Consider the following 138,128-nt stretch of genomic DNA (forward strand, 5'->3'; position numbering starts at 1 on the left):
GAACTTAACATGTGTTTATAAAAACTTAAGTAGTCTGTATATTTATTAATTACATTTAATGTTGAACTTCAACTTTTTTACATAAATCGCTACCACAACGTCTCTCTTCAAAAGAGATATAACCCCTTCTCTTGTTTTGGATTTGATTCAAAGAACCATCGAAGGCAAATATCGTTTCTAACTGGTTTCTTGATAAACTAAGTAGGACTTGAAGTACTAGAGATGACAATCCAATTCTAATAATTTTGATATTGACATATTTTGGGTTAGGTCATTTTAATCAATATGACATGTCCGATCATCCAATATTAATATATATATGGTTATCAACATGCCATCTATATTCTTGATAGTATCGATAATTTGATTACATAATTGTTAATATGCTTGTCCTAGTTAAAGTTGAAGTAGAATGTAATCGACCCAAAATCTTTGTCCATTCATCACCCAAAAGGGAAATAAATAAAAAACCATTGTTTCCCACAAGTATAGTTTAACCAATAAGAAACACGAGGAAGTCGATGAGAGTAAGGCTAGTGGTTAGGGCAAAGTTTCATCCTCTCCCACATTTCTTTCTCATGACCATAGTAGTGTAGAATGTCGTCTTGCCAAAATATAATGTTGACCCTAAATAAAATAAAGAAAACAAATATTTGACCCAAAATATAATGTTGACCCTAATGAGAGTAAGGCTAGTGGTTAGGGCTTGCATGATTACAAATATTTGGGCCGATTGCAACTAAGCCCACCTTAGCTAAGGAGTCCACTAAAATACTAGGAGAGCGAAAATTACTAGGGCTCTTGTATCTCAAATCAGAACTCCGATTTGGGGAAAAATTAGGCATGGCCATGGATGGCAGCAACACGGGGGAGTTGGCCATCGGGCGCTTCGTCTCCATCAAGACCACGCTCAGCGACGAGTTCCAAGGCCAAGTCATCACCTTTGATCGCCCCTCCAACATCGTCGTCATTCATATCCTTTCACCGATCGCAATTTAATCAATTCAATCAATTTCATTTCAATTTTTCCTAAAACCCTAGAAAAAAATGCGATCTTTCTTGCAATTTTTTTTAACTTATGGGATCACAAGAGGGTTCGAAAGGCGGAGCGCGGCGGAACATACGGCTGCTGAAGGCGAACTATATAAAGGAGCTGTCATACTTGGGCCAGGCGGAAGACCCGCTCGATATCAAAAAGTGTTATCTTGATCTCAATAGTCTCCGGGCCAGGGAGGAACTGGCGATTAGGTAATTGATTTGATGCCCCAATTGGGAATTTTGTTGAGTGATGATTGATGAAGTCTTGGGTATTTTTGTGTTTGATTGCAGGCAAGCAGAGGCGGAGTCGGAGCGGATTGGCGTCGGGGTCACCGCCCAGGCGCAGAACATTTTCGATGCCTTGTCTAAGACGTGAGTTGTTTTTACTGAGTTCTTGCTGATTTGTTGCAACTAAAACTGTGAGGATACCGGTTTCTGCACCATGGTATCATAAAAAACAACCCATTTTACTCTAAAGTGTAAATGTTGTTGCATGAAACTGATTGTATCGGATTTTCTAGTAAGAATTGGACTTTTGAGTAGCTGAAGATTAGGAAATTACGAGGTTTTGGGTCAGCATGGATAGGCCGTCATTTTTGTGGCATATTCATTGTTTGGAGAACTTTTGAATGATTATGATTCTTGCATGAGCAGGGATGCAAAATGTAAATTTTAGACTTTAGTTACGATTTAGATCAGTCCTTGGTTTGGTAGGAAGTTTATAATTTACAAGTTTGGAAAATTTACTTTTTGTGGACTGAGTGCCATTGATCATGACGATGATCAGGCTTCCAGTGCGCTGGGACAAGACTGTCATAGTTGTGATGAATGAGGTCCGAGTAAGCAGTCCATATACTCCTGAGTCTGTCAGTGGAGGAACTCCTGCTGCCAATGAGCGGGTGAAGAAAGTGGTAAGATACTTGCAGAATGCCACTATATTTTAGATTGATTTTTCATAAGGGAAACATAGACCGAGCATGCTATGGTCATCCACTAATATATTTGATTTTTGTTTTAGCTTGAGCTGGAGAGGAGGAGGTTACAAACTCGTGGCGGTGGTCAATGATGGTTTTAACGTTTGCACCTGATTGCCTGATAGGAAAAGAATTTTCCCTCGAGCGATAAGTGATGATGGGTATGTTCGTATACTCGGCCTTCATCAGGGAACTTGTTATTTGTTCACTTGAGACAGTTGAATGCATGAATCAAAGGATCAATCTAAATTGTTGCATATCTAGATCTGTTGCTATTCTTTGGTTATCGAACAATATGCTCATCTATTGTGTTTGCTAGTGCTGTTCTTTTGAGCTTGAGACAGTTTGTTGTGCTCACATTGAGTTCTATACCAACATCGTTACAGTTATACCTATTGAATATTTGGGAACATGTTATATAATTGTGCATATCGCACGATTGTTATGTTATGAACAAGTGATCTGATGGGACTTAGAAAACTAGAATGAGTTTGAATTTGTTTAGGTTTTACGTTCTGTTGAAATAAAGATAATCGTGTGCTGCAGTGTATACCAGAATACCTTTTAACCTTATGGCTTTTCCACACATAGCTTCAAGAGTAGCACAATGCGGTATACATTTAACTAGAAAAATTGGAAGAAAACAAATCCAAAACAAACGTGACTTTGAAAGGAAAGAAACAAAGAAGTCAATATAGTCTATTCCCGAAGGCACCTTGTACATAATGTTTAATAGGAGAAAGAGATGTCAATTTATCTTTGTTTTAGATTGATGGAAAATTTGCATTTTGGTTTAGTGGATCTGTTTGTTATTTATATTCTTCCCAGGTGTTAGTCAAACAGCATCTTTGTTAGTTACATTCTATACCTAGGAGATTTTAAACGTTAGATTTTGGTTGTTGTATCTTTGACCAAGGATATAACAGTTGAAACCCCCAGAGTATAGAATACACCGAAATATACTGGAAAATCATGTAGAGATTGGTTGAGGTGGCGAGGAGGTGGTGAGGAGTGTACCAAAGTTGGAAAATGTAAAAGGTTTATATCTGGATGTCAAACTGGCTGTGGGATTTGTTTGTTCAGTTGAGTCTAAACTCTCAAGTAAACTAGTGTTGCTACTTTTGAGGGTGGATCTTATAGATATGTCGATTCGAAGAAGAATCCAAGCAGACCAATAATGCATCAATATATTTGGGAGTAGGTTTTTCTCCCCCCAATTCCGCTCCTCTTCCCTCCTCCTCTCACACTTTCCACTCTGTCTCTCTCTCTGTAAAGAAGTCAACACAAGATGTTATCGTGGCTGTTCAAATAAGAGGGAAGAGAATCTTACTCCATATATTTGGGAATTGTCTCTTTGAATTTGTATTAAGTATTATATGTAAAAGAAACCCCTAAACACAACATCGTGGAAAGAACAAATTAACCAAGTAAAATACTCCTTTCGTATTTTGGGCTTGGAATTGTGGCCACTCCATTCATGTTTTGGGCTTTTATATGGCCTGAATAAACTAATATGGTGATGAGATATTCATAGTGGCATTTTCCCACACAAGGGAAGGAAATAACAAGTGTAATTTGTCGACACGGACGAATATCTGTAAGAGGCAAGTATTTTTTTGAAAAGAAAATGCATGCCCATTGCTATTCCACATGTGACGCGACAACGTGTGGATGATCGTGAACTTGAAGGGGCGGGGGTTAGTAGGGAAGTTCGAATTTAGTCGGGAAATTGACTCGTCATAAAACTCTTTTAACCATTGTTCTCTAAAGCAAAAAGCATTCTTCGCCACAAGATAAAAATAAAAATGGTTTACGGTTTTCATGTACCTCTTTTCACTTTCTACACACTTTTGTAAACATTTGACAAATGTGTAGTGGAGGAAACAGGAGTGAAACTCATTTCTCAAAAATAAAAAGGCTAAATATAAGCTGATTTTATTCTAGCTCATTTAATTGGCTAGTAAGTAAATAACCCCCTAATGGTAGTTTTGAATCATTGATTATCCGTCCAAACTGTAGTACAATTTAGTAGAACCAAAACATTGTTGTATGATCAATGTTTTAAAAAGTGAAGTCGAAACCAAGGCGTTTCATAGATAGCCTCGTTTAGACAATAGCCTCGAGGCGTGAGAGAGAGACGAGTTTTGAGTTTTATAAAAACCCTGCCCAAAACGACATGTTTTGGATTTGAGAAGTTTTTAAAAACAAAAAAAATCCAAACGCCTAAGTGGCGTCTCGACTATGCCTCTGCGCACTGTGTAAACGCCTAGACGAGTATATAGTCCACTACTGTTGAGCAAAGGCGTTTTCTTGATATCCCTGCCTAAGCTTGTGAATACTAGATTTTTACAACGTTGCGTGTGATTTTGAAGATACGAGGTTTGAGTATAAATTCATCTGTGTGAAGTTGGCAGTTGACACTAGAAATAATAATGGATACTGATAGGTGGTTGGATGGAATTGATGGGTTTACATCTACGTACTAAGATTGATTTACTATCTAAATTCCAAATCTGCATAGACGGTGGCCATCCAGTCTGAAAGGTCAAAGCACAAGTGACCGTTTTCAGAATTTCGTGTTGCCGAAAGACAACTTTGAAGTTTCCTTTAGGGCTTTAACGAAACATTGGAAATTATGACAATTATGCTTATGCCCAGCAGGCTACAGCTTTTAAAGACAAAGGAGGTTTCATTTGTTGAACTATCTCCCAACGAGCCAAAAAAATTTAAGTGCAATCAAGTGTATACGAGAAAAGAAATAGGCACAAAATGATAAATATAGTTGTGTTTAAAATTCTAGTTCTTAATAAGAAGAGTATAAGTTTTTAGTGCGTTCATCTGAACAATGTTATTGTCTTACCGTGTACACAGACCACAAAATTTCCATCTATTTTGGACCACACCTTCATCTTTCGGTCCCACTCAATTGTGTTCGGTGCCCTAAATGGCGGATTGGACTTAAGAATCTCTCCTAAGGAGATGATTATGGAATTATGATGTGAACTTAACTAAGCAAATCATAGCAATCATTCTTCTTCGATTCTTAGTTAAGTAAGGGGAGGGATGCCATCCCTCTCATTTTATATGGCTGACGAGTAAGCTTTTCTAGTTTGTTACAGCTATTTCTCTTTTCTCTTTTTCTTCTTTTATAAAGTTGATTACTTAATCTATTTATATAATGTTTTGGGGTTACGGAAAAGAAGGTAAAGATGGGGCCTTTTGTGGGGACAAAGAACTTCTCCGGATTCATTGTAGGGTTTTAAGAATCAGATAATTTGGACTACTCAAATTGAATTCGACGATTTTTATTAATTTATTTTGGTGGCCTATCTATACAAACTAAGAACTCCGATGCCTCTTTCACTCAATATTTGAATTTTTTTTTATCTTTAAGTTCGTCCTGGATCCTTTTATGGTGGCTTGGGAATACAAAAAATTGATATATATATATATATATTTTTTTTTTACTTCATTTAATTACTTGGAAGGAAAGTCAGAATCATCTCTGAATTGACACCAACCAGACTCGAACTTAGTAAAAGACAATTTCAATCTTTTATCCACCGAAAACATTGGAAGCTTCACATGAACCAATAATTTAACTTAATTTAATTTGATTTACATACGTGGAACGTTTGGTTGTTTGGAATTTTGGATATGTTCCCATACAAATTCCAGGAACAGAAGTTAAGGACTAACTACGAATATTTGGGTCACTAATTGGACCATTTTCTTTGGCATCTTGTTCTTCAATCTTGGTCATTCTTCAACCGAAACTACCAGCATCCCCTTGGTCCCAAAGCTTCACATTTCTTGAGGACTGCGGGGAGAGAATATATCTTACAACTAGTTGTATAATGTGTTCAATTTATTTTGTTACGTAATTTATTCATTTGTCATCACGTGATGGAAATAAATAAATTAAAATATAGAATCAGAAGAGCTAAAATTTCCCCCTTTAAATCTTTAAACTCTCTCAAATGTAAAGTCTTAAATGTTCTTCACGTATGAACCTAAGTTTAGTTGGAACTTGGATCCAATGTGAAACTTAGTTTGGAGAGACTCACTCACAAAACTAGTTTTATTTACAAATATGTATTTTTAACATTGGGGAAGGTCATCAAACTAATATTCGGACTGTCTCATAACTATTACGCATCTTCATGTGTTTTAGCTTTCTAACATCTCGTAATTAATTTAGAATAATATCAGTTTAGCGTTTGAGTTGCATGTAGTTCTTTTCCACGCTAGGAAACCAGATTTTGAGAAAAGTAAAATTTTCTTTGGAGTTTAGGAAAAGGATCCTCGGCGGATCCTTTTCCTGAGGATTCAGGGGATCTTGTGATCAGTATATCATGCGGTTAGTTTTCGTTAGGTACTATTTATATTTAATTTTAAATTTTAAATTATTTCTGACAGCACGATGTACAATGAACTGTCATGATCGTGGAATTCCCAGAAAAATGATCCTCCGAATCCTTTCCTTGGAGTTTATATGTGAGAAAAATGGTGGCACAGTCCCTCTAGGGGAGATTTTTCAGTGTAACCGTTATACGAGGTGGTACTCTACGTGTCCCTATATAAATGATGGGTTATGGGTTATGTGTGTTAAAATGTTAATAACTTAAAAATTAAAATTTTTCACCACTTGTATAAAAACACGTGGTGCTGTGTTTTCGTCGCAACTAAAAATTTCTTGTCCCTCTACGGAAAGCTCAGAACTTGACTGTCCAAGTGTCATATATGCAAAAGCCCTGAACCGAAAGTTCACTCAGACAAATCGAAGGAGACTTCGATACTGTCTATGCAGTTTGACTAGTACACTCAAACAAAAGGACTGAAGGTTACTGATCACTCCCATCACTCTCAGGAACTCCTGCAAAAACTAGGTATGAAGAAAGAAAAAAAATTTGACCTCTCTTCTCTTCACACTCTGCAAATTTCAATATTGTAATCTGCACACTCTGCAAAATAGAAACTTCTTTTACCCACTAAATTTAAAAAAAATTATACAAAAGAAGGAGTTTTCTTTTTCTTCCCAAAGAGCTTTAATGGCAATAAAGATTAGTAAAGGTGACGGTGGAGAAGCTGCTTTTACACGAAGCTTCATCCTTACGTGATTCAGGAAAAAGAAAGACGATCCACATTACAAAAATCAAAGATAAATATTTGAAGAGATTCCTTTTGGGTCAGAGAAGTATTTTTATTTTTATTTTTTGAGTTTAATTTTTTTCTTTTTTTAGCTTTTGAAAGGGGAAGGCTCTCAATTTCCCTCCTCCTTTTGCTTTTCAGTTTTCTCCACATCTTCACACTCACTTTAGTGTTTTCTTGAAGCCCAAGTGGGACTCTTTTGAGTCGTAAACCTCTCTCTCCATCTCACATTTTCATCACAAAGTTTGTAAGACCAGAGTTTTGGAGTTTTTCTCACTGCAAGAACTTGTCTTCTGTATTGTCCATTTAGCTTCTTCAAAAAGTAAGAATCTTTTGTTTCTTCCCCTGTAGTAATAATCCTTGTTCCTATTTTTGTAAATTTTCAAATTTGGCAAGTGTTTATTTTAGTGGGATTCAAGTTGGTTTTTGGTGCCTTGAGAATTTGGGTTTTTTATTTTTATTGTTTCTAGAATTTTGGTTATGCTGAGTGACAACCTGATACTTTTTGGATTTCTTGTAGAGAGAAGGAAACAGGAGAAGAAAATGGCAGGAGGTGGACATGCACCGCCGCCGAAACAGGAGGAGCTACAGCCTCATCCGGTCAAAGATCAGCTGCCAAACATTTCCTACTGCATTACCAGTCCTCCTCCTTGGCGTGAGTGCATAATTCTCTTTCATCGTTGTTGACATTTTCTCTGTTAAAAGGATTTACTCTGCAAGTTGGAGTCGTTTCGTTTGTTTAATACGTTGTTATGCGGCGCCAGTGGTGATGTTAGCTTTCGTGTCGATCATCCCGCGTTCAGTTTTATGAATCCCAGTTAGAATTTTGTTTTTGTATGTATGTTTATGTTCTGTTTGTTGGGTGGGAGTGGGACACATTTGGAAAAACGAGAATTGTTCACCTAGATAGGTACTTATTTATTCATTTATACTGTTACTAGCATTTGTTTCCAAACGTGATTCTTGTGCTTAATTGTGGAATTATTTCTCTATGCAGCTGAAGCCATCCTACTTGGTTTCCAACATTACTTGGTGATGCTTGGCACAACGGTTCTTATTCCCACGTTCCTTGTTCCTCAGATGGGAGGAGGAAATGTAAGGCTTTTACATTGATAGATGCAATTAACCATTCTTGATCATTCTTCTTTCCGAGATGCCAATCTGTTCTCGGATCATGTGACTCTTGGGTATCTGACAAATTTTTCCACCTTCCATATAGGGGGAGAAAGCGAAAATGATTCAGACTATACTGTTTGTTGCTGGATTAAACACATTGCTTCAAACATTCTTAGGGACTCGTTTACCTGCAGTGATTGGAGCATCTTATACCTACGTGCCAACAACCATTTCGATTATCTTGGCTGGTCGGTATAGTGACATTGTGCACCCCCAGGAGGTTGTTTCATTGGAATCTCACCTGTGCTTTTCTATTAATACTGTGTTTTACATCAATGTAACAGCGTTTGACATGTTCTATGATGGGTATGCAGAAATTTGAGAAGATAATGCGTGGAACCCAGGGTGCACTTATTGTTGCCTCAACTCTGCAGATTGTTGTTGGCTTCAGTGGCCTTTGGCGCAATATGGCAAGGTTTGTTAAACTTCTGCCGTATGATTAGACTTAACCACTTGTTTTCAGTTGCATTGTTGTAATAAGTGCATTAGTGAGCCCGACATTGATTGTCTCTTTCAAGTTTTGCTTGTTCACTGAAATCGCCAAATTTACTGTCAAACTACAATCAAATGAAACATTCATGAGTATATGGATTGAGATTATGGTTTTAAACTGATAGCACATATTGAGCTGGTACTTTCATTTGTGCTTTATAATGTGACAGGCCTCTTAAACATGTGTTGTCGATTAATTATTGTTTCTTTCTACTTGTCCAGGTTCCTAAGTCCGCTTGCCGCTGTTCCTTTGGTTGCTTTGTCAGGCTTTGGGCTATACGAGTTTGGTTTTCCTGTGGTATGCATCTACATGTTCCTTTGTTGTGACGAGATTACCTATTAACATGTTCCTTTTTTTCCACCCTTCTTTCATTTGACTAAGTTATTAACTTTGGCTTCGGATGTCTAGTTTGCAAAATGCGTGGAGATTGGACTACCGCAACTCGTCATGTTACTGATATTTTCTCAGGTATTCTTTTGTCATTTGATATTCTTTTCCTTCGTCCATTGTAGGACTTTCACAACAGTATTTAACAATAGCCACTGGGGATCACCTCAGTAGAAACATTTGTATGGAAGTGTACTGATCTAATGAATTTCTCCAGTACATACCTCACTTAATGCGCAGTGAAACACACGTCTTTGATCGCTTTGCTGTTTTATTTTCGGTGACCATTGTGTGGATTTACTGCTCACCTGCTTACTGTGGGTGGGGCCTATAAGAACACAGCACCCACAACTCAATTAACCTGTCGAACTGATCGTGCTGGTATTATAGGTGCTGCTCCATGGTAATTCTCTTGTGGTGCTTCCTTCTATAACTTATGATGCTTTGCAGTACGTCATTGTTCATTTTCGATGCTGACTGTTTAATGCTTTTTCAGGATAAGAGTTCCATATCCCTTTCAATGGGGTGCTCCCACATTCGATGCTGGAGAAGCTTTTGCAATGATGGCTGTTTCATTTGTTGCCCTTGTAGAGGTCTGCCTACCTCTGTTCTTGTTATCGTGGATACGTTAATATTTGGACGATCAAATTGATGCATCATTCCTTATGATTTGTTTGTCGTAACGTAAGTTTTATGGTTGAACAGTCCACCGGTGCCTTTATTGCTGTGGCAAGGTATGCTAGTGCAACTCCACTGCCGCCTTCTATTTTAAGCCGCGGTGTTGGTTGGCAGGTAATCACATACGATTGCATGTTTCATACTTAAAATTTCAAGATTATTCTTTATAAACTGAGCGAACATATTTATTCTTCACAACGTTCTTTTGATTTTAGGGAGTGGGAATTCTTTTCTGTGGTATATTTGGCACTGGGAATGGAGCTTCAGTATCTGTGTAAGATTCTTTTGCACCCGTACATATCTAGAAAAAACCTTTAGCAATGATTACCTGACTATTGATTATCTTCCCGATTGGCCTGAAAACTGTTGAATTTATCTCCAGTGAAAATGCTGGTTTGTTAGCATTGACACGGGTTGGTAGCCGAAGGGTGGTTCAAATATCAGCCTGTTTCATGATCTTCTTTTCCATACTTGGTAAGTGAATTACAGTACAATTCCTGTGTCATCTTTCTCCTTATATGTGCGCTAAACAAACATCGGTTTTCAGGAAAATTTGGAGCTGTCTTTGCCTCAATTCCGGCACCCATCATTGCAGCATTGTATTGCTTTTTCTTTGCTTATGTAGGTATGTGTTGCCAACTGATGGGTCCGCTTTTGATACTAGACCTTGTCGGGAAGGTCGGTTAATGTATTTATCCATAATTGTCCATGAGCAGGTTCAGCAGGTCTTTCCTTGCTTCAATTTTGCAACCTCAACAGTTTTAGGACAAAGTTTATCTTAGGCTTCTCGATTTACATGGGCTTGTCGATTCCACAATATTTCAACGAATACACCCTTGTTAAAGGCTACGGCCCGGTGCACACTGGAGCAAGATGGGTACGAAACAAAACCATTCCTGTCCATATCATGTTTCTTGTCTCGGTCCCATGCCTCGTGCAAGAGATTAGTGACTCATTTTTCCCTATGTTATTTTGCAGTTCAATGATATGATCAACGTTCCTTTCTCTTCCGAACCATTTGTTGCCGGTTTCTTGGCAATGTTCTTGGACATCACGCTACACCGCAAGGACAACGCGACAAGGAAAGACCGTGGCATGCATTGGTGGGATAGGTTCCGATCTTTCAAGACGGATACAAGAAGCGAGGAATTCTACTCCCTACCTTTCAACCTTAACAAGTTTTTCCCCTCGGTGTGATGATATTCAAACTATGTCAAATGTTCCGGCATGATCCCATTGTCCGTACCACACTAGAACATGAATCTTGTTTTCCCTTCGTTTCGTCTACTAACATTAAGGAAGGACACAATAGTAGTATAAATGAAATCCCTGTTCCAGCATTGTAGCAGTTTCATACAAACTCTGACTGGAACAAGTTAAATGGGCTTGCATCTGGCCTTTATGGTTCGAAGAGATTTTGGATAAAAGGAAAGTAGCAGCGGATTAGGTCAGTTAATTAAGATACTGTGTTCGGCTAAGTACTTAAATATTTTTAATCAGCTTTCAAATACTTAACTGAACAAAAGAAAAGCTGAAAATGCAGAAGCCTATCCATATGGACATGGCAATGGCACATGGGTTCTACCACCATCAACAATGACCTCACAGTGACCTAAATTAGAAGCAACTTCTGAAGTTTCAAAAGGGGACAAGGAGTCCTGGATTTTGGTTCCATTCCACAATTATTTCTGAACAAATTAGGCAGAAAATAAGGGACAGGGACACCACACGCCCAATGGGACCTCCAGCATTTGCTGCATAGGCCATGCCAGCAACCTCTCTTCGCTAACCTCTTTCGATACTTCATATATATGTCTTAACAGCTCTGTCATGAGCCCTGGTGAGTGGGGGAGGGAGACACTTGGCCATCTCTCTCTTCTTGTACCTCTCGTCACGCAACCACATATTTCCGAATATATGTTAGAATCTCTCACGAGCCACACATGTTTCCAATTATTTGTTAGAATTTCCCATGAGCCATACCTCTCATCACATTAGGACCTTCCAATTATATGTTAGAATCTCCCATATATAAGCCGAAATAATCTGTCACATTCATGAAGTGTAAGAACTAAGAAATCCCAGCTGTATCTTGGGCTTTGAGATTACACTCCTGTACACCATGTAGAATAAGCTTCGCAGGGTAGACAAACCCATTTTGTAAAAACAAACGAAATAAATTTAGGCCCTTAAAATGAGGAAAATTGCACGGAGAGGGCCTGATCATGTCACCGGTCATGTCACTCTCGTAAAGGTAAAAAAAGAACTTTAATGAAAAGTTTTCGATATTATGCATTTTAACAAAAAATCACATTTGTACACTAAAAAGTCAATCTTGGTACTATTTACTTTACCCTTTACTTTGACCTTATCGTTAAAACTCAAAATTTTCAAATCCTTTTCATTAGTTTTTCTGAAGAAAAAAAAAAGTGTGATATTCACACACCCCATTTTACTTTTTACACACCTTTCTAATTTTTGACCGTCGGATTGGATGAATTGAAGAAAATCAACAAATAAAAATTAACAAAAGGTGTGTAAGAAATAAAATGGAATGCGTAGATAACACATCCTAGAAAAAAAAACTGAAAAATGAGTTATTCAATACTAGTTAATACCATCCACCTCACGTGGGAATACGATCACCAATACACAAGGTTTCACTTCTTATAAAAGTGCTTAACTAGCCACATTATCATCAGGTTATCCTACTGAAATTTCTCTTACTAATGATGCTTTATTTACTTCAAAAAAGGCATGTATACAAAGAAACAAGAAAGATCACCAAGAATTTTCAGGAATAATAGATGAGGAGGTTGTTCCTGATAAGGCAAGGATTCAGCCTATTATGTTCTTGATGTGTCTCAAAAAACCAAGGCAGACCCAAATGTTGATGTGATTTAACCAAAAAGAATCACAAGGGTGACAAGCTGACCACCACAAAAATGGTTGTGTCAATTTCTAATTCATCAGCACCATGGATGGTATCTTTCTGCCTATCAAAATAATTCAATTCAATCCACTTGTTTCTGACATGCGGATTTATGCCCAAGGAGCCATTGCTCTCATAAATCATAAAAGTTTGAAAGAGAAAAAAAGAAGCGTACACATCAAAAGTTGTATGGAGCAAGACTGTTTCTGCTTAGTCACGTGAACATAAATATGTTTATATCCAAATTATCCAATTGTTCTTGAGAGTGCGACATAAAGAAGGGAAAAAAGGTAAGTGTTCAAACATTGGTACCTCTTTCACTTAGTAGAGACTGAATGTTGCTGACCAATCATAAGTGTCAATATAAAAATTATTCTGTTAATTAGAGTATATACTATTGCAGGAGTATTTATAATTTCAAACATTTCTCGAGCCTATCAACTATCGTTGACCAATTATGATCTTTAGAAAACTAAAGTTGTCAAAATGTTAATCTTGATCAGATTCTAACATATCAAAATAAAAGCTTAATCTCTTACGGAAAGATAGAATTCCTTTTTTACTTAAAATATTACTCAAGCGAGGCTACGGCTTAATTAACAATATTGATACATCTTTAATAGTGGTTTAATATCACCTTTAGAAAAGAAAAGAAAAGAAAAGAAAAGAAAAGAAAATCCCCTACTCTAAAGTATGATAATCTTTTCCCAACCAAAGTTATATCCACTGAGAAATTAAATAAATGAAAATTGATCCACTAGGTGGAGTGCAATGGAGATGCTGCACTTAAGAACCACTAGATGCTACACTACTGGATTAAATCATATCATATGCTTTTAATAATGTGTTCTTGTAGAGTCCTAGGAGAACATATGACAAACAAGCACTCAAGTTTGGATTATTAGGACAAAATGCAATTTGTAGAAGAAAAACAAAACATTTTGTTCTAAGGTTTATGTGTAAAATTTGGTTACCATCTTCTAACGCCAAAGTTGATTGGTTAAAAACACTCCAATGCTTAAGTTAGTAAAATGTGATTAGATGAATTGACATAGGTTTGGGCAAGTAAAATGAGATTAACTTTTAAGGGGAATAGTGATCCCTTTTACAAAGGTGAAAATGGGAGAGGTCATCACTTCTGCTGAAATTTTTTTTTCTTTTCAGTGTGCCAACAATACCAGATACACTAAGGTCATCTCCAACCTAAGGGTCCAGAGTGTCATAAGGCCGAAAATAACCCAAAAATCATCTCCAACCGAGGGCTAGGCCAAAGGGCTCGTAGAATCTGAGAGGGCCCCACGGAATCTAAAAGGGCTGGAGGGCTGGCTGGCTAGCCAGAAAACTGATTAATCCTGTCGGTTATAACCAACAAAAATACATTTATTGTACTTAATATAAATGTATTCCTGTCGGTTAGGAATTCTTAAAAAGAATTTTGAATCCAACGGCTAGCTGACGTCAGCTAGCCGTTGCTAGCTGGCGCCAGTTACCGATGGATTCATTTTTTTTTTTTTTTTTAAATCTATTTTTTTTCCTATAAATACCGAAACCATTCCTCACAAAATTTTCACCATTCCTACACCATTTCAGTTCTCATATTTTCCTTCCTCTTTCAAAAATCTATCCTTCAATTTTTTTAATAATTTTGAAATGGCCTCGTTGCAGTGAAAGGTAGGGCGTGGACTCGAAAAGAAGATGAAGCTCTTTGCAAGGCTTATAGATGGGTGTCGGAAGATAGTGTAAGGGGGAATTATCAAACAAATGACAGTGTTTGGACTTGTGTGTCCAAAAAATACTTAGAGTTCTATGAAGGCACCATTCCAGTGAATATTTGAAACCATGAGAGTTGTTCTTCAAGATGGAAGAAACATCTTCAGCCAAGTTTGAACAAATGGCATCAAACATTGTTAGCAACCGCAAATAGACATGAAAGCGGCGCTAATTACTACGATGAAGTAAGTGTTTTCACAATTTATTTTAAATATTTAATTATATTACATTTAATTTCATAAATTAATTTCCTTTAATTTTTTTCTAGGTACACCAAGCGGAAGAATTGTATATGGATAGCAGCTCGAAACCCTTTCAGTTTCATAGTTGCTGGGAAATTTGTAAAGGGTGGGTGTTATTTGAAAATCCACCACAGAGAGCTCATACACCGGTGTTCAAAACTGCATCCTCAGCTGCAAATATGGATGAAGATGGATCTCCAACCATTCAACAAATAAGGGTAGAAAATCCATCTTCAGGTGAAGGTTCCATACCTAGGGCTATAGGACGAAACAAGGCACAAAGGTTAAAGAAAAAGGGCAAGGCAAATGATGATTACGACATGAAGTGGCGGCCTCATTGCGATTATTGGCGGAGCAAAAAACCCTTGAGGCGGAAGAAAGGAAGTGTAGGCATGAAAAACAGACCAAGCAAATACAAGAAGAGATGGATGATAAGAATATGGAAAGGAACACTTCGAATTACACTCCAATGAGTAAGGCCTATTTTGATAGAAAAAAAGAAGAAATTATGAGCTGACGGCAATTGTTTACCTCTGGCTATACTCCTACGATAACGGATGATGAAGATGATGTTGATTATGGATATTAAATTTAAGTTGTTGTAGTTTTTAAATATAAGTTAATGTTGTTTTCGAATTTAATTTGTAGTTTTTAAATTTAATTTGTCAATTTTAAATTTTAGTTGTAGTTTTTAAATATAAGTTGTAGTTTTTAAATTTAAGTTGTTGTTTTTAAATTTAAGTTGTTGTAGTTTTTAAATTTAAATAATAAATTATGTTTGGCCCTGTGGCCCTCGGTTGGAGACGGTTTTTTGTGATAGGGCTAAAACGAGCCATATGGCCCTTTGGCCCTCGGTTGAAGACGGAGGCAAATATCTTGAAGGGTTAGAGGGTTAAAACGAGCCTCTAGCTAGCCCTCGGTTGGAGATGGCCTAATCCAAGCAGAGGGCCAGAGGGCCGAAAATAGCCTGAAATGGCACGAAAACCGTCTCCAACCGAGGGCCAGGCCAAATGGTTCGTGGGTCCCACCGGGCCAAAAAAGGAGAAAAGGGCCAATCGGCTGGCCCAACCCAAGCAACCAGCCAGCCCCGTGCCAGGGCGGACGTTTGAATGCAACGACTAGTGTTAAGTGCTAACGTCAGCTAGTCGTTATATTTGAATTTTTATTTTTATTTTTACAGTTTTTTTATTTTTACAAATTTTTTTATAAAAATTTTAAAAATTCTATTTTTTTTTCCTATAACTTCCTAAGCCAGTAAACAACATTAAATAACATTAAGTAACATGAAACAACATTAAATAACGTTAAGTAGCATTAAACAACTTAAAAATTATACAACATAAAAAAAAAAAACATTTAACAATATAAAACTTAAACGCCTACTCCATGCTTCTTTTGGCCCAAAGATGTGAAACAAGATCCTGTTGTAGGTACTTGTTTGTGGCACGGGAACGTAAAATTATTGAGATTCCTTATCGACAAGAAACCTGCAAAGTTACTCACACACCGACACGTGACTCTCGAAATCCGAGATGTAAAATTATTGAGATTCCTTATCGACAATAAATCTGTAAAGTTACTCACATATCCGCATGTGGCACTCAAAATTCGAGACGTAAAATTATTGAGATTTCATCTCGAAAAATTATTGACAATCCATAACGTAAAATTATTGAGGTAATTTAATTTAAGTAACCATAGTAATTTAATTAAAATAATAAATTATATTTGGCCCTATGACCCTCTGTTAGAGATGATTTTTTTTACAAGACTATGTTTGGCATATGACCTTATGACCCCTTAATTAAAGATGATAAAAAATATGATCATGCATTGTTTATTAAAATATTAATTTTTTGAAAAATTATAAGGTTAAAAAAAATCATCTGATCCTTCTTCGATTGAAGATGGCCTAAGAGATTCAATTCACTTTTCCTAAAATCGCTTGCATCAAAAAAATTAAAATCGCCTAGAAAAGTCAGTAGGTTGACTCTCAGTCAAGCGTGGCACAAATAACATGCAATTATGACTAGCCCTCACGTTTTGACCTTTAAATTGGAGGGCACCAAGGAGGAAAACCATTGTCCTTAAATAGCATTCATATTCTTCACTACGTGATCCTAACACTGTTCCGTACAGTGCGTCTGCAACCCAAAACGCAAGCTTATTATATATCCGCCGATCCGTGATACGACTATTTTTTCCACAACTTTTAACGTATATTTTTATCAAGCTCATTGTATAATGTATTTTAACAATTCGAAGTGTCTATCTTTTAAAATATAATTCAAATATGATCTTTGCAAAAAATTGAACAAATCCAAAACCATTAAAACATTCATTTGTGAAAAAAAAAAATAAACGAATACAATTCTACAAAAAATCCATAAACTCTTATCCAACGATCATATAGTTTCAGATTTTGTGATTTTTGGTAGACATGATTTTTGAGGGTAGACTTAAAAGATTGACGGTTTAGATTGTTGAAATATATTACGAAATAAGCCTTACAAAAACATTTATAAAAAAATTTATGCAAAAAAAGTGGTGCCACAAATCCATCCTCATATTTATATCTAACAAACATCTCCTAATTAAAATACAGTTAAGTATAGTTCCTCAGTAAGATTTGTGATCCTGATGCATGAACAAAAACTAAAGCAAGTGACGCCAGTTACAGTATCCTTCCTCTTCTTTCCTTAATTTTGTTTTTTTTGTTCCCCTAATGTCATCGGAATCTTCGACACTCCGATTCGATCCATTGTTTAGAGAAAATAAACTTAAAAAATTTGTTAAAATGAATGGTTTGTGTTTAGTATTATGGAGGGGCAAGAATGTGGAGAAAGAAATATTGAGGGTACAAATGTAGATGTAGATATAAAAGATCCTACTTAGATATTGGGTAGTTTGTTAGATATTGGATAGTTTGTTTTGTTTGTTAAATATCTACTCTCATTGGTTGCAATACTTGTATATATACAGGGTGTAATCTTATTCCAAAGTAATGAAAAGTTTATTACTCAATATGGTATCAACCGCCCTCTGTCTCACGACCTGATCCAAACACGCTTCTTTGCCTGCGACTTTTCTTCTTCCTTCTTCCCGATCTTGATTTCTGAAACCCTAGCCTCGCGCATCAATGGCGGCTCCTGTCTCTTCTCCTTCTGCATCTACTGCTCATGAACGTCAATCTCCTCCGACGACTTCCTTTGTCACTGCTATTCCTCCGATAACTTCCTCCATCACAATTTAGAATATTGGATCCATGGTGCCGATCAAGCTCACCACTGCGAATTATCTCACCTGGAGTGCTCTGTTCGCTCCGATCTTTCGTTGCTACAACCTCACTGGCATTGTTGACGGCTCAACACCTCCCCACCTCAAATGCTATTGGATGATTCTGGCAATCGCACTTCTCTCATCAATCCTGAGTATGTTGCGTGGTATGAAAACGATCAAAACATCCTCATCTGGCTCAATTCTACATTGTCTGAAACCTTAATTCCGTATACTGTTGGAGTTAATTCCTCTCGCGAACTTTGGGCGAAATTGGAATCACGATTGGCTGCTGCTTCTCAATCTCACATTCATGATCTCAGATCTCGTTTGCGTACAATTACCAAAGGCGAATCCACCGCTGCTCAATTTCTTCAACAAATCGAGGAAATCGCAGATGCTCTTGCGAGTGTTGGAGCTCCAGTCGCTGATTCCGAGCTTATCTCTGTAACACTTCTTGGACTGCCATTAGAGTATGATTCTTTTGTCGATGCTGTTCAATTTCGCATCGGATCAACTACAATTGATGAATTACATGGCCTTCTCCTGAGCAAAGAAATTCAGTTGAATAATTGCAAGAAATGTTTATTACTCAATAAGAAACGCATTGAAACCCATTTGTCCATAACAAGAAGAAAAGAACAAGAAGAACAAACCCTACACTAATTAAACAAGACCCTTTCAAAGTCCACTGGTTGGTGTCAAGGGTTTAAACTTTAATCAGATATCAAGAATGTTTTTTATACAATATATATATATATATATATCTCTGTATATGTATATGTATTTACACTGAGCGGTAAGGGATTGAGTTAAACTGTATAATTGGTCAATTTTAATCAATTAGTATCAAATTCGTCATCAAGATGAGTTAAGTTTCAAACTCTTCACTTACAAGTACAGAAAAATAATACTAAAATGCATGTTAAGTTCTTGATTTCAAGAATGTTTAGAGGCCAAGGAGGAACAGACATTCAAGACCTAATCTTTCCTTGCCGCCCCCACAAGCTGCAACCTATGAACATCTGTATTATTATTTTATTATTATTGAAATTTTTGAAAGTCATCCGGTTCTTCTATTTTAAGCTGTCCAAATATTATAAAAAGTGAAGGGATATATACTTTATAAATTTTTTTTATCACAAATAGTTCTTCAAATTAACCAAATTTTTTATTTTGGTCTCTAAATTTAAAAATCAATCAATCTCATCCTTAGGACTTAACACTGCATATCAATATGGTTCTCTGTTGTAACTTGGTCAAACATTCTATTAGTGTGCCGATTTGGTTGATCTTATTATTTATTTTAATTGATTTAATCCTTGACGTTGCAAATCAAGGAGGATGAGATCCTTTTCTTTGTTACTCTTAGTTTATCTTATTATTTTATTTTTGTGGAATATTATTTTATTTTTAATGGATTTTAAAATTTTAAAAGAATTTAATTTTTGTATTTTCCACATGGCACCGTATTGTTGTAGTAGTAGATCCCAAATGTGTGCCACGTAGGCACATAAACAAAGTTTTAACAAAATTCTAACATAATAAATACATTAATTTGTAACATCATTTCAGAAACGATATTAATTGATTTTCAAGTTAAATACTAAAATGAAGAATTTGACCAATTTCAAGAACCAATATAAAAAGCAAAGGGATTTATAATTTATAAAAACATTTTTTATTAATTAATGACTGTCACACCCAAATCCATAAGTAGTTAAGGCCGTTTTGTATGTAAAATTATTGGGTGTCCTACTTAAGTCACCATTGAACAAGAAATAGTCCATTTTTTCATTAAATATGTGAGCCAAAAAAATTCTCCCAAACAGCTCACATGGCTTACACACACAGACGTGACATTAACCAAGGGATGTTTACATATGAACAATATGTGATTATATTATATAGAGAATTTTAACGAAAAGTTCCATGTATGATTTATTTTAACAAAAAATCATATTTTTACATTAAAAAATTAATTTTGGTACTATTTATTTTACTCTTTATTTTGTCTATATTGTTAAAACTCAAAATTTTAAATTATTTCCATTAATTTTCCTTTATATATAAGGTTTTTAATTAACCTCATATGTTTATAGCTTACTTAAATCAGATGTACATTGATAGTCAAAGACTGTCAGAAAGATTGCCATCTTCTCTCTTAAGTGGTCAGGATTTTTGCTCTTTATCCAAGGATAGATATTTTTTTAAACATAGACCAGAAAATTGTACAATTTTCCTTCTTCATTTGCTCGAATTATATGTTCTGCTTGTGTAACATGATTTAGGGTTCCAAATCGACTATGTGACAACAATTGTAAATTTGATATGTCATCTGTCAGGATTTGCTCCCAAACTTTTAAACATGATTTGATTATGGCAGTCGACTTCAGTGATCTTCTTTATTTGTGGGTAATTTGTGATTGTTTTATCTTAATTAGTCATTTTTTTTTTTTGTAATAAATGATATTATCTGTACTAAAAAGGAGAAGTGAATTTAGTTTCACAATAGGTTAGCAATAATGTGATTCAAATTTGCCTTTAACGATAATCAGACCTCAGACCTTTCGTTTACAAGTAAATATGAATACCACTATACCATAGTACTAAGTGATCATCTCAATTAGCCCTTAAATATAACGAATTATAATTTTATAAGTGGGTTGAAACGATTGTTTTTGTTGTATATGCATGTCCGCGACCTAAGTTCTCATTCTTTGGAATATTGAAACCCTAAACCATTACTCAATTACTAATCACCATGGGCGACTATTTTTTTTTTTAATTTTCTTAGAAAGAAACTACTAGAGAGATTATATTTTTAAATCACATAACGTAGCAATAAAATAAAACTTAAAAAAGAAAATCAACTGTCAGTAATCGCATCATATGGTTTACAAAATGTGATTTAAAAAATAATGTCTCTAACATTGCCTTCTTAGAATATTGGTGGTTTGGAGTGAAAACTATTTCGGCAAGTTAAGTGACAAATATTACAAAGTCAAAACAGGAAATGTGTTGCATATTCGGAATTATAAACGAAAAGTTATGATTCAAGTTATGGGTTATCTAGTAGGGTAGTCCGAATAGTCAATATATGAAGTGTTCATTGAAAGTTGTACTTATATGGTGTCAATTGTTACATAATATAGTGAGATTCGTTTCTTTGTGAAATTGTCTAATCATTCTACTAAATGAGGTCATTTTATCTAATTTTTTATTTTAAGTATTAATCACCATGCAATGTGACATGAAAGTAATCACCCTAATTTTTTTTCATAATTCTACTTGTGAAAATATAAATTTAGAAATAACAAAAAATTAGAGATGGGCAAGTAGATGGTTTGATAAATAGATCAAGGTTACGATTAGAAACACTGAAATCTCTAATTAAATATTTAGAGATATCACTTTTATCCAGTCCTACTCAAAATTGCATTGGACACTGAAGCTTGTACGAAAAGTTGTGTATACACAGTGCTTAAATATTTCCACACACACACACATTAGTGCGTTGCTTTATACGCATAGCAGCCGCCATGTTCAATGAGTACTACTCATACATAATTCAAATTTTTTTTATAGAAAATAAATCATGCATGGTTATCAGTGGACGCAACGTGTATAAAGAGTTCCAATCGCACTGCATTTTTCACATTCCGGAATCCGTCTTTTCTCCCATTTTCTCGGTAACCAAACACATAGTTAGAACCTCGGCAAAATAGTGTGTGATGGGGTGTCGTTGTCGATTGTCCATACTTAAAGCAAAAGAATCTTAGCACACGCACGCACTGCCTCTGCCGCTTTGGTCATATAATTTTTTTTCTTACACAAATTAGTAGCTTCGGTTTTTCCCAAGTCCCTAAACCTTGACTCCGTCGATACCGCCGAGCATGTCCTTCCAAACCACTACCATCTAGTATCTCTCCACGTGGCACTAGACCCGCTTCGTAATCACCAAGCCGGTGCTCTCTTACTCGTTGCTTAATTAATGTTAATTAGGTTTAATATAAATCACGTAGCATGAGTTAGTTGGGGAACTGAGAGAGAGATGGGCGGACGGCCTTCTAAGAAAAAATTTTAAACCTTTTTTAGGCTTAACCTATTTTTGCTAATATCTTTTGGGGTTTGTGGGGTGTGAGCATATGGGAGGAGAGCTGTATAGAAAGTGACTTCCTTCTTCTTCTTCCTCTTCCTCCTTATCTCTCTATCTTCATTGTCGTCGTCATCGTCGTCTTCTTTCGTTGGAATCTAGAGAGAGAGAGAGGTTTTAGAGAGAGATGGGGAACTGTCAAGCCATTGATGCAGCAGCTCTGGTGATACAGCATCCGAGTGGGAAGATAGAGAGGATGTATTGGCCTATAAGTGCGAGTGAGGTGATGAGGTTGAACCCCGGTCACTACGTTTCCCTCATCATTCCATTGCCGGTTTCCGAACAAAATCACAAACATGTAGCAGAGAATCATGAGGATGAGCACGGCAAAGCGGTGCGTTTCACTCGCATTAAGCTTCTCCGGCCGAACGAAACTCTCGCTCTCGGCCATGCCTACCGGCTGGTCACCACTCAAGGTATGAGATTTATGTGTTTGTGTTTTGGAGTTTGAGGTGGTTGTTTGGTTTGAAAGGTTCTGTGTTTGATGTTTGGGCTTTTTTTGGTGGATTTTGTAGAGGTTATGAAGGTTTTGAAGGCAAAAAAGTATGCGAAAACGAAGAAACAGCAGCTCGAAGTGCTCGAGAAGTTGCGAACGGAGCAAGGGAAGGAAAATTCAGGTTGTTCGGGCTGCGAAGAGGCAGCAGAAGCAACGAAATCTGATGAGAAGGAAAATATCAACCATGTATGTAGATTTGAACAACCCTTATAATCTTTTCGTTTTGAAAAACTTGTTATCCGTTGGAAATATCAAATACTAATGCTTTAGCCATGTGGATAATTTCAGGCTTCAAAACGCGAAAGGCACCGACCAAGGACATCATCAGCGAATGCTGCTGCTGCGGCTGTTGCTGCGCTGAGGTCGAAGTCTTGGCGCCCCTCGTTGCAGAGCATCTCCGAGGGCGTAACTGATCAGCGATTTCCAAACATCGAAAGCGAACAAAATGCAAAGTAGGCAATAGAGTGAGGGCGAAATGGATCGATAACCAGAAATTCATGGAATCGGGTGCCAAGTTTTCTAATTCAATGTCAATCACATCCTCCACAAAATTCATTCCATGTTGAAAGCAATAATCCATCTGTATAGCAACACGCAAAAAACAAGCACCGAATCTGACATTGTATTAGAAGTGTGAGTTTCCTGGTAGACAATGGGTCTTTTCCCAATTTTTTTTTGGGTGTTTGATAAACAAATGATCTGGAGAAATACAAAACTAGATTAAATTTACACTATTGTTGATTACAAAAGAAACATCATTTTTGCGATTTCGAGTTCCTGATTTCCCAGTCTCGATCAAGGTAGATTTGAGCCCAAAGCCGAGATGTTCTTGCAGCCAAAGGTGCTCCTGGTAGTTCCTTCTCTTTCAGAGCAACCAATATATCAGTGCAAGGCTCTGCCAACAATGTCCCAGGTCCTCCATACTCCTTGTGCAAGAAGTCGCTGATTACCTGGGTTGAAACAACAAATTAAATTGGTTAAGTCTGAGTCATTCAAATAGTAATGCAATCTAACTTTGTAGACGTGGGCGTAGCCACATTAGCTACAGCGGATGTTCTCTACCCTATACATCCAAGTTCGAATCTACCTCCCAGCAGTTTAGACTTTAGCTTCATGCACCACATATTGATATTGTAGGTAGCAACAAGTCCAAACATTTGCCAGAAAGAATGGAAGCTGTCTGGAAAATAATACAGGGGAGTTGAGTCAGATATTTGTCCAAAGGCTCAATTATTGTACTGTTTTACGGGTCAAGCAAAACTCGTGGCCTCACAGGCTCACTCACACACCAAAGATATTAGAAAAGAAAGGAAACAAATGTTTTGCTGATTCACATAAAGGGTTGGCTTGCACCAAAAAAGTTGCAACTCAAAGGCCCCAAGTATCAATCTTTATCATACAATTGGGGTAAGAACTTAAAATTTGAAAAGGAAATCCCTCATATCCCTTTCCCCCTCCAGCCGGTCATGGCTTGCATTTGAAATTAAAAGGTGGAGAGAGTTTCCAGATCAACTTTTTCAGTGCCAATACAATCATCATTCCATAAGAAATCATAGTTCGAAACTAGGGCTCGTCTGGTAACCAATTCATCTTATATCGTGTCATACATTGTTGCCATACACTAATGAAATATTTTGCTCGCCGCTTTAAGTGGTGGTGAGCATCACCACGACATTAATTGCCATTAAATCACACAAACGACTATCAATGCGTTGGTGAACTGGTGACCAAAAATGCACTCCACATCGAATCAAGGGTCGGTTTCAGATTACAGTTTTTCCGAACTTCAACAAATCACAATAGTAAAGTGCAGTAATTATCCAACTAGAAACCAAGGGATCTGCTGAAGTTTTCCAGTCATGGAAAAAATAGGTGACTACGCCTATAAGTGAGTCAGAAATCAAATCCAACACTCAGATCACGGATTAGAGATGCCATGAATGCTAAGAACACATGTCACATCGGTAATCAACTCTAAGTCACCACCAGAAAGTCGAGAACAATAAATGTCAGCCCATTAATTTTGCCCTAGAGAGTTTTGGGTGCACCACAAGTTGGCAACCAAGTCCTATTTCTAGGACTAGATGATCCAGTTACCGCTCATACACACAGTTACATGTTCAGCGTTAGTCAATCATTTTTTACAAGCAAAATTGGGTCCAAAATTTCGAACTCGGGCATTTGCGGGGTGAATACTTTTATCCACTTGAGTTACAAGCGTGAGGGAAAACAATGGCATTTTATTAGTTTCCCTCAAATTCATAACCATAGGCTAAATCATATTTTTCCAAGAAGCTAACAAGGCAGCATATGGTTTTGATACGTTAGGAGACAACCATAGTCAATTTTGCATTTGATTCGGTAATTTTCCTTGTGTAATAGTTCCTACTCCCTAGGGGTAATGGTAGCCGCAGACTCGCAGAGTATCCTCTTTGTACTATTTCCTTAATCTTTTCAATTAACTTCCCTCACATTACACTACTAAAGTTATCATTTTTATCAACTAATTGTTCCTCAGAGAAAAGGGGAAAAGGAAAATGAAAAACCCATTGGAAATATGAATCTAAATTTGGTTACAGGAAGATTAACATACCTCCGCACAGACTGCCTATCACCACCGTGGAGATCAGGCCCAAAAGTCTCCTTCTCCTTCAACAGCCTCCTGGAATGCTCAGCCATGAACTTCTGGGTCTCCTGCAACATACAATTCAACCTAATTACACAATCAAACATGCATTTCATGTTCCAGAAAGAAGAAAAAAAAGGCATGAATTTTCAAACATACTTGCAAGTTCTGCGAATTGGGTAATTGGGTTAGGATAAAGTATACTTGTGGGGCGTCGCCGCCGTGGCTCTTGGCGGCTATTCGGCGGGCGTTTCGGAATATGGGTTTTAATGGCGGACGAAGAATATGAATAACGGCCGATTATGGGGTTTTGGAGGGAGGAGCGAGTGCTGGGCTCCAAACGAGAGAGGGCAAACAACCACCCTGGGCGTGTGGAGCGCCATTGGTAAGGAGTACACGACGACATACGGAATGCCGTATATGATTCTAACGACGTCAATATTATTTGAATTGGGCCGATTGGATTTGTCGTAGAATTTTAATGGGCCAGTATTTTAGGATCGCTGGCTAACGCTTGGGTTTCAGATCTTATGGGCCTCTATGGCTTTCTGAACTACTGTGAAAAATTTATATAACTGTCTCATTAAAGTAGTTTTGACATAACTTGTGATTGACGTATAAGATATTGCATGCTTTTTTAAGAGTTACTCTGCATATAACGTAGTTTCCGTGCGAACACAAGTTGTTCTATATGATCGTAACACAAAAGGAAAACTTCTAGGCGAGAATGTGTTATTGTTGTGTGTGTAAAATAAGTTGTAAAATGAGAAAATTTTTAGATGCAAATGGAAACTCCTAAAGGTTAGAACAAAATGAAAGTTTTTTTTCAACGTTATGATAAAATTTTGGATACCACATGTTATTGTACTTTGCTTGTTACTTAGGAGCCATGCGAGATTATAAATTACTAGTTTACTAACACATTGGGAGGAGCCAGCCAAATTTTTTTTTTCCTTAAAATGGGGACATACTGATAGCTTCGCCACGACATCCACTTTTTGAAGAACCAGGTGGAAAAGGCAACTACAAAACAAGGGAATGATACAGAAACTAAATTTGTTGACAAAATTTTGAAAAGTAAAGGACATGGAAGTTGATGATTGGTTTAACTTAAGCGTTGATAAACATGCTCATTCTTATTGGCGATACATCATTTAGTTTGCAAATTTAGTCTCCCTAACATTACCCACAAAACAAATAGAGAGAAGAGTTTTGGAATAATTTCTAAAGTCTGGTGAAAAGTGTGTCTACTAATTAAACACGTTCTTTTTTTTTTTTTGGTCAACTAATTTAACACGTTAATCCTCAAGCAATGTGAACTTTCTTTGCAACTTTGCATTAATAAATTAAACATTTTGGTGGAATCTTTGTGCTAAACAAAATCATCCACCTCAATTAAAGCGATTGTTAGTCTATGGATAAGTTCACATCAAATTCCAAACTCTCCGTTATGTTCTCTATTTTTCTTTATATTTTATCATTGTTTTAGAGAATCGGTATTCTACGATAAGAGAGTATCAAATACGAAATTTCGAATGAATAATTGAGTTCTTATTCGATTGAGATACAAAGTCTCCTGTCTTGGTTTCATTTTGAAGATTTTCTTTTTGTTTTGATTCTCTTTCCTTTTTGGGTAGTTGAACTGGAATGCACTAGAAATAATTGTTTATATGCATCCACCCTTACTCTTTTTTCTTTTTGTAACGTATCCCAGATGCAAAGACAGAGGGGAGAAGTGCTATGCCACTTAAGAACTAGAGCATGTTCATGAGACAAAGAAACTAATCAATACCATTATTCAATTTCTCTTAATAGTAATACCAAATTATTAAAGGAAATAATTGTATTCTCGTTTTAATTAGGCGTATATTTCATTTTTTAGACTAATTATATGGGTTTGCACCCAAGATATAGGGGTCTATGCCTTCAACCCTCCAAATTTTCAACAACCAGGCCAACCTTTCACAGTTGGTCTTCTATACCTAAACATAATTAGGGAATTCTCTAATCCTTTCTTTGTCCTGATCATTTTTGTAATGCAGTCTGAGTAGGAACTTTCGGCTACAAATGTCTTTTTGAGTTAAGTCATACGACATATTAGTAAAACTCAAGTCATATTTATCTATCATTCATACTTGGTTAAGTATTCTTTTTGCAATCTACTTGTCTAGTGATTTGTGTAGCCTCACATATATAATAACTTTCTTTTCTCATACGGTATAACACGTTAGATTTCAAGCTATTAACATGCATCGTTTATTAGGGTTTTACTATAATAACGACTCAACCACATGCTCCTTTTTACTATGGCAAAAGACATTTTGTTGCACTTTCTTTGCTTTTGATGAAATTATGACAAGAAAAGAAACATGTTTTATGTTATGTGCACATATATAATTAATTAAGATGGACATATATGCATGATATGATCTAAACAAAGAGAGATTGTGGTGGCTGTTGAATGTTATATTGATGATTAAACAGACAACCCTTTTGTCTCCACTCTTGGGAATGGAGGTCCAGCTCCAGGCACTATCAAAAAAGCAAAAGAAAGAAGAAAATATCAGAAACGTACACGCTCCCTCGAGAATAGCCAACCGGCCCTCGTGCATTTCCATCTCCTACCCCTTTCAACTTCTTTTTCTGGCATCCAAAGACTCTCCAGTTTTGATTTGATCAAGTTGTAAAAATAAAGGCAAACATATGCACAAGGCCTCCCCATACACATACTATCTCTTTTTATATGAGGGGATGACATACGCGATTCCACTTTTACCTCTCCCACACATTTTGTTAATTTATGTTTTTTGATCTTCTTCAATTTATTTGATCTGATGGGCAAAAATTGAGATGAGTGTCTGAAATGTAAAAAGAAGTGTATGGATGGTACTACCCTTTATATACATTTACGTGTCATTCGGCACAACATGAATTTTACTAGTGTTGATGGGGCATATGATCAAATTTTCTTAAAAAATCGACTAAAATGATCAAAATCGAATTAATTGCATAACTAATTAAAATTAAATACTGATAACGTATAAATTACTAAAGGATAAAAATTTGACAATATAACGATTAAATATTGACAACATATTGAAAAAATAATCATTTTACCAATTTTAACCAATTTCCCAGTTTTTTTGTTTTGAACATCTTTTCTTTTAGATTGATTTTATTTTATTTTTACATGGGGATGGGGACAATGAGTATTTCAAGGACTTGAGAGTGGTGGTGTCTTGCATTGAGCGTAAAGTTTAAACCCTGATATTGAAATATTCAGCATCATTCTAAGCTTTTGAACCCTTCAGGTCTAAGGGACCTATGGTCTTTTGCAGAAACCCCACGAACATGTTTTTTACAACGTAAAATGACGTTTAAAGGATATTAGGGTCCTCTATCTTTGTCATTGGGCTCGAAGAGTTGAAAATTCCGCAAGAAAAGGAGTAGTTAAAGAGCAAAATTCTGTTCCCTACACCCCCAAACCTCTTACTTTAGCAGTATGAGAGAGAAATTTTGGCTTTAGGGTTTATACTTTGGACTCCTCACTTTAAAACCCTTTTGTTTATAGAAAAGAAGTATGTGGATGCCAACGATGGTTGGTTGAGTTTGTAAGGATCTTTCTCTTCGCTAGACCAAGGTTTGGGTTCAAGTCCTGTTGTCAGCAATCTATCTTAGTGGGCGATGTATAAAAACCAAAAAAATGCTTAAGACCCTCTTTGTAAGTCCTCAATGAAGCTTATGATATGTCATGACCCTGAAATGAGGTAGCCTCTCCTCCCCTCTAAACTTTTTCTAACAAAAAAAAGTACGTGGACAAGTTTTCATCACTGAAAAATAAAAGGGTTGGGCCCATGCAATTCCATTCTCTCATATACAGAAAAGGATCATACAAAGAGGATCCAGTGAGGATCCTTTTCCCTCATATACAATCTAAGATAAACAAATTAAATAGCCATATATTGATATAATCACTTACAGCCTAAGAGATGGAACGCTTATTTTCATTCTAAAATGAGCAATCGAGTTCAGCTAATGTTAAACCTTTAATCTTGATATGTACTTGGGAAAAAATAAAAATCACTAGACATTGGTTATTGTAATTATTTGAGTTATACACATGTGATCCTCTTATTGATATATGGTCTACATACAATCTCAAGTTTCTCAACAATTCAACAGTCGATGCATGATTGTCAATTACCACATCCAATATTTCAACATATGCTTGTTATATAATAAGTGAATGATGGCAACTTGTTAGTCATCAACAACCCAAACTCCCCACACTTTACTGCTTAATCTTGATCATGAAGGGAATTGGGAGGGATAAATAATGAGGAGAGGAAATTGCCTACAATATCCAAATTTACATATAGGCACCACCACCATCCTATTGCTATTCAAAACAAAACAAAACGTTCCACCTTTTTATATCCAATGAGAAGGCGCCATGTCACCATCGCGGGTCCGATATACCGCCATCAAATTATACTCAAGGAACCCTGAAAAACCCTACTGCTCATGTGACTTAGGGCTAATTTCGGACTGATGTACTTTTTTAAAATTATTTTTGCTATGCTGTGAAAATAAATATCTGCGAAAAATAATAAATAGGTGTTTGATGAATTATAATGCTAAAATGCTTTTAGAAAAAAAAAAAAATGGATAATATTGTCAATATAAAAGTTTCATTAAAAGTTAAAGTAACATGTCTTCTTGAAAAAATATAATTTTGTTAATTAGAATAATGATTAGGATTGCTTCTGTTTTATTATGCTGTTTTAGACCCATGGTTTTGAAAACAAACACTTTTTTTTTTCTTTTACTAAACACAATTTTAGTTTCAACTTTTTTAAGAGGCTGCTTCTGAAAAAATTTGAGCAACCTTAAACCATCCTTAGGGACTATAAAAGCATATTCTATGAGCATGGCATTTGTACCTACTTTGGTGTAAACAGCACCATCGATATATGGCTGCTGTGGAAAAGTCAAAAATATATATGATCTTCGATAAAGATCCACGGTTTGTTTGATAGCAATGTCATTGCGCTCCACGGTTTGTCCTATTTCCCGTCACACTTATGTTTTAATTAAAGTTAAGCTTTTTTGTCACATATCACCCATAGGGCTGCGAGGTGGGCTAATTGTGAATAAATTAGGTTTATCAGTTGTTGATCACCGAACCTGAGGACCTGCATTTTGTTTAATGGGTGACCTTTTTAGTGGGGGAGGATAGAAGAATATGGTGGATCCCAATTGGCATTTGGTGACAGGACTCCAAATTAATCTTCATGGCTCCCACCAAAAAAACCAAAGCCAGCTGGACTAATGAGGTAATTCCATGTTGCATGAATTGATTAATTAGTAAGTTCCAGTCATAATTAAATTACATTAATTCAATTCGTTTAATTAAATCCTTTTGTAAAGCAGCAAGTAATTAAGTAGCTAAGTCTTCATCAATGTGAATAAATTATCTATATCCATGTTTTTCTTAACTTTGAGGTTGTTCAAATTCAACACTTGGTCCCTAAATTCAAACACCCGACTTTCTCCAAGAAAATAAAAAAGTACACTCTAGAAACCCTAATTTAATTAAGGGACACTTAGTTTCCGGTCCCTCTTGATCATATATTATAGACTCACATCTTATTAGTTTAAAAACTTAAGTAATGCTATTCATACCATGTTTTTATACCACATTTCTATACCATCTTAGGTGGCATCTGATGTGGACAGCCACATCATTTGAAAGATTTGCAAAACCCAAGGAAAGGAAGGAGAAAGACTCCTCGTATACCACAATCATTATTTAATTAACTAGTTTTTCTTAATTATTAGTTTATTAAATAATGAACTAAATTTAAAAATCTGATTAATTCAAATGATGTAGCTGTCCACATCAAATACCACCTAAGGTGGTATGAAGATGTGGTACAAAAACAATATGGTATGAATAGCATTACTCTAAAAACTTTGATTCAAGTCCTCCATTTATTACATTGTGATAAATTACATTTTGCTAGCTCACCTTAACGATGAACATATATGCACCTTAAATTACTAACCTTTCCGCTGAGACCTCCAAATTATCCAATCTAATTAACCTCAAAATTATCCCAAATTTATATCACATATCAGTGATATCAGACACACCAAATATCAGTTTAATTTTATTTTCATGTTTGAAATAATCTGCAATGCTTACTGGTGGGTACAACCTATAGCCAACTAGAACCCACACACAATTTTCTTCTGTAAAATCACCCAAGCAATCCAGAGGTTGCAGAGTACAAAATCATAACACCGTTAATTGTAGTATATTTGCGGTACAATTGTTTATGTTTCAATCTTTGTACCCATGAACCAAAATTTTGTTTTGTCTTTCTACCCACAAAGTGCAAATTAAACTTGCCTTTTGTGTTCATCTTTGTACCCATCTATAATATTATCTCAGATTTATATGTACCCACTGTAATTGTACCCCAACAAAGGAATTGTGAGAAAGAATGTACCAATTGTAACGTGGAACTCAAATATACACGTTATAAAAATTGTATATGTAACAAGTCCAGAAAAACCATAACATGTTTATGGGTGCAAATATCCCAAATGCATCAATGGGTACATTTAAATTCACATGTACCCATTTAAGGAAATAACTTGAATTCAAACTAAGATATAAACGAAATAAAAAGCTATGTACCAAAACATATTTTGTTTTGCCTAATATGTAGGAATTGATTAGTTCTCAATAATCTTATGAAATTTTGAAAATTTTGAATTAATTACATTTATGGGTGGCATAAAGTTTTAAATGTAAATATGCTGATGCGTATAAAATAGAAGGACTGTGATAAAATATTTAAGTTGGGGATTGCATCCTAATTTCTCCTTTAATTAATAACATGGTATACATGCATGGGTGCTTTTTCTCAATGTCCTTGATGGATGATGGCATCATTTATACCCTAAAAGGGCAACTATCCAAGAGGAATTAGAGAAAAGTGCACTTTCTTTCCGGCAATTGTCACTACGTTGGTTGTTTTACTTCACGGTGGTCCATTTAAACAGCCATTGACATAATTTAGATGTGTGTCCGTGTGAGTAAAACTAAAAGAAATAAAAGTGATGTAAGAAGATTTGAGAGATGATGGATACTCGATCGGTTTTGCATATTGCCACCTGGAAAATTAATTGAGAAGTTGATAAGATTGCATGGCCTATGCAAGCAGTTACTCGAAATGCATGGTTACCTTTTACAAGGCATATGTGCATAAAAGTTCATCAGATGTGATGTTACTACATGCAAAAATAATATCCCCATGTCGGGGATCTGTGACTAAATGACATGGTCTCTTAACTGGCCTTTTTCTATCTGTAGTGAGAAGCTGTAAGTACTTAATTAAAAGCACCTTTTAAGGCCTTGGCTTTTCCCCACCATATTTCACGCTCAGCTTTTGCGTATTAACGAAACTGAAACCCTACTCATTTAGCTGATGATCAATAAAATACAATAGCGAAGGTATCACTATTTATCAGGCTGAGTTGTCTGATATTGGGAGAGGTGTTAGAACAGCCACGGGTTGGTCACGAGATAACTTGCTTGCTACCATGGTACCAGAGATATATCCGCTCGGGTGTACAGCTGGGGATATCTACGGTTATGTGTAGAACATCTATCACATAACTTACTTGCAGACTCATAGTGACACAGTAGAACTTCTTGTCCGTTTATGTGAACAACATTTATCACGTAACTTGCTTCCAGTGACACATCAGATTTTATAATCATTAGCCACAAGAGGCATTTATATGTGTGAGGATAAGTCACATTCTCACAATATGAACAGTCACGGTGGATGAATGAACTGTCGATCGATCTTTATTGATAGAGGGACCAAACGTGGCCTTCACTTTGCAGAGGAGCTAAAATCAATTACAAACTTCCACACAGTAAATAACATAAAGCACCAAACTACAAATTGTGTATTGTCAATCATGTGCCATGAACAGAGAGATAGCTATACAGAGAGAGAGAGATGAAAGAAATCTTGATTATATTTTATTGATGATGAAACAAATACAACACGCATGAAAAGGCCCCAAAGACCTTAACTTGTATTTTTTAGGACAATATTAAGGAGGTTTCTCCTCCCCGTGAGTTTTTTTTCCTCTAAGTACAAAAAATCAAATAAATTTAGACAAAAAAAGGAGTAGGCACGAGTGACAATGCACCACCCTTGTAAACACCAGAGTTCATAAGTATGGTTATAGGCCTACCTCAAGACCAATAAAAGAGGCTATTTGCCGCCAAAAATGCACACATACACAGGTGTGCGCCACGCACTCTGCCACCAAAGCAGTGCGAGAGACTCACACACACCCCACTCAAAAGTCTAATATTGGTGGAGCCACCGATCGTATTCAGTCTTCACCTCCACCCGTTCATTCGGCTTTCCCGTCAAAAAACGCACATAGTAGAGAAGTCGAAGCAATAATTATGCCGTCGGATAAGGAGAAAAACTTGAGCAATGGTACTCGAATCACATCATATGATCACTCCCAAACCGATGATAGCACTTTCAAAAATAGAAATTTTTTGTGTTTCTATTTCATCTGACTTCACGCTGATCTCATTCAATTTAGTACTGCTCGAACCTCAATGCTCGATTCGTAATTTTGCCAACCCTTTCTTTTCTTTCCACGCTTTCATGTCCCACCAGCTTCAATGAGCCCTTTGAATTCAACCCCCTACTTCATTCATGCTTCCATGACTCCACTATTTTATAAAACATATCTCTGTACTAAAAAACAAATCCCTCTCCCTTGGGAATCTGCAATGCCATTATATAACGAATAATGGCAATGCCCACCAACAAAAACAACAAATAAAATAATAAAATCTCACCAAACTCTCAAACATATAGACATTATATATGCTATAATCTACAGAAAACCCCAATATCAGTCAATTTTTAATCCCAAAAACCCTCCTAAAAATTATTGATGAGGTTTCTAGACAACTTTTGGACCACCATTTATTTATTTATAATTTTCCCATCTCCCCTTACTCGGAGTTTCCTTTATCATCGTCTACAAGCAGTTATTTGTTTTCCTCCTTTTATAAGATATTGGTGATGATGATGACGAGGATGATAATGAGAACGACGGGGACAATGAGTCGGAACTCGACCTCATTCTGCCCCGAACCGTAACTCGGAGTTGCAGTGGTAACACATTGGGTGATGACTTTTTATTCCGACTATTTTGAACCACTAGATCTTGCATTAATCTATAGCATCCGATTATTTTCTCCTGCAAATGATTAGAAAATGGAAATATTTTGGAATTTTTATAATGAAAATAAATATGTAGATTAGAAAAATTTAGAATATCGTGTCTTAAAACAATAAGAATGTGTGCTTACTTTGCTTAGTCCATCACACCATGACTCGGCATGTTCAGGGTTTTCAAGCGACAGATTAGGCATTTCATCGGCTGCAGAAAGTATTGCTGCCGCAGCAATGCATGATGGCCAATATTCAAGAAAGCTAGAGTCTGTAGATCGATCGACATAATTATTAATCAATCAACAACAAAAGGTCAAGAATAACAGCTAATTAATAAAAAAATTAACACCATGTATACATGTACGTACACCTATACATATGTATTACGTAAGGATATACAAGTCTGCATGCATATGTATTACGTACACGTACCCTGGATATTCGATAAGATGATATCCGTGGCGCGTGAAATGAGAAAGCCAATGAAAGTTGCCGTTGGATCGAGCTTGCATGCAAAGAAAGCGATGAAGCTGAAGGGTGTTATGGATCGTAGCCTCCAATCCAAAACGCTCAGCACCAGAAGCTCCATCCTGCGGATTGTTCTGGGTTCGAATATAAACTTGGCACCTTCTACCTGTGATACGTGTACATCTTAAAATATAAATGACATGCTAGCTGTTTTCTAACATTATTGTCGTATATAATTAATCAAATCAATCAAATAGGTTTAGATTAAGAAAAAAATAAAATTAGGGTTTGATTAGGTATAATGTGTGTACCTGAAGATCCAACAGCGAAGGAACCAGAGGTTCTTCCATTTTAGCAGCTAAGGACAAGCAAGCAATACTTAAAAGTTGCATCGGCCACCCATTTGCTTGCTGATCAAACAATAAACAAACAAAACGCGTACTATTATAAAAAGTATTATCGTCGTCATGTGGATTTAATTAATTAAGATTCCTGTGTAATTTGTTTGCACTTGATAAACAATGCTATAAGTATCAACACGTGCAGTGCACGTGTCAGATAAAAATTATTGTTATATACAAAGGCATGTAATAATTAGAATCTTCGTCACTGTAGTAATTATAAAGTGAGATTAACCTAATCAAAAAGGTTTATAATGGAACAATACGTACGACAAATCACCTACTGTTCAGTTTGAATCGTCGACTTCTTAGTTTGGTACTATTTTGTTGTACGTTTGAAAAGTCAAATGTAATTACTATACATTTTTTTTTTGTCGAAAGTAATTGCTATACGTATTTAGAATGACAAAAGGTAATTATTTTAAGCATTTTGATGCGGGTTTGATCAATGCCCGTCCTCTTTACTCTAATAACATACAATTAACCCACTAACGTTGTTATTATTTTTTAAATAGTCAATAAAGTAATTAAGTCTTTCACCAATAATTAAGATATAACCAAGATTAAATTTACCGGCAACCGGCGGGAGTATAAGAACCGATCCAAGTAGTTAACGGAAAGATACGCCGTCAGTGGTTGAAATCCATAGTAACTCTGGACCTGTATACAAAACGTAATATTTGATTAATTGATTGAATAAGGATTGTTGCAAGGGAAGTAGTCTAATGTGCGCCGCCGGTATACATCCGAAACTGAAGCGCAGTGTACATAGATCCGGCGGCTGATAAAGGGCACGCGCACGGCACGTGCTAGTAATGCGAGAGACGCTCTCACGCTCATGCGTTAATTTCAAGGGAAATAATTTTCGCACTCTCCATTTAACTTGAATCGAATTTGATTAACTCGTTCAGATTAAAAAGATCGCTTGACGATTTACCTTGAGAATCCATGCAACGGAATCGGCTCTGGCGGTAACGTCGAGCGACTGAGAGTGTAAGCGAGACAAGTAATCGATACCGGGGACGAAGTGGCGCTCGCCTTCGATGAATCCGGCTATGGACTCTTCCTCGCTGTACGCCGGAGATTCCACTTCCGACGAGCATTCCGGCGACTCTCCGGACAGAATTCCGGAGTCCTCTGCGCAGAGTAGGTCGGAGAAGCAGTCCGAGCTCCATACTGTCGACATGATGATGATGATTATGATGGCGGTCGTCTCCGATCGCCTCAGTCATTGACTACCCATCACTTATCGACTGTCCAAATTTGTTCGGAGAAGTCGCCGGAATGCTTGTCTGTGTAGAGAGAGCGAGAGAGAGAGAGAGAGAGAGAGAGTGAGGAAGATTAGTTGAAGTGAGACTTTGATTTGGAGATTCCATCAGTTTCGTTGGATATATATGTATGAGATATTTGTATTTTTTTTATTTTATTTTTTATTTTTTTCGTTTTCGTTGTAGCTAAAAATTCGAGACTAGAAAAAGATATATGATTTTCCCGGGAAAATATATTATTCCGTTTTATTGGAGAAAAATATTACGTAAAGAGTGCGATGGCAACTGGAGTTTCATCACGTCGCCCGCGGGAAACCCATGCTATAATTCACAATTGAATTGTGATGATGCCTCGTGGCCCGTTGGATTTGTTGATAAAATCTTAAATACTTTTTATTTCTTGGTAAAAATAATCTAATTTAAATTGTTTTGTCCCCTCGGACCCTTCCCTTTGAAGTTTCAATGAAGCAGTAATGACTTGACATAGAATTATTTTGATGGACCTCGTGCTAAGGTGCAGTAATTGGGAAAGGGATCCTCTCCGAAGATCATTTTCCACCAAATCCACTTAATTCGGGATCTGAATCGTTATAATTTGATCCATTAACTATAATTATTATAACTTTTAAAGGAATTCCCTATTTGTAGCTGATGAATCAAATTTCAACGGCTTGGATATCGAACGAAGTGGATTTGATCCCTTTCCCAGTAATTATTAACAATTTTACAGTCACGGCACCAAATTATATGAACTATCTTATCTACTTACTGTTGGCGTAACTTTTAATTTGGGATGAAAGCCTTGATTATATATCAATATATTGGGTGCTGATTTTATGCTTAATCTAAAAAGTAGTTTTTCTTTGTTTTTTTTATCGAAAATCTAAAAAGTAATTAAAGGGCATAATTTGGATAGAAGAAAAAGAAGCAAACTACCCAATGGATCTGATGGCATTGTGGCACTAAGAAAAAGTAAATAAAGAAGGCTGCACACAAATTAGACTTGGGATACAAGAAATTAATTAAAGGATCTCAAGGTTTAAACTATTTGAGAGAAATGTTAAGAGATTTTTTCAAAATATGACTCTTTTATAAACTCTTCGACATCTCGTGTTTTTTACACAATGTTAATAGATCAAGGATAGTGTTGGCTCCCGTGTATTCCTCTTGTTACTAGTTTAAGGGTAGTGTTGGCTCCCGTGTATTTAAATTTGAATCTCATCATATCCAATAAATTATAGTAGTTTAAATTATTATCATGCATGTAAAAAAGAAAAAGTGCAATTCATTGAAACAATCAACCTGTTGATTTCCATACTAAGGGGATTCTTTAAAAAATACTCTTCATGAATGCTTTATCAACTTATGTTTTTGACATAATGTTTTATAATGTTAGTATGAAAATTGATGTTAAACTGTGAGGTGACAGAGAGTCCATAAAGTCTTACTTGTGAGAAAGTCCCCTTATCATTTCTCTTGACAACAAATACAATTTTTTTCTTCTTGAGAAATGCTAAGGGAGTCCTCTAGCTAAAAAGGGCCTCTCCATGAACTTTCTGTTACCTTATATTTTTTGCACAATGTTTTATAATATAGGCATGAGAATTAACATTAAAATAGAAGGTGACAGAAAATATATGGAGAACCTCACTTTGAGAGATTCCCTTAGATCATCTCCAAAGGAGATGTCAAATTTTAAGTGGAATATCATGTAATCAAATTTAAAGGTATGAGCAAACTCCAACTGATATGTGAATCCTATGTTAATTGACATGTGAGTTTTCATATGTCAAATTTGACATATGAGAAAAGAGGTCCTACAAATATCATTTATATAGATCTTAAAAATTTCTTTTAATTGATTTCTTTTTAAAATGAATCATATAAATATCATTTATAACAAAAAAACATATTGGTTGAAAAAAGAGAAAATCTGACATTGTTACATCAACCATAAAATTAATATTTAACATTTATCTTTTGACATTTCCTTCAGAAATGCTGTTAGCAATTCTCTTTTTTCTTTATCAACACCCGCAACTGCCCCGTGGGGGGATTGAATTGGGACTTGTTTCATTTTGGGAAGAGAAACACCATTGAATTGGGACTTGTTTGGCATGCAAGATGTAACATATGAAAAGAGTGGATTTCTTTGTTTTGACAGTTAAAAAAATTGAAGGAAAAAAGTAAAAGGCAAATCTCTCTTTCTCTGTAACATGATGATTTTAATTATAGAACGCGAATAATTAAAGGAAAACTAATGAAAATTGTTTGAAAATTTTGAGTTTTAACGATAAGTACAAAATAAAGGATAAAGTGAATAGTACCATGATTGACTTTTTAGGATAAAAATATGGTTTTTTGTTAAAATGAACAGTACCGGGAGCTTTTCGTTAAAGTTCCCAGTAATTAAAGTAGATAGCCATGATACAATGGGAACGATTTTCCAATTAGACTATCTCCAACCCTTGAGTTAAAACCTAAATGTTTAGCTCAAAAAATTTAGATTTTAACCTAGAAACAGTTTTTCTCCTTCAACCATTATGGATTAAATTTTTAACCCGAGATTATTAAAGAATGAATTTAGGATAATTTTTTTTCTTAAAGTAATTTTTTCTTAGAACAAAAAATTACGTAAACTATCCTAATTTAATTTTATGAACATTTTAACCTAAAAATATTTAGATTCGATAAATATTGAAAAATCACTAAACCGACACCATGAAACTCGTGGAATACTATGAAAGAATATGAAACACCTAAAAGAACTTTTTAATTACTTTCAAATTTGGACTGTTAGATTTTTTTATTTACTGTTGGATTTGATCACATTTGCCTCAAGGGTTAAAGCCAGTTGGAGTAAGTTTAGAACTTAAAATTTGAATTTTACTTCCAAGGGTTGGAGTAGGCTTTTGAGGGTGAAATTATTAAATTATCTTTTCATGTTGATGATGACAAACCCGTCGCATTCACAAATTCACAATTTCAAATTCGTGTGAATGTGCATAATTCTAATGGCTTAATTTATAAAATGACTAGATCAACATAGGCTGCTGCTTTGAGAAGATAATGTCAAATAATATTATTATGTATAGTAGTGCATAAGCTGGACTATATATAGCATGTACGTTTCTTTAATAAAGAATGAACTCTAATACCTTGCTTATAAAGAGTCGATATCATTCGCAACAATAACAAAACGTATCAACATATTATTAATTTGTATTTTTGATAAGTCTACTACAAGATTGATATATATTTGTTCTTTTATAAAATGAACTAATGCACAGAGAAAGGTGAGATCAGTACTGACAGTCAAAATATGCAATATCCAGAAACCCTACCTGCCAGTTGCAAACCAACAAGAAGAAGACTGACGTTAGCCTGCGGGTTACAGCCTTTGTAGACCTTTGAGTGTGAAATGTTGAAATAAAACATCCGACATTTGATGTACGGGTTATGAAGTATACGTCCATTTTAATCTTGGCGCACGTTCGGTATAGCAGGAATGCATGCCAGGGTTAGTCGTCCACACACACTCATACAAGTCGTTCATATTTGCATGGGATGATCTTGACTTAAGATTCAACACGTTCACGTGAACTACTGATCAAGTGATCATGACATTGTGCTTGTTACAGCAGGCAAACCCTAGTTAATGCTATTTGCATCAGATGGTTGGACTGCCCTGTGTTTTTCTCAACTACACTGTAAGTTTGCTCCATACCCCACACACACACGTACATATATCTGTGTGTGTATACGACCGTACTGTTTCCACATCAAGGTTTGGGAGGGAGACAAGGGCACTTAAAATTAGCTTTTGATGGTACATGTCGTGTGGAGGGGATTGATTCAACGAGCTACGTACAGAGCTGTATACATGTATAGGTGTTTCAATTATGAGAGATTGTGATGAATCTCTATCATGCTTGATTGATAACGAAAATTCAAAGGACTTAACGACGTTTGAATGAACTGTAAATCCAAACATCAGCCGTTAATTCCGGCCCTTTCAGTTCATTGATCATTTTACGAGTTATAAGGCCGGTTTCCCACCCCCCACCACCACCACCACTATATCTCACCATGGTCACGTACACCAATCATTACCACCGTCCTCATGAGCTGTCACCATCGTTTAACACTTACAAGTTAATTTCCTCATACTTTTAATAATTTAATACCTCATCCAAATTCAGTAATAAAATTATTTTTCTTGATATATATATATATATATGAAAAATTGAGCAAGTAGCTAATAATTGATGTTTTACTATAAAACCAATTGTTAATATGGGAAGTAGTCCAACCTCTTATATATAACCCTCGTAAGGTTTCTTCTTTCACCGATGTGGGGCTCTTTTACCTTCACATCCTTACACGCCCCCTCACGTGTGAGAGATTTTCAAGCCATACACGTGAACAACACAAATTGGGTGATGTGAAACACGTGTGGCCGTTGAGCTTCACACGTGGGCCAACCTGCTTTGATGCCACGAAGAAAGTTGAGGTTTCACCATAAAACTAATTGACAATATGAGAAGTAACTCAACTTACTAATATGCCCTTACAAGGTTTGTTCTTTCACTGATATGGGGCTATTTTACCTTCACATCCTCACAAATAGCTGTTAGTATAATAATAATTGTGTGTCTGTAGAACGTTAGGTGGCCATTTGAAGTTTTTAAGACTTTGTGAACTCACTGCTATGCATGTATTCCCCCAATGCAGCAGCGTCCAACCCTCCTGAAATTCAGCTCAGTTCATCTGTCTCTTACCCAAAATAATTGAACCCTTGTTTTCTTCCTTTCAATACTATACATAACTTAAAAGTTACACAAATTTATTGTATGATCCAAAATAGCGGAAGACTTCACTATGAAAGTAAAACTACGGCTTCCTATGACACTCGTCACGGAATGAACGCCATTGACATGAGATATCTTGTGACTTAACGAGAGAGTAATATCATCAGTTGCATGCAAGGTTCTCCGTGTTTGCGTGAGAAAAAAAATCTAATGATATTTGTACACCTTATTTTCCTTATAGAAAGATTTTTCAATGTGACCAAAACACGGAATTCTACGCCACATGTCATCATATAATTGAAGTGAGACTTAAAAAAAAAATCTTCTAATTGTATAACGACATGTGGTTTACCACCCTGTGGTCGGTTGCACTAAAAAATCTCTCTTCCTATCTATAAATTGGGCAAGGTTACAGCCTCATAGGTACCACTGCTAGTCTGCTAGCCCTGTGTATGTGTCCAAATCCGCTGCCCCCATGACATGTTCTAAAATTGTTAGTTAAATACAAAGTGGGATCAGCACTGTTTTTTTGCTTTTGATTTTTTCTCCTTGTTATTCACTTCGGCCTTGTATTATCTGCCAGTCAGACAGATAATTGGAGGAAGGCCTTTATTTTTCCCTTCTTTCTTTTTTGTTGTTAGGAGTGCAGACTAAGCTAGATTTTGAATGAATAAACTTCATTGATGCTGAAATTAATTAATTAGATAAAGTTAAATAAAAATCAAATGAGTATTAGTGATTTTGCTTTCTGGTATCAGTTCCTTTCTTAGCTATGCTTTTAGTTTTAGACTCTCAAACACTCTATACGACCCATAATAAACTTCCTTTAGAACTTTTGGTCAATGGGGAAGATTGAGATTGACACAAGTTCCATTGGACATTTGAAGTTTAGTTCCACTAATTGAACCATATGGGGTTTTATTTTTTGCTTTCACACGACAATATTCTATTCTAAACTTCTAAAGTGAAAACTCAAAGTCGAATACAAAAAAAAAGCGCACACTGTCTTATCTAAATGACTTAACACATGTGCGCTGAACAATATAGAATGACTCAAAAACTTAACATAACATCATTTGATTAACAATCTATCTTCTTTGTGAAGTGGCTAGAACTAGGTAGTAGATCAATTATGCTGCCTTGATTTATTTGAACTTATATTTGAGTTGATGGGGACAAAGCCCCATATGCCAAAATAATGGATTCAGAAGTTGCATCTTTGTCATGCAACTGACAAAACCGGATTGTCCTTGGTTACAACTCTTCTCATGCTTGATATATAGTAAGAAAATTAAATAATGAAAATAGCTAGTAGTGTTACTATAATACTTAGTTGTTAACTTGCTTGGTGGATATTGGATAAGGAAGGCCAAAACCAGCTTTCATTTGAAATGATTAGTGTTCCGCCTATCGTTGACATGTGATAGTTATTTCATCAATATGTTACCGTTACGTCAACCATATTCAACCAATATGTCGTTTCTATTTGATTTTGATCAGTCAAACAACAGAGATTTGATTTATGATCATTTTAACCGATTTCTCAGATAAACAGTAAAAAATAATAGGAAAGAAATAGGAAATTATGGGACTCTCAGCTGTCATTTATAACTATTTAGTATATGAATTATCAATCATATTCATATGTTCAACTAAAACGTCAATCAGTTGATACTTCTAGATTAGAGAGCGATGGAAAGCTCTCACTTACCTAATACCTAATGCCAACAAGAAAACATGTTTGGAAATAGGAGCTGGAACCATGACCATGACCCTCAGCCCCCGGGGAGCGTCTTGTTCTATTTTCCTATTGCCAAGTCCATGCTTGATACTGACTTCTGTGTTTTGTTCAACTAAAATAATGAGCCGACTCAACGTTGCCAACATGCTAAACAAGGAAGACTTAACATCTTAGAAATTAACAAGCCTTGAGAAAGGCACTTGGTGGTTTACGTTGTCACCATTCAAGAATGGCTACTGCATGAACTGGGTTTTGAGGCTTCGTTTGTGATGTAGAACAGATGACACAGTGGATTGAAGAGCACCTTAACAAATGTAAAGAGCGAAGTTCAAGTTTTGAACGTTTGAACTCCAAGCTTCGATATGATATTTTTAAGGCCGAATCCTATCATTTACTAGGTCAAAACTGCAATTTAAAATTGAGGGTGTTTTTGGAATTTTAATTTTGATTTTGCTTTCAATTAGGATTCTTAGTGAATATATGTTCTGATGTAGTACTTTAAAGTAATTTTTGGCATCTTCATATTATTCATTCAACAAGCTTTGAGGATTTCTCATATTTCGGTATAAATATCACCATACATCAGTTTAGTAGACTGATTATTTTGTACAATCGATAATTTACACTAAATTAGACACCTAACTATTTGAAGCAGGATATTTTAATTGTATTGTTGACCAATGAAATATGTGAATCTAATCCTGGACTAAGAAAAAAAAAAAAAAAAAAAAAAAAAAAAAGGGATGTGAATCTAATAAACATATAGAGCAAGAACCACTTCAAATTCAAAATTAATCTAAATTATACTTAAACAGTCAATGGGCCTTCAATTTCAATTGGTTGGGTATGAAAGAGCGACCAAACTCAGTCAATAATTCATTTGCTCTAAACCCAGCCCAACTGAACAAAACCTCCAAAGAGGAAAACTAAAAATTATTGAGATTATTAAAATTCATGGCTTCGCCCGGGTTCGAACCGGAGACCTTCAGTGTGTTAGACTGACGTGATAACCAACTACACCACGAAACCAGGTTGACTTTGTTTCCCAATTTATTTTATTAATGCACACTTATTGTGGTTAATATCAAAGCGGTTGATGAATTAATCCAGTTGCTCAGTTACTCGGTTAGCAGAGAGAGAGAGAGAGAGAGAGAGAGAGAGGAACAGGAAAAGGCGACTGAGCGGCAAAGATGATAAGCACCGGCAGGTTTCCACCTCCTTGCACTTCCAAATCCCTTCTCGCCGCCGCCATCTCGTTCCCGCCACACAAATCCCAATTGGGCTTCGCCGTCTTTCCCCTCCCATCTACTTCTTCTTCCTCGCTCCCCACAGCCATTTTCAAAACCAGCTTCTTCCTCCCTCCCATTCGGGGCGTGCATCTCGGGTTTCTCGCCGTCCACGCCAGGAGAAGTAGCGGTTCGGGAGTCTCCTCCCAGAAAAGGCAACGGAGAGGCGGCGTTGTAACGGACGACGACTCTGATGATGACGAGGAGTTGGAATTGGACGGCTCTGATGACGTGTTCGATGGTGAGGAGGAAGACGATGACGAAGACGCGTTTGTGCCGTTTGGGAAGATGAAGAAGTGGCTGGAGAGGAAGCCGCGGGGGTTCGGAGAAGGCAAAGAGTACGACATTTCGATTGAAGAGAAGCTGCTCGAAGAAATTGAGAAGAGTAAGAAAGCACAGGCCGAGAGTAATCTCGCCAGGCTCTCCGAAAAGGCGAATTCGAAGGGAGACCAAAGCAAGAACAGCAGCAAAAGTCTGGCCTTTTTCTCCATTGGGTCCAATTTTGCACTCAAATTTTAATCCTTTTACTTCAATTTTTACTGCACGTGAATTTGCAGGTGTTGGTGCGGTTCCGGATGGAGTTAGAGTGCGGGTGATGAATCTTCCGAAGAAGAAGAACATACACAGGGATTTGAGCTCGGCTTTCAAGGTGGTTCCGGGTTTGATTAGTATAAACCCCGCGGTTTCCGGAAACAAGAAGACTAAGGACCCCATTTGCAAGGGTTTTGCTTTTGTTCATTTCAAGTCCGAGATCGATGCAACTAGGTATGTGTATGGTTTAGGGTTTAGGGTTTATGGAATGGAATTCTAATTTGAGAATGCGACTTTGAATCCCTTCGCCGTAGATATATTAGTTTAGAATATCGTTTTGTTAAAAATGAAACATGAAGAAGGGTAGTGATTGACTAGAAGGGTGCGGAAGTTTTCGATCTATGTGGATAGGTGTGGTTGTAAAATGCAGGACAGGGCTCCGTTTTAAGTATGAATATTGAGAGTTGAGAGTACTATCAAGCATATGCATATCGGCATTTACCTTTGAATCTTGATTGTATGCATTGTGGTCCAAGTTTTATTACAATGCCGGTATTCTATTATACGAGTTGATTGGTTTTTCTACATGGCAGGTTTGTAGAGATGTTTTCTTCGCAGAATGTTACGTTTGGTAAAATTCAAAAGCAGATAAAATGTGAGCTGGTAGATACGCCACAGCCGAATTTGGATCAGAAACAATCAACAAATAACCGTGGTGCTCTCCCACTAATTGTTTCTGGATTGGAAGGAGATGATAAAGCTGATTTTGACTCGGATGAATCTTCCATGGACGCATTGGAGGAGACTACCCTTGATGAATATGAGGGCTCTGATGTTGAGATTGTTGGACCAGAACTGGAAGACGTCATGGAACACTCTTCGGATAACCATACTGCTCGTGAACTAACTGTTTCTGAATTGGAAGATGAGAAAGCTGATTCTGACTTGGATGATTCTTCCCAGGAGACATGGGAGGAGACCATAGTTGATGAATACGACGGCTCTGATTTTGAACTCGATGAATCTGAACTGGAAGATGCTATAGAGAATTTGGAATATATCAGTGGCTCAGACCTAGATGGTGGAGATAGAGATAGCATGGAATCAAGGACTGAATCCGAGTCTTTATCAGCAGGTTCATCCTCCTCGAAGCAGCTACTTGTCAAAGCAAAAGAAGAGAAGCTTCCCGGACAAAAGCCAGCTGTGAAAGGGAAAGGCGAAAGCTCGCCTAAGAATAAGAAGAAGAATAAGCTTAATGTGAAACAAAAAGCAGTGAAGGTTCCAAAGTTGACGGTCGGCGGATCCGCCAAGAGGTAATCAGCTTCAGCTGCATATTTACTGAAATTTTTTCAGTCTGTTCTTTCTTTAGGATAAAATTACATCAAGTTCGTTGCTCGTGCTGTAGGTTGAAGGTGAAGGAGAAGGCTGTGCTTGGTGACGTGTTCGCAAAATATGGGTCCAAAGAAGCTGTTTTGGCTTCAAAGGGAGATAGCTGACCAGGCCATTGTATGAGAACATGGAGTGGTAGTGTGGGACTGTAAACCGCAAAGTGCAAATGTATGAATGAAATTTGCTCTTCTTCCCCCTCTTTCCTTCTATATTATATAGAATATTCTAATCTACTCTAAACTACGAGTAGGGGATTCCGTCTTCGGGTAGAGTGGCGCCACTCTTCCTACACCCCTACCCAGTTTGGCTACACCTAAAAGGAAAATTACTGCAATTTTTCTTCAACAGTAACTGACTACTAAGATTGACTCAAAAAAATCGAACAGTGAAGATTGTTTAAAAAGTCGGACTATTTCGTAGGCTGAACTACATAAGACAACATCCAAGTTATTGAGGCAAAGTATATACTGCATAAATCGTTGAGGCTAATTAAAAAACAATCTACAATTCGTTTTTATTAAAGAACAAACGTCTATTATCAACGCATTTTTAATTGTTTAAAAAGTCAAACTATTTCCTAGGCTGGACTACATAAGACAACATCCAAGTTATTGAGGCAAAGTGTATACTACATAAATCGTTGAGGCTAATTCATAAACAATCAACAATTCGTTTTTATTAAAGAACAGACATCTATTATCGATGTATTGTCAATTGATTTAAGTGAGATTTTAGTGTAGGGTTACGCTAAGTTTTGCGAGATGGGCGATCTATTCAAGACGAATAACTTATATGAAATAATATGACATGAAATGTCACGATCACATTATATTAGTATTATGTAAGCTGCTCTCCTAATCAGTTTTTGTGTATTTTTTTTTTTCATAAAACTGGGCCGTTGCCGACAAACCCCTATTTGCGACTTGTGTCTGTAGCGAGGCGGCCCAGTCAAAAACCCATATCCTTCTCTATCTGCTCTGCCTCCGGGCCCTGTGGCCTCTCTGTTTTCCGAAACTTTTACAATCCATCGTCCTCCGGTAATTGTGATGAACTGCTTGTCTCAAGTTTCGTCCTACACAACCGCCATTTTCAGAACCAAGTCCTGCTTCGTCGCGGCGGCGAGTTCTTCTCTATGCGCACCTCTTCCCTGGAGAACAAAATTCAACCGTCCGATTGGGATTAAGTCTATCAACTTAGAATCAACGAAATTCCATGTCCAGCTCTACTCCTCTCGAAGCGAAAGCAGCAGCAGCAGCAAGACGACGTCGCTTCATTCGCGGAGAAATTCCGGACCCGAACCGGTTACTGAACCGGAAAAAGACGCCTTTTATGTAGTTCGCAAAGGGGATATCGTCGGTGTTTATAAGAGCTTCAGCGATTGCCAGGCCCAGCTTGGTTCTTCGGTAATCTCATAATTTTATTTATTTATTTTTTTTTCTGGGTTGAATGAATTAAAATGTGGTTTAATTTCAATATTATTACCTATTTATTTTTGAATTTTTGAATTGTGGTAGATATTTGATCCTCCCGTTAGTGTGTACAAAGGGTACTCTTTGACTGAGGAAACTGAAGATTATCTCGTTTCGTTTGGACTTAAGAACGCAATTTACACCATCAGAGCTGAGGATTTGAAGGGCGATCTTTTCGGCAAGCTTCTGCATTGCCCTTGTCAAGTAAGAGTTCCACTTGTTACTTCTGTTTTGCAATTCCAAAAGGCGAAGTTTTTCGCCTTCCCATTTCGATATGAACTTGTAATTGATGGCATAGTAGTTGTCTGTGCGAGTTTTGAGTTGCTTTACTTGGTCTCAAGTGACATAACAATGTAATTTTGCCCAAGAGATGCTATTGTTTTTATGGATTGGCTTTGTAGTGGTGTAGGATTATGTTGTCGTCTTTCTCGTTTTAGGATCCAACATCTTCAAAAGATGAAACATCTGCGCTGGATGCATCCGAAAAGAGACCCCATGAAGTGCCTGGGTCGGAAAATGTGGTAAGTTCAGAATCATAGCTATCTCTGAACTGGAATACCCTTGTTCAAGAAAATGAAGAACAATAGATGTCTTCGACATGTCATTACTACCTTATTTCTGAAATTTCGAGTATCTACTGGAAAATTTGGTGTTTTTTTTCAGTGTTACTATTTCGTTATGTACAATAATGATATGTTATGTTGTGTGTTTCTAGCCGTTGTGTAATTTTTTTCCCTATTTATCCCTATTCAAATGTTAGGCTTGTTTTGTATTATTAATTGTTTTGGTTTTCATTGATTTGGCTGCTTTAGTCTCTACTACACATTTCGATGCTTTGCAGGAAGTAATTGGTTCAACTTCCATATTAGAAGATCAATTCAGAAAGCATGTCGAAATAGAACAATTCACTGAATCGCTACCCTTGGACACTGTAAGTTGAATATTTGGCGATGTTTGATGGTTGGAAAAATATTTCTATATTTTTTATTATTTAGATATTACATATATGAACTACTATGCCTCTTTTTGGGATTTCCTCAATTGATTTTGTGGTCATGTCATATTTTTAGGAGTCTTGTATTCTTGAGTTTGATGGTGCATCAAAAGGAAATCCTGGACTAGCGGGTGCTGGAGCTGTGTTGCGAGCTGATGATGGAAGTTTGGTAAGTATTTTTCCTAAGGGGTTTGTCTATATTTAAACACATGAAAAATCTTCTCTCTGACCATTCTTTTTCTGTAGATTTGTAAAATTCATGAAGGTCTTGGTGTTAGAACCAATAATGTTGCTGAGTACCGAGCTCTGATTCTAGGGCTAAAATATGCTCTTAAGAAAGGTTTTACTAAGATTCGTATCAAGGGTGACTCCAAGCTCGTCTGTATGCAGGTCTGTTAATGACCTTGTTATCTTATATTTGGTTGTCTTGAATTGTTATCCATTGGCGTACTTTTGCTGGTCTAAAACGGTTTTTAGCAAATTCAGTCACTAACCTGCATATACTGGTTGATGTTCTTAAATGCCAATGCCATCATCTTTAGGTTGCTCTTGTCTTGATTGATTTTGAAAAAGAAAATTTGATTTGATGCATATTCTGTTTCGGTCTTTAAGCTTGAAAAGAAGCTGTGTAGTGTTGTACTTTCTTAAAGGACCTTTTCTTCCTTATATGTAGTTGTCAGCTCCTTTTGTTCGGCAAGTGTGTAACTGTGGTTGTTATGGGAACAGGTTCAGGGATTATGGAAGGTCCGAAACCAAAACATGTCTGATTTGTGTGAAGAGGTGAAGGAACTGAAGGATAAATTTGTCTCGTTCCAGATCAGTCATGTTCTCAGGGTGGGTGAAGTTGGTTCTGTTTATATTTTGTGTTATACGATAATTTTGTGGGTTATGGGTTGCACTTCTTGTTAATTGCTCATCTGTCCCAGACCCACTAATTTACCACCTCATTGGGGATGGTTATGAAGTTTTGACATTTTCTTGACTTCCAAAGGAACAAAATTCGGAGGCAGATGCTCAAGCAAACTTGGCAGTCCGTCTTAGCGGTGAGGCTTTCAAATCTGAATTTTGCATTTATAAGGTTTCAATCTGCACACGGTCATCTGGCCAACCAATTTAATTTATCATTATCTGTTTGCTATGCAGACGGTCAAGTCCAAGAGGAGGAGTTTGGGAAGTAGTTTAAAGCATGGTCTACTGCTGGGTATTTTCGCGTTGATATCAAACAGAAAGTTAATATGATCATTACGAATTTTGTTGCTCGTTGTCCTCAAGTTCAGTGTTGGTGCAGGTGACTGAGCTTTTCAAAGATTAGACCCTGATAAGTTCAGGATCTTTGGCCTTCCAGCTGTGTGTATGACGACCAGTGTGGCTTCGGTGGTGCTTTGCTACTATGTGGTTCATGTGGCATTAATTAGCAGCACAGGAATGATTTCAGCTGAGAAACCTACCCCCATTCCCCATCTGCTAACGTTTCTATCTTTCAAGGTAGAGCCGGGGAGCGGCGCCCGCGGTCATATAACTCGTGATGCAAAGGGAAATTCAGTTTTGCAAACTCGCACCCCGCAAAGATGGGACTTGGAAGCCTCAGCATACAGAAAAGGTCAAGCCTAATGTGAAGTTCGATTCGCCTAACCAGTTATCATCCTTTCATTAAACAAAAGCAGATACAATGTGCTTTTCCTACCATTTATACGACGAACTATTTGCTTGTAATCAATTCATTTGTTGTAATTGGACAAAGCTTTCAACCTCAGGTTCCTTTCGATGTTACAAAATTCAGTGTTATAAGCAGGTACAATGTGATTTATCTACCCTATTTATATGTACAATACTTGCATGTAATCTTCTAATGTCCATCTCGATGCCTAAATAAATGTTTGTACATTCCAATTTGAGTACAAAGAGGTGAACATGCTGTCTGGCCAACTAGCTTAATTTACGGTTATTCCATCCAAATAACATTAAAGTGATTAAAATGATCGTCAAGTTAGACAAATAACATTTATGTATACTAACGAAATTTTACATTAAACTAATTCAAATCGCAAAGAAAGAGGATTCATATTTGAAAACATTTAGAAAAGCATATCCGTTTTAGTTAATGTAGCTATGTCTTAGTATACGAAAACGAACAAATTGAGTTAAATTTTGAAGCCCATAACTTTTCAAACCGCAAAGAAAGAGGATTCATATTTGAAAACATTTAGAAAAGCATATCAGTCAATATAGCTACGTCTTAATATGCGAAAACGAACAAATTGAGTTAAATTTTGAAGCCCGTAACTTGGGGACCAAGGAAGGCATGGCCCTAAAAATGATGCGAACCCTTTTTCTTTCTTCAATTTAGTGATGGGAACATAAACTCTTGAACGACAGCCGGTGCCGCCGCTAAAACCCCTCAAAAACCAGAGCCAAAGATGACGGCGGCAAGGCTGATCAGATTGCTGCCGAAACTTACAAAAACAAGAGCTTCACTTTCTTCTCCATCTCCTTCGTTTAAATGTCTATTTTCTTCCAAAACACCGTTTCCGCAGGACATCGTTTCGAGCACAGCTGCCGACCTCGCTGACATGGGCGAAGAAGAAGATGACGACGTGCCCATCTACTCTAACCCGACTGCTTCCGCGGCGGCGAAGATCATGCTACCCACTATCCTTCAGCCAGGCGTCGTGGTGTACGATGGGGTCTGCCATCTGTGCCATGGAGGTATTTCAGAAATCCCATTTCCCCTTTGAATTTCTAGGGTTTTCAATTTGATCCGAATGGGGAAATTGGGTCTTGGTCTGAAATGTCGTTGCAAACAGGGGTGAAGTGGGTGATCAAAGCAGACAAGTACAGGAAGATCAAATTCTGCTGCGTCCAATCGGAAGCTGCCGAGCCTTACCTGAGATTGTGTGGTCTTGATCGAGAGGACGTTCTTCGTCGATTTTTGTTCGTCGAAGGCCCGGGGCTTTACCACCAAGGCTCTACTGGTTAGAATCTCTCAGCATTAGCTTTAGATTATAGCGACCCTGTCGTACTCCATCTTTTGAAATTTCATTTGACATGATTCTGCAGCTGCATTGAGAGTATTGTCTTGCTTGCCTCTCCCTTACTCTGCTTTGAGTGCTTTCATGGTGATCCCGACTCCTCTGAGAGAGATGATCTATGATTACGTTGCCAAGCGGCGCTACGACATCGGTGGCAAGTCCGAAGATTGCTTGGTTTTGCAAGAGAAAGAGCTGCTGGAGCGTTTCATTGATAGGGAAGAGCTGATGGATCGAGCTCCCCCGGATTTGTAATCAGTTTTATGAATGTGTTACTTGGTTTCACTCAAGTGCTTTTGGAAGTGTCAAACTGAGTAGCATTGTCTTAAAATGATATATTACTCGTAATTTCGCGTCGACTGCACTCGGGACGCTAATGCGGCTGCCAAACTAATAACGCATTGTCGTTGTGGTGTCCCGATCTATCCACAAACCAATGTCGACAGGATAATATGGTTTCAATCCAGGGTGTCATGTTTTCTAACTTTTTAACGATTATTTTGTGGAATTGTATTGGGATTATTATGATATTATGAAAAATATGTAATTATCTTGAGCATTTTTTAAGAGTATTATGAACATATTTCTTATATTAATGCATTATTTTGGAGACAATAACACCATGAGTATTTGTCAAATTATTAATTTGTTAGAGAAAATAAAAAATGGTAGTACATGCTTCAAGAAAAAGACATAGCTACTTATGAAGATAATAACACCATATGTCATTTCTCATGCATAAGAATGACATGGGAAAATAAAATCGAGGATAGGAATTAGCGGGAAAAAAAAGAGGGAATTTTTTTTTTTCAGTTTTTTTAATAATTTTTAAGAGTGAAATGACTTAATTACCTTCACATGTTGTACACATGGTTTCACTTAACAGAAATATGGATGGAATATATGAAAAAATGGGCAAAAAAATTAGTTTGAGTCCTTAATTTTCCAATAGAAAAGTTCAAGGGGTAATTCGAAAGCTAAGTGAAAGTTTAGGGGCTAAATCGACAGTTTACTCTAAAGAAAATGATCTTGGGTTCCAAAAACACTTGAAATCCTTTCTATGTGCTTTTTCTAAGAAGCACTTCAAATACTTTTTCAAAATTTGTTTGCATTTTTACTAAAGATTGATTCCAAGAACATTTTTATTAAAAACGTTTTCAATTGTGTGAAAACACTTCCAAATCTTCAAAATACCATCTTAAAAGACCATTATTTTAAAAGACCATTACTCCAGACTTAAATGGAAAACTGGATAGAACCATTCCACATTGCACTAATCGCATTTTAGAAACAAACACTGGACTGTAATTGAAGGGCACTTTAAAGTTAAGGTACCCCTTAAAAAATAGGCGTATGCCGATATTAGCAGCGCGCACACGGTATTCTTTAGTAAAAGGCGAAAGAATAGTTCGCTTTGTGCACACCACACGGCTCCGTGATTGAAACAAACAGCTGGAGAAGCATTATGTAATACGTCTTGGATGGTTGGTGTGCTTCTCCTGATCGATGTGGGACTCCATTGCAAATTGTTTTATTCTTTGTTTTATCTTTCCAGACCCTTTACCCTGAGTTCGTCCAAGAGAGGAACTATTGGCAGTTGACAAAGATAAACATGATTGTATACAACTGGCGATACGAAAAATTAGTCATGACTAAGGTCTTTGCACGTCATTAAGTGAGAGTGGCTCAAGAATCAACCTGAAATCCAAGGCTAGAGTCGGGTTCTAGCTGGCCTTATCCAAGATACTCCGAAGTTTTCCAACGAGAACAAATCAGCGAGTGAACTCATTTGCGGAGAAAGATGATTTCGATTAAACTGGATTAAGCGTTTGGATTTACGAAAAACATTCAAAACAAATATGCGAATTTCAACACCGAATAATAGAAGATTACGGGACCATAAGGCAGAAGGAACAGCTTTTCATTGATAGACCTCAGGAACAGATTCACAGCATAATGTTGCAACAAAAGCAACTAATACACTTCCAAATTTCCCTTGCCATCAGTTTTGCAAGTACAACAGATACCAAAACTACTTGACCAACTCTATCATCTATCCTTAAACTAGCAAACTACAACGAAACAACCTTGCATAACAAGAGCTTGAGCTTCCTGTTAACTTTCATCACCGCCAGTCCATTCGTTCCAGTCCTTGTCAACATGATTTTGCGCCCATTTGATTGCCGCACGAGCTGCCTGGGGGCCTCCAGGTAATCCCCGTTCATTTAGAGTATCGGCCATGTCAATGAACGGAACCACCAAGAGTGTCCCAGGACCACCATACTCGGTGTGCAAGAAAGTACTGAATATCTGTCGACAAGAATCATCAGAGGGAAAATAGTTTAGTGCCTATACACTCCAACAAATCAACAGGAATCTTACCCCTAGAGATGATATAAAGTATCTAAAATCCATACGCAGCAGAAGCGGATTTTAAAGTATTTAAAATCTGTATGCAGCAGAAGCCACCTAAGAAATGATTCACAAAGTAGTTCTGTTATCTGTTATCCAGAGACCGTAACATGCAAATCCTGCATTTTTGTTCTGAATGAACTCTGCTTAAATCCTGCATTTTTGTTTTGGTCCATCGTCTCGGATTTTAATAAGTTCATCAAACGGCGGCCAGAACATTAGTCTAATTTAATTGAAATACCCAAGTTCAGGCCGAGCCACCCGAAAGACAACAATGTGATGAACATATTTTGGTAGCTATAACATGATGTAACATATTTTGGTTGCCATAACATAGACATTCAGCAATTTAAAGAGTCTAAAAAGATAGATTGATGCAAGTTTAAATCGGAAAGCCGTTGAAGTACCTCAGTGCATATGCCTACGATTTCTTCGACAGAGTCTTCATACATTTCTTTCTTGGAGAGCTTGTTCAGCAGATGGGTCCTGAACTTTTCTGTCTCCTGCACCCAAAAAAAAAAAACACCCAGAAATCGAATAAAAATCAAATCTTTATGAGAAAAATGACTACTAATTCTTAAAATTTTAAATAAAAAAAAAAAAGAAGAAAAATCTTACGGCATCAACGAAATCAGGAATTGGGTCGGGAAATTTGTATTCGCCCGCTGCTCTGCATATCTGGTGCTTTTCTGAGGACAAAAATGGCGAAGCAGAAGAAAAATGTATACTACTGCTTTTTGAAACCCTAACACTCGAAATCGAAGACGAAGAAGAAGAGAGGAAGGAAGGGGAAGAGTGAAGCTTAGGAGGAGGTAGTGATAGAAGCGGAGCTGCAGTTGCCCAGCTCATCTCTTTCCTTCTTCTCTTATCTAAAACCTCCACTAAAACCTTATGCCGTATGTACTCGTGGAATTGTGGGATTTGGATTTCTCACAAGGGCCTCTAACTGTTTCGAATTTGCAATTGAGCCCCCAGTCCCAAGGGGTTAATTTGGAATAAAGAACATGTGACTATTGAATTCTTTCAAGGAATAACAATATTTTACGAACAATACTTGACTACTTAAAGATGAGTAGGAACTATTACTCAAAATTTCTCAAAATTTTTCGTTATCAATTTATAGAATTTTATGTTTATAATTAAAAAAAATATTCATATTATAAATCATCCTATAAAGATCGTCTCTGCAAAAAATCAATTAAAACAAAGACCGTTTAGCCATCAAATTGTTTAAAAACAAATGAACGGTATTGATAAAAGCATTACGAATCGTCTATGTATTTATTACAATACATTGACTAAACGACCTTAATTTTAACGTATTTTTTGCAGAGATGATCTTTACAGAATGATGCATAGTATGAACAGTTCTAATCATAAGCATAAAGCTCTGTAATTAAAAAACTAAGAATTTTGAGTAGAAGTTCTTACTCATCTTTAAGTAACAAAAGAGCTACACGATTTACAAGGGATCCTATGTCAACAGGAATAAACAACTCGTACAAAACATTTACACATTTCACAGATTTCTCTCTTGCGGTTCGAGCCAAGGAAACCCGAGGAAATCAAACACCTCCTTTTCTGTATCAAACTTCAAGCTTGCGCTAGCCCTCGCTCCCTGAAACAGAAATGATACAAGCAGGCACTAAGCGAACCGTGAAAGAGATGCAAAGTGTGGTCGAAAGATCCCAAAAAACAGCAGGCCTTTACCCGTTTACCGCCAGAAGAGCCCTGCGTGGCTGGAAACAGCCCTGTGTCATCAAGCCGGAATCCTTTAGATTCAGCTAGTAATCTCAACCTGCATTCATAGATAGGATTTACAAACTTTTCGGCTTAGCATACTTGCGAATGACAATTACCTTAATATGGCACATCAGAAAACAAGGATTCAAATGATAATTGTATACAAATACTGCCCAACGGGTATGAGAGAAATGATACGGAGAATGTTCTCGAAACCATGGCGTCAATGAGTCCTGAACATTCTGTTTATAGAACTACGAGACTAACAAATCAACAATGTTTCTTCTTCCCTCTAATTTGAGCATGCTTCAAATATGAGAAACTATGCTTAACATAGTGTAGAAGTCAATAAAGTAAACAAACCTCCGATTCAATACATCATTCCCCGTCCAAGCTATTAGTCCAAAAGCATATATTTCCCGTGGGTAGACCTATAAAAGCAAAGCATGTAGTATAAAAACAATCACCCAAAGCAGGCCGTTATGCCCCCAAGAGGAGGGATATACTACAATAGTGTAAGTGTACGAATATGTGATTTGAGTGCCTATATTACCGTAAGGCGATAAAATTTAGAGAAAAAATAACTGCTGCTAAATGTTTCTAGTAATGAAAATGAAATAAATATCACCAACAAAAACCTTAAGATCTATGCGATGCCGCAGCTCTTGTCCAGGATATGTGCAAAGCCCGAAATATGTGTCGACGCCAGAATCAGTACCCTGCTCACGTTATTGAATAAAGAAGTTAATGCAAGCAATTATAAACCACGGAAAGTGCATTATAATAACATGGAATAATAAACCAAGAAACACATTAGGGTTATGCAGACATTACATTGGCTATGCTTTCTGAAGTCAGATGATTCTATATTAAAACAACTAAGACACGTATAAATACTTTTTGCAGCATTTGACTCGACACAAACCAAATCTTCTTACAGTTACCACCACTCAACTAGTAGGTGGAAACCTGAATTCAGTTTGTAACCCCGTGTCTGTAACACTGACATATGTACATTGCTAAGTCGTGAAAAGAAACGCATAAACAGAGAAAAGAATCATGTTACCTCCTCACTATGGGTACTGAAAACCAAATCCTCCCTTAAGAACTTCATATCCTTTAAATGCTTTACAAACTTTGGTAAAAAGCCTTTGTGACTGAAAACACAGACCAAAGTACGTCAAACTTTCCAAAATTAAAACCAGGAACTTGACTAGTATAGTAAGAAAACGACTACATTATGATCTTAAGAAACATGCATATCAGTATTTCTTAGTGCAAAGAAAATAAAGGGATGAGAAATTACGGCTTTCATACCTCATTCCATCAGGATGCGTAATTACAACATCCAGATCCCCACAAGAAGCTTTCCCACGTCTGTACGAGCCTCCACATACAATGACCACCTACGTGTAGTACAAAACTTAAGGCCACAAACTAGAATGGAAGCCAATGCTGTAATTGTGTGCAAGACTAATGCTTTTAAGGAATGCGTCAATGGCTGTTATATTGATCCACATAACAGTCGTACCTAAATAAGGGATTATAAAAGCATAGATTCATTTGGCTCAATTAATTCCACAATATGGCAGCTGTTTAACACCAGCATGAATATGCAAACTGAAGTTAAGTTCATTCTCTCTATTACACCAGTTCTTTGTTGCCTCACATAGAAGTTGAATCAAACGTAATTATGCTTACCCCAGGCAAAACTTCCTCTCCGGCTTTCTGTAGAAGGCGCTCCATCTCTTCAGCCTGTTGAATATAAAAAGTACCAATTTTTGTGGGTAAAAAGAACTCAAGTCAGCATAGAAATCAGGAAACATCATTATAATTAGACCTCGTGACGTGGGATCCTCTGTTTGATATCATCATAATATTTTAACCCCAACCTCTGTGATTTAGTTAATGAATCTTCATTCTTCAAATCATCTAATGTGCGGTATCCTTTCTCGTATAATTTCAGTGCGGTAGCTGGACCAACACCCCAAATTTCCTCAAATAAGGCGATTGTTCGTACCTGCAATCCATTAACCGAAAGGAGAAACCAGAACCGTCAATACAATAACGAAATGAAGTTGTGGACTCGGAATTAGCTCAAATATTGCGTTTGATATAGATGAGATATAACATCTCCTTATCATATATACATGTATGTATATTACACACGTACACACCCATAAACATAAATCATAAGTGAAGTAGTGTATTTACAATTTATATGACATAAGAGTTCAGATTTCAAATTAGCAGCATAATACTGAAATCATAAATTTACTGAGGATCTTTCCAACACCTTTTCATCTGTTTCAAAGTGCTCCAACTTGGATAACTTCCCAGTAGTCACGATCTCCTGAATCTGCAATCACAGATCAACAGCTTCTGTTATCAAGTGGACAAACTAAAAAAACTCACCATTCCACACTGAGAAGTAATCTGCATATTCTCAGAATAGGAAGCTTGAAGTTGAAGACTTAAACAATTTCTCACCCTAACAATCCGTTTGTGATGGAAACATTGACCATATTTCAGAAGGCTCACGGCTTCACAAAAGACACCTAGTGACATGTACTTTGCACAAACATATTCAAAGATTGAAATTAAGCTAATATATCCTCCTCATACAAACCTATATCATGCGCATTGACTTACATGATCTTGCATTGACTTTCCAATGTTGGGTAGGTCCTTAACTTGGTCCATACTTTGAATCTTGAAAGGTAACTTCTCTATAACCGCTATAGCCTTGTAATAGCTAAATGATCTTCGGTCATCACCCAAGGCTTTAATTTCAACACATGAAACAACCACACAACATCAGAATCCTGAAGAACCAAAATGCAAAGCAAACAAATAGATGTTACATAAGCCCCACCTCTATATATATTGATAAGTTTCCCGAAAATCTCGGTTATGTTCCTATTTAAATCAGGTGGGCTGTAGGGCACGGTTGATTCCAATGCTGCAACCTGATCCTTATTTGGGGCTTCGTGGGTTTTGGGTATTGAGGTCTGAACCGACTCATCACCAGGAGAAGATGATCTTCTCTTTTTCGGTTTTGGTATTTCGTCATCACTCGAAACATAATCACTGGAAGACTTTTCTGCTTCCAATTTTAGAGGTATACAAATCCTCAGACACCAATTTTCCTGAGCTCAAGCTGTCCTCAAGCCACTGATAAACTAAAACACTCTGCAAACCACCCAAAGTTTGGAACTTTGAAGAATTATTATACTGCATTACACTTTTCAAAAGTACCCAATTGAAAATTAATTACAAAGACTAGAAGAAATCAACGGTGAATAATTACTCACTCCTTTGAAATTAGCCAATTTCTCACTGCCCACTCGTTCTAAGAGGGCTTTTGCGCTCACAGCAAGTATGTGAGTGACCTTTTTGGTTAAGTGTTCCTCAATGGAGGCCCCCATTTGGACCAATTTTTGCTTCCAAATCTGAAATCTTATGTACCAATTTCTCAAAACATAAAGTAAGAAAAAAAAAAAAAAAAACATGGGTTATGGAGTGGAGAAGCTGTGAGTTTCAGACCTGTAAACGGCGACTCTGAACGCCGTTTTCGACTAAGAAGACGACCATTCCGGCGAACATTCCCTGAGGATCGGACGGCGGACTTTGATTTCTGGTTGCCTTTGGCGCCATTACTTTGACTTGGTCACGTTTATTCTGGCTGTTTCCAGGGCTTCTACAACAAAAGCCGTCGGGAATTTTACAGTTTTTACTTCTATGGGATTGGATGCGGTCGTTATCTAAGAACTTCCTGATCGTTGGAGGACACGTGTCACGGAGAAGACATTTGGCAATCAAACACCAGTTCTTCGTTTTTGATGGGTGGCAATCAGGTGAATTAAGCCAGGATGGTGTTTTTTGTGTTCATGCCATTTTTTTTATTATATTTGTTATCTTAATGGGTCGTGTCGTGTCAAATCTGTTATTTTAACAAGTTATTGACATGTGACCCAATAAACCTGATTTGTTAATGAGTGTGTAGTTTCGTGTCGGGTTTACAAATCATTCAAGAAATTGGCATACCTCATGTCTAGATCTGGCAACGATATCTTATCGTGTTTTTAATGAATGATTCGATAACAACCAAAGAGGTTAACGGTTTACTCAATAACGACCTCACTCGTTAACAGTTTACCCGAGAAAGACCCCACTCTTTAACAAATTGACCCGAAACTCATTATTTTCGTATCGTTTCGTATCAGATTAACAGATCGGGTAAGAAATTGCCAGGTCTAGTAATAATGTGTTAGTGAAACTCAAAAAGACTCAGGGGCAATAATAAGGAACAAACATGTTCCTTCATTTGAGTACAAACTCTAATATCTCTCCCACTTCCTTCCTCTTATTTAAATAGCTACGGTTAAACCACGTTAATATTTTGTATTGATTTTTTTATATAGAGAGAAAAACAAAACGAAAATTGTGAGAGAAGGGATGAGAAGGAGATAAAAATAGAAAGGAAGATAATCCTGCTCCTCCAAAAGTACTCATTTGATTAACGAATGATCCAACGGACCAAAATGTATCACACGTTATCCAAAAGTACTCATTTGAAGTTACTTTTGATACTCAGGTGGATGAACTTATAAGGGATGTGAAACATGGAATTGAGACGAGATCAGCTTCTGGTCAGTGCCGAACAATGGTGTTTGCAAATACTGTTGAGGCTGTGGAATCGGTAGCAAAGATATTGAAGAGAGCTGGAATGGAATGTTACCAATACCATAAAGATTGCTCCTTGGAAGACCGTGCAAAGACATTGGTTGATTTTCAAGAGAAAGGTGGCATTTTCGCATGCACTGATTCTGCCGCACGTGGCGTTGACATTCCAAATGTATCACACGTTATCCAGGTGTGTCTGAGTTTTTTATACTGTTTCAAGTATTCATCGGGTATTTATTAGCATGAAACTCTTGGCATCAATTACTCATTTCAGGCGGGTTATGCTACTTCCGCCGTGGACTTTATACACAGGGTTGGTCGCACAGCCAGAGCTGGTCAGTATGGACTTTTGACTAGCATGTATACGGAATCTAACCGTGACCTGGTTGCTGCAGTTCGTCGGGCAGGGGAACGGATCTGCCTGTGGCAATTATAAAACTCACAATTTGAAACAGATTGGTTATTACATATGGGGCTTGATTCTATCATTCTTGATTTTACAGCTGCCTTGCGAAGAATCAAGGATTCATCAGCTAATGTGGAGAGCGTTCTCGCTTAAGAATGGCAAGGTTAGTAGAATACAACTTGCATCTTAAATAACTTCATTATGATTTGAGTACATATTTGTTATGATATAAGGGATGGGACTGATTATATTTTTATACTTGTAGTATGTCTGCCGAAAAATCACACTCGTAGATGTTGATGAGGATGTTATAGCATAAGAAAGCTAGGTTGCGACGAAACTGATGTAAAAAGAAGCACGCGCAATTCATATTCATAGATTTTAAACTTTTTACAACAATGATATTGACGAGTGAATCTTATGATCCATAAGAAAATAAGCTCGGAAGAAGCATAAACTAGTTTAATCTGTGCCGTTCATAAACTCCTTTGCTTCTCCATTCTTATTAGCAAGCCGCAGATGCTCTAGCAAAATCACCAATGCTCTTGTTAGAGCTCCCCCCTTCACTAAATTCTTTCTTAGCCATCTCCCGCCATTTACTCGAATTCTTCTTAATGTCTTTGCTTCTCTCTCCCTCCATTACTTCCTTCAAGCACCCGACAAACTCTTCTTTCCTCACGACCCCCTCCTCGTCTTCCTTAGCTCTCACTCCAACCTCCCATATCTCCTCCACAAACTTAGCATTAGTCAGCTGATCTGCCCACTGCGGTACAGCCACCATCGGCACCCCAAGGCTGAGCCCTTCAAGTATCGAATTCCAACCGCAATGAGTCACGAAGCACCCAACTGCTTCATGTGCCAGCGCTTCCAGCTGGTTGCACCATGTCACAATCAAACCTTGTTCCTTTGTCGAGTCGACAATTCCATCGCACAGCTTACTGCGTTCTGATTCTCTTATCACCCACAGGAAATGCAGTCCGCTTTCTTTCAATCCCAGTGCCAACTCCTCCATCTGCGTCGCGCTCAAAGACACCATGCTTCCGAAGGAAACATACACGACCGATTTGGGTAGCTTTTCTTCTAACCATTTGGCGCATTCTTCGCCGAGAGGCTTCCATAGGCTTGCTCCATATCCTCTATCCCCCTTAATCTTCCCATCCAAATACGCTGAAGGCACCATGGGGCCAATCAACTTCACAGGCCAGAGCTCTGATATTCCTCGCGCAGCCTTTCATTTTTTAACATAAAATCAATACTTGCACTCAATGTTGATAGTATGACAAGAAAACATGCGTATGTTTTCCGTTAACGATAAAACGACAGAATTTGGTATGATAATATGACATAATCGTTTGACAAGAAACATAAGTTAAATTATCTAGTATTTGCTTACCTCGCCTTCGAGTGCTTCAAATGTGTTTGCAAAGATCCAATCAGCCTTGTCCAAGTTAGGATACTGATTCAGCTTCATCTTCAAGTAAGCCGGGTGACTATCCGGCTTCTTAAGAAAGCTAGGCAGGTCAGGTAAGTTGAGCGGAGGCAGGCCAGGAACCAACAAGGGCATGTCCTCGAGCTTACACGGCAGTGAAATCAAACCGCGATAAATGTACGAAAAAATGACGCACACAGTCGCCGAGTTGGTAAAGAATGAGGCTCCATAGACGCCATGTTTCTTGGCCACGTCAAGAGCCCACGGCAAAAATGAATCGCACACAATACAGCTGACAGGGAAATCGGAGCTTTCATACTTTTGGAGGAGCTGCGATAGGGTTCTTGAGCCATTGGTTTTGAATGACTGAAGGAAAGTGTCCTCATCCGCTGCTTGAGCAAAGCCGGCCTCGTCGAACCCATCAGAGATGGGCTCGACGCCAACGTTTTGGACACGAATGGAGTTGAGAGTGTAAGTGGTGGTTGCCAACGTGGCTTTGACGCCTTGGAGGCAAGGCGTTTTGCAAACTGCAGGAGAGGGTTGATGTGGCCTTGGCTTGGATATGGAAGCACCACAACATGAACCCTCCTCTCCATTTCTTCGCAGCTTTTTCTTGCATCCAACACTTCGTCACTATTTGTAGGCAAGAAAATGATGGCAAGATGAGCATTCAGATGATGTTGGGTTGAGAACGGAAGTTATTGTGTGGTCAGTATTAATTACTACGAGGTTCGACTGTATAATTTTGATTCCGTGGTCGGCATAAATACGTAAGTCTGTATTCCTTGTTTAAATCAATACACTCTTGAATTTATAAGGGGATGGTCATGGGTAGACCTGATAAACATACATCATGCATGTTATCTAAACGTATTGTGTCATGTTAAACTCGTTATCTTAACGGATTTTTAATAGGTGATTCGATAACAACATGATTCGTTAATAGGTCGTGTTGTTTCATGTCAGGTTAATGAGTCATGCATGAAATTGTCATGCCTATTGTATAGATCTAGCGATATCTTATCATGTTGGCAATCCGATTTATTAACGAATTCTTAACATGTTGACTCAAATCTGTTATTTTCGTGCCGAGTTAACGGGTCGTGTAAAAAATTATCAAGTCTAACAATGAAGTTTTGGGAAAAGGCGGGGAATGGGGCACGAGGGATTTTTTTTTTTCAAACTTTTTTTGTTTTATTTTACTTCTTTTTAAGTTCTTATTTTAATGGTGACTACCATATGCCACGCAAAGTGTGTGAAGCTTTTTTTTTATTTTTTTGGACAAACAATATTATCTATACCAAGTGCAGGGCTATGTTTAGCCTCATAATAGCTAACAATAATGTGGTTCAAACTCGTCTTTGGCGAGAATCGAACTTAAGACCTCACACTTACAAATGAAGAGGAATACTTATAGACCGTAATACTAAATAACTTAAAAAAAAAAAAAAAAAAAGGAAGGAGAGAGGAGCATAGAAACATAACATGAAATTGGGGAGAGAAGGGAGAAAAGATTTTTTTTTTTTTTTTAATATTAAAGTTATGTTATTATCATATGTGAATGATGCTTTAGGTACTGTTTGGTACGCAAATGGGACAAGATAGAATGGGACGGAACGGGACAAGACGGAACGGAACAGAACAAAGATTTCGTGTCATGTTTGGTATGCGCTAGATGGAACGGAACGGAACGGGATTAAATAACTAACTTACCCTTTTTATTTGACTCTATCTCTCCCATCTCTCTACTTTCTCTTCTTCCATATGTTTCTTGTTCTTAGCATGCCCAAATTGCTCCCAGTAAACAAAATGGTTGATGTCAACAACATTGCAATAACAAATGCTTAACCCAAAATTTGATCAACCACTCCATTAACATAATCCATAAATTATTCAATTTGATCAAAACTAATTGGCATCCCAGAAAACTCACAAATCCAGCCTCCCTTAACAGAGAGGAAGAACGCAAAACACCCAACCCAGAACCCAATCAACTTCTGCAAACCCTCCAAAGTTATAAACCTTCATAAGGAAAATCAAATCCCAAAAATATCAAAAGGGTCCACGAATCCACCAAAATCAAAAGGGTTCAAACAAAATTGATAAGGAGTTTCAAATTCACACATAAAGTTCCATACTTTTAGCAATAGAATAAAAATGCCGCATATTCCAATCACAAATTCAAGTGTTTTTGCATCATGGGTACCAATCGAAATCAAGATGAACGTCTCAAACCGATCGAAACCAAATTTTACAGCTGAAACCAAAAGCTGAAGCTGTGCGTCAATGGACGCCAACTTCTCCAGATTCCTGTTAGCCATTGCTCCCCACTGAGCCTCACCTGCAGACAACTAACCCACCACAAAACAAAACACAAAAATTCAGAACTTGATAAAATACAAAATAAAAACCCAAAAAAAGGAATTTGAACAAATGAGACTGAAATCTCGAATTGGATCAAAACACAATGGCACAAAATTCTGATCAGGACCCAAAAAAATAGAGCCTGTAAAATAGAGTAATCAACAGGAAAAAGCCACGATGCGGAGAAGGAAGCAGAGAAGGACGCACGTGAAGAATAAGAACGCAACGAGAGGTTTGAGGGCTTTCAAGAGAGCGCCACCGTGAGAGCATCTCATCAAGCAACCTTCCATGGCAGCGTTCTAGAGACCGTGGCATTAACCAGGGATGAGGGAGGTGGCGGAAGGAAGCTGGGATTGGGTTCAAAGAGAGGGAGGCTACGGGGGAGAGAGAGGGAGGGTAGAGAGTGGAATTAATGAAAAATTGAGGGGTATTATTGTCGAAAAAATTTATAATTTTGTGTTCCAGAGAGAAGGTGGAACGAAAAAATGGCTAAAACTCATTCCACGGGACAACGCGTCCCAGTCATTTGGGCATACCAATGCGGGACGGAACGCCTCGTCCCACTGCGTTCCGTCTCATCCCACGTATCAAACGGTACCTTAAAAAACAACAAAATTTATTTTATATGAAATTACATTACTGCCTATGTTTTAATATTTATATTCAGTTTTTATTAGATGATTAGAATGTTAATTCCATAAGATTTTTATTGACCATCAGAGAGAATCAGAGTTATGTTAATAAATATTTTAGAATCTTTATTATATTTTTCTACACCACGCATTTTCATTATTGTCCGTCGTAAAATAGCATACTCCTGTTGCACCCATTACGTCGTGTAGAAGCAAAAAAAAGGTGCGGCCCAGATCGTCCCTACAGAAGCATACTAGGTGGGAAACAGAGTAAAACAGGGGACCGGCTTTAATTTTGTCCCTTTTTTCCTGCCCTTGTTTTGTGACAGCGATGGAAACGTGGAAATTTAAAAAGAGGCAGATTGTTTGTCCTTCTATTTGAATGTTATTTCTTTCTCTTTCTATTTATGCGGTCACGGTTAAGCCACGTTAATATTTTATATTTCTATTGTTTTTTATCTTATTATCTCATCAAGCAACCTTCCATGGCAACGTTCTAGAGACCGTGGCATTAATCAGGGATGAGGGAGGCGGCGGAAAGAAGTTGGGATTGGGTTCAGATGGATTTGCTGGGATTGGATTCGAAGAGAAGGAGGCTACAGGAGAAAGAGAGGGAGGGTAAAGAGTGGAATTAATGAAAAAGATCGAAAAAATTTATAATTTTGTGTTCCATAGGCTGGAACAAGCCGTTCCAGGGGAAAGGTGGAACGAAAAAATGGCTAAAACTCGTTCCATGGGACAACGCGACCCAGTTATTTTGGCGTACCAATGCGGGACGGAACGTCTCATCCCATTGCGTTCCGTCTCATCTCACGTACCAAACGATACCTTAAAAAACAACAAAATTTGTTTTATATGAAATTACATTACTGCCTATGTTTTAATATTTATGTTCAGTTTTTATTAGATAGTTAGAATGTTAATTCCATAAGATTTTTATTGACCATCAGAGTTTTTCTTATTGAGAATCAGAGTTATGTTAATAAATATTTTACAATCTTAGATTATAATTAATTTATTATATTTTTCTACACCACTCTTTTTCATTATTGTCCGTCGTAAAATAGCATACTCATGTTGCACTCAGCATGCGTGTAGAAGCAAAAAAAAGGTGCGGCCCAGATCATCCCTACAGAAGCATACTAGGTGGGAAATAGAGTAAAACAGGGGACCGGCTTTAATTTTCTCCCTGGAAACATGGAAATTTAAAAGGAGGCAAATCATCCCCTTCTATTTATGCAGTCACGATTAAGTCACGTTGATATTTTATATTTCTATTGCCTTTTATATTTCTACCGCATAAAATAGGAGAGGATGAGAAGGTGTTGACTCTAAAAATTACAAAACCTACGTGGCGCGCAGGCCGAGTAACTAATAAGCTAACTACGTCCTTCGGTTGAATGCGGGGCGTGCCAACTCGTCGGCTGAGCTCGGCCGAGGAGTAAAATTTGATGATGTCGCGTTGAGCGCGCTGTTGACTTCTGTATCTTGCGATTGCGACCGAGGAAGGAACGCTCTCAGTCTCTGGGTTCTATAGCCTGAAGACAAGGCTACTAATTCTACGGAGTTCACAAATCGTTGGAGCCTGATTCGGTCACTGTGATTATATTCGTAAGAGTATAAGCACGCCGAATCGAGACCAAACTATACGGGCACAGGTACTCGAATGTGATATATGTCTTGATGGTAAACGTAGTTCGGCCGTTGGAATGCCGAACCCTGAAACTTACTTGCGAGTATCCAATCATAAAATCACTCGGCGTCCAATGCGCCGAGCAATGCAATTCGTAACACCCAACTATGCCGAAAAGGCTAGTAAGATGACTTCTACCAACAAGGGTTCGAAAACCCTTCTCGGCCGAGACTTAGATAGATAATCGGTCGACCTCGACGCAGTGCTGTTTATCCAAACTGAAGGTGCTCCTCGGTCGGCTGATTCTGCGATAGCAGTGCTGTTTATCTAAACTGAAGGTGCTCGCCGGGTGCTTCCACAGTGCTGTTTATCCAAACTGAAGGTGTGTCGGCAGGAAAAGAAAAGGAAAAAATCTCAAGGTGTTTGAGAGGTTTTGCGCAGGGCAATTGTATGCTGATTTTGAAGGGCCTTTTTCTGTTGCATGATTTCTTGTATTTATAGTACCCCATTCCTTGAAACCAATTCTGATTTGGATTGGGAGTCCTTGTCCCATTTCGACTCTAACTCGAACAAACCTACTCCCACTGGGGTTCTGAATTTTCCTTCTTTTCGAGACTCCATTCCTTGCCGGTCGAGACTCCTGGTCGCACCAGGACTTCCTCGACCTTTTCTATTCATCTGGACTACTTAGGATAGGATTTGGCCGACCCTGCCAACTGGCCCGGGTTTCATTATTCGGCCCATAGTATTTGTCATCACCTTGGGCCGAGCACATCTTGCTGCTCAGCCCAACCATAGTATTTCGGGTCCAAACAGAAGGACATCCAAACAGGAGGCAGACAATCTGCCTCCAATTTAAAATGTGAACAACACTGCTTTTTGTACGGAGGAGATTATGTTGAGATAAGGATGGGAATGTACACCGTTCAAATGACGGAAAGGTGAAAGTAAAGGAATCTAATTCGATTGAACGATAATAATGTGAATCCGGAATCTGAGTTCAGATATGTACATTGCTGCTATTGAATATCCTCGATTGACAACGAAAACGTGGATGGCAACATGCTAACGCCAACTTTATGTCAAATAGACCTCGGCTGCACGCACGGACAGAAATGGCCCGATGGCTTGGTTCAGAAGCCCACAAGCTGCCCAACCTTTTGGAGTAAGCAGGAAATGGATTTTTGGGTTTTGGATTTTAAATTATTTTTCAGTATTAAATTAAAAAAAAAATCAATGAAAGTCAAACGAAGTAAAGTTAGTAAACAAGAATACAGAAGCGCAACTGACTATTTACAATAGTGGTAGAAATATGTTAAGTTCTTGTATAACGGTGTGGGTCAAACTTCGTCAGTAATTAATCTAACAAAATTTATTGTTTGATAAAAAAAGAAAAAAAGAATATAGATACAGAGAAAATAGGTGAAGAACATCAACAGAAAATTTAAAATCCAAACTATAGCGAAACAAAAACATCATACAGCATATAAGCTCTCCCGAAATTTATTTATTTCCTTTTGGCCATTTTTCACTTGGAGGTGGATTGTTTGCCCTCCCATTTTCATACTCTCTCCATACCCTCCTGTTTGTGTGATCACTGTTAAGCTACGTCAACATTTTATATTCCTATTACCTTTTGTTTTATTATTTCTATATAAAATTAATATAAAATATTGACGTGACGTAACCGTAACCACATATCATAGAAAATATGAAGAGAGTATAAAAATGAAAAGGTTGAAAATCCACCTCCTTTTCACTTCCTGTGATTTCCGACTGCTTAAGGAGGTAATTGATAATTAGTGGTAATTAAGGGCACTTGAGGTGGTTTTGGTGAGTAGTCATATCAGTAGCAGGTCCCGCAGGAACACATTTGCACCACTTGCAGCCAACAATTTCGTCTCCGGATTCTTTTAGTGCAGATCCTAAAGATTTATAAATCGTGTTTATTTATCATAAATTATGTGATCAATTTTTATCAAGTATTATTTATGTTTACTTTTAAATAAAAATATTTAAAATAATTTTTGATTGTACGATATATTATAAACGAACATAATTCACATATCTTTAGAATCCTCATAAAGAGGATCAGCCAAGAATCCGACTCCTCGTGCAGCAGGTACCACATCCCCTTGTGCATACTAACAGTTGATCAGTACGAATGTACTACATCAATTGAGAAAGTCCTCATGCGGTAGGGACCATATGCCCTTGTACTACTTTCGTATTGATAATCGTTAGTATGCACATCAATTGAGAAAGTCATGTGCAAATAGGAGTGTAAATCCACCATTTTCAAAAGAAGGATAAATTGTGGCAAGTCACGGCTATCCATCATTTTTGGGGATTGAGAAGACTCGTAGAGGTATTTCAGCCCCTCATGGCAAACAAGTTTGGCTTCCACATTAGTTGCAGGTTTTGAACCTGAGACCCCAAGTTTTTAGTTTAAAAAAAACCTTGCAATCCGCCTTTTACCACTGGACCATCAGCTCTTGGTTCACGTTCGTAACAATTGATCTTTATGTTCAAATATGCCTTCCCACACAATTTAAAGTAAAATAAAGTGATTTTCATACAATTTTCATCCCGAGTACACTTATTAATGTATCTTTTACCTTTCGATTACTCAATCAGAAAAAGATTTTAAAAATAAAAGTAACGCTAAGTAGACTAACATTGTAGACCATAAAATCGTGTGATGTGTCATAATAAATAAAAAAACACGTTAATCAATACTTAAGTAATAATCAATAATTAACAAACACGTTATATAATTTACAAAATATGATCTAACTCTTCATAATTTGCCTAAAAATAAACACAATCGTCACGTTCAGAAGTGATTTCTAAAGTAAAATACAAACTACATATTAATGAAATGCTACTTGTCAACCAAAAGAGGGTAAAAAGATATTTTTGTCTTATATCACAACAAAAAAGTTAAGAACAATAACGTAATTTTACAAAAACATACTTTTGTTATTTTTTGTTTAAATCTTACCTACAGGTAATTTTATCATTTCTAATTATAAAAAAAAATAAAAAATAAATCTCTTTTTTTTCGCTCCTTCAATTTTAAAAACAAAATAAAAAATCTCACACACACTTTATGTATGGGGCATATACTATATTGATTGTAAAAAGAAAACGCAAGTCATTAATTTTAAGTTAATTAACTACATGCATCAATATACAAGGATTGAACTTTTGAAAGCAAATGAAAAGGCCATGCATGCGTACTTAGGTCATTAGTTTTGAGTTAATTAACTACATGTATATTGATACAAGGATAGAAATATAATTTGAAAGCAAATGAAGGCATGCATACTTAGGAATGGTAAAAGCCTTTTGTTTGCTCCTTTCACCACTGCCCACAATAAACACAAAAGTAATTAACAACCGGTAAGAATTAATAGTTACAGAAATTCAGAAAAAAAAAAACGAAAGCAGTCGTGACTACCACTGACTACTGGGTGGCGAGTAATTATTTAACCTGCGTTTCATGGTCTTCAATGGTAGAATGTTCGGATGAAACTACAGCCATGCAGAATAGCAAAACCGCAACGTGACCCCATTTTCGGTGGCAATATGTGTGTATTTTTAACAGTTTACTCTCAGCACTCAAAACTAGTGTTTCTGAAATCTAAATTCTTGAACTACAAAGACAGACAGCTGCCCCTTACTATTTGTTTATATAATCGTTTTTGTCTTAGTTAAGTTACCTGGTTGCCCATGTCACTTGTACCGAATTTGCATGCGCCCATGTGTTGTTCTGCACGTCTTGAACTAAGTTCGACGCCGTATCGGTGTCTGAACCATGACGGCCGGACCACGCATTTTGGTAGTACACAGCATTAGGCGACAAAAATATTCGTCGAAATTTCCAATTTGCCAGTGGGAAAACAATACTCCATTAGGCCCGGGCTTAAAAACTCCAATATTTAGGTCAATAATTGTTCAGGCAATTGAACAATAAGCAATTATTGCTTCAGTAAACATAATTGTTTGAGTGCATCTTTATCCCGTAAAATAAATTGTCCGAATTTAACATTTAAAAATAACGATGCCATCTCGTCCTCAACAACGCTGCCATCTCCACCTTCGTCGTCAAATACCCCCTCTCCCTCATCATAAACACCCTCAGCCTCCACGTCCTCCATGACTACTACGACCCCAAAAACTTCATAAATCTCCGACGGCTCCGTCCTCACCACACTCTCTACTAGACCATTGGCCACGTACGCCTCGGTTAATCTCGGCTTTGTCAACATCACTAATCTATGCAATGCTAGATTGAATCCACCATTGGCGACGAAAATGAGGCTGGCCACACGGCTGATGTCATCCTGAAGTCAAGCTGTCGTGAAATAAACCTGGGTGCACACACAGCAGGATTTCCCTTCATCCTTCTTACTGCGGCGCAGTTTTCTTTTCTCCTCCTTATTCTATTAACTTTTATGTGGCTTTAACTTATATTTTTAAAAATTTCTTAGATTACTCTTTATTTCATATTCGAGTTTCTAGGGTTTTGTAATATTGTTAGTTCTCTTTATTAAATTTAGGTTTTATTAATTTTTATGCAAATTACTTCAATTTCTCATGTTTTGAGTTTAAATTACTTATGTATGTGAGAGGTCTTCTTTCACATGAAATCTTGATTCTGTCACTGCTTGGTTCAAAAAGGTTGGTTCCACAAACCGCCCGACCTTTTGGGCTAGAGATGGTTTTTTGGGTTTTGTGGGAATTAATTGTGCAATTGCCTTAGCAATTGGGTAGGGCTGGAGTTGCCCTTGCACATTCTTAATTATTTTATACTATTAAATTAAAAAGATTTAATGAAAATCAAACAAAATACTTAAGAACAAAGAATAGGAGAAAATAGGTGTAAAAACTATTTCCCATGGGGTAATGATTAGGTTGATGAATTTATTGATTTGTTATTTGTTAGTCCAATAAATTATAGGCGAGAGAGTTGTGTCTCACATGCATCCTTATTAACCTTAAGATTTGCAACTAAAGTCTTTAAGAACGTTTAAATCATGTTTCATTGCTGTCTTCAAGTGGTTCTAAGTTTGGTAGCTGGGGGCATTACCGAATTGAATGAAGATTTACAATGTGGAGTTCCCAGTTTGCACAACGTCAGAGGACAAAAAAATAGAACTCTGCGTTGTGATTTAGAATCTAGAGCAAATGACATGGGAATCAGCACAACTACGTACAAATTACACAATTAACATCGACAGAAAATTTAAAATCCAGATATATATATATTATATATAACGAAATACATATACAAAAACATCATACAGCATCTGAGTTCTGCTGAAATTTATTTATTTCCTTTTGGGCATTTCTCGCTTCCCGTGATTTCCGATTACTTAAGGAGGTAATTCATAATTTGTGATAATTAAGGGCACTTGAGGTGGTTGTGGTGAGTAGTCATATCAGTGTAGCAGGTCCCGCAGGCTTCTCTGTTGCCAGCGGTGCCGGGAGGAACACATTTGCACCTCATGCAGCAGGTACCACATGCCCTTGTGCACACGTTTGGCCTCGAGTGCTTACTGCACCTCTGATTGCACAACCCTTCACAGTCTGCAAATTAAAACAAGCACACTCATGCGAACCCTATTAATTAACACTAATTAACGGTTGCAGTATGTGCTAAATCAATTGAATAAGTCATGCACAAAAAGTGGTTTATATCCACGTTGGTTATAGCAGATGTGCTCTTCATGTTTGAATATGCCTTCCAGCATAGTTTAGAGTAGTTCAAAGTAAAATAAAGTGTTTACATGCACTTTAATTTTCTCCTCAGCAGACTTAAGTACTGTTCTCGTTTGGATCATTCAATCCGAAAAAGATTTTAGAGATACAAAACAAACATAATCGTCCTGTTCAGAAGTCATTTCTAAAGTAAAATATCGATTCTAAAGTTAAAAAATCAAGTCATTAGTTTTAATTTAATTAACTACATGTATCAATATAGAAGGATCGGAATTTTGAAAGCAAATGAAAAGGCCAGGCATGCCTACTCAGGAATGGTAAAAGCCTTCTGTTTGCTCCTTTCACCACCGCCTGCAATAAACAGAAAGTAAAACTGGTAAGAAATATTTGCAGAAATTCAGAAAAAAGAACCCAAAGAGAAAAAAAAACAAAAGCAGTCGTGACTAGTGGGTGGTGAGTAATTAGTTAACCTGCGTTTCATGGTCTTCAATGGTAGAATGTTCGGATGAAACCACCGCCATGCAGAAGAACAAAACCACCACAAGAAGAAGCAAGCGTGACTCCATTTTCCGTAGCAATATGTATCTAATTATAACAGTTTACTCTATCAGCAGTCAAAACTAGTGTTTTCTGAAAGCTAGAGTCTTGAACTACAAAGACAGAGAGCTGCCACTTTGTTTATATAGTCGTTTTTTGACGTAGTAAAGTTACCTTATTGACCATGTCTCTTGTACCGTATTTGCATGCGCCCATGTCTTGTTCTGCACGTCTTGAACTAAGTACGACGCTGTATCGGTGTCTGAACCACGACGGACGGACCACGCACTCTGGTAGTACACAACATTAGGCGACAAAAATATTCGTCGAAATTTCTAATTTGCCAGTGGAAAAAAACAAAACTCCATTTTAATTCAACTTCAGTTCTTTGGCATACGTGGCATCCAGCTAGCTTCTTGCTTGATGAATCATTCGCATGTAGAGGTTTGGTGCGTTTCATCAAGTTTGGAGTTTAAATTTTGGTAAACGCCAAATTAGATATTTACTCATATCTTAATGTACATATGATTTTTCAAAAAACTTTTGGGTTGGCCTTATATACACATGCAAACCAGTATCAGTATGTAATATGTATGGCATGCACACAGACGTTACTACTTGGGATATTAACTCGGGGAAAAAAAAAAAAATTTCGCACACATTTTTTTGTTATGCTTAAAAGTGTTATTTTGTTTCTTAATCATCGATCGTTTATTGAACGTAAATGCAAGAAATATAAAGAATTGTGTGCGAAACTGATGTATTTCGATAAATACATGGGTAAAAGGAAATCGATGAAACGCCCATTCCATTTCCATGGACACCAACCACGACGCATGGGATGGGATAAGAAGGGGCATGGTTTGGTCATGGCAAGGGAGGGAATATCTGTGCATGCATGCACATGAATGAATGAGTCGGTTGGAAAGCATACTGAAGAAGCCAAGCTATTGACAAATAATACTGGTAATCTCATCTCGTATTCAGCACAGGACAGCTCAGTTCCAGTTGGATGGATTGATATCAAGAGAATGAGACGTCACTTTCTTTGTCCTCGTTATAGGCATGGAAGAAAAATCGATACACGTTCGAATAAAATTGTGAAGATATCTCAAGTTAATATGTATTATTATATATCTAATTTTTTCTCATACGATAGTGCGGGATTGATTTGTAATAATGTAAGCGTGACATCTTGCAACATGGCAGCTCTTGGTACACTGCAGTATTAATCTCATGTTGAGCTGGAGGAAGCCCTCGGCTTCTTCATACTAAACGAACCGCACAAAATTCCTGCATTTTTTCTGTTCACGACATATTTTCAAGGGTGTTATTCACATTTTCACTCTATTTTTTAAAGAAAAAAAAATACACTTACATAGAACAATCATTACCAGGTAACATTTTATTTTAATAGTTCAATGTTATGTTTTACAAAATTTATACGTGTCATTGTTTTATTAAAAACGGAACGGCACAATAACCGTAAATCATTTCCTACTAGTCATTTTCCTCCATGAAATAATGTGGGTCATGGGTTGGCACGGGAACTGAAACGGTGCGTCGTCCAAGTTTTATATTTCCTAGGGGAAGGAGAGGCTGCAGAGTAAGCTCAAGTAAAAGGTTGGCGGTGACACATTGGTTTCTATGGTCCATGACTCCATGGTAGTATTATAAAAACCAGGTCCAGATGCCACGACATGAATGTTGTCCCCAAAGATAGCCACGAGACCTGTTCACCGCTTACATAATAAGATGATATTGATAGTGGGGGATAACTTTCATGGGTACTGTACACTGTCAACAAGTAATGACGATTACATTGAAAATGAATTGATGCGGTGAGAAGCCAAATATTTTCCTACGAATAATGCTTGACTATTAAGAATGAGCAGGTACTATTACTTAAAATTTTTAATGTTTAAATTTTAAAATTTTATACTTATGATTAAAATCGTTCAAAATTAAAATCGTCTAGTTAATCTATTGTAGTAAATATACAAAATGTTCATCTGATTTCATTTATCTGTTTTTATACATTTTGATGGATAGACAATCTTAATTTTAATTATTTTTTTACAAAGACGAGCTTTATAGAGTAATTTATAATATGAACTATTTTAATCACAAAAACAAAATTTCTTGAATTGATAACAAACAACTTTGAGTAAGGACTCTTACTCATCCTTTGAATAACCATCTTTGACACTAAGCCCTAATTTGATACTGAGGTAATTCTGAAAAAAATGGCTATAAAAATAAACAAAGAGCTTTTTTACATAATTTTTGATGAAAAAAAACCAAAAACACAAAGCTACAGAACCCAATTTTGAAAAACCAACTTTTTTCACATCTGTTTTACATAAAAATTTATCAAACACTATAATACTGCTTTTTTTTTTTTTTTTTCAAAAGCACTTTTACGAAAAAGTTTACCAAACACTTTGCTGCTTTATTTCCCAGCTGCTTATTCTCACAGCACAGCAGAAGCAGTTTTGTTTCAAAGCACATCAATACCAAACCAGCCCTAAGATCATTACAAAGCTTGTCTGAATATTTAACAGTACATTTGACAGATACAAGCTTTTAGAATCATTTTAACTCTTTAAGGATGAACAACACCCCCCACCACCACCCACCAAAATTCAAAGAAACAAAAATGAAAACCTTTATGAACAAACAATGCCTATATATCTGAAGAGCTAACTAAGATCTCTCAACGTCAAAATTTCCAATTGTTCCCGGTAAGCTGAAGTTGATAAGAACTCAAAAACTTCAACCAAGAGCTTGGACTTTGGAGTTCTTGCCAATGCTTCCTGGGGAAAGAATGAACCACGGGAACGGTGTTGTTTCGAGCTTGAGGAAAGCCCTCTAGAAAAAAATGTTGATTTCCTTTTCACTCATCTCATATACATGGTCTCTTGCATCTGTCAAAGCACTCTGCAGCATGATCCAAAACATCATTATATAGCGGAAACAAAATGGCAACAAATGGTGAAACTCGAAGACCTTAGACGCCAAGAGGGATACCTGTCCAAATTTGGTGAGGAAGTTGCTGGCTACATTCAGAGATGTGATTGTCACATCTTCATTAGCCTTGAGTGCTTGAGCAATTGCAAATGCCCCGTCGTCCTGAATACAAAACCGCCGTCAAATGTTGTGCAAAAGAACACTAACATGTGAAAAGGTAAAACAGAACAACACATACCCTAATTTCGTTGAACCCTAGGTCTAATGAAGTTAAAGCTTCATTAACAACTTTTAAGCTACGAGCCAGGCACGATGCACCCTGCATTTGTTAACGTATAAATTAACATAAGATTTGAGTGATCATAAAGTTCCGAATGGAAGACATTTATTATCTACAGTAACGCACTTCATTTCGAAGTCCATTTGCCCGCAAGTCCAGAACACGTATTGTGGTATTATATTTTAACATATCTGCGATGAACTCTGCACCCTTTGCACCAATCTGCCAAAAACTCATAATCCATTGTTAAACGATCCTCTTAAAAGGATACGGAAAGCTCAGATCTTAGACTATAAATAGAAAAGCGAATGTGCAAAACTATAGATTACCTGGCACCAACCAAGCTTAAGGGTTTCTATGTTTCCATGAAATTTGAGAACTTCTGATAAAGCCTTCACCCCATCAGGTCCCATGGGATTGTAACCGAGTTCCAACTGAGAAAGGAGAGAAGTGTCTGACATTACATTCATGAATTAAATGAATAGAGAACAGAAAAGGTTAAAGACAAATATTAAGGACTTACGAACGTAATGACAGAATTATCTTTCAATGCTTCAGCTATTGCAGTGACTCCCTTGGCATGGATGTTATTTCCACCCTGCAAGAACGATCCCCATGTTTACTAAACTAGCACGTTAAGGACATTTTCTTTCTTTTTTAAATAAAAAAAACATATATACAAAAAAATAAAAAATGCTGCTAACAAAGACACATGCTCTTCTCACCATGTCTATGGTTGTTATCGTCCGGTTTTGCTTCAAAGCATCTGCAATTTTTTCAGCTCCCTAAATATGAACAGGATTTACACATCAGCTAGGAACTTGACTTGGATTTTTGAAGTTATAAAACTCTAAACATGCCATTGAAGTACTGATTAGTTACTTGGTATGTCTTAGCACAAACAATGTACCGTTCCAGAATGCAAAAGACTAAAACTAGGTTTTAATTCTTTTCTTTTGTTTTTCAGTCGTTCAAATTCTCTGCGCTATCTTAAGATTGTCAAATGCCAGAAAATCCAGACAGTGATGGCTGTAGCAGTAGATAGTTCAATGCAAGCTGATAACCTTGAAATGAAAAAAACATGCTTAATGACCTCAATCATCATAGTCGATACTTTTTTGGGGTACACAATAATCTATTTAATAAACAAAATTCCCAAACATTCTAGATTGGCTTTTGAGTCATTTTAACAATTGAAAAGGAAACCATACAAATTGTGAGTTCAAACAGTTGGGTAGCAGAAGTGATCAACAACTTGAAAATAGTATACCTTGTCGCCTATATCGTTCATGTAAAGGTTCAACCATAACAAGTTTTTGGTCTTTTTGATATATCCACCAACATGAAAAGCACCTTTAGCAGTAAAAGAGTTGTTGCCAATGTCCAGAAGTGTAAGTTTACCTAAGAAAATATGCATATCAAATTAATTGCAGGAAACCGAAAAAATCTGACCAAAAATAGGCAATTAATATAGTGAAATACAAACCTTTATGCAATGATAAACCTGACATCAAAGCATTCACTCCTTCATCTCCAATAGAATTACCATGCAAATGAAGTTCCTGCCATATATCATAGCTATTAATATCAAAGCCCTTTGTAAAACTTAATCAATTCTGTTGCAAGCTCATATATTTTTATGCAGCAACATTGTGGCCGCTAAAAAGAAGAATAATGAGCAGCATTTCTTGGAAACACTAAACAGGGTTCCATCAATCTTTAAAATTGCGTAGTAAGAGTAGATTTTTGTGAACTATTTCACTGAATATCTTCCTCAGTATGACTTATTGTGTTTTCCAATTAACAGAGAGTCAGAGACGTAAGATACCTTGAAAATTTATACAAAATTCAGAGTCATCATCAACATAGAGTAGTAATTTAATTTTATCGCACTGCAAAATGGAAAGAAGAGTGGTAGTGAAGAGACAGGTACCCTTAAAGACTTGTTCCCTTCAAGTCCTTTAGCTAAAGCATTGACCCCCAGGGCGCCACCATAATTGCCACTTCAAGCAAATTATACATTGTCAGAAGAATTTCTTTAAAAAAGAAGCCAAAGGCAAACAAACGGTACATATAATGATATAAACCTTAAAGTTTGTAGTATATGAGAAAAAAGGGGGCTTGACTAACTTCAGATGTAGATTTCGTATTGTGTTATTCTCAGCAAGAGCTCCAGCAAGACTTGTAAATCCCTACCTCCATTTTGTAAATGATAAATAGAATCAGTTAGTGAACTATGAATGAACTCATTGAAGACTATTATCTTAGGATATCTGGAGGCTATTCCTTACAGAGTAGTCAATCATATTGTTGTTAAGTTCGAGAACACGTAAGTTTGAATTTTTCTTCAACATTTCGGCAATAGCCTTTGCGCCCTGCACAGTGAAGTGAGCAGCATTGTAAGTGTATCATTGACGAACACACCCTTCCTCTTCCATCTTTTGCAAGCACATGAATGTACTCATTAGGGCACCAGCTTGGATAGGAAAAGTAATCTAACCTGATCCCCTATGTCAGTACTGTTTAGTTGGAGCTTTTCAATACCATTATTATTCACCAATACATCACATAGGCACTGTGAACAATAGTACACCACACAAATAATCAGCTCTCTAATTTACGAATGCACAAGAATATACACTTGTAAGTTGTGACTGAGGTGAGGCGAAAATTGTTAGCTGGAGGAATTTGTACTGACCTTAGCTCCCTCATCTCCAATAGGGTTTCCGGAAAGATTAAGAGTTTTTAACATGATGTTAGATTGAAGAGCACCATCAAAGGCTTTCATTCCAGTTCCAGTTATTCCATTTGCAGCAAAACTTACTTCTTCAGCAGTCTGAAACACAATTAATCACGCAATTATGGTCCACAGTAACAGTTTCTTAATAAATTAAAAGATAACAAAATTATACATAACAAAAACAAAGAGCTTTAGTATTTGACTAATGAACTCAAACCTGATTGTAACCCAAACTCTCTGAAAGAAAAAACAACCCTTCATCTCCAAAGTTACGTCCTGTCAAAACAAAGTGTTGCCAGAATACGCATGAGTTATTACATTTAGTTTGTAACTATATTAAAACTTTCAAATATTGATTTCTAGGAATTAGCGCGATTGCAGTTGGTATCCAGATAAAAACGAGTATGAATAAGAAAAAACGAAAATAATGTACAATGTGATTCTTTTAGCTAGCTAGTGTTTTCCAAAATGCCTGCAAAGATATAGAAACTACATTCATGAGTACTAAGCAACTACCTGACAGGTCAACACTTCTGAATGACCTAAGTTCTTTGGCAAAGTCATTGAGCTTCAGCTTTGACTCTCTTTCAATCTTTGCCCCAGACCCGATAACAGATTCGTACCGGCAGCAAAAGACCATTTCATCCCTTGTGCGGGCGTATTGCTCTCTACCGATGAAGTCCTCTGACGCTTTGGAACAAGAATTTTCTCCACCAATTTCCACAAAACTGTCAGCTGAAGACATAAATTAGTGCACCAATTTGAGCGACAAGGCAAATATAATGACTAAACAACAACGCCAGGCCAAAAAAGACTTTAATTATCACAAGCACATAAAGGTATCTATTCATTAAGACAAAACTTCAAACAAAGCTATTTTCCAGTTGAAATTTGCTAATAATTAAAAGTAATGCATCGACTTTCTAATTTCTATCCGACATTTCAAATTTTCAACCAAGTTAAAGTTTTCAAAATTCTAGCCAACATTTAACCAAATTAAATTTTTTCAATTTCTGCTCCATATTTCAACCAAGTTAAAGTTTTCAAATTTCTACCCAACATTCAACCAAATTAAAGTTTTCCAATTTCTACCCCACATTTTAACCATGTTAAAGTTTTCTAATTTCTATCCAACATTCAACCAAATTAAAGTTTTCCCATTTCGAACACATTTTAACCATGTTAAAGTTTTCCAATTTCTACCACGTTTTAACCATGTTAAAGTTTTCCAATTTCTATCCAACATTCAACCAAATTAAAGTTTTCCAATTTCGAACTCATTTTAACCATGTTAAAGTTTTCCAATTTCTAACACATTTTAACCATGTTAAAGTTTTCCAATTTCTATCCAACATTCAACCAAATTAAAGTTTTCCAATTTCTACCACATATTAACTATGTTAAAGTTTTCTAATTTCTATCCAACATTCAACCAAATTAAAGTTTTCCAATTTCTACCACATTTTAACCATGTTAAAGTTTTCTAATTTCTATCCAACACAACCAAGTTAAATTTTTGCCTAAGAGACGGTAAAACAAAAAGGAATCGAAAGCAAAAGCAGTACCAAAAGTGACGGCCAAGAAGGAGGCGGCGGGAACAACGAAGGAAGCAAGCTGCTTGACAGGAGCAACAGACAATGAGCCTCCGCTCTGCGATTCTCTGTACACTCTTCGAGCACCGGATGGCCTAGAAGCGGCTTTTACAGCCAAGCATCTCCTCCTTCGCGGTAGGATAGCAGGTAAAACCACGCCCTGCCCACGATAGCGCAGAAAAGCACTCCCAGGCCTTTGGGGCCGCAGTAAAATCTGAGAACCGAATAGGAGTTTTAGTATTCAAGTAAGAGAGAGAGAGAGAGAGAGAGAGAGAGAGAGAGAGAGAGAGTACCTTGGGTTGAGAGCAGAGAGAGATGGCCGAAGTGGAGCCCATATGGTGAGAGCGAGCTGGAAGTTAGAAGGGCATAGAGGTAGGGTTGTTGGTACGAACGGATAGGGCTATGGAGGTTTTGTTGTTGTTGCAGAGAGCGAAGCAGCGGCGGGGACTCTGGAGATTGTTATCGAACAAACGAGCGAGCAGACGACGATCACTCTATCAGCTACCAATTCACTTCCCAAAACGTTTGCCTCGGCTCTTAAATTATCTTGGACTTTGCCTTTCAGGCCCAAAACGAACAGTCTAGAATTCGGCCTTTGCGATTTCTCTAATTTTTGACAGCGGGTCCTGTCCCATTTTTGCATCCTCGAGACATTTTTTGTGCATGACGTTTTTATTAATTATTAAAAATGTTGATAATTTATTTATAATGTGTACATTTTATTGGCTACTTAAAACAATATCAATGACATATTTGATAATATGCTTTGACGATCCATAAATAACTAGATTGTACACTGTATATGATAATGCGGTTTGGGTTATTTTCATTGGGCATTCGATTAGTAGCATGACTGAAACAAACCAATCGATCCATTCAATGATCTAATGGCATATCTGAGACTGTTTTAACATGTCTAAATGCGTTTAGTTATAAGTGCTTTTGATGGTGTTCAGTGAAAAAAAAAAATTGAAGTTCTTTTGGTCACTTCCAAATGATTTCCATAAGCACTTGGGTTTTACTAAAAATTTCAGCGTTTTCAAAAAAACGCTTATGAGCAGAAACATTTTTTATATAAATTATTTCTAAGTCATAGTATTACCGTCAAGCTGAAAAATAACTCAGACTAACACTAAGCTTTGTTTATTTTACTGTTTGACATACATAGTTTTACTCTTCTAATTTCTAACTTACAAAATAAGAACGACAAAAGACAAACTATCAAGCAGCAGGCAAAATAAAATTGAAAAACCATGAGGAACTTTAATGAAAAACTTGTTCATTTTAACGAAAAACCATATTTTTACATTAAAAAGTCAATCTTAATATTATTCACTTTACCATTTATTTTGTCATTATCGTTAAAACTCAAAATCTTCAAATCATTTTTATTAATTTTCTTAAAATCAGAAGGTGACAGTTTTTGGCCTTGTACATTTCTCCCTAACGATGAACGAATTCATAGAAACGGGCGACCAATCTCAGCCCTTCATCTTCAGTATATGTACTCTCTTGTAGTGAGCCAAAACCAAAAAGGTCAATATCTTTCTGCTAGGTAAGTCATCGTTCTATCAAAAATGGCTTCTGAAATAATAAAATCTGAAATGTGTTAATTTGCTGAAGTTCTCTCCATTTTAGGGCTCGTTTGGAAGTGCTTTTTAAAATTTCTGAAACGCTTTTGATAAAATATTTTGGAACCAATCCTTAGTAAAAGTGCAAATAAATTCTGAAAAAGTACTTAAAGTGCTTTTAGAATCCAAAATTATTTTCTCTAAAAGCAATTTCAGTCATTTTAAATGTATTTCCAAACCAACCCTTCGTCACCCATGAGATTAATGGGTATGACGTTTTAACAAAAGGGCTCAACAATACTGTGAGTTGGATGTGATTAAACCTTACAATGTGTCATGTTTACCATATTCATGTAATGCAGTGTTAGTTGCAGTTTGAAATTTTCCAAATAATGGGAATGGGGTTTTAAACAAAAGGGTTCGGCAATAGTATGTGCAGTATCACATCTTATTACCATTTGACGGAAGTCGTTAAACCTAACAACGTGTTATGTTTTATTATATTCATGTAATGTGGTGTTAAATACAATTTGAAATTTTGCGAATCCCAATACCGACTCAACTTATCCTACGCAAACATATAAATTGAAAACATGTACAAATCAATCGAATCGTATTGTGTTGAACATAACAACTGCAAATTTAATTGTCATACTTCGTTATCAAGTACATCCAAGTGAATTCTGTGATCAATTCATTGATACTTTAAATCATAAATCACATCTGATATATCATTTCACGATAGAAGATAATCTGGATGAATCGATCTTTTTGAGAACTTATAAGGATGATACCAAATGAACATATAATAGGAAGATGGACTCTCATAAATTATGAAGGTGCAACTTCCCAGTTGAATCTGACAGAAAAGAATGGGCAAAAGCTGCATGTATGGCAGCCCCAATGGGAAGCACATCTTCATCGAGGATGTAGTGAGGACTATGCGGTGCATGTATGGCTCCTATCTTCTCATTTCTTGCGCCTAAAAACAGCATGAATCCGGGCACCTTGTCTATGTAAAAAGCAAAATCCTCGCTCCCCATGAAGGTATGAGCTAATTTTATGTTTTCTTCTCCTACTATTTCGCTCGAGATTCGCCTTACTTGTTCATAAATTCTCTCGTCGTTTACAGTAGGAAGGATGGTAGGATGTTCCTTCCCATGGAATTCGACCTCAGCGGAGCACCGGTGCACGGCTGCCTGCCCTTTTACAACCTGTCAGCAAGAAGAATTTCAGTTGTATGTTTACGCTTAGCTAGACACGGTTCCAATTTACTAAACAAACAATAAGTTGCATAAATCAGGGTTTAGCGTTCATATGCAATTTTGTTTTTGATTAAAAATTTGTAACCAGTTCGATATGTGCCTACTTCCACGTAGTTGGTGTATTACCTCTTCGATTCTTTTCATGAGTCCATTGAAGTTCTTCTTGCTAAAAGCTCTAAAAGTACCAGAAATTGTAGCTGACTGCGGGATGACATTGAAAGAAGTCCCCGCTTTAATCACAGCAACAGAAACCACCTGCATTAATGTTCAACATTGCATTGTTCAAGCACAATCCTGCTTTTTCTTCGAAACAATCACACAGACGAAATTGCAGAAAAAAAATATATACATACCTGGGAATCTAGAGGATCTGTTTCTCTCGAGACGATGTTCTGCAAACTAATTACAGATGTTGATGCTGCCAAAATCGGATCAATGGATTGCTGAGGAATTGCTGCATGACCCCCTTTCCCGTGAATTTTCGCTTTGAAGCTCCCACAACCGGCTAGAAATTCTCCAGGCCTCAATGCAACAACGCCAGTCGGATATACAGGCGCTATGTGCATCCCAAAAACTGCCTCCACATTATCAAGCACCCCTTCTTCAATCATGTCCTTTGCGCCTGAACCACGTTCCTCAGCCGGTTGAAATATAAGTACAACGGTTCCCTGCAAGGGTGACAAAATTACGAAGTGGACCAAACGAGTGGTTAGCGACACATTAATAGTTAGCGTTCGAGCGTGCCTATATATATCAACAAATTAATGAGTTTTTCATTAACTGAATATTTCACATCACCTGTAATGTGTCTTGCAGTTGTTTTAGTACTTTTGCAGCGCCAAGAAGCATGGCGACGTGGCCGTCATGGCCGCAAGCATGCATTTTTCCCTCCACTTTGCTCTTGTTCTCCCAGTCCACCATTTCCTATACTCATATTCAGGAAAGTACTGTCAACATGACAATGCTTTTTCAAAAGCATCTTTTTTCAACATTCCACTTTTAATCACTTGTCAAAAACACTTCGATTAAAATTTAAAAGCCAGTGAAACGAATAAAGTAGCAACAGAATATATATATATCAACCTGATCAAAACTGACAAAACCCAACAATTTAAATTGCCTTTGAGAAAAGAAGGTTGAACAAAATAAATTAAATTAAATATAGTGAGGTAATTAATTAACCTGAATAGGTAAAGCATCCATATCAGCTCTTAGAGCAACAAATGGAGGAGAGCCAGAGCCAATCGTGGCTACAACACCAGTTTTAGCCACAGGCCATTTATAAGCAACACCGAGTTTATCAAGCTCGCGGCGAATGAGTGCAATTGTTTCGATTTCTTCATATGAAAGTTCTGGGTTTTCATGCATTTCCCTCCTCACGTTTTTCATCCAATTCACTGTGCTGGGTTCGTTGGCCAGCCTAACTATTTGGTGTTTCACTGAATAAGTCTGATATGTGGTGGATAAGTTGATTTGGAGTTTCAGAGAAAAGCACAAGGGCATGGCAAGGGAGATTATTAGGAACAAAAGTTGCAGAAGAAGAAAGTCCATGTTGCACAAATTGCAGATGGAATAATGAGCAAGTAGCTTTGCTAGGTATATTCAATTGTGTGTGTGTGTGTGTGTGTGAGAGTATATATAGATACACACACAAATTAAAAATAAAAATGCTACAATGACTTGAAAGACTTTTCAGCTTTCAAATTAATAAAAATGATACCAGCACAGAAAAAGAAGGAGAAAAATAAATACTCTTTCGTTGGGGAAAATCAAAAGTTCTACAGCTTCTGAAAATAAAAGGTTTTAGTGTAAATTTTAGACTTCTTTCACAACCTCTATCGCACTTTATTCTTCTTCACCTCGGAAGAATATATAACAAAATAAAAGAACAATATTAAGAAATAAATTCAAACGATAACCTAGAATCTAAGTGGAATTAATATTATGAAATAAATCTAAATCCGCACAACAACAAAAATCTGAATTTCAGAAGGAAATCTGGAAAATAAAACAAAATTCCTAATTTTACTCAAATCTTAAAATATTTTTTCTCGTTTCTGTTTTCCAACAATGGCATTACAGGCAATATGCATATCAGATATTATGTAAGCATGGATTTTATTCAGTAATTTCATTTTTTTTTTCTGACTTTATCCTCAATCGATCGGCTGAGGAATTGTTTGTTGTTTATTTTGAGTGATGCCTGGGGTGGGTAGTCGCAAGAACAACAGCTAGCTAGTGTGGAAAATAGATCACGTGATGCCTGAGGTGGCTAGTCGCAAGAACAACAGCTAGCTAGTGTGGAAAATAGGTCACGTGTTGAAATTTGGATTCGTGGACTTCTCAAATATAAGATAATTTTTCAGGATGCGTTTGAAGTGTTACTGTTTCACTCAAATTAAGATATGGATATATGCTTAGAAATTGAACATATAGATCTTCAACAATCAACCATATTATAGCATGTGGAATGACATGTGTAGTGGCTAAGCCAATATTGGAAATTTTTTTTGTCAACATCTTGACCTATTATTTGAAAATTCTAATGCCATCCCTGGACATGTGGAAGAATACCACATAACAAATGTTTACTAAAAAGTAATTAAGAAACGTAAATTATATGGATTGGAAAAATCGCACCGAACCCCTTATTTACCTGGAAGCATATATGTAATTAGCATGTTCTTTTGTTTTCAAACATAAAAAACGTGCGTTAGTTTCCAACGCATGCATCATCACATGAGTTAATTGTCAAGTCTTAAGTTGGACCTTTTGTCAATTTGCTTGAGACGAATATGATTCATGTGCGCATTTTGGAAGACAAACTATCTGCCGCCCAGGTCTCTTCATCTTCATCTTTCAACTCTCCAGGACCAATTAATTTATGCAGGGCAAAAAGAAAAACCACGGGTTGCATGCATACAACGATGAAACTATTCATGCACTCTTTTATTCGGGCTGTTTAAGAAAGTAGATTCTCATTTTTCGAAAAAAAATAAATAAATAAAAAAGGAATAGGGATTAGTCGTGAGAGCTACTCTCTATTAAATTTTAACGAACTGGACCATTTATTTTGTATGTTGCACATTTAATTGTTACGATGAAATTCTAATATTTCTTAAAATATAGTGTTCGTCAATTTCTTTAAACTCAATTAGAAGCTTCAAATATTTTCAATCAACTACTATTTTGTTAAGATGATATATGAGATGCACCTTAAAAAATTGTCGATTTAAATCGTTAAAGTTTGATGTGCATGAGATCCACAACTATTAGAAATTCCTTCCTTTGTTCTTTTATTATATTTTTTATCGTTTATGTAAGTCGTTCAACATATACTCTAATCAAAGTGAAAACACTACTTTAATTCCTTGAAGAATTAAATCGACCATTCATCATTCATCATTCATAGTAAAGTCACATCATTCACCTTACCATCACAATTGTATTTAGTTTCAACAATTTTTTAATTCTATCACAAAATACATGTCCTGTGATTATAATTTATACCTGGAGTATCCACACTTGATTTTTTTTTTTTTTTGTGAGGATTTTAGTGATTCTCTAATTATATCCGTTCATTGTATATTGTGCGCTCAGAAATCATTGTAATTTTTTTATTTAAAATTGATTATAAATAATATCTAATAAAAACTGACCGAACGATATAATAAACAGATATGATTAAAAAATTTCTGAAATTTTTACAAAAGAAGAACAGGCGAATCCTCTCTCATGATTATATATCTGTCAAGATCTGGACAGGATCCTGCGATTCCAACTTATTAAAAATAACTTTAATCAACATATATATATTTAAGTTCTATAAACTATTATATATCTCAGCTAATGATGTCTGGTATCGCTTCTTGGGATCTGATTTCTTTGCTCTTCTATTTCTCATATACTCTTATTCTTTTTTATGTGTGCGATCATAGTTAAATCACGTTAACATTTTATATTATTATTTTTTATCTTATTATCTTTATAAAAAAATTTAATATAAAATATTAATATGATTTAACCATAATTCCACAAAATAGAAAAAAATGAAAATGTATGGGAAGTGAGAGGACAAAGAAGTGGCTCCATTATATTGAGTGTCCGAGTTGATGCTCTTAATCATTTGTGCAATACGTCATTCAATCACTTCTACTTAATTTTTCTTTAACTTTTAATCAGTTTTTGACACAGTGGGTTCTTTTAAGGTGTAAAGTCATCACTTAAAACATAGGTTTCTAGTCTAGGATTTTTAAATCGTCTCAAAACTTAAAAGTTTTTTTTCCAGACGACGTCTTTCTTAAAAACATGACATTCTCATGTACAAATAATTTATGTTGTAAATTATACGATATATCTCAACATTAACATTATCATTCAGTTAATATAGTTCAAATTATTATATTAAAAACGTAAATTTCACATTTATTTTATGAAAAAGTTGAAAAATAAACGTAGTACAAATAACAACTCCGCTTTGTCAATCAGATTCTTGCGCCTAGACCTATAATGGTGCACCAAAAATGGGGACTTATTGCGAAAATAGAGGGAGTAGAAAATCATGTCCCCTAGCATTTTGGACTTGCACCAGTCCAACCCAAGAGTCAGCCGCAAGCATGCACAGCCCTCCCTTCCCCTCCCCTGTAATTCCTCTCTTCCACAAAAAACAATCCGCAACTTTCTCTCTTCTATCTTCTTCTCCCCACCCTGCACGATCACAAAGAAGGAAACACGACACACATTCCCCCATTGATTCCTGCACCTCTCCATCTCCAACATTCCTCTCACTAATTAACCATGGCATTCTATTCCCATTCCCCTTTGATCACCCTTCTAACCCTAGTTTTACTCTTTCCCGCCGCGACAGCATCCCGCGCCCAGCTCACCGAAAACTACTACGATAAAACATGCCCAAAATTCAACGAAATCGTCCACCGCATCGTCACCGAAAAGCAAATAGCCACCCCCACTACCGCCGCTGCCGTCCTTCGCCTCTTCTTCCACGACTGCGTCCTCGAAGGTTGCGACGCCTCCCTCCTCATCGCTTCCAACTCCTTCAACAAGGCGGAGAGGGACGCCGACATCAACGTCGCCATCCCCGGAGATGGCTTCGACGTCGTCACCCGCATCAAGACCGCCCTCGAGCTCCAGTGTCCCGGGGTCGTCTCCTGCGCCGACATCCTCTCCGCCGCCGCACGCAACCTTGTCAACATGGTCGGCGGACCCCACTACACCCTCCGTTTCGGCCGCAAAGACGGTCTAATCTCCAGGGCCGATCGTGTGGAGGGCCACTACGCCAGGACCAACATGACCATCTCCGAGATCATCAACCTCTTCTCCTCCATGAATCTCTCCGTCCAGGACCTCGTCGCCCTAAGCGGGGCCCACACTATCGGTTTCTCCCACTGCAACGAGTTCGCCAAACGCCTCTTCAATTTCAGCACGACGGCGGAGACCGATCCCGCCCTCAATCGCAACTACGCGGAGGGTCTGAGGAAGCTCTGCGCCAATTACACTACCAACCCCGGGATGTCGGCGTTCAACGACGTCATGACCCCGGGGAAGTTCGACAACTTGTATTTCCAAAACTTGCAAAGGGGTCTAGGGTTACTGGCGACGGATAACGCCCTAGTGACGGATCCGCGGACGAAGCCGTTTGTGGATCTCTACGCCGCCGACCAGGCAAAGTTTTTCGAGGATTTCGGCCAGGCCATACAGAGGGTCAGCTTGATGAAAGTGAAGACAGGGAAGCATGGGGAGGTCCGACGCCGATGCGACGCCTTCAACAACCTTCAACAACCTCAAAACTTGAACAACAAACCTCAAGCCTCGAACAACAATCCCCAAGACTCGAACAAGCAGCCTCAAGACTCGAACAACAAACCTCAAGACTTGAACAAGAAGAAAAAAAAATCCTCAGCTTAATTCGAGCTCACCTGTTGTCAGTTTATAATCGATGTAATTTGCATTTTTTTCATTTGTTTGTAAAGTTTAGAAATACGAAAATATTGTCTCTCCCAGACATGTAGCTGCGAATTTTGTAAGCAATTATGTACAGCTTATGAAATTACAAACTTACAAATTCATAAACCAAAAAGGAACTGCTTCTAATATAACGTCTGTTAAGTACGGCGAAATCGCCAGTTACAACAAGAGAAACTTGGCAAAGAACAGTTGGGAGCTTGTGCAGGAGCAAATACAATCCTGCCATAATTTTTCATTCCTTAATCCAAAATGACTAGTACCCAAGGAAAGAGTTCATCGAACAAATTGTGCCAATTTACACGTGTGATTTGATGACAATGCCGATGCAAAAAGAACGGGCTGATTGATTTAATGGAGCCAAATCATATCCGCTTATGCAGTTGTTGAACGTAATTCTGGTCAACTTGTACTTTGCTTCGATGGATGCCAAAACCACTGGAACCAAAAACTGGAAAGAGAGTGCCTGATTGACTTCCTGTACCATAAGGAGATTCTCTTGAAGTAAAATCAAGATATCGTTGACATTGAACGCTGCAAAGCTAATAGAAGAAGCTATGACACTCACCCTGGTCAGCAAGGTTTTCTTTTGTCAACCTTTAAGCGAAGGTTGAACCATTTTTTCTTCTTAGATCTATCTCTAAACGAAGGTTTCTTATCTCTCACTTGACCATCTTCTTTGACCTCCGTAGGCTGACCCTTATTTCTACTCCTACTTGAACTACGCTTCATTGGAGGAGCAACAGTATACGAGGCATGAATTTTATTCCTCTGCTTGAGAAGCTCGTCAATCTGAGGAGAAACCCAACATAGTGGGGAAAAAGAAAAGGAAATGAAAACAGCAGAAACTGAGTGTAGTTCAAAATTATCAATATGCTTAAGCATTCAAATGAAGTTTGTTTAAAAAGGTACAAAGAGCGTTACCTCTTGCATTTCTTGTGTGTATCTGGAGGTCATCTCCGTGAATTGTGCCAGAACCTGTAAACAAGCCAAGTGAAAAGTAAGGTAAAGGTATTTACAATTACAAGGGTTATATGCAGTGCTTATGTCATGTACAGACCTCTTTGTACTCGGTTTCAAATTTTGATAACTCCACTCTTTTTGATAATATTTGAGCTTCCACCGCCCTTAAACTTTCCTTTTCTTCTGCAAAAGGTCCACAAGAAAGAACTTCTATCGTGTAGCTTGCACTTTTGAAAAAATTGTCACCTAGAATCGAATTTGCCACGAACCCGAGCTGGTAGTGAGGTTTAGTAGAGTACAGTACAACTAATAAACACAGTAAACTCGACATAGACAAAAGTTACAAACCATAAACAGAAAACACATGGGTGCCTGCTTTCAGTTCGGTTAATTCACATGGCTGAAATCCATCCAGCTTTTTAAAGAATGCAGCATCAGGATCCTTTGCACTAGCCATCTAGAGCCAAAAGATTTATAGAAACCATAATAAGAACAATTAGGATAAAAAACCTGAAACAAAAACTAGAAACATGGAATTCAAAGGTAGAATTAATTATTACGATTTCCAACAGCTCACCGAGTTCGATGTTGGGTCCAAACGATATACAGGGAATCCAAGAAAATACATCCCAGCAGATGTAACCTTTCCAGTTTTTGCACTGTCCTCCTGCACCAGAAGTAAAATACAAATGAGCAACTAAGACAAACATGGTAAAACAAGCATATGCCCCCGCCAACATTACAGACATGAAAGGTAGGTAGTTAGGACAGTTTTGTCTAGAATGAAAATAACAGTGGCCAGAACAATTTATTTATAAGAAGCATCGCCAAAAGATCCCAATCATTATATTGCAACTGATATGAAACCGTAATTCTTACGCATATATCAGTTAGTAATTGAAAATACTAGCACTGTAGCCCCATTTTCATTCTTCCTTCCATGCCTCCATCCCCAAAGAAAGATCAATTCGGAAAGAAGATGATATTAACATGTGACCCTTGATTTTACATGACTTTGACTGATAGCAAGACCATGTTCTTATAAGATAAAAATCGTCCCACTCTTCAATTTATCCTATAAGCCACCCAGCTCTATATTTATAGTTCACAGTCATATGAAGGAGCTTATTGTGGTGCTGGCTACATTAATGATCCATAACCCCACAAAATTAAAGATGAAAAATCTTGGCACCTGTAGGCAAAGGCTCAATCCACCAGTCTCCTCCTGATCAAAATACAATAGCTGCAAAAAGAAAATTTCGTCCACAAAACTTGACAAGTTAAAAAAGCAGAAGATAATCGAATAGTTACTTTCCAGGTGACACGTGTACGAAGAGATCTAAGACTTAACCTTGAACTTGCTTTTGTCAGACGATTGCACTTGGCACACAAATCCAGCTTTTGCTTCCGCTTCCGTTATTGTAACAGAATAGAAGTGAGCACATTGCTTTTCAACCTGTTAAAAGACAGGAAAATGAGTGAATAAATAGAACACTATAATTAAAATAATAAACCAGGCCAAAAAAGGATAACTTACCTTTTTCGTTATAGACTGCCCCAATGGAAGTGGAAGGATAGTGACCATCCCATTTAGTGCCTCCTCCAAGACAGTAGCTGATACGGTGGTCTTTATCGGCACTCCAAGTTTACTGATGTGTAGAATAGTGTTACATCATCAGGAATTCTTTCATAAGTTCAGAGAAGGGAAGAAAATTCTGAAGAACAAAAAGAGCAAAATAAACCAACCAAACCTGAAAAGGGCAGCAAACATGGTATTTACAGCACCCAAACTTGAAAGATCTAGCTCCAAGTCGTGGCTTTCTGTTTCAACAGCCTAGACAACCAACAAGGGAATCATGTTCAGCAAAAAATATTCATGTTAACCAAAAGGATAAAATGCATCAACATAATCCAAGTTAAATGCATGCATCAACAGAGGGAGCGACTGCAGTCTTGACAGCCCTAAAGTGTGGGACAAATAATTTGCCTCTGATTAAAAAAAAGGTGACTGAATCTTCAATAGTTCACGATAATGAGCACCCCAAAAATATCTCACCTGAAAGCCGGCTGTGTCATACTGACGTCGTTTGTCTGGATCAGACAATATATTATAAGAAAACGTAACCTCCTTGAACATATCAGCTGCTTTAGGGTCATTAGCATTTTTGTCAGGATGGTACCTGAATGATACATTGTAGCATTATCAATAAATTTTTCTCTCTTTTACTCTGTAAGATTTGAACCCATTCAAGCAACCAAACGACCACATGGAGTCATGGACCAAGGCACAGCACATTTTCAAAATCCTTCATATTATAAAAGATTATCAAGGAAAAACATATAAGGAAGTGCAATCTGATGCCTTAAACTAACCCATTAGATAAAACTGAACATTCAATTTAAAACCTAGGAAACTTCAATCTTTCTACTGTAAATCCAACACCTAAACATCTGGAATTCCATAGTCAGAACCATCTAATATAGAGTTAATAATATGTTAGCACGAATCTGTACCACAAGCCTACAAGAAGATTTCACCACAGAAATCCGAGATTCACATGACTACGCAAAAGAAGTGTTGCAACGCAGCTGCCCATGATGCGGAATAGCATAGCTTATAAGATAGTGATTAGCAAATCTATGCAACTATCAGGAAACCTTTAATTTCGACCTAATCCTTCACCCAATCTACTCTCTCTCTCTCTCTCTTCTGCAGATGCTCCACACAAGCGATGGTCAACAAACCGGGAACCACTACTTCCAGCGAATACTAATTCTACAAAATTCTTAACCCTTATTCCTAAATTTCATGCCTTCGTCTTTGTTTGCATCTAAGTTGCGTTTGACTTTGGATTATGCAAATTACCAGCATTTATTACAATCTCATTAGAAACAAGAATCCGTGCACCCAATTTCACAACTGATATTCTCAATTACATCAGCTACAAATTAACTTCAAAAATTACAGAAGCCATACGCTCGAACTCATCGAAGAAGAAATAAACAAAGTCCAACAGTGCCTCGGAACTCAAAAGCTGATAAAAATAAAAATAAAAAAATAAAAAAAAGGGATAAAATAGAAGATGAGCGTACTTGAGAGCCAGTTTCCGGTAAGCACTTTTGATTTCCTGGTCGGTGGAGTTCCTACTGACGCCGAGGACCTCATAAGCGTCTCGCCGGAGCTGCTTCTCAGCTTCCTGCTTCTCCGATTTCGATCGGCTGCCCGGCATTTTCAAAATTGAGGGCAGATTTCTTCACAAAACCCTAGAAATTGCCTCTCGATTACCTCCGAAACGCCGATTTCACGATTCCGGAGTGAAAATTTCCCTCATTTCAAAGAAGTGGAGGAGCCGAATCAGCTGTCGCACAGCACTGGAGCATCAGAAAACCAGGAGGCAGAGAGACTCCATGCACATCCAAGCTGGAGCCTTGGAGGAGAGAGAGAGAGAGACAAGAGAGATGGAGGGGGAAATTAGGTGTCATATAGTTATTATTGTTATAAAATATGTCAACTCCGGAGAAAATTTGAAAAGTAGGAGATTCCTGATAATGTACGCCGGGGTGCGTAATACGCATGGTTTGCACGCGATCGGCGCGTGTGCTGTTATACAAAAGCCGCATGATTTTGTATCCTTCCTTTCTAACGTAAACTACTAAATAAATCACAATTAAGTTCTAATCTACGCTAATTAAATTTGAGATTTACTCCAATTAAGTGGGAAAAGGAGTTTCATGCAACAAAATTTCATTTTGGTGATGTTTTAAGTAAATAAGACATTGTTATATAAAAAAGTAAAAACGTTTATTAGCATTTAATTGACTTGAACATCGCAATAATAAAATTCATTTTGTAGACAAATTTGTCTCATTAAAGGAAGACAATCATCTGTAAACAAAAAGCTAATCAGTATTCATATAAATCATTAACATACAATCTCATCATTTATTCGTGTAATAGTAACTTTTTATTTAAATACAAACGATCATAGAGGACGAAGATTTGAGCTTAAGGTCATCTTCAATCGAGGGCTGCCCAGAGAACTCGTTTTAGCCATCTGGCCCTCAAAGATATTAATATTTTAATGAACAATACAGAGCCATATTTGCCTCTGTCTCCAACCGAGGATCAAAGGGCCAAAGTGCTCGTTTTAGCCCTGTCACAAAAAACCGTCTCCAACCCAAGGCCATAGGGTCAAACATAATTTATTATTTAATTTAAAAACTACAACAACTTAAATTTAAAAATAACAACAACTTAAATTTAAAAACTACAACTTATATTTAAAAACTACAACTAAAATTTAAAAACTACAAATTAAATTCGAAAACAACATTAACTTAAATTTAAAAACTACAACAACTTAAATTTAATATTCATAATCAACATCATCTTCATCATTCGTCATCGTAGGAGTATAGTCAGAGGTAAACAACCATCGTCGGCTTATAATTTTTTTTTTTTTTCCTATCAAAATTGGCCTTACTCGTTGGAGTGTAATTCGAAGTGTTCCTTTTCATATTCTTATCATCCATGTCTTTTTGTATTTGTTTGCCCCGTTCTTCATGCCTACATTTCCTCTCTTCCACCTCAAGGGCATTTTGGTCCACCAATAATCAAAATGAGGGCGCCACTTCATGTTGAGCCGCGTAATCATCATTTGCCTTACCCTTTTCCTTCAACCTTCGCGCCTTATTTCGTCCTATAGCCCTAGGTATGGAACCTTCACCCAAAGACGAATTTTCTACCCTTATTTGTTGAATGGTTGGAGATCCATCTTCATTCATATATGTAGCTGAGGATGCAGTTCCGAACACCGGCGTAGGAGCTCTCTGTGGTGGATCTTCAAATAACACTCATCCTTTACAAATTTCCCAACAACTGTGAAACTAAAAGGGTTTCGAGCTGCTATCCATATACAACACCTCCGCTTGGCGTACCTAGAAAAAAATTAAAGGAAATTAATTTATGAAATTAAATGTAATATAATTAAATATTTAAAATAAATTGTGAAAACACTTACTTCGTCGTAGTAATTAATGCCGCTTTCATGTCTACTTGTGGCTGCTAACAATGCTTGATGCCATTTATTCAAACTTGGCTGAAGATGTTTCTTCGATTTTGTAGAACAACTCTCGTGGTTTCGAATATTCACTGAAGTGGTGTCTTCATAGAACTCTAAGTATTTTTTGGACACACGAGTCCAAACACCATCATTTGTTTGACAATTCCCCCTCACACTATCTTCTGACACCCATCTATAAGCCTTGCAAAAAGCTTCATTTTCTTTTCGGGTCCAAGCCCTACCTTTCACCGCAGACGAGGCCATTTCAAAATTATTAAAATAATTGAAGGATAGATTTTTGAAAGAGGAAGGAAAATATGAGAATTGAAATGGTGTAGGAATGGTGAAAATTTTGTGAGGAATGGTTTAGGTATTTATAAAAAAAAAAAAATAGAATGTGATATTCACACACCTCATTTTACTTCTCACACACCTTAAAAAAAAAAAAAATTGAATCCAACGATAACTGGCGCTAGCTAGCCGTTGGATTCAAAATTCTTTTTAAGAAACCAACAGGATTAATCAGTTTTCTAGCTAGCCCTCCAGCCCTTTAAGATTCCGTGGGGCCCTCTCAGATTCCACGAGCCCTCTGGTCTAACCCTCGGTTGGAGACGATTTTCAGGCTATTTTGGGCCCTTTGGACCCTTCGGTTGGAGATGGCCTAAAACCTCGCGTACAAGCGTGAAAATTCTTGATCAACTAAACTACAAACTCTTTGAAACTCAAATTTATAATGCTTTGATAGTGTGTGCTGATGCAAGTGATGAGAGAATGTTGACCAGATTCGATGACCAACGTTTCAATAACCAAAATGACAAGTACACTATACTTTACATAGTAAACTCACACTCACAAAAATGGAGGCAGATTGTCTGCCCTTCCTATCCCGTCATATTTTGTGCTGTCACGGTTAAGCCATATCAATATTTTATATTGATTTTTTTATAGAGATAACAAGACAAAAAACAATAAAAATATAAAATGTTGACGTGACTTAACCGTGACCGCACAAATAAAAAAGATAAAAAAAAACACCCAAACAGAAGGTCAGACAATCTGCCTCGCACAAAAATTTACGCCATTTTAAGAGGGAGAAAGAGAAACTGCGCACTGGGAGACACACGTCCTATTTGTTTGAAAAAATGGCTCAAAGGGAGGTGGGTTGGATCATTGCCTCATTGACCATAATCAAAGCTAAAAAGGCTAATGAGGTTATTCAAATCGCAATCAGTGCGGTGGGATTGAATTAGAACCTTGACCTCAAACTTTTACAGATTATTAATTATTATAAATAAAAACTTATCGTTTACACTTAATAAAATATTTATTTATCTATTCTTCTTCTTTCTGGGGAAATTATCATTACCATGATTTATGAACCCTTCATATAAAAGCATATGAAATAATGGGTGTGACATATCATCATATGGTCCACTTGCTTCATACATGGAAAATAATAATATATAAATTTATCATCACCCTTTTTGTCGAATAAAATTATAAATGCCGATATGATTGAAAACATAAATATGACAGGCTATATACGTAGACATTCTAGGATTGTTGAAACTTAATTTTGTTGTTTAGGGCAAAGGATGGGGGTGGGGGCAACAATAGAAGGTTGTTTGGGTGCCAAGAAAAGGTTTGATGAAGGTGGCTTCAGGTAAGAGTGAATGTACATTGAGACCAAGGTGGTTCCAGGACTATTAAGTGTTTGAAGAAATGTCTTCGTAAGTAAATTGAAATTTGTTTGCCTGTTTTCCACTTCAAATCATAAATCCACCACTTACTGCAGACTTGTATTATATATGGCTCATGCAATGCATGGTCAGAAAATCATTCATTTCTATTACACCTCAATTCCATATAGAAACAATGTTAAGTTATATTATGGAAGTTTGCTGTCATGACAGAGAGTAAAAGTGTGAAGTAATAAGAACCAACATCAGCCAGCTTCATGATGGATGTGTATATATAACAATACATACAGTTCGTTGGACTTCGTGTATAAGGATAAATGTTTCTTAATTATTTAAGCTACAAATTGTGGCATTTCTTATTTTATATGCACGATAACCTTTTTTTTTATTTATTTATTTGCTTGGGTGATTTAGTTACAATTATGTATTAGGTTTGCTTTGTCGAGGTTGGTGAATCACCAAACGTAACTTATTGTGCAACAAATAAAAAGACAAGCAGAAGAATATGAGTTGAAAGAAACATACATTGTGTTCTCAAATTTGATTTGGTTTTGTTTAATATTCCTTTTTTCATTTTTTTAATGAGATTTGGCAATTTGGCATGAAGGTTTCTTTCTTGTAAGAAATCAGACTGTCAAGAGGGCGACCCTCTGCCTATTCGTGCGAGACGGAGCAAATGAGAGATGTAATGTAACACCTTCTCATCCTTAGCTACATCACATCCATCCTTTTGACGGCTCGGAAAAATATACCCTATGAAACAAAGCGTTTACCCATACATTTTAGGTCATTTTTCGATTCTTTGTTTATTTATTCAGAAAATCAAAAATTAAAATAAATTGATAAGTACACATTTTCTAAGTTTCTCATACATGTTTGATACTAACCTTTATGTCCGCTTGATTTATTCAATTTCGTGACAAAAAAATCAAAAGAGGTGTGTGAGCCTGAAAATAATATGAAAATTATATTTCTGAAATAAAAACTCGCGAGACTACTCAGCGTTTGACATAATTGTAGTTAGTTTAAGTTGTCCAGGCCCATAGTGTAAAAAAAAGTTGTCCGGCCCAAATCAATTATAATGCCAATTTATAGATTTGAGGCCCATTGGGATTTCATTCCAAGTTGAGTCTTGACTTTTCATCCTTCAAGTGATTTTCAACTTGGTTTAAGTAATTAGGCTGTTTGCTATAAATGTCACTCATAGTACTATAGTAGTAAGGGTTTTTGTGGCAAATGGTTATTGAAATTGATCTGTTTCATTATTTTGGTCCCTTAGTTCGAAAATCAGTTAATGTTGTCTATGAAAGTGACTATCATAGATCAATTTAGTCATAACTGTTTAATTTCGTCAAGTTTTTTTGTTAGTTTGCTATCATGCAACACATGGAGCCTACAAAACCAACAATTTAGGTCCACGTGGACAATGCCCCAGGAAAAATCAATTACTTGGAATTTAAATAACAGTTCGAAACCAAAGAAAATAATTTAAATAGTAAATAAACGTAAATCAAGAACTCAGTCGATATACAATCGTTCAATCGTACGTGCTTAAAATATAAAATTGCATTTCATAATATATATAGTAGAAGAAAAGTAAAAGGAAAAGGATTCACACCTCGCGTGGATGTTTTTATATGCAAAGTGCATGGACGTGTACAAACCGTAGTTTCTAATTGTACGTAACTGAAAATTATATACGCAATTGCAATACTTAAGATTAATAAGGCAAATAAGTCAATTTATAGATAATTAATTTGTTGCTTTAAATAATAGTGTAAGCATATCTGCAATTAAAAATCAATTAGGTGAGGAGGCTTATTAGACCGATCGACTGCCACTACCAGTTTTAAATTTTATTAATTAATAGAATAAGAAATTAAGAATGCATGATTTTGGGATTTGGTTTTTATTAGTTTACGACTTATAAGATATGATGAGATGGACAGCTTCATCGTAATCTTGAATCCAACTCCATCTATATATATGAGAACTTTTTTATGTCCTAGAAACACGATTTGCTACATTAGTACATCAACTATCATGATACAATTGGTTAAAAATTTATTTTTTAAAATTTCAACTAATTAATTATAACACTTAGTATATCAAACATTGTGTTTGGCACATTAGAAAATCTCTTATATGTATATATATTAACAATGACAAAATGCGATAGCCAGTCTGATAGAAAATCCATCGAATGAAAGCCTTTTATTTGCCACTAGAAAAGACCTCAACATTGTTGGAGTGAGAAGAATAATTCAAACAAGTTGTTTATATTAATAAAAAGATTATTCAAACAAACACTTATGTTAAGAAATAGTTAATACACAAGCGCTTTTAATTACTTGGACGACTGACAAGTGTTCTTTGTTATTTTAACATCCCATGATATGATACTCTTCTAGAGTATTGATGCTTTTACTGGAATGGGTCAAAACAAATGAATTTGGGAAGAAAATTACAATTGTCATACGTTGGCCTAGCTCTTCTAGAAATTTTTGGGTGCACGTAAGAACATGTCTAATCATAAAAGCAAGGATCATGGGCTAAAGATAAAATCCCTAGTCTTCTAAACTGACATCATTCATGAAATTTTATCTTTTTAAAATTTTGTTGTTCTAACGGTGAAAGAGGTTAAAGGTTAAAAAGTGTTAAGTGCTCATTTTTATTGGCTACTGATATATATTGTTCTAAGCTACCATCTTAAGAATTCATGAACAAGATCTAGAGCTAATATGGCCTCACAAGGAGTCTTGGGTCTCAACTAGCCTAGGTTGATTGGGTGCGTTAGAAAGGTTTTTTTTTTGCAACTTGGGGCTAAATCTTCTCCTAGCCTGGGGTAAAGGTCATGCGTTAGATATGCTATAACAAAAAAATTGACCACCGTACGGTGTTATTAATTCACACGTTATAATATCACTAGTAATACTAGAGATACCATATTTTTTAAACCAAATGATGTGTTTGTAGATGATTGGATTTATTTATTATTGGTGACACATTATTTGATTTACAAATTTGATTTAAAATTTTAATCTTTCTACCGTTACCCTAATATCGCGGACAACAAAATTAATATTTTGCGAATCATTTGTCAAATAAACGGTTTGTAACATGATCGAATTGCAAAACACCAGTCACACCGAAAATTTTGTTGTTATGCTATTATGTAATTTTCACTTCGAGATTTTCTTTCATTTTTTTTTCAAAAGAAATGATGTCATGATTGTTTGTTTGTTTTGCGGTTATTATTATTAATGGAGAGGGTAACTTCTAACATTGAAAAAGAAAATCATTAAATTAATAATTTCTTTTAAAGAACCAAGAGCTAGTTCATCGCACTTGAAATGAAAGAAAAAGAATTCTTGTAATTATAGTTGACTCCTCAAGTCGTATACCTATAATATTGCTGAGTTTTCTCAACAAAAAATAATAATAATAATATTGCTGAGTTGGAAACCAAGTCATGAATCGTCGATGTTGCATTTGATTTTAACGAAAATTGGATCTGTTTTAAGGATGCTAATCTACAAAAAGTAAATTTAAAAAAAAAAAAAAAAAGATAAATCAACACACACAACGAGTAGGCTATGGAATTTTCTCCATACCGACATGTCAAACTTATAAAGTTAAAGGTATGAAAATTCCCTTAACATTAGAACTTTAGAACAGAAAGTTTAATATCCAGTTGTCCACACAAAAAATGCTAATACAATACAAACAATTGTCAGCAAATTAAGGACCTGAAAATCCTGCATGGCTTCATTTGCGACTACTAAATAGATGTACATTTGAACGTATAAAAAACTATATATATATATATATATATATAATGCAGTTCATATATTTTTGTTTCACTTTGGAAGATGAAAAATAAAAAATCTCAAACTACTGGAGAACAAATGGCAGCTTTTGCACTGAAGAAGAAGAGCCATGCTAAGCCTCACTCCTAGAAGATCTCCGAATTTTCGACGGCACACCGAGCCCTAACTGAAGATCCAACGGTTTACAGCTCTGATGAGTTGAAGCAGATAAAGGAGAAGGCGTGAAGACGATAGGCCTGCTTTCCCCCGACCTGTCTGTTTGCGTTAACGTAAACTTATTAAGGTTTATAACACGATCTTGTTCTCCCGTTTGGGAAGAAGGAAACTGCTGCTGAGGTGGCACTGAATACCAATTGGAAACCTGAGAGTGGGACCCGCTCGAGGACCCATAACTTTGATCGAACGAGTTGAAGCTGATCTGGGATTCTTCGTGGAGGGTGAATGGACGGTCAGGATTGAGATACGATGAGGGGTCGTAGAACCACGATGGAGCCACCGTAGAGCCATGGTGGTGGAAAGTTTGGAAAGGCTGGAGGTAATAGTTGATGCTGGCTTTTCTGGCTTGAAGCTGGAGCCTTTTTTTCTTCATTCTCTCCTTTTTGTGTGCATTTTGATGCCCACCCAGTGCTTGCGAATTTGCAAACTCCTTGAAGCAATATTGGCACTCGAATTTCTTGTCATCTGGTTCACTAGTCGAGCTTTTCTCATTCTCTCTGTATCGTTCCAATTTTATCGGATGTGAGACAGAGTTTGATGAATTTACACTTTCATCCCCACCACCTTCTGCTGCTGACCCTCCTCCTTTCATGGAGATTTCTTCATTCCTACGTGGATTCAGCTCAAATCCGAAAAGCCTGAGCTTCTTCTCGGCACAAGCTCCTACGGTATTGGTTTCCGATTGCATTTCTAATTTTGTAATGTGGGGGAGGAAAAACTATAGGAAGATATTTCGAGTGGTTGATTTGTAGGGAGTAGTTGTCTGGCTTGTGCTTCTTTTATAGTAAACTCTATGGGTTTCCAACGATTTATTGCATCTCAATTTATATTAGTTTTTTCTAATGTTCATGATGGCATTAAGAAATGTACACCAATTAAGTGCCAATAAAAAAAACGGAGAAAAGGAAAAGTCAGATCGGAGAAGCCGTCTCATGCATATATCAGTTTTTTAAACCCTTTCATATTAAGTTAGATGTAGAACAGTAGAGGTAGATACACACTTAGGAAAAGTTCCAGACAGTACGTTTTCATTGTTAAGCAAAAAAGAAGTCTATTTATTTACTTATTTGAGCGATATTTTAATTAATTTATGAACGCTTTCATTGTTAATTATGAATAATTATTTTATGTATCTATTTATACGAGCGTTATTTTAATTTAATTATTATATTATGAGGAGAGCGATTCAAGAATTTGGATGCATAAGAAGGATAAACTGTGTTAACCAAATTAATTAGGTCTAGATTTTCATTCGTCAAACTAGGAAATGTGATATAATTACACACTTTAGAATATATAAAAATACCATTATATACCACCACTTGAGGCATTTTCAAAACATTTATTCCTTGATTAAAGTTACCATGAACATAATTAACGGCATCCAATTAACAAAAGTCAAAGAAAGATGGGAATTTTCAAAAGAAACAAGGGATTAACTTTGCAACAACCAACAAAATCTTTTTCACTGTACTTAAATGAATATCTTAGATTATGTTACAACGACTCAATGAGTCATGAGTGGATTCGTGTATTGTCATCTACCCAAGAACCCTAATCATAATATATATATATATTTTTTTTAAAGCGCATTAGAATATATAGTTTATTTTACAGGTGTTGGTGCTCAGTCCCATCCACTCCAGGACACCAATTATGTAATTAGAAATTTTTTAACGAAACTTTCAAAGTGGGATGCTTTATGCATTTTTTGACATCTTATAATTTAAAGTCAATTTCTGTGTTAATATTCTAAAGTATTGGGCTAAAAATATGAGGTGATAGAAAATTCATAGAGAGTCATATTTTTTAGATAATATCCTTAGCATTTTTCATGTAATTAATATACAGTTATGAGATTTGTAGCTTTGTGATTGATCAGCACTAAATGAAACTTCTTGGTAATTAGAATGATTAATTATCCTCAACCAACAAAACACAATTAAAATATGTGTATTAATTTTGACCATGTTTCTAAAAAATACGTACTTAATAGGAACATAGCAAGGCAGATTAGTTGCTAAACAAAGGAATATTTAAGAAGTGGGCAATGAGGTCAGCATATATACTGGTTAGAGTCTTGGATGAGATCTTAGCATATCTTCTTAGGGAAGGCAAAACCCTAATTTTTTATATTATTACCCAAAAAACATATGTTTTCAGGTGAATCAAGTCATCATCTAAACATTATTTTTATGAATTAAGAGAAGCATTTGGGATGGACAGGTGTTCTGATTGGACCCCGCATTTTGTAGCTTTGGGTTACAGATTCTATAAACTTCTTAGATTGTGTTGTTATTCCGTTGTCTTTTCTTAAGATCTTGTTCATGGTGGACTTCTTCCACCAATAGAGATTTCTCTCATGCTCATCTAATTCCCACTCCTCTTTCTTTCTTCTCTCCCTCTCTCTCTCTCTCTCTCTCTCTCTCTCTCTCTCTCTAAATTTCTAATCTGCCTTTTTCCTGCTTTTGGGAGAAGAATTCCAATTCCAACAAGGCATGCTGTCATCAAGCCATTTTCAACAGCATGTGGAATAAAAATGAGGCCATTTAGAAATGGTGGGTTGGTTTTGATTGATTGATTTCATATGTTTCCTTTTGGTTTATCCATAATTGGGTTCATATTTCATAACTTGATCCCCTAAGACACCTCTCCAAAAAGAAACCTTACTTCGTTCCACTAATCTTGCTTTCCTTCCACTATCCTATCTTGCTTTGCTTCCACTTCTGGACTAATCTCCAAACTAAGATTCTCTCTTATTTTATTAATCTACAAAGAAAACCAAAATTGACTGAGGGCAAGTAGTTCATCATGAGTAATAATATATGGATTACCTGTTTAATTAAAGATCAGAACTACCAAAGTTAGATGAGAGAGTGACAGTTTTATATATGTAGTCTTTGTATATGATATCACGAAGTTATGACTTATGAAACATCTGATCAGATGCAAGCATTATACATTTGCTAGCCAGTTAATTATATGTAGCTAATCAGATCAGATGTTTACCCTTTTAGGAGAACAACTTCTATGGACTTGGGATATCATGTTGACGACAATACAATAGTCGTTCATACATTACTATATGAAAAGGAAAATAAATGGTAGTGTATAATTGGTTTATAATGCTACCAAACTGGTGTTCTGATTGCATGAAAATAAATGGTAGTGTATAATTAGTTTATAATGCTACCAAACTGGTATTCCGATTGCATGAAACTTCTTTTCATCCTCTTAACTCTTTTAATACGAGAGATTTTGCCTTGTCAACATGTGCATACATACGATGGCACACATAAATTTCTAATGTTGGCACAACTGAATTTGAATCCAAAAAACCTATATACACACGGCGACACGCAAGATTTTCTATTGTTGGTACAACTTAATTTGAATCCAAAAAGCCTCCGGAATACAAACGAAGTTGCGTGGCTACCTGCTGCTGAAACAAATTAACCAATGCATTAGAGATTTAGTGCCTTTTGGTTAGAAATTTGTCACCCATAATTTTTATAAATCATTTATTCAACTATTACTTGGACATTGTTAATGGGAAGCAACAAGGCTGAGTCCAAACTGATGCCTCCCCAGTCATTTCAAGGAAAGAGGGTGGGGGAAAACTTATCTTCATATAAGTGGAGTCACTGCACAATGCACATGCCTTTATCATTTTAAACTATTAATTTGTATTCCTAGTTAAATTTGAACTAGGGTTTGCTTGAAGAAAATCTAGTACTGAGAGTGACAGAAGAAACTTCATATATATGATTTTTTACATTCCTTTATTGAATTTGTTTTTTAAAATATGCTTTTAGAGTAATATGACGCTGACTTCTTGCCATTTTTCAGCCGCAGAGTGCAGATTATCCGAATCCAAATATTGATCTGAAATACTATGTTTAGGCACATAGCTAGCTTGGTAGAGCTGAAGTCTTACATATATATACGCAATCACTCTTTTACTATTACACGTTCAACTTCCTGGTGCTTGGTATGTATACATATGATTAGGATAGAAAACTATTTCTAACAACGTATGTTATTTAAAGTTAAAAGTGCACAGAGTCGTAGAAACGGTTTCTAGGAAGGTGATCTTAAGGGTTTTTTTTTTTTTTTTTATAAGGCACTTGAATTTAATAAAAATTTCGACGTAATTAGTATACTACTTTACAGTAAAACCAACTTATGAGCGCAAGTATTTATAATATAAGTAATCCCTTTTTTTTGGTCAGTAGAACATAAGTAGTCCCTAATAAACTCTTACAAGGCGTTTTATTATCATATGTATTATGTAACGGAGTCAAGGAAAATGTAATCCCAAAATAAAAGCAAGTCTCAAACATGCTGTTTTATCGTATCCCGCAATTTCAATTTCCGCCTGTCGAATCACAAGGTGACCCATGTATTTGGTGAAGGCAGATTCTCTACCCTTCCATTTCTCATACATTCTCATCTCCTTCTGTTTGTGCGATTACAGTTAATCTATATCAATATTTTATATTATTATTATTTTTTATCTTATTATCTTTATAAAAAAAAATTAATATAAAATATTAACGTAATTTAACTATGATCACATAAACAATGAAAGGATGTGAGTGTACGAGAAGTGGGAGCAGAGAATCTGCCTCCGTATTTGGTCCCATCCACCCACGACCGGTCCCACCCGATTCACAGCATCTCCAAAGGCCTAGGCAATGACTAGGCATTTCCATTTTGCTGCACCACGTACACAAATCTACCATACGAGGAACTAGGCAAAATAGCCTAATGGAATTTCAATTATTGCCTTGTTGAAAGGGCTTAGACAAATCGGGTCCCACCATTAATTTAATCAAAACCATATGATTCATGCTCCTTAGAATTTGAAATTGAATTATATACATTTTTTTTAAACGATAAATTTTATTAAATTAAATATTAATTAACCATCAATAGGATTCAATTTCATGTTATCATGATTAAACCCACGCTATCATGAAAAAACTCAACATTTTTTCACTATTGTGGTAAATGATCACTTGCAAATTATATAATTATTGAAATAAGCAAAATATAAACAAATACTAAAATAATTAAAAGCCTTTCTTATTTGCCTGACCATTTGGAGGGACAAGTTTTAGAACAAGCGATAAATCATTCTACATCTCAAAATTTTTCTGGTACCATCAATTACAATTACTATAAACCAACAACGATCTCTAATTTAAAAATGCGACAACTGGTTGAAGGGCAAATATGACACCCCGACTGGAGCAAGTACACGCTGATCATTTCATAAAAAAAGGGCTTTCTAACATGCGCTTTCAATCACCGAATAGTAACCGATGGCCCCAAGATATCTTGGTTTTCAATGTACATTTGTCGCTGGAGGCCGCTTGGAACGAGGCAGGAGAGCAAGAAGAAGCTTCTTCCTAGGTCCCTGCAACAAAATCAATCTTCATGAGAACCAACAATACACCGTATGTCGAGCAGGTTAACTCTGTATTCTAAAATGAGAAACTCTAATACATTCACAACCACATCCAAAGGTCACAAGGCAACACGCGCTCTGCTGACGAGGTGCCAGGTTGATCCACATAAAAGTGGGGACTTGAACAAGTACCACAAAAGACACTTCCCTAGATGGTAGAATGCATGCAACACAATGCTCTACTGTGCACACTAATAAAGTAGGGTAAAACACCTAAGTTGGACATCATTAGTAAAGCAAACTAACAAGAAAAAACAAAAGGGGGAAAGGGCAAGTACCATAGGTATTCCCAGCTCTTTGAGATCATTTTCTCCCATCTGCTTCAATGCGGTCATATCAATCTGCGTAAGATCAGATATATCAATTATAAGCTCAATCAGAGCGAAGCCGGTAACTTATTTATGGCCACGCAAGCACCAAAACTCCAAAATTTAGCTATCTGGGCGAGTCTGATAAAGGTTAAACCGCTTTCAAATATTATTTGAGAAGCACGTGCTGTTTCACTAATATGGTTTAGAAACAATGCTTATAACTCCACCACACCTCAAATGAGTGGCACTATGCATAAAAAAATGTGATGCCCAAGAAACAAAGAAAAAGATAGAAAGAATTCATCAAGGTTGTTCTGTATGCAATACAGTCTATAAACTTAGGAACCGAAAAAATGCATTAGATAAATTATAAAACTACAGGCCAAATGCTCATGAATTTCAGGTTTAATGTAGCCAAAGGAATAATTATGCACACTGACATGAAAAAAAAAACAAAGATACGAAGCAACATACTTCCTCAGCCTTAAAAATAATGGCATATTTTCCCAATCCCAGCGTATGTAGCAAGCCATCTACAGTCTGCTGTTCATCACCCTGCAAACACCAAACACACAGAGAATTTGTAAACCCATAACTGAGGTGGTTATTAATCCAAAGTTGAAACACTACGTACTTATAATTACAAAGCATAAAAACATTCAAATACAACCATAGAAAAGTACTTAATCTCCTTTTACTTCCAAGAACCAAGGCTAAACAAAAAGCTGCCACAGACACAGGTGAGGCACAAGCATGGTGAAATTTCTCACGTCCTTAAAAATTTTAACCTTACAACCACTGATGAATATTTTAGAAGTATGCCCCCAAAAACTAGCCTATCCATTTATAATTTTGGTGGTTTTGTAGAACCTACCACAAACTAGTAAAACTGGCATCTGCTACGATCTGAATGGACCTCTACATCTAAAATCACATGCAATGATTACTCATCCTCCAAATGTGGGCAACATAAGGGCAAGAACTAACAAATTCCATTTCGCCCCCTAAGTAGTTTTGTCAGCACTTCATACCGTAAACTAATAAATAACTTTTGTGTAGTGATGGACCAATTTTTAGAAAACAGCACCAACTTTTTGTAGGTTTTTGTATCCCAAACTTACCTCTCCAAAAACAATTATCTAATTTCAGCAAGAAATTGAGTTAACGGCCTCTGTTTTACCACTTAATCTATCTAATCTTGAGGAACTGCCTTTCCTAATTCCAGAACTTTGAAGGCAGCATATGGTTTTCTTTATCATGCAGACAGGGCATGTTTTTTGCATCACGAAAGATAGATATGGTTCTAATTGTGTGATGGGGGTGGGGGTGAGGGAGCAGTAGGCATGAAAATGACGGTAAGAGCAGCATTTGTGGAAACACAAACTGGACCTAAAGCATAAACAAGTTTAATGAGTTTATTATTAGACCTTCCATTCAGTTACTATTACATAGAGCTACAAATGCAAAAGCATATTTGGATATACAAGCAAAGCAGATAGCAAAAGGCAAGTAACATGTACCGCATATGAACTTTTCTGTACAATGCTGCTCAGTGGAGGAATTTGACTCAAGTGGGGTGGGGGTGGGGCCACAGGTTTCGCAGACACATGAGGCAATGGAGAACTGGACATGAAAGGAACACTACTTGCAGGCCTTGTAGAACCAGGAACATCTTTCCTCATATATGGATCCAATCTGACATCATCAAATGCCCTGCTTAGTGGCCTTCTCTCCAATTCTTTGGGATTCCTCGGAGAGGAGAGACCCCTAGAAGTGACTACAACTCTATCTGGGGATCTTCGTCTTAAATGGTCCAGAGTCCAAGGGGAATAAGAGTTTCTTAACGAGTCCACATGAGGCAAATCATCTGCCCTTGAAGAAGGAATTCGACCTATAAAGCTAGTCTCTTTTATTTCAGGAAGGTGCTGACGTGAGTCATGGACAGTGACAGGGCGCTGAACTGCCTTTGAAAGCTTCTCACGAAGGTCCCCATGCCTCTGACCGTCATCACTCTGAGCTCGTCTAAATGCATTTTTTTGCATGAGTTTAAACCGAAGATCACCTCTACCAATGTGTGCATCTTGGAGATTTAAAGGTAGAGATTAGAAAATGGAAATTAATTCAGAAATGCGGTAATGCAGCAATATTTCAATTTCTCCAGAGTAAGCTCATTACCATCGTAACCATTGAAATTCAAACTTGACCTACCATTGTCTCCTCGCTGGCTGCAAAAAGGGTAAAATAAAACAATAAATTATTTTAGACATGACTGTGACTTCTTTAAGGAATTTCTGGCACATAGGATGTAAGAACCAATTACATATCAAATCCATTTGGTTCTGTTTTTAACACTCATATACATATTTTGCAACATATCAATATCTCCATATAACTCGATAGTCAAGTTATTCGATTTCATATCAATAGTGCAATCTACTAGGAACAGAAGCACTAAGTCAGACATGACTTTATTCAGCAAAACAGCAGCTTTTCCACAGCGGATAAAATATGATTTTCGAAGTAGCGAAGGGCATACCGTTTATTGTTGTGTAAGCTTCCATGCGACAAAGAACCGTCTACATTACTTCCTAACCTATCTCTAACAGACCGCTTGGTCCCAGCCACGGGTATGGAATCAGTTAATGAAGACCCCGAAACAGACCTCTTCACTACCTGTCAAATGGTGATATAAGTCAACGAACTTTCAAGGACACCAAAACCAGGAAAAAGCAAAATCCAACATTCATAGCAGTTGTTGAATATAATCGAGTAAATACAACTAAATGCATAAAATTCAATTCCCCCACTTCAAGTTTATTTTCATTAACTAAAAAAGTATGCTTATTTAGTTCTACGGAGAACCCAAAAGAAAAAATATACATACATATATAAATATATGTATACTTCTCAAACTTGTGTAGGAGAAAATGAGAAATTGGATACCTGGCCACCGCGCCCAAGCGTGATGGTGACTCGACCCCTCGATTTCCCTGACATAGTTTCGAATCAGAAACCCTAGGAAATCAATCAGCTAATCAAGCTTTTACTGCAAGGCATCACCGCCGCAGAAACCCTAATCCGGTAGCCGATGCCAGCCAAAGAGAAGCTCGAGGAGATTGATTGATACGCGCCTGCTTGTCTGTGACTTCTGGGGAGCACTTAGGGTTAGAGAGAGAGAGAGAGAGAGAGAGAGAGAGAGAGAGAGAGAGAGAGGGAGAGAGGGAGATTGGTGATTTCGGGGTCGAAACTTCGAAACGAAGGAAAACGATGACGCAGCGTCGCGGAGGAATATCAAAAGGCCGGAGTTGCGAAGACCAGAAAGAGAGAGATTGGTGTTTTTCGATCGGCCAATACGAGCCGTCAGATTACCGGAAGCACTCAAATTCTCAAGCTTTCCTTCCGCAAATCAGAACGACCTTTTTCAGTGTTTTGACTTTTGACCCCTTTTTCAAATGAAAGGCCGAAAATTAAAAACTCAAAAAGATTATATACAAATAAGCACGAAATGTAAGGAATGGAGTCAAAGGACCATGTTTACTTTGGTAAATAATAAATAATTATCTTTCTTTTGTTAATTTTTTTTTAACAAACGATACTATTTACGTTAAGTATGTGTTAAAGATCAAGAGTCTCATCGGGCATTATGAATAAAAGGCCCATCATACACATACAGGGCCCAACTCGAAGTCAAAAGACGGCCCAATTACTAGGAGGAACTTCAATGTTGGGGTGCCCCTTGGCGTGAAGAACATTTTCCATGAAACGAGAATTTTTTGTCGTAGTACATCTGGCCGTTGAATTGCCTTCTGAAAATTTATTTTTATAGGACGCCTTTTGGCATTTTAATTGGCATTCAATGAAGTAATATTGTTCTTAACCTTATTTAAACCACTTGATTGCAAATTTACCACTGCTTAATTAATTTCTTATCGATTATGAAAAAGTGCACATCAAATGATCATTTGGTAATGTGAGAAATGCTAAGGAGATTTTTTCAAAGTAAGACTTTTATGACGAGATCAAATTCTGCACCCAAAATGGGTATGTGGCCCAAATTATTATTTGACACATATTAAGTTTATGACAATAAGTTAAGAAAAGTTAAGTTTATAAATCCATGTCTGTCACTGTTTAAGGCCACATCCATTTTGGGTGTGGAAGATTGATCTCTTTATAGACTCAATTTAACGTCAACTTTTATGCTAACATTATAAAGCATTGTGAAAAAAACATGAGGTAACAGAGAGTTCATGGAGAGTCTCATTTTTTGAGGAGTCTCCTTCGCATTTCTCTTGATAACGTTTGAAACAATACTCATTTCATTGGATTTTTTTTTTAACTATACTCATTTATTTGGTTAGTTCGAGAATAACTCACAAGATCTTAACAAGTGAGAATAAGTTCGAATCAAGAAAAGTTGAGAGTTCGATTGGTACAGTAACGAGCTCTCTCCGGTCACACATACATGTGAGAATCAAAAAGAAAGACGGAGTCGAATAAGAATTAACCTAACCTTTTTACGCCACAATATACAACACTATAAGACTCTTCAACTCGATGGATGACCGTATGTAATGAAATGATTCAAATTAACTAGCAAAACTATTTAGCTCACACTAATCTCTGACCATATCATGACGCGGTTATATGATCATAATCGGAGAGCAACAACTTGATTATTATTCTATAGGCTAATCATGACATGCATAGGGTTACATGCATGTGCATGGAGCAGCTTCATCATCATCATCATCATGCTGTACTATATAGCTAGAGAAAATGTATGCTGGAAATAGAAGGCACATAACTGTCGTCCTTCGAAAATGTAATGAACACAAGAACTATTAAGAACCCTAATTAATGATTAAGACTTCCTTAATTATGCACATATAAACTGTGCTAGGACCTGTATTGAGATTTAGAGGTTTAAAAATGTGGATATAACGTGAGTCACTTATGAAGTACTACTTCTCCTTTTCTCTATAAATAGAGATGGAAGATGAATCAAACTTTGTAAGACGAATCAAAATTTAATAAGGGGTCGACTACTTAAGATTAAGCCACTCAAATCATTCACGGTTTCGAGTCCTGGCGTTAGGCCAATTAAGCTGTGAATCTGAATTTTATCCTGATCAGAATATGTTTAACTACTAACTACATACATAGGTCAGACACAAAATTCAAATAAGATATGTTGAGGCCTCAAAATGAAGAATAATTAACAAACCCTAACGATAATTAATATATTGCAGATCTGTCTTATATGATCACTCGATGGATGTGCAGGCATACGATCGATACAGCTCTCTCGAAAATTGAATCCATTAGCATCCAATAGGTATGGAAATAAGTACGCCTGGAAAAATTAATTCAGCTACTCATTTAAGCACTCATACATGCATACGGAATTTCAGAGCTTCATCCTTTAAGTAGAAAATGCACCATTAATATAGAGTCTTGACAAATAACAACCAGAGGCTCATAGAATCACAATATTCATTTGTAGGAAGAGATCGAGAGAGAGAACGCATACAATCTTTTACAGCACAAGCACACAACACAAACACATACATGATATATTAGTTATTCAATCGACCAAACTTTTAAGCTCAAAACATATATATATATATATATTTACTAGCTATGTGTCTGACTGAAACCCTTACAAATTCAATTAAGATACCAGCAAATTAAAAGCAATTCATCGTCCGTATAGAGACGAAAGCTTTCAACCTTGCGTAGAGATTTGCTTGATCTAGCAAACAATCGGACCACAACGCTTCAATTCCCCAAGAGACCTCAAGAGAAGAAAGAAACTAACATCAAAATCTGCTGCTAGTCTATATCGATCCAAGAAGAAGATAAGGAGAGAGTACCCTAGCTAGCTAGGGTTTCTTCTTCTTGAGTGAATCCATATATCTTCTCAAGCTAGTAGTCGTCTGACCTCTCTCTGGCTTTCTTCTTTCGCTTTCTTTGAGTGGAGGTGGAGGTGGAGGGCGGTCTTGGTGGGTAGTTTGAGGAGCACTGGTGATGATGATGAGAGTGAGGAGGGGTTAATGATGAGAGGAAGAGGGGAGAAGAAGACATCATGATTATTGCTGCAGATTACTGTACGTGGTTATTGTGTTTATTTGGCGTTGAAGGGAGTGAAGAGATTTAAAGGGAGAAGATGGCTAATATTGCTTGTTCCACATGGATAGATAATTATCACAACGCTATACCACCACACTGTCTACTTTCTCTCTCCGAAACCCCAGAAAGCTTTTGACCTAATAAGCCTTTGTTGTACTTCTACCAGCTAAAAGTCTAAAAGAGAGGCGGTGTTTTTGACTGTACAGAGAGAGAGAGGGAGAGAGAGAGAGAGAGAGTAGGGCACGGAAGAAATATTTTATAGCTTGTGTTTTTACCTTTACAATCTTTTACCTCTTTTCTGTTAAAACTATTACTTTTTTAGAAAGAAACATATCTCATTTTTCTTGTTGGTAAATATTTTCCCCTTTCAAGAGTAAATAGTTGGAGACATGTACTTGTCAAGGAAAATAATTATACAATACGCCTCATCTCACAACTTGTTTAAATTTCAAAGGGTTTACAACCTTAGACATTTAAGGTTCGTTTAGTTTTAGTTTTTAATTTTGTGTTAGACGTAGAGGGTAAAACATATTAGATGTAGAAGAGTATATGATGGATGATAGGAGAGATGCAAAGCAAATGTATAAGTCGTAAAGATTGATACACAAAATAAAAACAAAAAACGATGTTAGGTTTTTTATTATCACTTTCAAGAAATTTTTTTTTTCCATTCATTCTTCTTTATTTTGCTCCTCTTGCCACCATTATCATTTCTCTCATATACTTCTTTAATATTTAAAGCAAAGCTCACAAAAATAAAAAACTGAAAAAGAAAAACGAAATGGTTTGTCAACGTGGTCTTAATTACTTAATTATATATAGCCTTTTAATTAATAGATGCCTGCTACAAATTATTGCATTCCAATGTCAATTCGATTCAGTATATCTACGTTGTATAAGTTCTGTTAGAAAACAAAGTTTCATCTGTAATGAAGTTAGAATTACAGAAATGAAAGGGACTGGTTAAAAGGCAGATAAAATGATTGAATCACTGGGTCTTATCTAATATATTAACTGTCGTCTTTGCCCCAATCATGAGATGTTGATTGCGGTGAAAGTAATTACAAAACTGCTTAATTATCCTCCTTGCAATTGCTTAATTATCTGTTTTATCCCCTATGTTCGTAACCATAATCATTCACTTTTGTAACTATTTTATTGACCAGAAAATAATAGGGAACTTTAACGAAAAACTTCTTGTACTGTTCACCTTAACGAAAAATCATATTTTTACACTAAAAAGTCAATCCTGATACTATTCACTTTACCCTTTATTTTGTCATTTTCGTTAAAACTCAAAGTTTTCAAACAATTTTCATCAGTCTTCCCTTTAATACTAATTACAAAACTGAATTATTATGGTTAGGAACATAGGAAGCTGAAGATGATTAAGAAATTGTAAGGAGGATAAAATAGATAAGATTAACAGATCAAGTTGATGAATATTTATGATTGTGATGCCTATCGAAATTGTTGTGAATGTATTAATAAATTTCACTTTTTATTTTCGAGTGAAAATGTTATTATAACGAATTAATTATGTAGAAAATGTTATTTTTACACGTAAATTATATGAATTATTAGAGGGAGTAATTTAATTAATGTTTGACCCTAAATTCACTACTTTTTAATGGACTCAACTTTTTTCCACTTTCTTTCAGCTGCCTTCCTTCAACACTTGATTGAGGCCAGTGCTTCTGTCATATCGTCGATAAAAAGCGACCAGATACTTAAGTGCTTAAGTACTTTTTCTTTCTGCTTGCTAGCCACGAACTTCTACAAAGTTGAAGGGGGAAACTTAATTAAGCAGAACATTTGGTTCAAGGGTTAATTAGCTTCTACGATGCAATTAATCACATTTGAGTAAAGTCCACAGATTTATGAACTTCCGCAAAAATGATAATAACAAGAATGTACAAGATTTTTGGCTAATCGGATTCTTCATATAGATTATAGCACATAACTTGTTGCTGAACTTAAAAATCCTTCATAGCTAGACGACGAAGGTAATCATCATGTTGGGCTCCACAACAAATTTGAATTTGTCACGGCTATGATTATGATTCCATTTCCTGGGGCAACCCAAAAAGTCACACTCTTTAGAATCAAATTTGGGGAAGCCATGGAGTGGTATACTGCATATAGACCCGGCAGCCACCATGTTGGGCTTCACAACAAATTTACCCCAACTCTATAGCTAATTCTTTCTTTATTCTCATATTCTGTCAACTTCAAAACCAATTAAAACTTGAGTATAAAGTGAGAAACACATTACTTTTACCGACTTAATTAGCTAAACCCATGTTTGCACATTGACTTCTTGATAAGAACAACTACAAGATTGAGCTCATTTTCCTGGCGAACTATAGAGATTAGACACATACAATAGTTTTCCTGGCGAACTAGAGAGCTCTACTAGTTTAACTCTTCTCACAACTATTATCTCTTTTGTAAGATCACGTCAGCGAGAAGGAATTTATCTTTCTTGTCGTTTCACTTGAGTTGAAAACCAGAGTACTACGAACAAACAAAAAATAAACTATGAACATTATTTTATTAAACAAAAACTATAAAATGATTTGTTATTCATATTAATCAGTTACATTTATAAAGAACAAAGTCTAAATACCGTAATTTGAATAGATAAGATCCAAATCCTAACTAACAAAAAACTCAAATAATTAAACAACCACAAAACACTAATATTTTCAACACTTTGTTTTGCTTCTCAGATAATTTTTCTTGGTAGATTTGGAGGTGGGGAGTAACTAATCTGATTCCTCATCTCAATTTTTAGGACAAAAGAGAGGAAGTTGCGGAGCAATGAGAATGTTGGGTTAAAGTTGGAAAATAATTGTTGTGTGGTAGAGATGATAACGTAGGAAGTGGGACTAGGAAGCAGCTAGGAACCAAAAACCACCAGGAGTAAAACGTCAAACCACTTGTTGACTTCCCACCTTACTTCTTTCTTTCTTCCTTGTCGGCTTTCTCGAAACGTCTTCTCAAACAAGGCCGAAAACGTAGCCCAAAAGTTTGGGGTCACAGGACAAGGCATGTAGCAATGAACTCGCCCAAAACACTTCCTCAAGGGAAATATTCTCACCCTCGTTTTCTCCTTCGCACTTTACCATAGATATAAAAAAGAAGTTTTAGAAAAAAAATGAGAGTGCGGAATGAATTTTCTATTTATAAACCTTAAAAAGTTAACTTGTGTGCAATGTGCATGCATTATGTGCACTCTTAGCTCATCAACCAATTATTCAGACAAAAACAAACAAAATAATTGAGCCTAGTGAACATAAACTATATGGCACCAAACTGCACTTACTTAAATTTAATATACAGAGGATTTTTTTTTTTTTTAACATCAATATTTTTACACTAAGAAGAGAAGAAGTTCGCCTAAACCACATAATTGGCAATCTAATTTGGAATGGAATTCGCTATCCACGAGATTCGAACCTAAGACCTCTCACTTCTAAGTGAAGAAGAATATCACCAGACTATAGTACTGAGTGACAATATACAGAGGATTAATCTGTAGTAAGTTAAGAATTAGGTTAATGTCAAGGTTTAGGGAACTTTGTTATGCACTACGCACATTTGACACGGACAAAGCATCACTTGTGTAATTGATATTACTTATCTTTTTTACTATTATTTTATTTTTCAATGAGTTTGATTGGGATATCATGTCAGGTCAAGTGTAGTTTCTCCATCCACTCTCAAACAATTAATCAAACATTATTTTCAAACAATTAATCAAACTGTTGACTTCTTCATTTGAAAAAGTATGGTGTTATCTCTGCATTTTTTTTAACTCCCGCATTCAATTTTCGATTGTCAGATTAAATGAAATGAAAAATATTAAATGACAAAAATTAACAAGGCATTTATATAAAAAGTAAAAATAGGTATATAAATAGCATCATTCTTACAAAATATATTTTAAATATGAGAGATCATATTCACACAGGTACTTAGCCAAGTTGAATCGAAGGTTAGGTTGAAACTTGAAAGTGGTGATTTTACTTTTATCAAATATTGAAGTATTTAAAAACTCTTAATTAGCTTTCTTCACGTAATTAAAATTTAAAAGCTTCGAATAGAAGAAATTACATATGGGCTTGGGCGCAGTAGTATGCTAGCTTTTACATGAGCATGACAACTGATGGGATGTTTCAACAAAATGAGGAAATGGGTGTTTGGCATGTTTCTTAAAGTAATGGGTAAAATAAAGAGGAATATTATCAATTGATTAAATGGGATTATCACCTTGTCTCCCAAAATTCCATCCCTAGAATCTTCACAACAAAGAAAAGGAATACTTGACAACTTATTAAAAATTAGGTTCAAAGAATTTCAACCTAATTTCAAGTACTTCACTTGTTTAGAAAAGTGATCAATAATGTGATTAGTAACTATGAGTCTACGACTGAAACAACAATATTCCGGATATGTTAATGGCACACACAAACTTTATAATACTTGTTTTATTTTTCTCATTTTGTACAGTTTTAGAAAGCTATGTACATGACATGTGTTTTCACTCGAATATGTTATGTGAAAATTCTTAAGTAATTATATAATCATCAACAATCATGTCATATAATTTATAAAATATAATTTAAATAGATTGTATTCCTAACATTACCAATATTGTATGTAAAGTCCAACCAAATTATGAAAAGGGAACCCGAATTTGCCAGACCTTAATATCACAATCCAAGCTGCCACTATAAACAAAATAAGAATCACCAGAATGATCAGAATCACTATTATCAAGAGCTGCCGTCAAACACTTCACCGGCCGCTTGTGACCTTCCAATACAGCCAGACAGCAATAACTCCTATTTAGATCACCGCCAACTGGCCCTGACGATAATCTCCTCCAAACCCTAACACTATAATCAGCAGATCCACTGCACACCAAATCCGCCGCCACCGCCAAACACAACACCGCCTTTGTGTGTCCCCTCAACGCACCCACCACCACCATGTCCCCACCGCCGCCGTCCGCACCACCATCTCTTTCCCAAACCAAAACCGACCGGTCGCAGGCGCCAGAGTACAGCACGGACCCGTCGGTGCTAAAAGCCAAGGCATTCACAGCCGACTTATGCTTCTCTAGGGTTCCAACAAGCTTTACGGATATTGACTTGTCTTTCCTCCACGTCCACACCTTTATCTTCTTATCCGCCGAGCCGGTGTACACAAAAGCTCCGTCACTTGACAAAATTACGGCGTTGATGGCGTCGTCGTGGGCGTTACTAACCGAGTCCAAGCATTTAAAGTCGGAAGTCCGCCATATTTTGAGCGCCCGGTCCCATGAAGCGGAGTAGAGAAACGACCCGTCGTTGGATATCGCTAGAGCGGAGACGGTGTCGATGTGATGCTCCCAGGTGCCGTTCTTGTGGAGCCGGATTTGCACGTAGTTCTTGGAACGTAAGAATCTTGTGACACGGTCTTTTAGAGTTGGGAGTGTGGCTATACATTTTAGCTTTTCATACGTGTCGGTCGTGTTGGTTTTCCAGACTCGGATTTTATGGTCTTGGTGAGCGCTGAATAAGAGCTTGTTGCGGTCGTCCCCACTTCCAACAACCACCAGAAACTTGACGGTGCTGGGAGTGGCGACGGTGGCTACCACCTTGTTGTATTGTGGATTTGAAGGGCGTGATAGGGTACTACTCCATGCTGAAATCTGACCGTCGGATGAGCCACTGTATAGGAAGTTTCCAGATAGGGCTAGAGTACAGATGTAGGACTGGGATTGGAGGGTGGCCATGCAGCAGTGATGAACACTTGGGGATCGTAGTACTACTAATTGGTTGGATTTTGATGGGGTGAGAGAAGGAACAGAAGGGAGACTTGGCTGGGAGGACAGAGAGGAGAAGGTTGAAGACTCAGAGAGAAGACTGGAGGTGGAGTTGGAGGCTGAAGATTCTTCATTACTTTCTGTGCTTGTGTGACAGGGCAAGGGACATGGAACAAGTCCCATATTATTTAAAAGGAATAGCAAGAATGCAGCTAGAAGCCTAGAACTAAATGAGTTGTTGGAATTTTATGGAGTTTACTTTTTATAGAGGGGAAGACTACAAAAGAAGACAAGCTTATAACAAGTGGCCTCGATCGGCCCTTTTTACGGAGGAAATTTTTCAATGTGATCGGTATACGGATGATACATTACGTGTTATTATATAAATGATGAAATATGTGTGCTAAAAAATTAATAACTTAAAAAATAAAATTTTGACCAATTCTATTAAACACGTGGTATACTATTTATGTTCCCTTTACAATTAAAAATTTCTCAGGACGTAGAAAAGAAGACAAGCTAATAACAAGTGGCCTCGATCGGCCCTTTTTTACAGGCCTATTGCAGCAATTTTACTATATTCTCAGTATGCTTATTTGACGATCGAGGATGTGCAAGTACCTTCTTTTGTGACACTAGGCTTCCCATATATGTACACATATATTTTTAAGAGAAAGCCAGACTCTTCCCCCTTCTTTTGTGTAGAATGCAAGTTGAATATTTGGACTTAAATCATTCGTTCCCTCGACCTTTTTTACCCCAATGGATTGCAAGCTTTTAGGTGGCAAAGAGCTGTCCGATCATGTCAATTGGCTGGGCCTAATAATTAGTTAAGATTTTTTAGCTGATCCTTACGATCCTCTCAAATTCTGTTTTACCAAATAAACAAGAAAAGATGACTAGAAAAGTTCACACGCTTTCACATGCACGATTGATCTATGCACTCATATAGCTCGTTGTTTACTCATCTAAAACTAAAAAGGTTGAATAATCTGAGTTCAGATATGCGGTAGCAAACATGCCTCTGCCCAACCTCTACTTACATTCTCCTTGTGAAATGCTTCTTCTGAGTTACCATGAGTTTAACTTTGTCAAGTCTTTTATTTTTGTAAAAGAGTAATACTACACTTATAACATTTTTAATAACACATTTGTTCTACTCTTTAGTAGAGATATAGTCCACCAACGCATGTAAATTTCGTTTCTATTAGAGATGTGGTACATATATAAAAATTTGATAATAAGATAAGCCCTAATTCCTCATGATCTCCCTTTCCTTCACAAGATATTGTGAAGAAACCCAACTTGTCTTTTCGATCAAGTTCAAGCATTCCTTTAGGTTTTAGTTTTGATCTTCGTCTAATCACAAGGCAATGGAACAATTCAGACACCCTTTTAGCTTTAACCCCAGATAGCAGCAAAGATAAAGGCCCAGTGTTGTCCAGGCCCAAAACAGAATCATTATCATTTCAGTGTTTTTTGTACGGATTCCACTGGTCTCTTCTTCCCTTGCCAAAATTGGAGTATGATTCTCTCTTATTTCATATTCTCATATTTGAATAGTTAAAATTAAGTCATGTCAGTATTTTATATTAAATTTTTTGAAAAGAGGAAGACAAAATGGTAAGCGTGAGAGAAGAAAAGGAGAATAAGAGAGAGAAGAATCATACTTCGCCAAAGTCCGGCCAAACCTAAATACAAAAGAAATCCACAAGGCAAAATAATAGAGACAAAGAAATCAAAGCTTATGGTCGCATCTCATACGTAAGATTCTTATAATCGATTTATTTTAATTCATTTGAATACCTAAATACATCTCGTACAAAAAGATAGAAATGATTTCAGTTCTGAAATTTATATGGCAAAATCATGTAATATTATTAAAAAAAACATAATAACTTTCCTCCTTACTGAAAATAAGAGAAGTATTACCCAATCAACGAGGCAAAATATAATCAACAAAATTATTGATAAAGATTTTATCAATAAAAGTCAGACAATAAATTAAAAAGGTATGTATATATTCAATTGTAAATATATACTGCTGAAAATATCTGTTCGTCCTAACTGTATCTGAGTACAGTGCCAAATCCACAATAATAAACCAAAAAATGTAATAAAATAATGGGTAGATCGAATCCTAGTCAATAAACCAGAATTAAATTATAAAAAATTAAATAAACTAAAACAATAGTAACAGAAATCCTACTGCTAACACGACACGGAGGGCCCACAACCGCGGAGTAGAACCGAGGTGGTCCCCAGCAGCAGACGTGTCCCTCGCCTGAGTGGACGGCGCGGATGTAGTCGTACCGTCGTAATTGGGATTGGCGCCGTATAGCGTCTGGATCCCCAAAACGTCGTCACTGGCAAGCTCCACCTTCTTCGTACGCGACGAGATCGTCGGGTACATAATCGCATCCTCCACCGACGAGTGCCCCAACCCCAGCAGATGCCCTATCTCGTGCACCGCCACGGACTCAAGGTCCACGGCTGACTTCACGGAGGACTTGCTGATGTCACCGGTGATCACCCAGTTCTCGTCGCCGTCCAGGTGGAGCCTACCGCTCGGCGGGGAGAACGCGTGTGCAAGAGTCCCCAAAACCCCGTCGAATGGCTCGCTGTCGCCGTGGTCTCCGACGAAGAATCCGATCTTGATGTCCGCCGAGTAGAAGGAGGTAGCTTCTTTGAAAGTTAACGGTGTCGCCGCCGACCACCGCTGGAAGGCGCCGATGAACACGATTTTTACCGCGTCGGAGAGCTCGTTCTCTGGCAAGAAAGCATAGGTCAGGTCGCGGCGGTTCTGCGGCCAGACGGGGGTGCTGGGGAAGAAGGAGTAGTGTGAGACGCTGTGGAACTTGGTGGAGTTATACGACGCCGGTTTTCCGGAGTTCATGGTGGTGGTGCCGTTGACTACGTCAGGGTTGCCGCATCGGGGTTTGACGAGGTGTTCGAGGGTGGGCCCATCGAGCTCGCCGGTGACATTGAGGTTGAAGTTCTTTTGGTAGGTTTTGAGGGCGGCTTCAAGGTCTTCGTCGAAGTCGTCGGTGAGGTTGGTTGTAGGTAAATTTGGAATGTAACCGAAACGGTTGAAGTATTTTTTAAGCTTGCCGAGGCCGTCGACTTTTTCGCCGGCGTGGCAGTTGCCGAAGTGTTTGAAGGCGTCCCAAGCGGCAGGAATGGTGGCGTTTGGGACGAGGTAGGACGGTATGGAGGAGATGTTGGGGAACAAGCGAGCTGAGGTCTGTGAAAGTGATGAGAGGCAGAGAGCAATGGCAAAAAGGTGGAGTGGAAACTGAAACCTCTTCATGATTACCTTTAGGGTTTTGTTTTTGTTATAGCTTTTTTTGGTGGTTGTGGGGTTTTTGGAGAAAGAGTTTTAAGAGTGAAGTTTGGAGTCTGAGAATGTAAGAGTAGAGATGGAGATATGAACAAGAAACGTTGAAGCCGGCGAAGACTTGGTGTAGGCCGCGGATTGAATGTTTGTCCAGCTTGGTGGATATGCATTTGGAAGTCTTTGTCAACAAAATTATTGAATTGCATTTGCCTGTTGAATTCCTTTTATAATTATTTTTTTTTTTTTTCTAGGTGTGGGTTTGAAATGGAACTTGGAATACTTGTGTGATAGAAGCTTCTTTCTAGTTTCTTCCAGTTTTACTAGAGATACTTGTGTTGAATCACTCGGGCTACGTTATTTATGGGGATTTTTGGCATGCTATGGTGTGTTTTACATTTGAATGTTCAGCAGTTATATCATTTATTAGGAACGCAATGAATAAGATTTAACGATAAAAAAACTTACATCGGAACTTGATAGAATATACCTTTTTTTTGGTGGGAAAGCTATAACAAGTACACGCAACTTTCAATATTTTAGTCTTATATAATCCTACACTGATTTTAACTAATATGAGCGCGGACTTGCATAAATTAATTTTTATCTGTTTCTACTTATTTGTAACTAATATGACATGCGACGTGAAAATAAGGGATGAGGAATGGTCAAAGTTGGGGGTTGAACTGCTTTGCCTTGCTTTTGCACTATGGAGTCTCGATCACGTATCAATCGATCAACCGAGGAGCTGGTAAAATGTTATTGAGCTCATAGACGTCGACGTGGAACAAAATAACTGGTGAAGAAATGTATATCTGGTTGGCCCCATCCCCAAAAGATTCATCTTTCTAAACCAATCATGTTCTCTTTTGGTTGCATAGAGAAATTTTTCAGTATAATCAGAACATAGAGCGGTATACTATACACATTATATAATAGCATGTAGCATACCATCTCGTGTTCCGAATAATTGATAAATCTCTCGACACGAAGCCAATCATGTTATGAGGTTTTTAGAGCAACTCCACCCCTAAAAATGAGTTGGTCCAAAACCATTTAATCCACCCAAATGAATAGTAATTGATCAAGTGCATCTCCACTCCACAAACTAAATAGCCTAGTTCATTTTATTAGAATAATATTAATTGTTATTATAAAATAACAAAAAAAATATTTTATTTTTAATTTCTGACATTTTATTTATTTTAAAGTTTTTTGCCCAAAAAATTTGGACCGTTGATCTAAAAATCGAACGGTCCAGATTCTCCCATGTCACTAACCGTTGGGTTTGAATTTCAAATTTTTTTTACCGTTGGAAATCCAATGACCCAGAAAACTAGCCGTTGGAAATCCAATGGCCGAGGATTAGCCACGTGGCCCATGTCATGCGCCCTTTTTGTGTGCCTGCAACGCGGGCCTAGCTTTTCGGGAACGTGGACCCCGTGTGTCGGGGACACATGCCCATGCCCGCATGTTTCCCACATGCCTGACGCAAAAAAATTTGTGTTGTCTGTTGATGTCATGTTGGCGTCAACATGACGCCAGATAGGCCGATTCCTATCTCAGCCCATTTTGGGCCGACCTACAAACTGGCTTGGACTTTAGGCTGGCCTATTTTTAGGGATGGAGGGGTTGTTTTGGGTGCCAACCTATTTTTTTAGGCTTTGGGCCAGCCTAAAGTAATGCTAGGATGACTACAAATTTGTACCATACTACATGATGTAGCAAGTGATTCATATACAACTGCTATTCACTTATATAAACTCATAAATTGATGTGACATGTACACATCATTTGTCACATCAGATAGTATACCAATATGATGTAAAAATAGAGTATTCCTAGCATTTTTCATTTGTTTTTATACAGGCATTTGTATATGCTTGGCTGTGTAAATTGATTGTTCATACAAATCAATTGGGTCGGAGTCAATCCACGAGCGGCGTTGGATGTAATCATGTTCTTTTCATAAATTTCACACCTACAAATTACAGTTCAAGATAGAGATATAATTTAGCCTATGATTCAACTATAACGGATGAAATTCGACACGGCCAAATTGTTGTGGCAAGGTTTGAGCTCATCCTTTTGATATAAGGTTAACATTATCCATTTTATGCTATTTGTTTACAAATATATCCAAAATTGACTGGAAGCAGAACACAAGGTCATCCCCACTAGTAAATACCCAAGTATATGTACTCTAAGTTGAATTGATTAGCATTAATGCAAGTAATGCATAGTATCTTCGTCTTCAACCCAATTGTGTCTCAATTTTAAACTCTTTCTCATTTTCTTAAAAATTAATTAATGAAGATTAACAGAATGAACATTTTGGATCAATTGTAGAATCAAAATAAGTTCTAAATGTGGGGATTGAAGAACATTGTACTATGTTATGTTATTATATGTGTAAGCATTAGACAAACATATACCTTGGCTCGGACACTACTTCGGACTCCCGGAGGTGGAGGACAAGAGACAAGCGATGGGATGCTTTTATTTATTGGGTATTAGGATCTTTTCGGTTTCTTCAACTTTTGACCCTAATGCTTTAGCTGTTTTCTTCACCTTGTTTGCTGCTGGTGCCCTTCTCCGGTCTCAAGTCTGCGGTGACGAGTTTGTGAGTCTGTGTGTCACGTTTGACCCTTTCTTTGGTCGCTTTAGGATGATGCTTGTTGGTGGCTTTGCATGGGATGCTGTTAGGGTTTCTTTGTTTTCAATTTTGAACTCCAAATTCTGTTTTGGTTTGGTTCGGAGGTCCATTTCTATGTTCGAGTTTAAGGCTAAATAGCCAAAATGGTCTTTGAGATTTGCATAACTCATCACTTTGATCCCTAAGATTGAAAATCTATAGAAATAGTCCATGAGATCGTTCACCATCCATCATTTTGGTCCTTCGGTTAAAAACTCTTTGGGCAATTTTCAAAACTTCAAGTGTAGAACAAGATTATACCATTTGGAAGCCCAATGGTAGCCGGAGATGGCCGGAAAATAGCCTCAAAGGTGAATGGTCCGCGAGAAAACTGGAAAACTTGCTGGAAACTAAGTAAACTTTAAATGTTCATAACTTCACTCAACGAAATCGAGTGATTCAAAAACTAAAATCATACTTCTTGACGAGAAAAATGGAATGGTATCTTTATAGATGACTAAATCGCCATGGTTTGGCCGGAAAACGGCTCAAAAGTGGCTAATTCGAAAATGGTTAGTCATTTTCGAGCCATTTTCCGACCAAACCACGATGAATTAGTAGTCAATAAAGGTACCATTATCTTCGTCTCGTTAAGAAGTATAATTTTCATTTTTGAATTACTCGATTTCATTGAGGATTGAAGAAGTTATGAACGTTTAAAGTTTACCCAGTTTCCGGCGAGTTTTTCAGTTTTCTCGCGGACCAGTCACCTTTGAAGCTATTTTCCGGCCATCTCTGGCAACCATTGGGCTTCGAAATAGGTATAATCTTGTTCTACACTTTCCTATCTTCATTTTGATATATTATGGGTCGAATTTGGTTAAGAAATGATTAAGTTACGAAGCTTTGAAAATTGTCCAAAGAGTTTTTAACCGAAGGACCAAAATGATGAATTGTGGACAATCTCAGGGACCATTTATATTGATTTTCAATTTCAAGGACCAAAGTGATAAGTTATGCAAATCTCAGGGATCATTTTAACTATTTAGCCTGAGTTTAATGTTGTAATTAGATCTCTCTTTGCATAAATTTGCTGGGTTGGTAATAAATTTACCTTTGAAAAAAAAAAAGCAAACAATATGAACACAAATAAGCCAAGGAATTATAAGAAAGGTCAAAAGTCTTAATTTGCATTATATATATATTTCTCTCATAATTCATTTGCTTCAGATGAACATCATCCATTACGTTGTACTTAGTCATATAGAAAATGGAACCTTCGACATCCGTAGTCCGGATGTGACAACTACCACGTTCCTAAGTTCCTCAATCAAAATATTTCCTTTTTGGTAGTTCCCAGAAGGTTCAACAAGCTCTGTTATTTATATTTAATTAATTGTTTTCTTGTAACTAGAAGGAACCCTATTTTTGTATTCAAGATCGTCACAGCCACATAAAAAACGTGTTTGCCTTAAAAAGAAGAGTAAAGACTTATTTTTTGTTATACTCCTTATATCTCGAACTTAATCACATTTTTGAAAGTTTATAATTTTGATGTATTGTCATTTGAGGATAGGTTCTTTCCGTCGTGCGGGACATTCTTTTCCCTTCAACCGAGTAGAAAGTCCCGACAAAGTTTTATCGAGGCCCATTGTGCACACTATTCTCAATTTGTACGTGTTCAATCTAATTTGCAATGAATATCGTACTTCTTTAAAAAAAAAACAAAAAAAACCAAAAAAATAAGTTTTTTTTAAAATAGGGTTAAGTTTTCGAAGACATTCCCAAAAAAAGTCTTTAAGAAATACATGGAAGGGCCGCGCTTTCAATTCAGGCTGCCACATGACGCATGTAGTATGTGGTTATATATATGACCTAATCCCTCACAAACCAAAACCATTCATTATCTACATACAGAATTAGAAACAATTGTTCATCGGTCTATGGCAAGTATTCCCAATCACGAAAACTCATGGGCCGATCAGTGGGACTACAACCCCGATCCTCTTCCGGCTTCCGTGACCAAGAAGAGCTCCGCCGGCGGCAGTGCAAAGGTGAAATATGGTAAAAAGGTTGAAGAAGGGTTTGGGAAGACCAAGGCAGTTGCAGCAAATGGCATGGTCAAAGTGAAGGTAGGGGCTCGTTTTGGACTCCACTGGATCAAGGACAAGTTCCACAAGACTACCGGAAAACAGTAGGGGCTAGGGCTAGCTAGCCGCACAGCTTAATCATTCTCTGATTTTGTGACGATTTCTTTGTTGTTTTTGTTGTATAGTTTGTGCACAGATTTGATTGTTCATACTCTCGTTAATAAATGATTTTTTTTTATTTGTATTGGAAGAGGAGTAAGGATTCATGGTTTTTATATAACTTTTACTCGGTTTAAGCTTCAAATATTTTCGTTTAATTTGTTTAATTATGGATTCTAAACAATTGTACTTGATCCACAGTACCTAATTCTCTCAACTTTAGATCAAATCACAGTTCATCTATCGTCTCAACCATTCGTCGTCTCTCTAAGCGTGACAATTCAATTAGTTGGAAAATCTCATGTGCAACTCCACGGATCAAACCCATATGTCTTTTGGCTACTTAAAGTTGAGGACAATATCGATACTGGATTGGATTAAGGAGTCACCCTACCTTGCTCCGATGCACATGTGCAATATTCTATGCATATTGCTGCAGTTAGCACGTACCTGCATGCTGATGCAATAACAAATATATCATTATCCAGATGTGAAAACCAATTTACATCGGCTGTTTTGTTTATTTAACAAGTGATTAAACGTAATTCGACATTTCATTGGTCCTCTGTTTACTTCGTTATCACGTCAAATAATGAAAGTCCTGTATAATGCTTAATTTATTTATTGTAGCGGATGATATTCTACTATTCAGTCTAAATCCATATCGAAAAAAAAAATGATTTAAAAATAAATAACGTTATCTGAATTTGAGGATTGTCCTTCCAAGCAAATTCCTGGTTCGTCTGTTTGTACTTAGGCACGCTTTTGTTGACTTGTAGCTTCGAATAAGGAACTATATTTCACCTTCCTCCCCCTCCCCCCACAACCGGAAGCTTCCACCAGGCCAGGGGTGGCAACTGCGACGGTTCCTTTACCGGAGCTTTTAATTTATTACAAGAAGGTTCAACGATATCAGTTATTTAATTGTGAGGAAAGAAAGTTCTTCTGTTTCCTTGAGCTGTGCCTCTTCTGGTTTCTCCTGTGACAAGATTTTGTAACATAAGAACCAGCCCTCTCACAGCCAAAATGATTACTTGGCATACAAGCAAAGTGATTCCCATATTTTGATTTCCTGAATCCCAAGAAAACTCATATTCTGCATCTCAAGTGAGTGCGGATAGAAGAGTTTGTCCATGGAATCGACTAGGCCGAATCGGACAAGGGCAGATCAAGGGGCCGGCAGCAACCAAGACACAGCTCCTGTTTCCGACACCAAGGCGAGCTCCGGTGAAGGTGCCAAGGTTAGCCATACTAAAAAAGTGGAAGAAGGGCTTGAAAGAAAAAAAACTGCGGCATCAATTGGCATGAATAGGGTTAAAATAGCAGGTCATTTGGGCATCAATTGGATCAAGGGCAAGTGCAAGTCAAGCCGAAAGCAGTAGAAGCAAGCAACCATTGAAGAAAGAAATCCTCCACTATTCTTCGATGTTGTCCTTTTTATCTCCTTTTTCCGGTTTGTTGTGTATTTCGTACAGATTTGAGCGATTACAGTTGGTGGATTTCTTTGTTTCCAAATCATGCTTCGATTCATTTCGCTGTTAAAACTTGTTCCCAACTGAATTTCCAATAGTCGAGGAAGGAACCCTCTTGGGTTTCTCGGAGAGAACCCTCTTGGGTTTCTCGGAGAGATTCTTGAGCGTAAACAGAAGCGTGCAACGAGAGATAAGAAGCGAGAAACGTATTCCCGCTTGCATGGTAGAATTTCTCCGACCGCACATCTCACTCAAAATAGATAGATAAAATCTTGCATCCACCAAGATTGAGTATCCGTGGAATTTACAAACTATACAATTCCAAACATTTTATATAACAAAGTTTGTAAACATGTCTCCTTGCTTGTTCCACAATTTATGTACATTCATTTAGCTAAAGTGAAACAAAACGGGCATTTCTTTCCTTGTTTCACTTTAGCTAAATGAATGTACATAAATTGTGGAACAAGCAAGGAGAGAAATGCCTGTTTCCTCACTCGAACGTGTTACGAATTTTTTTAATAGATACCTGCATCTTGATAAATTGTCATACCTACCTACGTGGGAGGTACAAATCTAGTGGAATTCGGATTTAGCAACGAGTGGGTCTGTCGTAAGTAGGAGGTAGGGAGGGGCAGTGCTCGTTCATGTTAGCGTACGGCTCTAACGTGTTATATAGAGGCAGTTCCATCCGGTATTCACCAAGGATCTGGCAGAATGGGAGCTTTTCATCCTTACCGTTGCACCAACTTGGCAAGCGGGTTTGGTTATCCTCAAAAACCTTAAGCATGTATGCATCACGAATCTGCAAGCAAGTATTAAAAAAACCGTGTCATACGTAGTAATATTGGCATAGTGCACTTATGAAAGTGAATGAAAACAAATTAAGTGCAAGGCGACTTACAGTGAACTCAGTAACTTGAATAGAGTTGGAAATAGGTCCGAAAATCCCGGCTTCTTTATACATTGCAAGAATAAAAGCAACGCATGTGGTAGATTTTCCATCACTATATACCCATTCATCTTGTTCAGGAATTGTAAGCAAGTGATCAAAGGCCATTTCGCGACTTTCAACCTCAGCTAGAATCTCATACAGGTCCAAACCCTACGAGGAAAAACACAGGTTAAAATTGAGAAACAATTCAATATGAAGCAAGTAGATAAAATACTTGTATAAACTTGGAAGATGATTAGAATTCCAAAAGCAGACCTCTATCCTTCATTTCTCAAAAAAAACAACAGAAGTAAACCGTACGGCGCACAATGTGAAATAACATGATTTAATAGCAACCTCAAGTGAAGCACAGTTACCTCTGTATCAAGCCTCTTGTTGAGAGCCTCATTCCACATATTTGCAGCATATGCAGGCTGCATTCTGGTCCACATAGACATGACAGAAACCACCTGGAAACAGGAGTTCGAATAAGGATAAAAAAACTTAATAAAACCAAACATGCTACATCCAAAAAACCATACATACCTATGCAGTACAAGTAAAATAACTTCATTTACAAACAATTTCTATAATGCTTATTGTACTACACCCCATAATTTTTTAAAGAAATAAATGCCATACCAAGTGAGTATCAAGAGGAGGAGGAAAGTTGTCGGCCATGGTGTCAATCCAGCTAAATATCATGTTGTGATAACCATATGGCTTCCCTGACATGCTCCGAACATACTCCCATGCTGCAGTGGAGTTGAATTTTGCACGTACATCTGGATGCAAGGGAAGCAAGGCTATTTGTGGATTAGAACTATCCTTGAGTGCCAACTCCCACCACTCATCCCATGGAATCACTGCTATAATTTCTTCACCCTGCAATATTAAATTATTAATACATGTAAAATCACCAAAAAGAAAAGAACTAAGCACAATAACTCCACCAAAAGAAAAGAACTAAGCAAAGTTATAAAAAAATTAATAATCTGTGCAAGATTGTCATATGTTTAATTTTGTCCCTAAACAAACGCTCATCATATGTTCATCACCTATGATCCTGATTCAACTATTATTCCAATATATGCAAGAACCAAAACATTTAGCTTAATTTCTGTTCCTAATATATCCCAAACACATGAAATGTGTTGCTTCACTAAGCATGTACTCCCAACAAGCAAAGAGAAAACATGAAATGTACATAGTGATGTTTATTTACTAAAGCTATATACCATTAGGGTGAACTTGTGCCATACTATCCCTTAACATTTTAACCACTATTACCTACGAAGGTTCTCGATGTGATACCTTTTCATTCTCGTGTCCTGATTCACCAACCCATAGGTTGCCCATCTCATCCTTCAAGCACACTGCTGTATGGCCAGCAAATGCTCCTGTTACCCATTTTTCCAATGTCTCAAAACCGCCCCATCTACCACGGATCTTTGAAACTGCTAGAAAATCACCAGTATGAACATCTGCAGGATTTATAGTCGTCTGCCACGGGTGAGAACGTTTTTCAAATGTTGCACCCATGTGCTTCTTCAAAAAATCCAAGTTTGCACTTTGACCCCAAGCAGTGTTGGAAAACAGAGGCAAAACATCTATTAAAGACAGCATCGTCCCCAGCATGCCTGATGGCATCAGAAACACAGAGACCCCGTGCTGCTTTACCTGCTCAACAGTCATCAGTGTGTCAACTTGAATCAAATAAGTTTTCCTAGCTTATTCAAACAAATTTCGGTTATTGAATGCACATACATATTCCAATTCTGCAGCCTCTTCCCACGAGTCGAATTTCAATGTATGTTCTCGAGCAGAGAAGTAGTAATCCCATGTAATCCGATATGGTGTTGCAAAAACATAAAGATCCATACACGCCCAGCTGTGTGCCTCAGAAGTCTGCAGATTAACAAATTTGATAAAACCAACCCCATTGACCATAAAATCTACAATAATTTACAGCTCAAAGTTCAAACCAAGATCTCAATAAACTGAATTCAGCTAAAAATTTACTCAATTCAAGACAAAAGCATTCAATTATTCAAGTACCCACATAATACCTAACAAATTTCAAATCAAATTTAAGGGAACAAAAGCAAAAGATCGAACCTTTAGATAAAGAACGCCGCCTCCCAAATCGGGTTTGCCCCGATCGCCTTCGGTGAACTCGAGCCGTGCCTGGTTACCGGAAAAGCAAGCTCCTTCCCATTGAATCGAGCTGTTGTCCGGAGTCACCGACCCAATAAAAGAAGGCAACAAATCCACAGCACTATGGAAATTGTTGAGCACCGGCCACGATATCTGCCTTGGCAGAACCGGAAGCACGTCCTTGATCCTAAGGGGCACCTTCAGAGCGTCCCCAAATCCTGACCCCAACCCTAGAAAGCATAACAAAAGTAACAGCAGCCGTGGTGTGCGGGAGAAGAGAGACATTGATTGATGGTTGGAAAGATGAGATTTTCCGGGCGGGAAAATCTTAACCCTAACCCTAACCCTAGAATTTGGGGACGTGAAGAGAAGATGTTGGTCAGAGGTGGTGATTATCCATGTTCCTTGTTGTTGGAAATTTTTGGAATTTTGGAATTTTGGAATTTTCAGTGACCGACTTTTGACTTTGTTTTAGGTAGATCGGACCGCCGGCCACGTTCTGTTATGTCCGTTGGATGATTAGTAGAAACGACACCGTATGCTTCACATTGCACTCTCCGTCCCCCTCAAAACTTCTTGTTAATATGCTGATTTGTTCCCTAGTGAGGTCCGTAAGGTGACTAAAGCAGTCGCCTAAAACTCGATCGTCAGAATCAAGAATAATGTCATCTTAAAAAGACGCGTTGTTTGAAAACTTCACGGAAAATAATAAAAGAAACACGCGCACCTTTTCAATCTAAAAAACTAAAAAGAGAAATACATTAAGTCTCGATAATGTACAACTTCAACCAATGTCTAACCGCGTTAGTTAGAGTTAGAATTACATGAGGTCAATTGCGCTAGTTGATGTTGTACATTCTTGGGGCGGGGAGATGAGTTAGAATTACGTCAGGTTAATTGCGTTAGTTAATTTTGACAAGAATGTACAACATCAACCAAGCTCTAACTGCATAAAATAGATATTTACATCATGAACTGAACTTGTACAATTTTGTAAAATCTCTTAGACTGGGATATCACACAATTTGAAGAGAAAATCATCACGAAATGGGTTTCGTCTACCTTGATAACTTGCCCTCCTTTTCGTCAAGAGACGCGGCAGACTCATTCAAAGAAGCCGGCGATCTTCAAAACAACGTATGATTTTAGACCGACCAATTTGACATCCCGTACAGGAAGCAATTCGAGTAGCAAGGAAGAACAAGAACACTGTCTTCCACCACCATCGGCTGCCTAAACGGATTTAACTGAATCTACATGGCAGAGGCTATGGATTTTGGTATAATCAGATTAAGCAGCTATGGTTTAATGCCAGACTATAATAACAGTTGAGTAAGGTTAACATACAGGGATATTGAGAGGACGGCCAGTTATGCTGCTTATGCAACAAGCTCCAAGATGACAAGCTTCTTTGCAGTAATCGGAAAAAACTGCTGGGATGTTCATATCCTTTAGTAGCTCCTGAAACACACCGCGATGCAACCAACAAAATTAAGAGAAAAGGATTAAAATAAAGGAACCAAAACAAGAGACGATTAGGTATCAAAAACTGACAATAGTCGGTAACCAGCTTGAATAGGCAGCAATTCCTGCATTTGGAGCGATGACCAAGTGAGGTGATGAATCCTACACACATTTGAGAAGTCATGAGAAACCACAAAAAGGAAAACCGATAAGGCTAAAGAGAAAACACATGATCCTTAGCATGAATTTATGTCCATAGAAAGAGACAAAGTATACAACCTTAGTTATATCCCTGTAACGGTCGTGATAAAAGCCGCTTCTAAGTTGCAATGTAACTGCTGAAGGTTCACTAGCATGTACATCCCCGCTGACAGTCTCACTTGAGGATTTACAAATGCAATCTCTATCAAGGCAATGTGCATACTCGGATAACGCGATCATCTCACCATCTCTATACATCTCGAAGAGGCCAGGGAGAATCAAATATAAATCAGAGATATTTCACAAGAGTGCAGCAAACACAAGCAAGCAACCCTTGTTTTATCTCCATGAGTGAAGTTCAATAAAAAACGAATGTAAATGAATACCAAGCAAAACATCATTTCAAACTATAGAACCAACCTTTGCTGTGGAATCGAAGGCCCAACAAGCTCTATATGCACGTTCATGTTAGGGAAAAGTGCACGCAACTCTGAGAAGACAGAAAGCTGAAGAAGCTCTTTCTCAGGGCCTGACCAAGTTTAGTTCATGAACGAAATTCCAATATAACAATGATAGTAAACCAAAGATATCAAACCCGACAACTTTCAGGATGACTCTTAAAAATTTGCAATGGTAGCAGAATTAGAAATTCGAAGAAAACACATACCAAGATAGTGTATGTACAATTTGTTGCTGATTCCAGAAGTCCAGCTTCCCAAACCAGCTACTTGAGTGGCATAGTAAATTGTAAGAGGCTGAAATGAAAAAACAGATGTAAATAATTTCCAGCATTTAAATTGGACTTATGGATTCGGATGGGAGCGAATGTTAAATTAGGCTCCCATGTACTAAAGGCAATTAGGTATCTTTTCTTAATATGCACTCCCAACTGTTTACAAATGGTTCGGGTTTGATTTTATACACAAATTCTAACTCTCAGCTAACACACCTATCATACCCAATGGAGAAGCAATGCAACAGGTGAATGCAGCGGGATGGACCTCCACTCATAGTACTCCTTCCAACTGGCTAAACACTCTGATATCATAACTGAAGGTTCTGCATGTTGATATTACAAATAGAGGGTTTGCAAGTGTATGTCATAAATCTACAAACATCTTCTCTTGAATTATCTTAGTAAGATGAACAAGACGATACCAGTACAAGGGCAAAAGGTGTTCGAGAGATCCCAAGAACCATTCAACCTGCCAATGGAAAAATACAAAGGACCGGAATTAGAATCAACATGGAAAACGATATAATACAGAGAAATTCAGATGTACCAGGCAGAATGAAACCTTAAACAATCAAACGAAACAACTGAATCCCCGCAACAACATTCATACAACCACATTCCCATTTGATGGACCCCTCTTTTTTCCAAGACTGAACACCTCGTCTCGTGCTTTTCACACACCTAACAAGATCACACCCGAAAGAGATATTATCAGTGAAGACCCTCGGACAGTAAACCAGCTAATAGAAACAACATTACTCATTGTTTTCCGTCTTACAAAGAAATCGTGGAATACCTGAACTGTAGCTTCTTGAGTAAAAGTGAAAGGAAACTCGTTCAAGGTGTCCATATGCTTCATATGTTGCTCTAACCTTGCGCACTCTTCTTTGTGCTCAGGCCAATGCGCAATCTAGGCCAAAAAGTTATATAGTAGCACGGGCAATCGCTTAAATTCAAAGAAAACCCAACTCAATAAACAAATTAAACCAATTTATCCCTTCCACACAGACCATTTCAGCACAAATTAAGACTAACCCAAGTGCTATTTTCTTAAATTAACCGTGATTATGCTGTGTGATTTGCATGAAGCAGAGACAATCGAAGAGAGACAGAGAGACAGAGAGGAGAGAGAAGTACCTGGTGAGATACGGCGCAGTAAGCGACGGCTCCACAGCAAGCACATCGTCTGGTGGGTGGGCCCGTGCACCGAGTACCCAGTCCCTTCCCGGCACACTCCATCGTTTCGCAGAAAACTCTGCTCTTCCCCTCTCTCTCTCTCGTTCGAACTTGGATACGTTTATACGGTACGAACTCCGGACTACGGACGTCGGACTGAACAGTTATGGGCCTTTCGAACTCAACCCAATAGTAACTAGGCCCATTTAGTAATAAAGTTTGAAACCCTGGATATGTTTGTCGTGAAAATATTTTTGCCCTAAACGTTTTTAATAAAAATGTGTTTTTTTAGTAGTACGGCACCATGTATGATAAACTTTAAATTATTTTTCAACTCGGAAGTACTTTTTGCTTTTAGCTCAAACATTATCATAAACACTTTATAATATCTAAAAGCGTTTTTAGCAATTCTAAATTGGTCAATTAACGGTCATTTTCGCTACCTTTTGTGAGGAAGATGAGTCAATAAGCAAAATACACATCCCACTTTTTTTCTTTGCTTCCATTTCCATATGAAGGAATGAAAAATGGGGTTCGATTTTAGTGGCTGTTGTAAGATTCTGTGCTTTTGTTTTAAGCTTTGTGTCATTTTCCTAATAATAAACCCCAACTACTGATTTGAGTGATTAATTAGTTTAGTAGCTTAAGCATGCACAAACAGAACACTAACTTTTCCTAACAAAAAAAAGAAACATTTTGTATTAAAATCAACCCAAAATATATCCCTTTATGAACATTATAGTAAAAATTCTTAGATCTCACTAGTGCCACCATGTTTGGTACAAATATTATTGTGTGCGTCCAATGTAATGCCCTGAGTTCGTTTGTATCAGGTGGTGGATAGAGTTGAGTGTTTTTGGTAGACAATAAATATTCTACTTTAATCTGATCTAACTTACTGAGATAAAGTTTGACTCAAAGTTATAAAAAAAGTATATCCACTTCAATGGCGGATCCATTCGTGAAACTGGATGGTCTCGGGAACACTCGGAAGCCCAAAGAAGCGCATGTGAGGACCACGCAATGGTATGGGCAGGTGGTGAAAGAGAGAAGAGCATCATGGTTGTGCAAATGATGTGCAACAGAAGCTTTGAACCAAGAAGAAATATCTAATTTTAGACAAAAAGAAACACAGAGAATACTACCACGGCTCTGTTGTTATTGGACCTTAGTTCCAATGAAGAAGAAAAAGAAAATGACTCTCTCTCCACTTCTCACGCAACAAACTCCTCATTTTTCTTTTTCTTCTTTTTAATTGTGGTCCAATCAGGTTGTGTCACCTAACATTTTAATTAATAAATGGGTGATGTATTATTTAACCAATACTTTTTTATACCATATGTTTGACACCATTATTTATTGTAAAATTCACTATAAATTCGTAAGACATTTGAACAACAATTCGTAAAGTATTACGAACTCGTAATCACTTGAGATTTCATCTCTTACCATCAAATTAACTAAAATACTAAAGCAAAAACTCTGACATTTTTCTACGTTGTATATTAAATGATAAACCTAATTAAAATAATAAACCCAATATCTCAACACAAGCATAGTGTTTTTTAAGTGTAATAGACACTTATTTATATGATATATAATAAATTTATTTAAATTCGCCTAGTTTGCCTAAGTCTCGTCTGGGTGCAGAGGCGCTACACCTCAGCTCGTCACCCAACTAGCACCTAGCATACCTTAATTAGGATCATCCAATATTAAAATCCTGAATCTGTTACTAACCCACTCTAACAAGAGTTTACGCGAACGTTTGCTTGGTGCGTATTGTTTATTTAAATAAAATTGCCAGCCTACCACACGATGTTTTTTTCACCCTTAATTGTTCAGCAGCACCTTCCCTAAACGCCATTGGAGTGATGAGATTCCATTTTCCTAATCTTATTAATCAATAATATTTATATTCCCATAATCTCCCATTCCTCGGTTGAGTCAATTGTCCCTCTCAAATCTTCCTTTTGTGGTTGAATAAAAAAAGAAAATTTGTTCTCATTGCCTGTTTGGTAAAGAGAGATCCATTGCTCCAATAAATAAATTGCTGGTACAAGAACAAGATACAACAACAAAGAAAAAGATGCCACAATCCCACTCGTATTACAAAAAGTGAGATGCCATATCTTTAAAGAAAAAGAAGGATCATTCACACCGTGATTCTCTTTTTTACCTCCAAAAGTCACGTATGAAAGTAATTTCTAGATATGCATCTCCGTT

General features: G+C 37.0%; 20 protein-coding genes, 2 long non-coding RNA genes, 2 other non-coding genes and 1 pseudogene across 30 annotated transcripts; 7 read left to right on the forward strand and 18 right to left on the reverse strand.

Annotated features, from left to right (window-relative positions):
- Positions 1–799: 799 nt before the first annotated feature.
- Positions 800–2,407, forward strand: LOC103953497 (protein LSM12 homolog). The gene is made up of 5 exons (XM_009365233.3): positions 800–973; positions 1,089–1,248; positions 1,330–1,410; positions 1,826–1,949; positions 2,057–2,407. Exons 1-5 carry the CDS (start codon positions 844–846, stop codon positions 2,102–2,104), a joined length of 543 nt encoding a protein of 180 aa, XP_009363508.2. The 5' UTR covers positions 800–843; the 3' UTR covers positions 2,105–2,407.
- A 4,820-nt stretch (positions 2,408–7,227) lies between these two features.
- LOC125477697 lies at positions 7,228–11,237 on the forward strand (annotated as a pseudogene).
- Positions 11,238–22,218: 10,981 nt separating this feature from the next.
- On the forward strand, positions 22,219–23,498 carry LOC103953489. Its single transcript, XM_009365226.3, has 3 exons — positions 22,219–22,689; positions 22,789–22,955; positions 23,058–23,498. Exons 1-3 carry the CDS (start codon positions 22,401–22,403, stop codon positions 23,223–23,225), a joined length of 624 nt encoding a protein of 207 aa, XP_009363501.2. The 5' UTR covers positions 22,219–22,400; the 3' UTR covers positions 23,226–23,498.
- On the reverse strand, positions 23,374–25,790 carry LOC125477880. 2 transcript variants are annotated; one of them, XR_007258752.1, is made up of 4 exons: positions 25,555–25,790; positions 25,363–25,463; positions 23,857–23,949; positions 23,374–23,719 (listed from the first exon to the last, which is right to left on the reverse strand). It is a non-coding gene; the product is annotated as an uncharacterized LOC125477880 (long non-coding RNA). The 2 variants fall into 2 exon arrangements; XR_007258753.1 differs by having other exon boundaries at positions 23,832–23,949.
- A 7,648-nt stretch (positions 25,791–33,438) lies between these two features.
- On the reverse strand, positions 33,439–37,120 carry LOC125477528 (cyclin-D1-1-like). Its single transcript, XM_048584701.1, is given in 7 exon segments — positions 33,439–34,497; positions 34,500–34,713; positions 34,826–34,956; positions 35,121–35,322; positions 35,468–35,566; positions 36,131–36,217; positions 36,495–37,120. Coding segments are annotated over 7 exon segments (1,014 nt in total). The 5' UTR covers positions 36,744–37,120; the 3' UTR covers positions 33,439–34,465.
- A 7,212-nt stretch (positions 37,121–44,332) lies between these two features.
- Positions 44,333–44,406, reverse strand: TRNAV-AAC. Its single transcript has one exon. It is a non-coding gene; the product is annotated as a tRNA-Val (tRNA).
- Positions 44,407–44,494: 88 nt separating this feature from the next.
- LOC125477840 lies at positions 44,495–46,778 on the forward strand. The gene is made up of 4 exons (XM_048585341.1): positions 44,495–45,135; positions 45,221–45,428; positions 45,788–46,507; positions 46,600–46,778. The coding sequence occupies exons 1-4, from the start codon at positions 44,568–44,570 to the stop codon at positions 46,688–46,690; spliced, it is 1,587 nt and encodes a 528-aa protein (XP_048441298.1). The 5' UTR covers positions 44,495–44,567; the 3' UTR covers positions 46,691–46,778.
- Positions 46,779–47,578: 800 nt separating this feature from the next.
- Positions 47,579–52,631, forward strand: LOC125477714. Its single transcript, XM_048585126.1, has 13 exons — positions 47,579–47,986; positions 48,098–48,256; positions 48,490–48,573; positions 48,894–48,983; positions 49,123–49,215; positions 49,293–49,436; positions 49,773–49,880; positions 50,038–50,089; positions 50,190–50,220; positions 50,375–50,646; positions 51,414–51,752; positions 51,851–52,018; positions 52,104–52,631. The coding sequence occupies exons 1-13, from the start codon at positions 47,630–47,632 to the stop codon at positions 52,325–52,327; spliced, it is 2,121 nt and encodes a 706-aa protein (XP_048441083.1). The 5' UTR covers positions 47,579–47,629; the 3' UTR covers positions 52,328–52,631.
- Positions 52,632–53,387: 756 nt separating this feature from the next.
- Positions 53,388–53,506, reverse strand: LOC125477884. Its single transcript, XR_007258755.1, has one exon. It is a non-coding gene; the product is annotated as a U5 spliceosomal RNA (small nuclear RNA).
- A 473-nt stretch (positions 53,507–53,979) lies between these two features.
- Positions 53,980–55,703, reverse strand: LOC125477777 (protein PLASTID REDOX INSENSITIVE 2, chloroplastic-like). Its single transcript, XM_048585229.1, has 3 exons — positions 55,103–55,703; positions 54,892–54,987; positions 53,980–54,382 (listed from the first exon to the last, which is right to left on the reverse strand). The coding sequence occupies exons 1-3, from the start codon at positions 55,331–55,333 to the stop codon at positions 54,188–54,190; spliced, it is 522 nt and encodes a 173-aa protein (XP_048441186.1). The 5' UTR covers positions 55,334–55,703; the 3' UTR covers positions 53,980–54,187.
- Positions 55,704–55,840: 137 nt separating this feature from the next.
- On the reverse strand, positions 55,841–59,952 carry LOC125477776 (DNA polymerase lambda). Its single transcript, XM_048585228.1, is given in 14 exon segments — positions 55,841–56,102; positions 56,195–56,282; positions 56,591–56,658; positions 56,866–56,946; positions 57,294–57,384; positions 57,545–57,633; positions 57,929–57,982; positions 58,068–58,247; positions 58,524–58,586; positions 58,880–59,010; positions 59,103–59,349; positions 59,351–59,419; positions 59,542–59,679; positions 59,774–59,952. Coding segments are annotated over 14 exon segments (1,509 nt in total). The 5' UTR covers positions 59,885–59,952; the 3' UTR covers positions 55,841–56,003.
- A 941-nt stretch (positions 59,953–60,893) lies between these two features.
- LOC125477715 (DEAD-box ATP-dependent RNA helicase 22-like) lies at positions 60,894–61,638 on the forward strand. Its single transcript, XM_048585127.1, has 4 exons — positions 60,894–61,103; positions 61,188–61,307; positions 61,417–61,482; positions 61,585–61,638. The coding sequence occupies exons 1-4, from the start codon at positions 60,894–60,896 to the stop codon at positions 61,636–61,638; spliced, it is 450 nt and encodes a 149-aa protein (XP_048441084.1).
- An 84-nt stretch (positions 61,639–61,722) lies between these two features.
- On the reverse strand, positions 61,723–63,443 carry LOC125477756 (UDP-glycosyltransferase 74B1-like). The gene is given in 3 exon segments (XM_048585181.1): positions 61,723–62,547; positions 62,713–63,251; positions 63,254–63,443. Coding segments are annotated over 3 exon segments (1,353 nt in total). The 5' UTR covers positions 63,345–63,443; the 3' UTR covers positions 61,723–61,824.
- A 1,183-nt stretch (positions 63,444–64,626) lies between these two features.
- LOC125477881 lies at positions 64,627–65,658 on the reverse strand. Its single transcript, XR_007258754.1, has 2 exons — positions 65,320–65,658; positions 64,627–65,099 (listed from the first exon to the last, which is right to left on the reverse strand). It is a non-coding gene; the product is annotated as an uncharacterized LOC125477881 (long non-coding RNA).
- A 6,966-nt stretch (positions 65,659–72,624) lies between these two features.
- Positions 72,625–73,766, reverse strand: LOC125477793 (gibberellin-regulated protein 3-like). Its single transcript, XM_048585259.1, has 3 exons — positions 73,575–73,766; positions 73,413–73,455; positions 72,625–72,972 (listed from the first exon to the last, which is right to left on the reverse strand). The coding sequence occupies exons 1-3, from the start codon at positions 73,668–73,670 to the stop codon at positions 72,788–72,790; spliced, it is 324 nt and encodes a 107-aa protein (XP_048441216.1). The 5' UTR covers positions 73,671–73,766; the 3' UTR covers positions 72,625–72,787.
- A 2,306-nt stretch (positions 73,767–76,072) lies between these two features.
- Positions 76,073–81,736, reverse strand: LOC125467944 (NLR family CARD domain-containing protein 3-like). 2 transcript variants are annotated; one of them, XM_048584652.1, is made up of 18 exons: positions 81,517–81,736; positions 81,197–81,437; positions 80,148–80,366; positions 79,849–79,907; positions 79,590–79,727; positions 79,392–79,466; positions 79,183–79,266; positions 79,022–79,083; positions 78,825–78,894; positions 78,378–78,453; positions 78,162–78,292; positions 77,617–77,676; positions 77,415–77,489; positions 77,221–77,325; positions 77,018–77,113; positions 76,850–76,930; positions 76,672–76,773; positions 76,073–76,581 (listed from the first exon to the last, which is right to left on the reverse strand). In XM_048584652.1, exons 1-18 carry the CDS (start codon positions 81,556–81,558, stop codon positions 76,513–76,515), a joined length of 1,785 nt encoding a protein of 594 aa, XP_048440609.1. In that variant the 5' UTR covers positions 81,559–81,736; the 3' UTR covers positions 76,073–76,512. The 2 variants fall into 2 exon arrangements, with proteins under 2 accessions (XP_048440609.1, XP_048440610.1); XM_048584653.1 differs by lacking the exon at positions 81,517–81,736 and having other exon boundaries at positions 80,148–80,359; positions 81,197–81,336.
- Positions 81,737–83,600: 1,864 nt separating this feature from the next.
- Positions 83,601–86,076, reverse strand: LOC125477586 (IAA-amino acid hydrolase ILR1-like 1). Its single transcript, XM_048584869.1, has 5 exons — positions 85,242–86,076; positions 84,858–84,983; positions 84,413–84,727; positions 84,186–84,314; positions 83,601–84,008 (listed from the first exon to the last, which is right to left on the reverse strand). The coding sequence occupies exons 1-5, from the start codon at positions 85,608–85,610 to the stop codon at positions 83,619–83,621; spliced, it is 1,329 nt and encodes a 442-aa protein (XP_048440826.1). The 5' UTR covers positions 85,611–86,076; the 3' UTR covers positions 83,601–83,618.
- Positions 86,077–88,607: 2,531 nt separating this feature from the next.
- Positions 88,608–90,005, forward strand: LOC103950923 (peroxidase 6). Its single transcript, XM_009362179.3, has one exon. It carries the CDS (start codon positions 88,857–88,859, stop codon positions 89,982–89,984), a length of 1,128 nt encoding a protein of 375 aa, XP_009360454.3. The 5' UTR covers positions 88,608–88,856; the 3' UTR covers positions 89,985–90,005.
- Positions 90,006–90,145: 140 nt separating this feature from the next.
- Positions 90,146–94,482, reverse strand: LOC103950922 (chaperone protein dnaJ 16). The gene is made up of 12 exons (XM_048585374.1): positions 94,098–94,482; positions 93,061–93,184; positions 92,756–92,838; positions 92,542–92,653; positions 92,356–92,460; positions 92,197–92,247; positions 91,582–91,671; positions 91,353–91,461; positions 91,102–91,250; positions 90,966–91,019; positions 90,610–90,833; positions 90,146–90,519 (listed from the first exon to the last, which is right to left on the reverse strand). The coding sequence occupies exons 1-11, from the start codon at positions 94,232–94,234 to the stop codon at positions 90,615–90,617; spliced, it is 1,233 nt and encodes a 410-aa protein (XP_048441331.1). The 5' UTR covers positions 94,235–94,482; the 3' UTR covers positions 90,146–90,519; positions 90,610–90,614.
- Positions 94,483–101,402: 6,920 nt separating this feature from the next.
- LOC103950920 (zinc finger protein 5) lies at positions 101,403–102,656 on the reverse strand. The gene has a single exon (XM_009362177.3). It carries the CDS (start codon positions 102,499–102,501, stop codon positions 101,710–101,712), a length of 792 nt encoding a protein of 263 aa, XP_009360452.2. The 5' UTR covers positions 102,502–102,656; the 3' UTR covers positions 101,403–101,709.
- Positions 102,657–106,880: 4,224 nt separating this feature from the next.
- On the reverse strand, positions 106,881–110,966 carry LOC125477835. Of its 2 annotated transcripts, none has more exons than XM_048585329.1 (7): positions 110,541–110,966; positions 110,134–110,270; positions 109,806–109,822; positions 109,118–109,677; positions 108,072–108,152; positions 107,565–107,627; positions 106,881–107,235 (listed from the first exon to the last, which is right to left on the reverse strand). In XM_048585329.1, the coding sequence occupies exons 1-7, from the start codon at positions 110,592–110,594 to the stop codon at positions 107,164–107,166; spliced, it is 984 nt and encodes a 327-aa protein (XP_048441286.1). In that variant the 5' UTR covers positions 110,595–110,966; the 3' UTR covers positions 106,881–107,163. The 2 variants fall into 2 exon arrangements, with proteins under 2 accessions (XP_048441286.1, XP_048441285.1); XM_048585328.1 differs by having other exon boundaries at positions 109,773–109,822.
- Positions 110,967–118,321: 7,355 nt separating this feature from the next.
- Positions 118,322–119,853, reverse strand: LOC125477834 (protein JINGUBANG-like). The gene has a single exon (XM_048585325.1). It carries the CDS (start codon positions 119,725–119,727, stop codon positions 118,411–118,413), a length of 1,317 nt encoding a protein of 438 aa, XP_048441282.1. The 5' UTR covers positions 119,728–119,853; the 3' UTR covers positions 118,322–118,410.
- Positions 119,854–121,544: 1,691 nt separating this feature from the next.
- Positions 121,545–123,289, reverse strand: LOC103950918 (metalloendoproteinase 2-MMP). Its single transcript, XM_009362174.3, has one exon. It carries the CDS (start codon positions 122,852–122,854, stop codon positions 121,727–121,729), a length of 1,128 nt encoding a protein of 375 aa, XP_009360449.2. The 5' UTR covers positions 122,855–123,289; the 3' UTR covers positions 121,545–121,726.
- Positions 123,290–129,463: 6,174 nt separating this feature from the next.
- On the reverse strand, positions 129,464–132,622 carry LOC125477597. Of its 2 annotated transcripts, XR_007258669.1 has the most exons (8): positions 132,287–132,622; positions 131,936–132,076; positions 131,483–131,848; positions 130,811–131,053; positions 130,546–130,638; positions 130,139–130,339; positions 129,749–130,039; positions 129,464–129,610 (listed from the first exon to the last, which is right to left on the reverse strand). XR_007258669.1 is itself a non-coding variant. In XM_048584896.1 (7 exons), the coding sequence occupies exons 1-7, from the start codon at positions 132,608–132,610 to the stop codon at positions 129,827–129,829; spliced, it is 1,581 nt and encodes a 526-aa protein (XP_048440853.1). In that variant the 5' UTR covers positions 132,611–132,622; the 3' UTR covers positions 129,739–129,826. The 2 variants fall into 2 exon arrangements, 1 of the variants encoding a protein (XP_048440853.1); XM_048584896.1 differs by lacking the exon at positions 129,464–129,610 and having other exon boundaries at positions 129,739–130,039.
- Positions 132,592–136,023, reverse strand: LOC103950915 (zinc finger MYND domain-containing protein 15). Of its 3 annotated transcripts, XR_007258670.1 has the most exons (12): positions 135,864–136,023; positions 135,523–135,636; positions 135,289–135,407; positions 135,149–135,195; positions 134,949–135,049; positions 134,658–134,745; positions 134,411–134,519; positions 134,069–134,240; positions 133,880–133,951; positions 133,673–133,786; positions 133,388–133,578; positions 132,592–132,958 (listed from the first exon to the last, which is right to left on the reverse strand). XR_007258670.1 is itself a non-coding variant. In XM_048584897.1 (11 exons), exons 1-11 carry the CDS (start codon positions 135,963–135,965, stop codon positions 133,471–133,473), a joined length of 1,146 nt encoding a protein of 381 aa, XP_048440854.1. In that variant the 5' UTR covers positions 135,966–136,023; the 3' UTR covers positions 133,059–133,470. The 3 variants fall into 3 exon arrangements, 2 of the variants coding, with proteins under 2 accessions (XP_048440854.1, XP_048440855.1); XM_048584897.1 differs by lacking the exon at positions 132,592–132,958 and having other exon boundaries at positions 133,059–133,578; XM_048584898.1 differs by lacking the exon at positions 132,592–132,958 and having other exon boundaries at positions 133,059–133,578; positions 135,523–135,672; positions 135,864–136,000.
- Between the last annotated feature and the right edge of the window lie 2,105 nt (positions 136,024–138,128).

Source organism: the organism of the source record quoted next, unplaced genomic scaffold (genome assembly GCF_019419815.1).
Source record: "Pyrus x bretschneideri cultivar Hongxiangsu unplaced genomic scaffold, Pyrus_bretschneideri_v1 Contig22, whole genome shotgun sequence".
Classification (NCBI taxonomy): Eukaryota; Viridiplantae; Streptophyta; class Magnoliopsida; order Rosales; family Rosaceae; genus Pyrus; species Pyrus x bretschneideri.

Coding starts and splice junctions, on each gene's coding strand:
- LOC103953497 (XM_009365233.3), top strand. CDS start 844: ATGGCCATGGATGGCAGCAACACGGGGGAGTTGGCCATCGGGCGCTTC. Junction 1,411..1,825: donor TTCGATGCCTTGTCTAAGAC/GTGAGTTGTTTT, acceptor GACGATGATCAG/GCTTCCAGTGCGCTGGGACA. Junction 1,950..2,056: donor ATGAGCGGGTGAAGAAAGTG/GTAAGATACTTG, acceptor TTTTTGTTTTAG/CTTGAGCTGGAGAGGAGGAG.
- LOC103953489 (XM_009365226.3), top strand. CDS start 22,401: ATGGGGAACTGTCAAGCCATTGATGCAGCAGCTCTGGTGATACAGCAT. Junction 22,690..22,788: donor CCGGCTGGTCACCACTCAAG/GTATGAGATTTA, acceptor TGGATTTTGTAG/AGGTTATGAAGGTTTTGAAG. Junction 22,956..23,057: donor AGAAGGAAAATATCAACCAT/GTATGTAGATTT, acceptor GGATAATTTCAG/GCTTCAAAACGCGAAAGGCA.
- LOC125477840 (XM_048585341.1), top strand. CDS start 44,568: ATGATAAGCACCGGCAGGTTTCCACCTCCTTGCACTTCCAAATCCCTT. Junction 45,136..45,220: donor AAGCAAGAACAGCAGCAAAA/GTCTGGCCTTTT, acceptor GTGAATTTGCAG/GTGTTGGTGCGGTTCCGGAT. Junction 46,508..46,599: donor GTCGGCGGATCCGCCAAGAG/GTAATCAGCTTC, acceptor CTCGTGCTGTAG/GTTGAAGGTGAAGGAGAAGG.
- LOC125477714 (XM_048585126.1), top strand. CDS start 47,630: ATGAACTGCTTGTCTCAAGTTTCGTCCTACACAACCGCCATTTTCAGA. Junction 47,987..48,097: donor AGGCCCAGCTTGGTTCTTCG/GTAATCTCATAA, acceptor GAATTGTGGTAG/ATATTTGATCCTCCCGTTAG. Junction 49,437..49,772: donor CCAAGCTCGTCTGTATGCAG/GTCTGTTAATGA, acceptor TTATGGGAACAG/GTTCAGGGATTATGGAAGGT.
- LOC125477777 (XM_048585229.1), bottom strand. CDS start 55,333: ATGAGCTGGGCAACTGCAGCTCCGCTTCTATCACTACCTCCTCCTAAG. Junction 54,988..55,102: donor TTCCTGATTTCGTTGATGCC/GTAAGATTTTTC, acceptor TTTTGGGTGCAG/GAGACAGAAAAGTTCAGGAC. Junction 54,383..54,891: donor TCGTAGGCATATGCACTGAG/GTACTTCAACGG, acceptor TCTTGTCGACAG/ATATTCAGTACTTTCTTGCA.
- LOC125477715 (XM_048585127.1), top strand. CDS start 60,894: ATGGTGTTTGCAAATACTGTTGAGGCTGTGGAATCGGTAGCAAAGATA. Junction 61,308..61,416: donor ACCGTGACCTGGTTGCTGCA/GTTCGTCGGGCA, acceptor TTGATTTTACAG/CTGCCTTGCGAAGAATCAAG. Junction 61,483..61,584: donor TCTCGCTTAAGAATGGCAAG/GTTAGTAGAATA, acceptor TTATACTTGTAG/TATGTCTGCCGAAAAATCAC.
- LOC125477793 (XM_048585259.1), bottom strand. CDS start 73,670: ATGGAGTCACGCTTGCTTCTTCTTGTGGTGGTTTTGTTCTTCTGCATG. Junction 73,456..73,574: donor TTGAAGACCATGAAACGCAG/GTTAACTAATTA, acceptor TGTTTATTGCAG/GCGGTGGTGAAAGGAGCAAA. Junction 72,973..73,412: donor AAGGCTTTTACCATTCCTGA/GTAGGCATGCCT, acceptor TTTAATTTGCAG/ACTGTGAAGGGTTGTGCAAT.
- LOC125467944 (XM_048584652.1), bottom strand. CDS start 81,558: ATGGGCTCCACTTCGGCCATCTCTCTCTGCTCTCAACCCAAG. Junction 81,438..81,516: donor CTCTCTGCTCTCAACCCAAG/GTACTCTCTCTC, acceptor TTCGGTTCTCAG/ATTTTACTGCGGCCCCAAAG. Junction 80,367..81,196: donor CTTCTTGGCCGTCACTTTTG/GTACTGCTTTTG, acceptor TTATGTCTTCAG/CTGACAGTTTTGTGGAAATT.
- LOC125477586 (XM_048584869.1), bottom strand. CDS start 85,610: ATGGACTTTCTTCTTCTGCAACTTTTGTTCCTAATAATCTCCCTTGCC. Junction 84,984..85,241: donor TGGATGCTTTACCTATTCAG/GTTAATTAATTA, acceptor ATATGAGTATAG/GAAATGGTGGACTGGGAGAA. Junction 84,009..84,185: donor TCATGAAAAGAATCGAAGAG/GTAATACACCAA, acceptor TCTTGCTGACAG/GTTGTAAAAGGGCAGGCAGC.
- LOC103950923 (XM_009362179.3), top strand. CDS start 88,857: ATGGCATTCTATTCCCATTCCCCTTTGATCACCCTTCTAACCCTAGTT.
- LOC103950922 (XM_048585374.1), bottom strand. CDS start 94,234: ATGCCGGGCAGCCGATCGAAATCGGAGAAGCAGGAAGCTGAGAAGCAG. Junction 92,839..93,060: donor ATGACACAGCCGGCTTTCAG/GTGAGATATTTT, acceptor TTGGTTGTCTAG/GCTGTTGAAACAGAAAGCCA. Junction 91,020..91,101: donor TTGAAACCGAGTACAAAGAG/GTCTGTACATGA, acceptor GCTTGTTTACAG/GTTCTGGCACAATTCACGGA.
- LOC103950920 (XM_009362177.3), bottom strand. CDS start 102,501: ATGCAATCGGAAACCAATACCGTAGGAGCTTGTGCCGAGAAGAAGCTC.
- LOC125477835 (XM_048585328.1), bottom strand. CDS start 110,594: ATGTCAGGGAAATCGAGGGGTCGAGTCACCATCACGCTTGGGCGCGGT. Junction 109,678..109,772: donor GAATTTCAATGGTTACGATG/GTAATGAGCTTA, acceptor TAAATCTCCAAG/ATGCACACATTGGTAGAGGT. Junction 107,236..107,564: donor AAGAGCTGGGAATACCTATG/GTACTTGCCCTT, acceptor ATTTTGTTGCAG/GGACCTAGGAAGAAGCTTCT.
- LOC125477834 (XM_048585325.1), bottom strand. CDS start 119,727: ATGGGACTTGTTCCATGTCCCTTGCCCTGTCACACAAGCACAGAAAGT.
- LOC103950918 (XM_009362174.3), bottom strand. CDS start 122,854: ATGAAGAGGTTTCAGTTTCCACTCCACCTTTTTGCCATTGCTCTCTGC.
- LOC125477597 (XM_048584896.1), bottom strand. CDS start 132,610: ATGTCTCTCTTCTCCCGCACACCACGGCTGCTGTTACTTTTGTTATGC. Junction 132,077..132,286: donor GCGGCGTTCTTTATCTAAAG/GTTCGATCTTTT, acceptor GTTAATCTGCAG/ACTTCTGAGGCACACAGCTG. Junction 131,849..131,935: donor AGGCTGCAGAATTGGAATAT/GTATGTGCATTC, acceptor ACTGTTGAGCAG/GTAAAGCAGCACGGGGTCTC.
- LOC103950915 (XM_048584897.1), bottom strand. CDS start 135,965: ATGGAGTGTGCCGGGAAGGGACTGGGTACTCGGTGCACGGGCCCACCC. Junction 135,196..135,288: donor GTTTCGTTTGATTGTTTAAG/GTTTCATTCTGC, acceptor TTCCATTGGCAG/GTTGAATGGTTCTTGGGATC. Junction 133,952..134,068: donor GTTACAGGGATATAACTAAG/GTTGTATACTTT, acceptor AAATGTGTGTAG/GATTCATCACCTCACTTGGT.